Source organism: Adiantum capillus-veneris, chromosome 4 (genome assembly GCF_014529385.1).
Source record: "Adiantum capillus-veneris isolate H3 chromosome 4, ASM1452938v2, whole genome shotgun sequence".
NCBI classification, from domain to species: Eukaryota; Viridiplantae; Streptophyta; class Polypodiopsida; order Polypodiales; family Pteridaceae; genus Adiantum; species Adiantum capillus-veneris.
This window is the reverse complement of record NC_140934.1, coordinates 100,199,867-100,344,045: the sequence shown is the minus strand read 5'-3', so window position 1 is coordinate 100,344,045 and position 144,179 is coordinate 100,199,867.

Here is a 144,179-nt window from a genome sequence, read left to right as displayed (position 1 = left end):
GCTAACTACCTTTGTTAAATTCCTCCTAACTTGTGGGCATAATGCAAGAAACGAAGGCCATGAGATATCAGGACCCTTACCTCTCATGTCTTCCAACAAGTTGTATGGAGCCATACCATGTCCAAGAGGGAAGTCTTGGATATTGATACGATGTCGAGTCCTCTTAGCTTCCTTGGTCTCCTTTGCCTTCTTGCCTCGTCCATGGTCACTCTGTGATGTGACACCTTCTTTCTCTTTACCTTTTCCTCGGCCACGCTTAATGCCATTTGCTTCCATGTGAACGTTATTTGATTTTTTCACCTCTACCACATGCACATTTGGATCTAGCAAAGGTGGAACTCCTTCTACCCCTTGTGGAGGTGGTCTTGGTCCATTTGGTCTTTGTAGAAGCCTTGGTTGTTGACCAGTTTCTTCACCTGCATTCATCAGTGGGTAATTCAAGTTATGTCTCCCTGGATCCCCAAGGGGCCAAGGACAATTATACATCCCATGTCCAGAATCACCACAATTACAACATTGCAAGACTCTCCTAGGTCGTGAATCTTGCTCTTCATACTTCTTTGCTTGTCCTTTTGGACCTACAGATTGTGCAAGGTGAATTGACAGGCTGCTTAGAGATTCATTTAACTTCTCAATCACTTCCGCCGTTACCTTAGGAAGCTCCTTAGATGTTGATGCTTGTGACTTACCTTTGGGTCTAAGACCTTCTATTGGAACCTCCCCCCTTAAGCACTTGAGTTTCCTATATTTCTCAGCATCCCTAGTTTCAGCTACATCAAAGGTAACATGTGCACCCGCCTCAACTTTTACATTAAGTTCATGAAAGAGTCCGGCTATGAACCTCTCCTTCTTTAGGAACTCTGCACCATCACCAGGGTTACCAACATTTCTCACCCATACAGCCCAAAGACGTAGAAACTCTTGCTTGTACAAGTAGTAGTCATCTAAGTCTTTTTGCTTATGAGAAACAATGTCTTGCCATAGTTTTTGAGTGTTTTGGAGATCAAAGAAGTATTTCTTGAAACGATTCAAAACTTCTGCGTAATTCCCCTTAACTTCCTCAGGAAAAGAGTCAAACCAAGTGCTAGCATCTTTCCTAAGGACCACCTCAAACATTTCTACACGTTCTTCATCAATTACTATTCTCTTGATACGGCAAGATATCTTGAAATTCGCTAAACAAAATTCTGCATCGTCTCCAGGCTCTCCAAACAAAAGAGGGTATCCAGACATTTGGCGTTGGCTCTCCATTGAATTGATTTCAAAGTGACACACGTTTTTGTTTTTTCTTTCTCTAAAGATTTACACAATAATATTTTCTAAATTACAATCTATTCTATACCAAAATAAAAATATTCACATCAAATGACCTATGATTATCAATAAGAGGTAGGATGACAGGGTTTGGTGACGCGAGAGTTTCTCCTACTCTTTGGGCACCAAACATGAACACCATACGTTGTTGAAAATGGATTTTTCTACTAATTGCAATGTTTACTTTAATGTGTGGAGTGAAATGAAAGGGGAAAACCTCTATTCCTGGGCCATTATCCATGGTCTATGCATGACCTAATTCTTAAAAAAAAACAAAAATACAGACGTCCAAACTAAGGTCGTACCTAATGAGAGGCAAAATAAAAGGATTTAGTAAAGCGTTTATCTCGTCCAACCTAAGAGGGCCCAAAATCCTACGAATTACTCATTGAAATTGCAACTTAGTACTAACAATTATGTGCACCTTTTGCCTTGCAATGGGAATAAAAGGATCATACAAATTCTCGTGATTCATGCAAACTATTTGACTATGCTAAAGGTTCATCCTACAAAAAAATACACAAGCCTTCCTCAGTGGGGGCACCAATTTGAGGGGGTCCGGGACGGGCAACAAGAAGAGTGGCCTCTAAGCACCCTTCTAGGCACCCATGCTGCTCAATTGGGTTAGGGTTGGAAAAAACAACAAACACACACACAAACCCACAACCTAACCCTACACAAATTTGGGGCACCACCTACTTTTGCGAACTAGGATGCGTGGAGAGAGAGAGAGAGGGAGAGTACTCGGGCTGCTTTGAAATGTATCGACAGTGATCAAGCGAACACAATTATATATGTAAGAAAGAGAGAGAAGGGGGAGGGGGTGCTTGTTGCATTAATACCTTCTTACAAATCTGTCATGACCAATCAAGTGAGATTAGTATTTGTTCAATATAGATTTAGTAAATTCCACCACAACACATCACAGGAAAAGCCACCTCAATCACTATTTTAAGGCCAGGGGAGTCCTCTCCACATTGTAACCCTCTTACAGTATGTGGGATTTTATGGCTAAATTGATGACAACGCGCAGAGACAAGCTATCAAGAACTTAAATGAATACCAAGACACTTACACATCATTGTTGTCCATGACTTCACGTTGGAAGAGAGACAAAGTATCCATGCTTAGTCCAAATCCACCCTCCTTGATTCAACAAATGTTGGGCTTACACTAGTAGAAGAAATGATAGATTTCTTACTCTCAATGGAATGATCACTCTATCTTACAATGGCATAGAGCTCCCTTGCTTATCACCCCTAATACAACACATGCATATACATAAGCCAACGAGATCCCACTCAAGAGCTCCTTCTCAAGAGGTTGAGGTTGGCTTCTCAAGCTATAGCATAGTGCTCTTGCTTATGGCTCCCCCCTTTTGTACTAGCTACACCCTCCTTTTATAGCAATTTTGAGGGCTAGGGTTACTCCTCTAACCATGGTTGGATTAGATTTTCAGCACTTATCTAATTTCTTTTGCTTGGAATTATCAAGAAGTTGGTGGGAATAGATGAAGAAAAGACAGAGGAGAGAAGTGGAGGTAATAGGACTTTTCATAGTAGGTTAGTGTTAGTAAATTAGTAGAGTTAGTATTTTTATTGATTTACAAATGGAATTGGATATTTACAATGGGAGTATCCATCAAGGATACAAATAAGGAAGAAAAAACTCTTAATAGGTAGGTATGGATTTCTTACAATATTGATGCTCCAAGAGTCTTGAGTAGGGTCATGAATTTTGACGCTTGTTGACGGTCCACTAGCTTTGATAGTACGTTTTTTCTCCACTCTTGACCTTCATTGGGAGCCAAGGTGATTGAATATGAGTAATCAATCACCATGATGCTGTCTTTCAAGAGAAGAGGCTGAATTTTGCGGTTTTTTTGATAGATATGGGTAATATGGAAGAGGAAAAATGAGACTAGGTGGTCAATTTTGGAATGGAAGTGTGTGTAGGAGACATGAGTTCACCATGGTTTCTCTTATTCTTCAAGGTTGAGAAGAAGGTGAGTAGGGTGCAGAGAGGAGTGGTGAGAGAGGTGGAGATGATGAGTGGAGAAGTGTGTAAAAGAGGAAAATGATAAAGTGGAAGAGGGAGTGTGGTTGCATAGCATGGGCAAACTGGGGTCCAAACTGGGGTCCACCAATAAAATCATAGCTCACAGCTCGTAGCTCAAAAAAATATGAAAAAATTTGAGACAAAAGTTTAGCCCACGAGTTATAGCTTTTGTTGTATCACCTTTTCAAATTTGGAGAGCAAGCGACCTTTAAAAATTCAGCAAAACCGACTGTCTTTTCCCATTGTACAAAGTCCTTGTGGGGTCCTTCTTTGGATGATTCTTTTGAATGCCTCCAAGAGTGAGCCCTCCATAGTGCATACATGCATGCCACATACCCTTGACCTTATTTGGTAGGTTTATAATTGAAGATATTGTTGAGATCATGATATAAATGAATAGTACAACTAAGGAAATCAAATATTAAGGGGTCTAAAAAAATATGTACATGTCAAATATAAATAATATATGTGGAAAAAATATAGAGGGGTCAAAATAAATCTCTCTCATTATAAGTCTAGCATAAAAAGATAGAATATTTTTGGTGTTCTAATTTATGAGAGTAATGGAGAATAGATGTAGGAAGAAAAAAAATCACAATAATGAAAAAATATACACATAAATAAAACTAGTTTTTTTGGATTTTTGTTGGGATGGAGTTACACCAAAAACAAGAGAATCTTGCATGAAATTATTTCTTTATGGAATAAAGAGTATGCAAAATGGTAAGAAAAATTGTGGTAATGGTGAGTCAATGTACATAGCATAAGTAATACACACCTAGGTAGAGATATTTAAATAAATACCAAAATAATTATGAAAAATCCTTATATTTAGGCCCTATATACAATAAAATTATTATTTATATATTTTTTAAAATTATTATTTTTATTTTTTTGGCTCAACTAGCCCAGTGACTAGCTAATCGAAGGTTTTTAAGTAAATATGGGGAAAGTCCCCTAACCCACACACGCGTATGTGCAGTGAAATGGTAGGGATAGCCACAGTGTTTGGGTGATTTTGGTAGGGTGAGGTAGCTCACTATGGCAATTTGGATAGCGAAAAAAACGGCTATCACCACGTATGGTCTCCAAAATCCACATTTGACATACACTGTCCCGATAGTGTCGGCCACAACTCGCATCAAGCATGTGTACAAGTATTGTATTGTCCACCTGCCAACTTCCGTGTACACTCTTCAGGATCTCTCTGGGTCGACAGTGTTTGCCTGTACCATCATTGCCCACCCCCTCGTTGAGCATTTATGCTCAACCATAGCATTGTTTAGGTAAAATAAGTATGCATAGAGAGCATGATAAAAATAGCTACATAGACTGCATAAGAAAAATGATATAGTGGCTATATAGATAGGATGGAGATAGAGGGAAAATCATCTGCTACTGCATCACCCGCCAGGGTCAAATGGAAAGTTCACAGCTTCCCTCGTCATATTGTATAGTCCACCTGGATCAAACGTAAAGCATTGACTGTGGTCATCCACTTGTAATGCATGTATATCCAAGCCGTCCTTTGCACTTGTAGGCCAAAAGACAAGCCACCCTTCCAACTCTTCATAGCTTGGAGCTTTGTCACCTTGTAGCCATAATTTTTGTTGCTTGATCACTTGAGAAACTTGAATCATAAGCAGCTATCCTGCCATCTGCTAGAGATCCCTCCAGTATAGTCCCCTTCAAAAAAACCTCGCAAATGATACAAAAAATCTTGTAAAGTAACCTCCAATAACATAGCTATCAATACCATAGCATAAAGTAGAAAAACCCTGCAATTTTCCTCCACCTGCTGGATAGCCAAGCAAAACTAGTTCCTTTGCAAACCTGTATCCAAACCCTCTGTAAATGGCTCCAAGGCTCCCTTTTCATACTCAAGAACATGACTTGCTCGAGCTTCAACCTCTTCATCAAACACCTCATCACCTGCAAAGTTGGCGGTACCTCCCTCGTTGCATGGAGCCTCACTCTCATAGGCTGCACCTATACCAGTTTCCATAGAGTCATCTGCCGGAGCTAACTCTCCACAGCTACACACAAACTCTAAAACTTCACCGTGCACCTTGACATGCTTACCAAGGCAAGGTTGCCCCATCCCCTGCATAGACAAATCACTTTGACATACCTCTGTTTCTGTTTCTAGCTCCTGCAAGTCATCCTTAGAAACCTGCTCTTCAATCAACTGGATGTACAATCAAGCCATACCTCTTCCTCCAATAGGGACTCACCATCACAAGACATTTGATAGGGCTCCTCGACTGGAAGATTCACACAAGGTGAAACACTATACTTCTCTTCGACCTTTAGCTGGCTGGCAAGCAACTTGAATACACTATTCTCCACTTCATCCACATAAAAAATGTCATAAGTCTCATACCCTGAAGACCGGGATTCTGTCTCCCACATGATTTCTGTGTCCAAACTGCTGCTAGAGCTATGGGAACTGTCGGATTTCTCGTTTGAACTGACCAAGTCTTGTACCGCTGCTACCTTCCTTGTTGCTCGTTCTCGAGCTGACAACCCTTCTTTAAAATCTTTTATCACCTCGCTCTCTTGATCAAGCAAGCTGTGTGGCACCTTGAATATACCTCTCTACACCTTTTGAGCCATGGTTGGTACTTCTTCTACCTCTACTAGCCTGGCATCAACTTCACATGCTTTGATCACATTTATATCAACAAAAAAAGGAGGTTTTATCTCTTAATACTCTTCAATTTGCTTGGGCCTAGGTCCACTGGCTGTCATGATTACTGACTGTAGCAACCCTGCCTCCATCTTCTTCTTCATCTTTCGACTCTTTGCTCTGGTGACTTTGACAGCTTCATCAAAGGTCCTTGGATCTTCATACTCCACTCTCTCATGAACATATGGATGCAAGCATGATAGAAACTTTTCGATCTTAAAGTATTCCACATTGGTTGCTTGGGTAGCAGCCACAAAATCCCCCCAATAAGATCCAAATCTATCCACAAAAGCATTGAAATTTTCACTTACTTCCTGCTGCAAGCCTTTGAGCTTTGCATATGCTTCCAAAGCCGACACCACCTTCCGATACCTTCGTGGAAAGTGCTCTCGAAATCCGGTCCAATTCTGCTTGTGCACATCTTCTAAGCCATCAAACCAAACTTTTGCTTTACCTCGCAGCACCAAAGGTAGATTCCGGAGCTTTGCCTCATCACCTGGCATCTGCAATATTGCCAGCATGAATAGCTCAAAATTGGCAATCCACTCGTCAGCATCTTCATCTCCTTTGAACACTGACCAAAATCTTGCTTCATCTTGACTCACGAACACCTTTTTAGGAAGCAATCAGTGGCTCCTCAGTGGGGGCACCACAAGATGGAAAGGGAGAAATGGGAAAACCACCAGCACACTCCGTGAATGCCTCTCTATAGCCCAGTGATCTCACAACACCCCTATCCCCTAGTAAACACACACCACAATACACACTTTGCAAACGACTATTCTCCTTGCTGGCACCCAACAAACCCTAACTGCACATAGCCGGCTATAATCGGCTGCCAAGCATATGACCATGGTTCGCGACTATGACCCCTCAAATCACCCAAACATTCACATATAAGCAATCACGACAAGCAATCTCAACCCCTTCAAACACCTCAAAACCACTATCCGACTCAAACTCTCCCACTAACTTTCATACTCAAGGCATGTACCCTAATCATATAGGGGACACCCATCTAGCTGGTAGATGCTAGGAACTCACACATATCAGACACCCATAGGCTTTGCCACCCTTTGCACATGTCATACTCACGTGAGTATACAACTCCAAACAAGCGGGTACGAGAAAAGAGAGAGAGAGAAAATATTCACCCGAACACCGCAAACGTAAAGACTACGTCCATGCTGATGGAATTGGCTTCATTTAGAGTATACAATGATGTGATGGAATTGGCTTCATTTAGAGTATACAATGATGAAATTGCATAGAAACTGATTCCTTTAGTGTAGGATCCGATGAGACCTTCTCACGCCACCTTCGAGTCGGCCATGCCTTCATCATAGGCTTTCCTGCTTCCGCCTCTTAGCAACACCTCTCAACCTTGTACAATAGTCCCCAATTCCCATCCTTATTCAGATAGAGGCCTCTCCCTTTGCTGTCGATCCCGTCACCTGGTCGCCTTCTCCTCCTCTAGTGCTTCAAAAGTTGTTGCAGTCGGCCATCACCTGCTGCTACGCTCGGCCCTCTACCAGGGCAACTCGCCCCTTGGCTTTCACCTCCTTTGTCCACTTGATGGCCCCGCCCTGTCCTTGTCCTTGTCCAACCACTACCCAAGGCCACCCTCCCCTAGCCAAGGCCCAGGCTTGCCTGCGCCTCTCCATAACCCTGCAGTCCCTTTGGCGGCCCATCGCCTGCCCGACCAAACCACACGCTCCCTTCAGTCTTCAACTGGCCACCACCCCTTGCAAAGCTGCCCCCCTTCCTCAGTTTCTGTGGCGCTGCCCTGCAGGCCGACCCACCCCCTCAGGCCTCACACCTTGACTGGCGGCCCTTCTCAGGCCCTCTCCCGTCTTGGCTCTGACGTATTGGTAGCCGTTCAACACCTCTGGCCGCCAACTCCCTGGCATGCCACCCCTCCTCTCACCTCCTGCATGGCGCCCTCCTCCTCATGCAAGCTCCGAGTGGCGCCCTCCTCACTCTCTACACACTAGATGGCACCTTACCCCTGGTTGCCAAAACGGTCCTTCTCTCCTGTCCACGAGCTGCAGTCGACCACCCTTTATTTTTTATTTATTTTTTAAAATTCAGCTAAGAATTTTTTTTATAGCTTGACCTTGTTACACAGGCTTGAATGAACGCCCTCCAAATCGCATCCATTGAGTCGATGCTAACCTTTGGGCTTCCGGGTGGGCTTCATGCATCCACATGGCTCCGAAATTGCTAAGCATTAATCATAGTACACGTCATGGCTCTCGCTGATGATTACACCCATGCAACCTTTGACACTTCTAGGTACCCCGACCAGTACTTGAGCTCGAAAACCACCTTTGGTCTGCCAAAATCCACATTTGACATACAGTGTCCGAGAGTGTCCACCACAACTCACATCAAGCATGTGTACAAGTATTGTATTGCCTATCTGCCAACTTCCATGTACACGCTTCGGGCTCTCTCTCTGGGTCGAGAGTGTTTGCTTGTACTAGCGTGTATGGTCTCTGTGTACTTGGTTTCGGATCATTTCTCATGGGTATGGTACGTTGACAGATTTCTGGATCAACACCCTTGAGATCTTTGTAAGACCAAGCGAAAATATCTCGATATTCCTTTCACAAGCTTAGCAAAAGATTTTCTTGTTCCTCTGTTAGGTCATTCCCGATGTCCGCAGGTCTAGATTGTTCTCCTGGTTCAACCAAGTCTATCTTTTTAGCATTTTCAGGTCCTTCGTAAGACTCGCCCTGTTTTCGTAGTTCCCTAACACGTTAGTCGACTATGATTTTTCGATCTTAGAGAGTATACTTTCTGTAATGGGATGGAACATGCATTACATCCTCACCATCCTCTTCCATGGTTCCCATTTTGGTTGTGTACATCTCCTTTAGAGATTTTTTCAACTCTTGATGTTTCTTTTTTAGCTCAACTCTGGTCATGAGTGGCTTCTTATCCTGTGGTTTCTCTTGAGTACCTTTCCTTGTTTTCCTCGATGTCTGAGACATTTCTGAGTTTTTGTTTGAAGGATCTGTCAGTGATTTTGTCTTTGACACAATCATTAGCATCTATCTGCATCAGGAATTGTGTTTTACTGGAGACTGATGGCATAGGTCGTGTTTTCACAATTCTGGTGTCTGTTTTTCGTCTGTATCATTTTTGTCTTCTTGATTTCTGGTTTGAAAAGTTAAAAAACATTTTCCTCCCCTCCTTTTAAGATTAACTTAGCTCTCATATGCTCTTTTTTTGAACCCGAATCTTTTGAGGTAGCCGAGTGTTCATCTAACTCATCAGTTGCATCGTAATAGAGGTCTGAAAAGACTTGTTGAGCTTTTATTAAGTCCTCGAGTTCCTCACCTTCGTCTTCAATGCTGAGGATTCAAATCATTGGGATGGGAATTATGTTGTAGCCATCCTCATTACAAAATTGAGTAGGCATACGTTGGAAAGAGGGAAGAGGGAACAAACCCCTCTCTATAGCCAGGATAAGTTCCACACCCCTACCCACACAGAGAAACTCACACACACGCACACTATCTACCAATCTCCCATGCACCTACTCGTCTACGAGCAGCAGTGGCTATACACACTCACACATGAGCACTTCAGCACAATAGACTCGTCCGAAAACCATCATATCCTGACACTAATGGATGCATACAACTCTCCAATCTGCAAATACACTCACATAGGGAGGCGACACACGCCTCGACCACACACAAAATAGCTCACTCAATCATTCCCTCCCTTCCTCTCTGCACACACACATAACCTGTCCGGAGCCAACGCTACCACGGACTCACTGCACGAGACTAGATAGACGAGGTGATTGATGGCAAATTCAACACGGAAAAAAATCCGGAACTGCGAACTCACTTATCCATAGCACAAAAAAGACACTCCTCATAGAATAATGGTGGCTTCCCCTTGGCGACCTTCTCTCCTGCTTCACAAGCCCATGGCGGCCTCTGCTTCATGTGATGGCACACTTGTCCACCCTTCAAGCCTCGACTCGTCTCTCTGGATATGGCGCTATCCTTTCTCGTAGCCCTTCTCCCAAAGCTCCTTTGACTTGGCACCACACCTAGCGCCTCTCGATTCCCTTTGGCTGTAGGCAGCTCTTCAAACCGCCCTCTTGATGATGGCGGCTTCCAGCTTTGCAATGCTTGGCCAGCCCTCTCTCATGCCAGCATCTCGACTCACCCCTCAGTTGGCTTGCCACCTTCTCCTCTCCAACCTACTGTCCCGCAGCCCCTACTTGGTCTGCTATTTCTCCACTGTCGTGCTGCTCCCTTGTGCCTCTTCTCGTCCGACAGCCCTCTTCCCGGCTCCCTCCAGTTTCTCTCACTTGCGGGCTCCACATGCAGCCCCATCACCTGCTCTGTCTCTCTTCACAGGCGGCCCTCAAGTGGCCCTCCTTCCTTGTCGTACCGCGTGCAAGCCTTAGACCTCTCCCATAGGCCCTCAAGTTCGCACTCATCTGGCTCCTTCCTCTGCAACCCGCCACCTGTAGCGGCCCTTCTGCCAACCTCCTGCTCACAGCCCACTTGGCCTCTCCTCCTCCACGTAACGGCCTACCGCCGCTTGTGTAGCACCACCTGCCTTGATAAGCTCTGCAGTGCCCAAGTGGCTCTTTTCAGCTTCTGTTTATGACGCCATTCAACCTCGATGTCCCATGTCGTTTTTAGCCGCCCAGGTGACCTCCTACAGGCCTTTGGCGGCCCCTTGCAAGCAAGTCTACTTCCCTGCGGTGATGTCCCTTCTCTGATGGACCCTAGCTGGCCTTCAATATGGCCGCCCTCTCTCTCTGCTTCAGGCCTTACGTTGATGGCCCCCTTTACCTGATGGGCTGCCCACTCTGTCATGCAACCCTCTCTCCCCACTGTTTCACGCGCTGGCGGCCCCTCACAGGCAACCCCTGGCCCAGCCTCCCTAGTGCGCTTTGCAAAGGCCTTCTTTTCCCCTGCATGGTGCCACTTGGCCATGTATAACGGGCTGTAGCCCGCCACCCTCTCGGCATGCTCTTGTTGCACTGCAGACTCTCCTCCACGTCTGCCAGTAGCGCTTTTTTTCTTTCCTCAGGCTTTTCTCCCTTCTGCTTGTTATTCGGAGCGCCGCATTTACCTTGCCTCTACTCATCTTTTTCGTTAACTTCAGCCTTTTTAGGAAAACCTCTTATTGGGTTCCCTTTCCCACAGCCCGTGCAGTGCTAGCTTCAGCTCGCCTTAAATAACTATAACTTGACCTCATGTCACACCTTCGAATGCTTGAGGGCATTCTCTTCTTGAAGTCTTAGTTCCTGGAGCTCCTTTGTTAGACAAGTCTTCACTTGGGTGATGGTTTTGGAGTGAGCTTCGAGAACCTTTGCCTCTACCTCCTTTACCTTGTCGGTGGCGAGGTCAAACATGGAATTGAAGCGTTCTCCTAACTTGTTGAGGCGGTTTTTGAGCTCAAAATTGTCTTCCGTGACTCGGTCGAGCGCTGATTGAAGCTGGGTAATGGGATCGAGTTTGCTAGGGGCTGCTAGCACTGCTGCAAAACTCGGTTGTGTACTCACAGGTATCTTTGGGGTATTCCTCCTAGTGCTCAAGATGGTATATAGATCCAAGAAGATCTTAAGGGAAACCTTATGGGTACCTCAAACACTCCGTGAAGGGAGCAACAAAGAAAAATTGTAAAGCTTGCATAGGCCCGTGTCGAGTAGCTCGTGCCAAGAAGAGTAGGGCCTACTCGACTCGCTGTGGAATGAGAGAAGCTATGGAGCGGGCCTGTACTGCTATGGAGCGGCTCTCAGAGGTCGCACCCTGCTGTTGTTGCGGCTGCTAAGAAGTTGTGGCGACAAACACAGGGTGTTCTTTTCCTAGGGCAGGGCAAAGCCGTTTTACTAGTTTGTTTAATATGAGTAAACTGCTTTTCCTTATAAAGATGGGGGATGCTAATAGAAGATTAAATTTATGTTCAGGTTATAAGGGTTTTACCTTCATTATAAGTAGTGACGAGATGTGGGGCCGTCCAACCAAAACACCTATCTCTCAACAAGGATCTTATGTCCTTGTAATCAATGCAAACATGCTGTGCGATGGACAAGATGCGTTTCTTTGCAGCACATGTGAAAATTTGGCAAGTTTGATCCCTTCCCCTTTATGATTCCTCTCTCTCTCTCTCTCTCTCTCTCTCTCTTTGTTCACACTATAAAATACCTCACATTCTCTAGTCATATCCAATCCCTGCACACCTCGGTCTAGAGGTGCACGGAGATCAAAACCACTAGGTTATAGTCTCGTTTTTATTGGTCAATGCCTATATTTCTGGGTACGAGAAATCTACACACCATGTCTACATGATAGTGCATGTAGTGGACAAAACCCCTTTGCCTCTTCTCTAGCTGTAGCAATTCACAGCATCTTAACATCTCTTCACAATAGATCTTTGTTCAAGGGATTACTTAGCACATTACATGTTGGCCTCCAATATGAGTATCATGCCGTTGAAAGCTTTCCAACTTAAGGTCGCATCCGTAGAGAGAAAGAGAGGGATCACCGTTCGCCTAACTCTAAATCTTTTACGACTTTAATAGAAAAACTAAATTCAAAATGTAATCTGAAATCTAACCTAAGTGAACATATGGTGACTCATGGTTAATTGAATATGGTTAGTGTGTGAGTTAATAGGTGTCAGATTCTGATGGGAATATACATATTTTTGTGTAACTAGTGTTTTCTCTTTACGCAAAGCCTTCATTGACATGCACTAAAATCTACCTAAATCTAATCTAATTTTTTATCTAACATAAATCTAGATCTAATATAATCTTAAATCTAACGTAAGCCCTAAATGTAATCTAACTTAAATCTAAATCTAATCTAGTAAATCTTAAATCTTGTCTGAATCTTAAATCTAAATCTAATCTAATCTTAAACTCAATATAAACCTAAATCTAATCCAATTTTAAATCCTAAACCTAAATGTAATCTAGCTTAAATCTAACCTAGCTAGCTAATCTTAAATCTTGCCCTAATTTTAAATCTAACCTTATCTTAATCTAACGTAAATCTAAAATTAACATAATTTTAAACTCAACATAAACATAAATCTAAATGTAATCTAACCTAATCTTAAATCCAATTTAAATCTTAACCTAATCTTAAGTCTAACCTTATATTAAATTTAGCATAAATTTTAAATATAAGTTAAATGTACTCTAACTTAATCTTAGATCTTAATCTAACATAATTTTAATTAATTGTAATTCTAAATCTAACCTAACCCTAAATCTTAATATAACATTTCATTTCATATTTTCTCTACTTTTTATCTCTCTCTCTCTCTCTCTCTCTTCCTCTCTCAATGTGTGTGTGTATGCATTCTTTGTGTATGCATGTGTGTGTGTGTGTGTGTGTGTGTGTGTGTGTGTGTGTGTTTTGTTTATGCATGTGCTCTCTCTCTCTCTCTCTCTCTCTCTCTCTCTCTCTCTCTCTCTTTCAAAGACAAAATGTGTGTGTGTGTGTGTGTGTGTGTGAGAGAGAGAGAGAGAGAGAGAGAGAGAGGGAAAGAGAAAGAAAGAGGGGAAGGGAACATGAGAGAAAGGAGACAGAAGGAGCATACTTGGCTCTCCTTCCTCTCCTCGTGTGTGTGTGTGTGTGTGTGTGTGTGCGCGCATGTTGGGGGGGGGGGGGAGGGGGGGAAGAAAGAGAGAGAGGGAGAGCGCGGGTTAACTATTTCACTTGAGCGCCGAAAACTCAGATCTGAAATCTGAGTTTTTGGAGCTCTTGGTTTTTTTTTTACCCCTTTCGGCGTTGTCATGAGTTTTTTGGAACAAGGGATTGCGCATATGTACATACGCATGCATGGTGCATCAAATAAAGGATTGCCGATTTTCCAAAGCCAAGTGGTTACGTGGGGCCCACATGTATACATGTAGGACCGCATGTACATAGTCCATCGATTTTCACTATTACCAGTACCTGTGTGTTTTTTCTATAATAATGAGGAGTTGGTAGCGCGTAAAACTTCTCAAGGAAGCTATCCGAGGACCGACGACATGAGGTAAGCAGGTGCGAAAGATGGCATCTAGTGGCGTGAGGAGGTCGACTGTGGTCAATACTTGCACGTGGATAAGTACGAATACAACGTGGCTGTTTCCTTGTGATAATTATACGAAAAGGTCATCATGAGGACCATTTTCTGGGTCCACTTCACGTGGTTGCGGGATGCATTATTGGAAAAATTTGAGTGCCAGGTGTGTGGATGATGCAAAAAGGTGACAACTATGCACTGCGAGGTCAGTTTTTGGCGTGTTCGGGGTCCATTTGAGGTCAAATGAAAGGCCAAGGGTGACCAAGTAATAAAGCTAAGTGTGGACTGAAAAAGTAGAGAGAAGACCAGAAAAAACGTGGAGAGAAGAGGAGGAACAACTGCAGCTGTGTTTTTGCTCATTTTGGAGCCGAGTTTGGCCAAAAACTGCTCATCCGAGGTCGGATTTGAGCACTTTGACATTGTAGACTGGAGTTTTGGGCCGTTCTGAACGCAATGGCACTGTCCATTTTGCCAAATTTCTCATTTTTTCTGCTATTTTGGCTATGTAAGTTTCTCCTATGAGCGAAGCTTCTGCTCCAGTTTGTGATTGTATCTATCTTATTTTACCCATACTGTGTGAGCTATTTGCCCCCTTGGTGTTGGCCCAAGATCATTTGTATCTAAACATCAGAAGTTATCTTTTTCTGAGCTGAGTTTTTTAGGTGTGTGTGTGTGTGTGTCTGTGTGTGTGTGTGTGTGTCTGTGTGAAGTGAGCAAGTGGATAGTCTCTCTCCTCTCACTCCATCAGTATGTTCCCTGTCTCGGCCAGGTGGATTGTGTAAGCGGAGTGGTGCCCCATAGTGTGTGTGTGTGTGTGTGTATGATCCCAAGAGTGTGTGTCGGGTCATTATAGAGGCGTTGTGTGTGTTTCCATCCTGCCCACATTCTTTTGGCACCCCCACGGAGGATCTTGTTCGAGTACCTTCTGCTTCGAACTTCAAGCTTCGAGATTCAGGATTACACGTTACAGATTACAGGTTACAGGTTACAAGGACATATACAGGTATAGGTGATTCACACAGGTATAGGTAGTTGCAGTAGAGTGATACACTGATAGTGAAAGTCACTTGCAGTTGTTGTCGTGGATATGCATCATTTGGCGCCTGTTTGAACGCATTGTCTGCTGGTATTGTACTTTACTTGTGAAAACTGCCATTGTACGCCTTTGTGGAGCCATACTTGGTTTTATTTGGCAGTCTCGGCCATTTCTATGATTTGGTCTGGAAGATAGTCATTTTTGAAACTTGACTATACACGATTTGCATAAGCTTTCGTGAGAGGGTCAATAGCGTGAGGTTTTATTGAGCTGGGGGATTCTCAAATGTGAGATCCTTTCGGTGATGCAGGTAGCTAGAGAACCCTTTTCGTGACCTCGCCATAGGCTATGTATTAGTGATTCTTATTTGATGCTCAGGTTCTATTGTTGGCAATTTATGCATACATATACAGTCTATATTTGGGTTTTCATTGCTCTACTTCTGGGGAAACTCTGCCAAATTTTTTTCAAGTTGTGATGGCTGGTTTTTTGGTCTTTTGAGCCATTTATGCTGCTGAAATTTTTATAAAATCAGAGGATAAGACAGGTGTGCTTTCTTGGGAGGTGCATGGTCGACGTTAATGGATGATCAAAATGGCACTCAATTCACTCCTTTTCATTTAACTCAGAGAATCCAGAAAAATGTTCATGTGTCCAGGAACATTTTTTTCTAGCAACACATAGTCTTTATGTTCAGGCCAAGAAGATTACGAGAGATCCTAGATGTCCTTTGCGTGTCGTAATTCCGATGATTAACTATGAAAACTCATTTGATGTGCATGTGTTTGTCCTCATCTAAAGACAAGCTCCATTCAAGTTTCTAGGGATTGAGTTTGTCAAAAATTTTGGGTTCTTGCACGTTGTGAGCGGGATGAAAACACACAGAGCGCCTCTATAACGACCCGACACACACTCTTGGGAAGATACACACACACACACACTAGGGGGCACCACTCGGCTTACTCAACACACCTGGACGAGACAGGAAACACACCTATGGAGTGAGAGGAGAGAGATTATCCACTTGCCCACTCCACACAGAGACACACACACACACACACACACCCAAAAAAACTCAGCTCAAAAGAGGAGAATTTATGATGTTTAGATACAATTGAGTCTGGGCCAACACCAATGGGGCAAATAGCTCACACAATATAGGTAAAATAAGCCAGATACAATCACAAACTAGAGCAGAAACTTTGCTCATAGGAGAAACTTACACAGAAAAACAGCAGAAAAAGAGTGAGGAATTTGGAAAAATGGACGGCGCCATATCCACGTAACCACCTGGCTATGGAAATTAGGTAATCCGTTATTCGATGCACCATGCATGTGTATGTACATATGCGCAATCCCGTGCTCAAAAAAACTCCTGACATAATTTGCCCATCCCCTAGCCTGCTAGATCATTCATGATCAGCAGCAGCAAAGAGAGATATGAGACTCGCCGCATCACAGGTCTCCTCATCCTTCACCAACATTGCTTTCTCCACAGAAAGCTCATCTTGCTCCACCATCATCAATCTAGCATGATACAATTTAAGACGCAATCCATTTACCCTTGACTTATGTAGAACACCATCCAGGTTAGCCAGCTGATATGTGCCATTTGGAAAACACTCCACTACCTTGAAAGGGCCTTCCCACTTAATTTGAAACTTCTTTTGGAAGGTGTTGTCCAGCTTACTATTGTAGCGCAAAACCAAGTCATGTTTCTTGATACCCTTACTTTTAACCTTTTCATTTATCTTTGCCAAAGCCTTATCCTGCATCTGCCCATAATGCTCCAATGCGCTCATCCTATCCAACTGGACCTCTTGTAACTGCAAGAGCCTCTCTTTGAATGCATCACTAGGCGGCCCAAGAAACTTCTCTAACATCTTGACCGCATGCAACTCTACCTCCACAGGCAATAGTGCTTCCTTTCCATACACCAAATGAAATGGAGTAAACCCTGTACCTGTCTGCACCGAAGTACGGTAAGCCCATAATGCACTAGGCAATTCCAAATCCCAATTCTTTCCTTGGTGCTCTGTCACTTTAGAAAGAATTTGTACCAACTCACCATTGAATCTTTCATTTAAGCCATTACACTGCGGGTAATAAGGAGTGGTATGCTGGTGCCTAATCTTCATCTTTGTGCATAAGAAGTCTAGCAGTTTAGCTCTAAATCCTGGCCCCTTATCTGAAAGTAGCTCTAATGGCACCCCAAACTTGCAACATATTTCATCATACACAAATTTTGCCACATCCTTTGCAGTGATCTGTTTTACTGCTATAGCCTCTTCCCATCTAGAGAGATTGTCCACTGCCGTCAAGATATAGCTTTTGCCCCTACTTGTGATAGGTAACGGGCCTATCGCATCACTCCCCCACTTTTCAAACACATCAAACGCCATAATGGTTTTTCGTAGCTCTGGCTTCAACACTCTCTTCCCAAATGCTTGACATCTATTGCAAGACCTACACCAATGGTGAACATCCTTGTGCAAACTAGGCCATACATACCCCTCTTGCAAAATCTTATGCAAGGTGATCTTTAGAGAAAAATGGCCACCACATGCGCCTTCATGATTCTCTTCCAACACTCTGTAAAGCTCCTCCCGCCAAGGTACACGTCTCAACACGAGATCAGCCCCTTTCATGTATAAGACATATATTTGTATCTGTATGCTCTACGCACAAAGCCATACTTCTTAGACTTCTGAATCTCCTTTGGAATGATTCCTGTTAGCAAAAACTCCTCTTCTTGAGCCAAACTTTCCCGGCCATGATAAAGAGGTAAAGTGGTCCTCAACACAAATATCTCCCCAATCATGCCTTGAGCTGCTTCATGTGCCTCTCCATTTAGAGCACGTTCAATGTGTCTGATGCTCCATGCTTCGAACTATTTTAACAGGCCTTTAATCTGAAGCACATTTCCTTCAATGAGGTGTTCTTGCTCTTCCACACACCCAGCACTTGCTTGACCACTAACAAAGCATCACCTTTTATGCTCAACCTTCGAACCCCATGCTTCAAACAAATGTGTAATCCGGCTTCCAATGTAGCATATTCAGCCTCATTGTTACTATGCGCATCTAATTTGAACCCTCTCTTGCATACTAGCTTCCCCTCTGGATCATAAAGTGCTATACCCCCTGAAGCTGCATCGTGGCTCTTTCTGTATGAACCATCAAAGAACAACACATGTGCATTGCTGATCTGTGGAACTTCTTCAAATACCTTTCTCACCACCTCTTCCTTAACAATAAGGGGATTCTCCTTGTAGGTCAACAAATCAGCTAGGGTAGCCCTTGTACTATCTTCCACTAGAAAAGAGAACTCAAACTCTTGCAGCTCAATTACCCATTTCTTCACCACATTTGACATGTTAGTACCATTAAATAACTGTGGCAAAAAGGCATAACTCGTCAAGAAAACAAAAGGCCGTAGTAGCAAGTAATGACGAAATCGGCGACAAGCAAATATTACACTGGCCATCACTAGCTCGACTTCCGATAACTTTCTCTCCGCTACCAACTTCACTCGGCTTGAACAATACACTGGCCTCATATAATGGCTGCCCTTCCCGTTTTGCAATAGCATGGCTCCAATGGCATCATCCCCTACTGATGGATTTACATAAAAAACTTTCTCCCAATCAGGAGCGTGCATGGCTGACAACCCTCCTAACACCTCTTTCACCTCTTGAAACACTTCTTCACACTTGTCATCCCATTGCAATGGATCATGCTTTGCCACTTGCTGTAATGGATAAAGAAGCTGCGAAGACAATGGAATAAACCGTGCCATGTACTTCACTTTGTGTATAAAGGTTGCCAATTGCTTCGTACTCATAGGTGATGGAAGAATAATAATAGACTTAACCTTGTCTGGATCAGCCTCAATGCCATTTTCTGACACCATGTGGCCCAATAACTTCACCCTTGGCTGTGATAGATGACATTTCTTTGGATTTAGTTGTCCTCCACATTCATCATATCGAACCAATACCATCTGCAGCTTCTCATGGTGATGAGCCCTACTGCTATAGACACAGAAGTCATCCATAAAAGCTTTAACACAACTACCAATGAATGGTTCCAACACCCAATTTGCTCTCTCTTGATAGAAGGAAGGTCCATTTGACAACCCAAATGGCAATATTGTGTAGCAATAGCAGCCCCATGGCGTAATAAAAGTGGTCTTTGTGCGGTCTTTAAGAGAAATCTTCAATTGAAAATAGCCTGAAAAACCATCACACACACTGTACCTCTCATAACCTGCCACTGAATCCAAGATCTGATCGATGAATGGAAGAGGATATGAGTTCTTCTTAGTGGCTGCGTTTAAGGGTTTAAAATCCACACAAATTCTCCACTTCCCATCCTTCTTTGGACTGACTACAACTGGACTCACCCATTCTGTGGTCTCCACTGGAACTATGAACTCTGCCTTCAATAACTTGTCCACCTCTACACGCAAGGCTTCCATTTGCTCTTGACCCATCCTTCTTAGCCTTTGCCGCACTGGCTTAGCACCTTCTTTCAGCTCTATATGCATCTCTTTGCCCTTGAACCCTCTGATCTCTTCATATGAAGTAGTGAACAAATCAGGAAAACTAGCCAGCATGTGCAAATATATATCGTTCTCCATAGCTGAGAGGTGTCCACTGATCATTTGTGTCATCAATTACTGCTTCTTTGACAACTCAACCTTGGTTTGCATCAGCCCTTCAATCACTTCATAAGGCCCTTCACTTTCATCTTCAACCTCATTCGCAAATGCAACTAAACCAAACTCCTGGATTTCTTTGTCCATCAAAAGAAATGCAACATCAGCATCCTCATCACTATTGGTAATGCTATCACTGTCCTCATCTGTCACCGTGGAAGAGTCTTCATCACTAGACTCATCCTCATCTTCATAAAGCTCCTCTAATCGTTTCCTTGTGTCCATATTATAAAGCTTCTTGGTACTTGTCTTTCCATAGAGGCTAATCGTACCATGTCGCAATCTTGAACAACTCCCACTGCACGTAACCATGGTCTGCCCATTATAATAGGATATGCTCCCAACCCTGCTAGCATCACATGAAAATCAACCACTGCCTTTGCATCATATGCCTCCACTTCTAAGCTCTTTACAACACCCAAGCATTATACTTTTTGATGGTTTGCCAATCTGATCCAAAACCCTGACACCCCAGCCACTGTGAGACTCATCTTCTCAACGCATGAGTGTGTTATGACGCATATTTGGGCTCCGCCATCCACATAACCTTGTCCCAAATTTTTCCTTTTATGCCACACATCTACTAGTGGACAAATGTCTGGTAGCTCGTCCATTGCCAACACCTTCACTGAACCTCTCTCTGGCTCTTTCTCCATTGGGTTAACCATCCTCTTCCACTGTCGCTTTAGCTTAAGCACCATCTCTATAAGCTACCCAAAAGTAACATCTGCCTTCCTGCTCGTCAGATCCTCCTTCAATTCATAGCTTAATTGCCCATCCCCTAGTGGAAAATCTGAAACATGAAACTTTCGACGAGCTCTCCTTTTCCTCTTGGCCTTGACATCCTCGCCTTCATGGCTCTTTCCTTTCTTCTTACTAGGACCTGGGGCACTTCTACCTTCCTTTTCCTCTGTGGTCCTCTTCCCAATAGGCATCACTAATGTATCCTCTAGCTTTGATGCCTTCTCCAAGGTGACTACACTTAGCACTTTTGTCTTCCCTTTTTCCTCCTGGGTCAGTCCACTAGTTCCTTCGTCTCCCTTAATTTCGATGCCATAATCATTTGACCTAGTTAGCACCTGTCTTGGCAATGGATACATGTCTCCCCCCATCCTTGGTGGCTTATCACATTGCGCGCTGATGTGACCCAACTCTCCACAATTATAACATGTGGGCGTCTGCCTCCAAAACCTACCATTGCTTTGTCCAACACCATTCCTAGGCCTTTCTTCACCTCCTGGCTGATTTGCAAACCGCCCTCGACCTCGATTATTTCCCACTTGACCTAGCATGTTTAGGCTGAGATTCTTCATCAAATCGACCACTTGCCTCATGTCTTGCCTTAGGCCATCATCTTGCACTGCTATAGTGACCACTGCTGGCATAACCTGAGTAGTAACAGGAACCATTGGTTCATGATGAACCCCTGACATACGACCTTGTAAAGAGTCCATAGGCTGAAATTCAGACCTCATGGGCAAACACTCCACCCCTAACTGGCTCATTTTCCTCAGCTTCCACTCTTTGTTTCTTGCTACCTCTAGTGCATCTTCATATGTCCTAGGCTTCTTTAGCTCCACTATCCAACGTATATTCTCCCAAAGACCAGCTAAGAACCTGTCCTTCTTCATCATGTTAGGCGGGGGTACCTGTGGTGCTAAGGCCTTGCACATTCGCTCCCATGCCAATGAAAAGTTACGTATGTACGTATCTACTGGCTCACCTTCCTTTTGCACCAAAGCCTGTACTTCTTGCCACACTTTGTCAGGATCTTCTATCTTCACAAACTCCACTTCCAACCCATGTCGTAGATTGTCCCAACTCAACCTTACAGGTGGATCAGCCACACGCAACTCCTCTTCAAATGCTTTGGACCAAGCTCGTGCATCACTCTTCAAACAAATTTGGAGAAGACGTAACATTTGCGCCGGTTCATGAATCTGGTTGCTAATGCAGGCAACCTCCATCTTTTCCCGAAAGTCCTCCACATCTTCATCACTTCTTCCATGAAACTCCGGATAAGAGAAAGCCATGGCTAGAGGACCCAAATCCCTAGAAACTTCAATGGAGCTCAGCTTTAGATGAGAACAAACACATGCACATCAAATGAGTTTTCATAGTTGATCATCGGAATTACAACAGGCAAAGGACATTCCAGGATCTCTCTCAATCTTCTTGGCCCAAACATAAAGACGATGCGCTGCTGGAAAAAGATCTTCCTGGACACATGAACATTAATCTGAATTCTTTGAGTTAAATGAAAAGGAGTGAACTGAGAGCCATTTTGATCATCCATTAAAGCCAACCATGAAGCTCCCAAGAAAGCACACCTACCTTATCCTCTGATTTTGCCAAAATTTCAGCAGCATAACATCATAAAATGGCTCAAAAGACCAAAAGACCAGCCATCATACTTTGGAAAAATTTTGACAGAGTTTCCCCAGAAGTAGAGCAATGAGAATCCAAAATATAGACTATATCTGTATGCATAAACTGCCAACAATAGAACCCGAGCATCAAATAGGACTCACTAGTACATAGCCTATGGCGAGGTCACAAAAAGGGTGCTCTAGCTACCTGTATCACCGAAAGGATCTCTACATTTGAGAATCCCCCAGCTCAATAAAACCTCACGCTATCGACCCTCACACGAAGGCTAATGCAAATCGCATATAGTCAAGTCTCAGAAATGACTATCTTCTAGACCAAGGCTCAGAAATGGCTGCGACTACCAAATACAACCAAGTATGGCTCCAGAAATGCGTACAATGGCAGTTTCCACAAGTAACGTACAATCCAGCAGACAATGCACTCAAATAGGCGCCAAGTGATGCATTCCCACAACAACTGCAAGTGACATCACTGCTAGTATATCACCGTACTCCAGCTACCTATACCTATGTGAATCACCTGTACCTGTATCTGTCCCTGTAACCTGTAACCTATAATCTGCAACTTGCAACCTGTAATCCCGAAGCTAGAAGCTCAAAGCAGAAGGTACTCGAAGAAGATCCTCCGTGGGGGCGCCAAAAGAATGTGAGCGGGATGAAAACACACACAGCGCCTCTATAACGACCCGACACACACTCTTGGGAAGATACACACACACACTAGGGGGTACCACTCGGCTTACTCAACACACCTGGCCGAGACAGGAAACACACCTATGGAGTGAGAGGAGAGAGATTATCCACTTGCCCACTCCACACAGAGACACACACACATACACACCCAAAAAAACTCAGCTCAAAAGAGGAGAATTTTTGATGTTTAGATACAATTGAGCTTGGGCCAACACCAATGGGGAAAATAGCTCACACAATATAAGTAAAATAAGCTAGATACAATCACAAACTAGAGCAGAAACTTTGCTCATAGGAGAAACTTACACAGAAAAATAGAAGAAAAAGAGTGAGTAATTTGGAAAAATGGACGGCGCCATCGCGTCCGGAACGGCCCAAAATCCCAGTCTACAATGTCAAAGTGCTCAAATCCGACATCAGATGAGCAGTTTACAGCCAAAACAGGCTCCAAAATGAGCAAAAACACAGCTGCGGCTGTTCCTCCTCTCTTCTCCACGTTTTTTCTGGTCTTCTCTCATTTTTTTCAGCTCCCACACTTAGCTTTTTTATTTGGGCACCCTTGGCCTTTTAGATGACCTCAAACGGACCCCGAACAGGCCAAAAACTGACCTCGCAGTGCATAGTTGTCACCTTTTTTGCATCATCCGCACACCTAGCACTCAACTTTCCCCAATAATGCATCCCGCAACCACATGAAGTGGCCCCAAAAAAAAGGTTCTCATGATGACCTTTCTGCATAATTCTCACAAGCAAACACCCACGTTGTGTCCGTCCTCATCCGCGTGCAAATATTGACCCCGTTCGCCCTCTTGACGCCACTAGATGCCATCTGACGCACCTGCTGACCTCACGTCGTCGGCCCGTGGATAGCTTCCTCGAGAAGTTTTACGCGCTACCAACTCCTCCTTATTGTAGAAAAAACACACTAGTATTGATAATAGTGAAAATCGCTGCACTATGTACATGCTGTCCTACCTGTACACATGTGGGCCCTACGTAACCACCTGGCTATGGAAATTAGGTAATCCTTTATTCGATGCACCATGCATGTGTATGTACATATGCGCAATCCCTTGCTCAAAAAAACTCCTGACAACGTGTGTTCAAAGGGGTTCTGAAAGCATCGTAACTTGGGTAGCCATGGATTTCTCTTATCCGGAGTTTCATGGAAGCAGCGATGAAGATGTGGAAGACTTTTTTGAAAAGATGGAGGTTGATTGCATTAGCAACCAGATTCATGACTTGACGTAGATGTTACATCTTCTCTAGATTTGTTTGAAGAGTGATGCACGAGTTTGGTCCAAGGCATTTGAAGAGGAGTTGCGTGTGGATGATCCACCTGTGAGATTGTGTTGGGACAATCTAAGGCAACGATTAGAAGTGGAGTTTGTGAAGACAGAAGATCCCGACAAAGTGTGGCAATAAGTACAAGGTTTGGTGCAAAAGGAAGGAGAGCCAGTAGATGCGTATATATATAATTTTTCATTGGCATGGGATAGGATGTGCAAGGCCTTAGCACCACAAGTACTCCCACCTGACATGATGAAGAAAGACAGGTTCTTGGCTGGTCTTTGGAAGAGTATACGTTGGAGAGTGGAGCTAAAGAAGCCTAGGACATATGAAGATGCATTGGAGATGGCAAGGAACAAAGAGTGGAAGGTGAGGAAAATGAGCCAGCTAGGGGTGGAGTCTTTGCCCATGAGGTCTGAGTATTAGGCTATGGATTCTTTACAAGGTCGCATGCCAGGGGTTCATCATGAACCAATGGTTTCTATTACTCCTCAAGTTATGCCAGCAGTGGTCACTACAGTAGTGCAAGATGATGGGCTGAGGCAAGACATGAGGCAAGTGGTAGATTTAATGAAGAATCTCAGCCTAAACATGCTAGGTAAAGTGGGAAATAGTCGAGGTCGAGGGAGGTTTGCAAATCAGTCAGGAGGTGAAGAAATACCTAGGAATGGTGTTGGACAAAGCAATGGTAGGTTTTTGAGGCAAACACCCATGTGTTATAATTGCGGAGAGTTGGGCAACATCAGCCCGCAATGTGATAAGACACCAAGGATGGGGGGAGATATGTATCCATTGCCAAGACAGGTTCTCACTAGGTCAAATGATTATGGCATCGAAATCAAGGGAGAAGAAGGAACCAGTGGATTAACCGAGGAGGAAAAGGGAAAGACAAAAGTGATAAGTGTAGTCACTTTGGAGAAGGCGTCAAAGCTAGAGGATAAATTAGTGATGCCTATTGGGAAGAGAACCACAGAGGACAAGGAAGGAAGAAGTGCCCTAGGTCCTAGTAAGAATAAGGGAAAGAGCCATGAAGGCGAGGATGTCAAGACCAAGAGGAAAAGGAGGGCTCGTCGCAAGTTTCATGTTTCAGATTTTCCACTAGGGATGGGCAATTAAGCTATGACTCGAAGGAGGACCTGATAAGCAGGAAGGCAGATGTTACTTTTGGGTAGCTTATAGAGATGGTGCCTAAGATAAAGCGACAGTGGAAGAGGATGGTTAACCCAATGGAGAAAAAGCCAGAGAGAGGTTCAATAAAGGTGTTCGAAATGGATGAGCTACCAGACATTTGTCCAATAGTAGATGTGTGGCATAAAAGAAAAAAATTGGGACAAGGTTATGTTGATCGCAGAGCCCAAATATGTGTCATAACACACTCGTGCGTTGAGAAGATGGGTCTTACAGTGGCTGGGGTGTCAGGCTTCTGGATCAGATTGGCAAACCATCAGAAAGTAAAATGTTTGGGTGTTGTAAAGAGTTTAGAAGTGGAGGCGTATGATGCAAAGGCAGTGGTTGATTTTCATGTGATGCCAGCAGGGTTGGGAGCATATCCTATTATACTGGGCAGACCGTGGTTATGTGCAGTGGGAGCTGTTCAAGATTGGCGACATGGTACGATTAGCCTCTATGGAAAGACAGGTACCAAGAAGCTTTATAATATGGACACAAGGAAACGATTAGAGGAGCTTTATGAAAATGAGGATGAGTCTAGTGATGAAGACTATTCCACAGTGGACTGATGAGAACAGTGATAGTACTACCAGCAGTGATGAGGATGTTGATCGATGTTGCATTTCTTTTGATGGACAAAGAAATCCAAGAGTCTGGTTTAGTTGCATTTCCAAATGAGGTTGAAGATGAAAGTGAAGGGCTGATGCAAACCAAGGTTGAATTGTCAAAGAAGCAGGAATTGATGACAGAAATGATTAGTGGAGACCTCTCAACTATGGAGAACGAGATATATTTGCACATGCTGGCTAGTTTTCCTGATTTGTTCATTACTTCATATGAAGAGATCAGAGGGTTCAAGGGAGAAGAGATGCATATAGAGATGAAAGAAGGTGCTAAGCCAGTGCGGCAAAGGCTAAGAAGGATGGGTCAAGAGAAAATGGAAGCCTTGCGGGAAGAGGTGGACAAGTTATTGAAGGCAGGGTTCATAGTCCCAGTGGAGACCACGGAATGGGTGAGTCTAGTAGTAGTCAATCCAAAGAAGGATGGAAAGTGGAGGATTTGTGTAGATTTTAAACCCTTAAATGTACCCACTAAGAAGAACCCATATCCTCTTCCATTCATTGATCAGATCTTGGATTCAGTGGTGGTAGGTTATGAAAGGTACAATGTGTGTGATGGTTTTTAAAGTTATTTTCAATTGAAGATCGCTCTTAAAGACCGCACAAAGAAAACTTTCATTACGCCATGGGGTTGCTATTGCTACATAGTATTGCCATTTGGGTTGTCAAATGGACCATATTTCTATCAAGAGAGAGAAAATTGGGTGTTGGAACCATTCATTGGTAGTTGAATTAAAGATTTTATGGACGAATTCTGTGTCTACAGTAGTAGGGCTGAACACCATGAGAAGCTGCAGATGGTATTGACTCAATATGATGAATGTGAAGGACAAATAAATCCAAATAAATGTCATTTAACACAGCCAAGGGTGAAATTATTGGGCCATATGGTGTCAGAAAATGGCATTGAGGCTGATCCAGACAAGGTTAAGTCTATTATTCTTCTTCCATCACCTACGAGTACAAAGCAAGTGGCAAATTTTATACACAAAGTGAAGTACATGGCGCGGTTTATTCCATTGTCTTCACAGCTGCTTTATCCATTACAACAAGTGGCGAAGCATGATCCATTGCAATGGGATGACAAGTGTGAAGAAGTGTTTCAAGAGGTGAAAGAGGTGTTGGGGGGGTTGTCAGCCATGTAGGCTCCTGATTGGGAGAAAGTTTATTATGTAAATCGATCAGTAGGGGATGATGCCATTGGAGCCATGCTATTGCAAAAGCGGAAGGGTAGCCATTATATGAGGCCAGTGTATTGTGCAAGCCGAGTGAAGTTGGTAGCAGAGAGAAAGATCTCGTAAGTAGATCTAGTGATGGCCAGTGTAATATTTGCTTGTCGACGATTTCTTCATTACTTGCTATCACGACCTTTTGTTTTCTTGACGAGTTATGATTTTTTTCCACAATTAATTAATGTTACTAACATGTCAAATGTGGTCAAGAAATGGGTAATCGAGCTGCAAGAGTTTGAGTTCTCTTTTCTAGTGGAAGACAGTACAAGGGCTACCCTAGCTGATTGGTTGACTTACAAGGACAATCCCCTTATTGTTAAGGAAGAGGTGGTGAGAAAGGCAGTTGAAGAAGTGCCACAGATCAGCCATGCACATGTGTTGTTCTTTGATGGCTCATACAGAAAGAGCCATGATGCGGCTTCAGGGGGTATAGCACTTTACGATCCAGAGGGGAAGCTAGTATGGAAGAGAGGGTTCAAATTGGATGCACATAGTAACAATGAGGCTGAATATGCTACTTTGGAAGTCGGATTACACATTTGTTTGAAGCATGGGTTAGAAGGTTGATCATAAAAGGTGATGCCTTGTTAGTTGTGAAGCAAGTGCTGGGTGTGTGGAAGAGTAAGAACACCTCATCGAAGGAAATGTGTTTCAGAATTAAAGGCCTATTAAAAAAATTTGAAGCATGGAGCATCAGACACATTGAACGTGCTCTAAATGAAGAGGCACATGAAGCAGCTCAAAGCATGATTGGGGAACTATTTGTGTTGAGGACCACTTTATCTCTTTATCATGGCCGGGAAAATTTGGCTCAAGAAGAGGAGTGCTAACAAGAATCATTCCGAAGGACATTCAGAAGTCTAAGAAGTATGGTTTTGTGCGTAGAGCATACATGTACAAATTGATTGGTGATGTCTTGTACATGAAAGGGGTTGATCTTGTGTTGAGACGTGTACCTTGGTGGGAGGAGCTTTATAGAGTGCTGGAAGAGAATCATGAAGGCGCAAGTGGCGGTCATTTTTCTCTAAAGATCACCTTACATAAGATCTTGCAAGAGGGGTATGTATACCCTAGTTTGCACAAGGATGTTCACCATTGGTGTTGGTCTTGCAATAGGTGTCAAGCATTTGGGAAGAGAGTGTTGAAGCCAGAGCTACGAAAAACCATTATGGCGTTTGATGTGTTTGAAAAGTGGGGGATTGATGGAATAGGCCCGTTACCTATCACAAACAGGAGCAAAAGCTATATTTTGATTGCAGTGGACTATCTCTCTAGATGGGCAGAGGCTATAGCAGTAAAACAAATCACTGCAAAGGATGTGGAAAATTTTTTGTATGATGAAATATGTTGCAAGTTTGTGGTGCCACTAGAGCTACTTTTAGATAAGGGGCCAGGATTTAGAGATAAACTGCTAGACTTTTTATGCACGAAGATGAAGATTAGGCATCAACATACCACTCCTTATTACCCGCAGTGTAATGGATTGAATGAAAGGTTAAATGGTGAGTTGGTACACATCCTTTTGAAAGTGACAGAGCACCAAGGAGAGAATTGGGATTTGGAATTGCCTAGTGCATTATGGGCTTACCGTACATCGGTGAAGACAGGTACAGGGTTTACTCCATTTAATTTGGTATATGGAAAGAAAGCACTATTGCCTGTGGAGATAGAGTTGCCTGCAGTAAAGATGTTAGAGAACTTACTTGGGCCACCTAGTAATGCATTCAAAGAGAGGCTCTTACAGTTACAAGAGGTTCAGTTGGATATGATGAGTGCATTGGAACATTATGGGCAGATGCAAGATAAGGCTTTGGAAAATATAAATGAAAAGGTCAAAAGTAAGGGTATCAAGAAACATGACTTGGTTTTGCGCTACAACAGTAAGCTGGACAACACCTTCCAAAAGAAGTTTCAAATTAAGTGGGAAGGCCCTTTTAAGGTGGTCGAGTGTTTTTCGAATGGTACATATCAGGCTGGCTAACCTGGATGGAATCCTACATAAGTCAAGGGTAAATGGATGGCGTCTTAAATTGTATCATGCCAAGTTAATGATGGTGGAGCAAGATGAGCTGTCTATGGAGGAAGTAATGTTGGTGCGGGATGGGGAGACCTGTGACGCGGAGAGTCTCATATCTCTTTTTGCTGCTGGTGATCATGAATGATCTAGCAGGCTAGGGGATGGGCAAATTATGTCAGGAGTTTTTTGGAGAAATGGATTGAGTATATGTACATACGCATGCATGGTGTATCAAATAAAGGATTGCCCATTTTCCAAAGCGAGGTGGTTACGTGGGGCCCACATGTGTACAGGTAGGATAGCATGTACATAGTGCATCGATTTTCACTATTACCAGTACCAGTGTGTTTTTTCTATAATAATGAGTTGGTAGCGCGTAAAACATATCAAGGAATCTATCCGAGGGCCGAAGACATGAGCTAAGCAAGTGCGTCAGATGGCATCTAGTGGCGTCAAGAGGTCGAATGGGGTCAATACTTGCACGTGGAGAAGTACGGATACAACGTGGGTGTTTCCTTGTGATAAGTATGCAAAAAGGTCATCATGAGGAACATTTTTTGGGGACACTTCACATGGTTGCGGGATGCATTATTGGAAAACGTTGAGTGCCAGGTGTGCGGACGATGCAAAAAGGTGACAACTATGCTCTCCGAGGTCAGTTTTTGGCCTGTTCGGGGTTCGTTTGAGGTCAGCTAAAAGGCCAGGGGTGCCAAAGTAATAAAGCTAAGTGTGGGAACTGAACTAAACATCAGAATTTATCTTTTTCTGAGCAAATGTTTTTGGGTGTGTGTGTGTGTGTGTCTCTCTGTGGAGTGGGCAAGTGGATAGTCTCTCTCCTCTCACTACATCAATGTGTTCCCTGTCTCGGCCAGGTGGATTGTGTAAGCCGAGTGGTGCCCCATAGTGTGTGTGTGTATCATCCAAACAGTGTGTGTTGGGTCATTATAGAGGCGTTGTGTGTGTTCCCATCCCGTCCAGAGCGTCACTATGAGCGTCGCTATGGGCGTCTCTATAGGCATCACTATGCAACAAAGAAAATAGCGACGCTCATAGCAACGCCGTGGATTTTCACTTTTGAGCGTCTCACTGTGAGCTTTGCTAATGTGAAGTACCTCTTGTAAGGTGATAAGATTTGGAAAGTGAGCTTTAGGAACTGGAATGGGACGTAAGCTCCATGGCACGTGAGGAACAATGAATATAACCATAGGTGAAACAACACTTGGATCCACACACCCAATCTCACTTGGATTTAAAGCAAAATCTTTACCGTTTTTTTTTAGCATACCTTGAAAACACTTGATTTACTCTTCGTTGAGAACACCATCTTCTCCGATATTCAGTTGCTGCAATGTCTCCTTAGTAAATTTATGCCCAATGTTCTTTGGGTTCTTGAGCGTAGGCCGTCGAGAAGCTTCTTTGATCACCCCATCACTTCCTTCTAATAGAGGTCTAGCCACTAGTCTTGTACTTTTTCTCTACCAGTGCTTCAACTTTCTTACCCAAGTCATCCTCAGTATGCATAAGTGCCTCATATAAATCCAAATTTTCATACATGTCCATTGAGTGCACTTTAACAACTTTAGTTGCACCTTGTAACCTGTATTTCCTGACATCGTCAAGTTCTGACATAGTGTCAACATAAAATATCTCTTCAAATATTCCTCAAATCACATCATCCGGTTTAAGAACATCACATCCCTGCAATTCACTTTGAATACTTGAAACATATTGTTTCTTCCACTTAGGTAAATCATTAAATTTTCTATAAGATACTAAACCCTCAAATGTCAATCCCAAAAATCCCAAAGAGAAGGCTTCTCTTTGCGAGAACTTCTCCTCATTTGTTCCACCATAGTCCCACTATATAGTGGCACTCCAAGAAAATCTTCAAAAAATATGTGCTCTTTGAACTATTTGTGTATCTTTGGCATTGGACGATTACGTAAATTGTCTTTGTTTCTAGCATGGTCAACACATACATTCAAAAATTGAACCACTTTCTTACAATCTCGGCTTCAAACGTTGGCATAGGTCGAGCCATTATCTAGCACCTTGGTTTCCATTCTCACATCCATTATATAGGGCTATCCCAAAATCAGGGGGTTAGAGGAATGCTCCTGTATAAAGAAGTTTTGCTCATCACAAACATCCCCAATAGCTACCTTGACATTTGCACATGAATCATAATGATCGCTTGGAAGCATGTTGGCAACTTGTATCCACCAACCGTGGTCCACATCAGTAGGTCACTTCCCCTTCTGGTGCAAACTCTTTTCCATAAGATTGATTTCTGAACCATGGTCTATAAGGGCTAAGGCCGGCTTCTCAATATCACCAAACTTTACCACAGTTTCAGTCATTGCTCTTTCCCAATAAGTCCTTGAAAAGTAATTCTTGGGTATAGTTTGATCATCTTCCCTGTCATCATTAAAATGCACATTTCTTATCTTGGGTACAATTGGGTTTGAAACCACCACAGACCTCCACTCTTCTTCTTCAAGATCTACCAAATATTCTTCATAATAATCCAAAATTGCATCAATGTATCGAACCACTTGGCTCTAATTGATTATGGCTCTTGCTCACTCGATATTTGTTGCTTCCTTTTGATAATATCAATGATCTCCTCATGGAACTCATGCTTGGAAATTCCTAGAACATCACTAAATGTGAGCTCCGCTTTACTTTTCAGGATACGCTCTTCAAAAACCTTCTTCAGATCTGTAGCCAATTCAATATCAGATTTAAGTTTATACGAGGGAACCTTAGTCTTACCTTAATTTTTGTCCTTCAGTGCCTCCTCCGTAACCACTTCGGGAGTGGGCTTAAGAGCAGGCCCTTCCTCTTTCTTCTTGCTAGATCTCGTTGCCCTTTTTGATGTCCCATCAACATCTTCATCCCTTTTCCGCTTCTCTTCCATCAAAGCTTCATTGGTTTGAGCCTTAGTAATAAATGCATAGACTGAAAGAGAATCTACTCGATCGTTCCACGGTTTAGCTTCTCGAATTGAATTCCCTACCTGTCATAACTTCCCATACATTACCTTACCTGCTTCTGTTGTCTTTAAAACATATGGCCACAATTGGCCCTTTACACCCGTACCTTCATCATCTCCCTTACCATAAACCTGCAGCCCATACGTAGCTGCTTTCACAAGAGCAACATTATGTTGTATTTTTTTCACTAGATTCTTCATGCATGCCCGTGCCAAAGTCACAAGTGAAGCATCTCTCTTGTTTCCCTGAGATGAATCTTCATGTCTTTCAAAAAAACCGCATTCTTCTTGTAAGCTTTATCAAACTCATCACACTCTTTCACATACCTATGGTCTTCGCTATCGCACCACATGCATCGATTATCCCATTTTTTACGTGGTGGCTGCTACTGCTACTTAGGTTCGCAAGAAGATGCCTTTGCAGTTAACCCTTTAAATTTAATAGTTTCAAAATATAAATTCAGCTCTTGAATACCTTTTACCAGATTGTCGAGAACAGGACCCTCCACCTTGGGTACTGTTGAGGGTGATTTATCTTTAATCTCATCTTCAACATCATTTATTACCTCTACCACGATCTGCTTGCCAACTCACTTCTATCAATTAACAATCATATTCACCGCTTCAGTGACTATTTTCCAATCAGTTGTCAATCTTGGTTCTCCAGCCAGGTCCTCTAATAATTGCACCAAATTCTTTTGAAGTCATGGATCAGTAGCTTGAACAAACAATTCCACCTTCTAATCCTTCAAGGAACGTTGTTTTGTTGATGCCAATTGATCAAACTTCTTTTCAAATTCTTGTAACAACTCTCATGCAGATAATTGTTTACTCTTCTTCTACACCCACTTCATAAAAATCTGTATGGTCACCCTTTGAGAATCTTTGAGAAAATATTCCTCTTTCAACACCTTCTTGAAGACCTACCAGTTTGGTCCTTGAGCCGCCTGAATTTCTTTAATCGAGACCCTAAGTTCCGGCACTACAATCAGATGAAACCCTTCCACTAAGTTCTGGTCTTAAATTCCATTATCTTCCATAGACTGCTCATAAAAATGTCAAAATTTTGAAATATCTCGGCCTTCAAACTACTGCAACTTATTTGTAATAGTTTGTCGAGCTTTACGAATCCACTCTTGCAGATTGTGTTGTTATTGGGTAGCTTGTTGTTGTTGCATGTACTTGCAAAATGCTACATCATTTGTTGCATGGCTGCCTCTTGCGGTGTACACATACTCTTCAACTTTTTCCTACCACCGCTCGGTTTCGCGTTGGGTTCACCAGGTTGTCGGGGGATATGGGTTTGGAGCGTGAGCCAGGTCAGACCCGACTGCTGGCTGTGGGAAAATTGAGAGCCAAGAATTGTCGCACCGCACAATAAGGTAGTTATTACGTACTTGGTAATGCTCATGACGCACAAAAACTACTTGAAAACTGATAACATTGACAAAACTAACGCACAATTATTGGAGCATTGTTGTTAATGACACCTGCTACTTAATGCAAATGATGGTTTAGGAGTTTAAACTCCCCTTACAATTTTTGTCGGGCCGTTAATGGCTCCGTGATTCATCAAAGAAATTAACTAAACCTAAGCTATTGCAGGTGAATAGAAATCTTTTGTGTCGGATTTCCAGAATCGATCGTCGTTCACTTTTCATCTTTGGTTATCGTCGTGGACTTCCTTCTTTTGTTTCTTACCGAGTTTGACTCCTTCAACAACTCCGTTTACCGAGTCTTGATGTGATCCAAAAGCAAGATAAAGAGTGGCTTTCCCTTCCTTGCTTAGATCTGAGAGCCTTCTTCCTTGTTTGTGCCCAAGAGCGAGAGAGACAATGGCTTCTTCCTTGCTTATGTCTGAGAGAGAGAGAGATAGATAGATAGATTTTATTACCGTCCTCGGTCAAATATGACCTATGGGACCAAAGTTACATGTGATGTAGTATGTGTATGGCTGATGAGTGACTCTCGATGCTCCAAAATTGTAGTGATGAGAGTCGCAATGGAGAGCCCACACTTTGGCTGGGAGAGGAAAGTGTGTAGGTCTAAGTTATGGCTGAAAATGTGAGAGAAGCAAGTTCAGATGTGATCAAAAGCTGAGCACTCTAGTAGTGTGTGGTACTCAGACTCTCGAACTTGTAGTGAGCATAATGTGCACAATCGATTTGACTCTTCTCCATTGCCCCAACGCCCTATCTCGCATCGAAGGAAATGGGAGCTAAGCCGAATTGCTGCGATAGTGCGTATCGCGGACAAGGGAATAGGCTCAAGCATGTAAGTGTGAGTACGGTTTCCTCTCTCAGTGAAGAACATGGTTTTGTAGTTGGGGGCAATATAGGTGGTGTAATGTATGAAGCGTGACCCACCAGATTTCTCCCAAGCCGTAATACATTTTTTGTTGTAGAAAAGCTTCATTCACTTGAGAGTCAATTGAAGCATCATGTAGCAAGTGTAATGCATCCCATCTCCCAAACCACTTCTTTATGTCTTGCATCCATCCCGTGCTCAAGATCTTGCTTTTATGCGTCTTTTGAACTTTTTTGCTTGCTTCCCAAGCAATTGTAGGAAGTCGATGTGAGGGGTTTTGATGAATCTTTATCATGTACTCCACAACCCTTTCCATGCCCATAACCTCAATTGGAAGAGATCCCGACTAAAGAAGTAGGAGCATATATGGTGTTTGTGTCTTAACTTGGAGAAAGTTTGTAAGAAAACGCTTTTGGACATTCTCAAACTCTTTCCAAGTAGACTTTGAGATGCTCCCGCCCCACACTTCAACTCCATAAAGAAGAACCGGTGTCACCAATGCATCAAAAAGATACTTCTTGAGAACCCAACACTTGATGTTTCTCGCATTACACATGTTCTCAAATGCATAATATGCTCTCTTTCCCGCTTCCAAACGACGCATAGCACATTCATGCCACTTGTGATTGGATGGAACCTCAAGGCCAAGGTACTTAAAGCTCTCAACAACTTCAAGTGTCTCGTTGTTGTACACAATGCATGGCTTCTCCTTATGGTTGGTTTTCACAAGCATAACCTTTGTTTTGGATTCATTTACAATCAGCCCACTATGCAAGAAAAAGTTCTCAAGGACAACCATAAGCTTTTGTGCATCTTCTAAAGTGTGTGCTAGAAGCACTACATCATCCGCATACAACAAAAGCATGATTACCGCATTGCAAATAGTGACCTCTTCAATGCCTTCTTCTTGCATAAAGTCAAGTACCATTTGTTCCAATTGATCGATGCATAGAGCAAAGAGAGTTGGTGACAATGGACATCCTTGTTTAACCCCAATAGTGCTTACAAATTTTTTTGAAATTTCTCTTCCCATGCGCAATTGACAAATCACCTTCTCATAGATTCCAGAAACCGCAAGCATAAACTCACTTGGCAGTTGGAGTTCTTCCATCCTTCTCCACAAATTGTTACGTGGAATCATATCAAAGGCTTTCTTAAAGTCCACAAAACAACAATACAATCGCTTGCCTTTCAACCGACTTTCCTCCATGAGAACATGAAGAGTGACAAGATGATCAATGGTGCTATGGCATCGACGAAAACCCGCTTGTCCCTTTGCACGCTTGTCATTCTCTTCAGCCCAATCACTCAATTTCATCTCCATTATGCACCCAAACAAATTTTCCATAAGAGACCCAATCATTATAGTCCGGTAGTTGCTTACATTCTTTACATCCCCTCCTTTATGCAAAGGCTTAACCCAATTAGTACTCCAATCATAAGGCATACCATGTTGAAGTGCAAGGTTGAACATATCACACATCCACTCATGGGTAAAATCTCCCGTCCATTTGATCATCTCCGGCTTGATACCTTGAAGATCTCCCGTTTTGCGAGTGGCCAACTTTTCAAGCCCACCGCATACATCCTCAATAGTAAAAAAAGACGGCATACATGGGAGTGAACCATAAAATGGCATTTTTTCAGTATTTTCTTGCTCATATAATTGCCTACAATGTGTGTACATATCCACTAGACTCAAGTTACCAAAATTCTCAACCCGCTTGCCTCTCAAGTTTCTCCAAAATCTTCCACATGCATGTGCCTTTTCTTGGACTTGAAATTCTTGTTGCTTTACTTCCCATCTTCTTCTCTTCTTTTGAATCAATGCCTTGTATGTATGCAAATGACTTTGATAGTTGTCTTTGTCCATAGTTGCATCAAGCTTTATCAAGGACTTTCGAGCATCTTGACATTCTTTATCAAACCACCTTTTGCGTGATCTATCTTTGTTCATACCATGGAGATGCTTTATGGCAAAGCATTCTTCCGCACAAGAACAAATAGCTTTCTTGAAATCTTCCCATATAGTTTCCAATGGTGCATCACATTGAAGCTTTGTCATCCATAATTTTTGCTCAACCATTTCAATGTACATTGGTGCTCGTTTGAAATCCATACATAGTGATAACTTCTCTTTCCTTTGGCTGAGATTATTATGCTTAGTTGCTTCTCCACATGAAAGGTCAATACATAAGGTGCGATGGTCGGATTCCGGGGTCCATTGACCAAACATAAAACTCTTTATGCGATACATGATGGCTTCAGAGAGTAGCATATAGTCAATCACACTATCCCCATTATGTCTTCTACATGTAAATCCATTGGTTCCACTCCACAAAGATACACCATTGGTTCCACTCCACAAAGAGAGAGAGAGAGAGAGAGAGAGAGAGAGAGAGAGAGAGAGAGAGAGAGAGAGAGAGTGGCTTCTTCCTCCTCTCCGACTCCTTGCTCCCCTCTTCTCAAGCTAACCCTCCTCCTCCTCGTTCCCTCTTCAATTGCCTCCCTTTTGCATGGCCCCCCGTATAAATAGCCTCCTCCTCCCTTCATTTTCTTTCTCTTTCCCACTTAATGCCCTCATTTTGGCTATTGGGCGGCCATTGGTTCCATAGTGGGAGGCCACTTGCTTAAATAAAAAAACTTGGGCAGCCATTTGGCCTGTATTCTCCATAAATGCACCACATTTGGCATGTGCATCGATCAAAGAATTGTTAAGCACATTATCCTCCTCCATTAGTCCTTGACTAACAATATCATTGTGAATTTGGATGCACATAACAAGTTCTTGAATAGTGCCACATGCCCTCAAGATGAAATTATAAGTGATTGCATTTACTAGAATGCATTCCCTCCTCATTTAGCTAAAACTACCCTGAGCTTCTTTGCCACAAACATATCGGGCATATCTTGCTTTTTATGTACTGCATAAGATGACATTGATTGTCACCGAAGTCAAGCATTAATTTCTTTCAGCTCCGGACTCTAATTTTGGCAATCTATAAATCCCTTTAGCCTTCATTCATCATATAGTCTCCATACAAATCCTTGCTAGGCTGTAAAATTCCCAGATGACACATTGATCGAGCCGACCGACCTGGCTTGAAATTGGCCCCAGGGAAACTTAAACTAGTAATAACTTGGCAACCAAATCTTTGATTGATGATCTAAAAAGACCCACATGCTCCACAAAGTGAGCACTTTAAGTTCATGCATTCACTTCATTTATAATCCCTTAGTTGCACTTGCCCAATCCAGTATAGATCTGCAATTGACTCAAACTTCAAACTGCCTTAACTTCTTCACCGTAGCTCCAATCGACAAGCCGTAAAGACAGACCGATAGAGCACTTCAAGCACTGTAGTTCTAGATCATAAACACCCATTTGTGCTCACTCCAAGAATACTCTTTTTAAGCATCATTAAGGAATTTTTAGGCCTTTTAAATTCGCATCTGGCATAAATGAATCGTAAAACTAGCTTGTTAGGAAGCCTTGAACACTGATCCTTAATTAGGCAAGCTTCAATTTAGCTTGATCTGCATCTTCTTGTTATCTTTCTTAGCATGGGAGAGGAGCTGCATGACAATGGTATGATATGTATGTATGTGGTTATTTCTTTCTCTACAATAAGATAGAGTGAGGCTTGGCAACCCCATAACTCACATTTGGCACCATTGGTGGGGATGAGGTGACCTAAACTAGAGAAAACATCATGCTTGGATATCTTTGTCCATTATTTCCTCTAGGTTTACCTAGAGAAAAACACCATCTTTTAGAAACCGCATGGTTCATAAGTGTCATCTTCAACTATGTAGAGGTATCTTGGGAGTAGTAGTACTTTCCAAGGACCTTTTAGGCATAGATTAGGTTGTTTTTAAGTGGTTGATGAGTTGGACTATGTTATAGTTTGAAATTTAACAGTTAAGGAGCACTTAATTCATAAAAAACCCAAGGCTAAAATTTAGCTTTGGGTCAGCTAAGGGTCTTGTTGCCAAGAAGTTTTGATCTCATTTGATTTGGAAATTGATTCTTGATCTGCTTTCATCTCTAATAATCTTGTAAGTGTAAGTAAGTACACCAAAACTAATTCAAAGTTGTTGAAACTTGTTGACAAACTTTAAAATACCTTGTATAGTTGTGGAAACTATCTAAAGTTGAAAATCTTACAAATCTGGGCACCAAGATAATAATCAAGATTACTTTTTTGGTCTTTAAAATTACAAAACTTTCATCAATTGATCATACAACATGTGAACCCATTGTGTATCAAGCTTATGTTTCAAATTTGGTGTCAGTTGGAGCTATTCAATGCCGATTGTGCCATATTTCTCTAAAATCTAACAATAGTTAAAAAAAGGGAGCTAGAAACTTCAAACTTTCTTCAAACATTGTGAAACATTCCTAATGACATATGCATAGTGTGTACAACTAATGTTGGTCAAGAAACTTTGAAAACAATCTTTGTTTTTTGAGCGATTATAAGAGTGACTTTTTCAAGTGATCCAAAGATCATGAAACTTGTCGAGTTACCTATCCATAGTGTGTACAACTAGTGTGGGTCAATAAACTTTGAAAAAAATATTCATTCTGAGTCAAAAGATAATAAGCATTTTTTGCGCAAGATAATAAGAGTGGTTTTTTCAAGTGATCCAAAACTCATGAAACTTGTTAAATTGCCTACTCATAATAATGTGTACAACTAGTGTTTATCAAAAAACTTGGACAAAAACTTGGAACTTTGATCTACTATAGTAATAGAGTGTATGTCCCAAATTTCAAGTGATTTGAAGTAGTTTTGATTGAGATTGACAATTATTTTGTATCAAAGTCTACAAATCACTACAATAGGTGAAAATTTGTGCAATACTTGTCCAAATTTATTGAAAATTGATCCAGATTTCTTTGATCATAATACATATGCTTAGTTAGTGGGGATCATCGGAAGTGCAAAATCATGCTAATAATTACTAGCTAGAGAGTTTATTTCTTGAAACTTTTTGGTTGCCAAGGGTAAAAAACCTATCACATACACAACTTAAGAAATTTGGAGTCATTTTGACATTGGTTGATACTTGAAACTAAGATTTTAGGAATTCAATGTTACAGATTGGTCCTTTGGTTACATTTGCAAAGTGATACTAAAAGCTTTAACGAGGAGATATTGTACAAACTTGCCGCTAAAAGACTGACTTGGAGACTATTTGAATTCAAATAACTAGTCAAGATCAAGATGAAACTAAGAGATAGCTCAAAAAATAAGAATTGTGCCAACTAAAATGGATTGGCATTGGTTCTAAAGGCCAAGTATTCAATTTCATTGAGTATTATTTCTCTTTATGTATCTTAGATCAGGCATGTTCTAGAAAAGGGGGGTTTTAACTAAGAAATGAAGAGTAGAGTGTCATGGGATGAGAGTATTAACCAAGGAAGACCTTTAGAGAACATAGTTAAAGAAGTGTTAGACACTTACTACGATTCGACTTTATAGATGTCTTCCTTTTCCACTAACTGAAGTGCTAGGAAAGAACTAGGGTTATCCATATACTGACATATCACAAGACCATTACTCATGGAGATTTGAATAATTTGGATCCTAATGAGGATTACATGGTTAGGTTCGATGACCATAGTGTTGAATTTGAAGAGGAGGTTAGAGCCAATAAACAGGAGACCTTCTACATGGACCAAAGCAAAGTGTAATATTTAAAGACTCTGAATCTAAATACTCTGGACAAGTGGGAAATGCAAGTAGATACACTAATTCCAAGCATGATTACCAAAGAAGGACCACCATTAGGAAGAGAATGGAGTCTAGGAGGGCCTCTTTATTTAGCAGTTTAAGGGAGTCAAACCTTTAGTATTTAAGAAAACAATAAATGGACAATTTTTGAATTCAAACATGTAAAACGGCTAGCTTATTTGAATTCAAGTTTTCCCCCCAAAAGGTTTAAAATCTAGCAGGAAAAAGTATATCATGTAACTAGGCGTGTAGATTCTAGATCTATAATCTCCACTCAAATCGGAGATCATATGTAGGACACCTTTCTTACACACCCACCATTGTTGCACACATGGCATGTATCTTTCCGTTCAAATGTTAATCACCTCCATAATCTCATGCAAATAAAGAGACCCTCCTAGACCCCATCCTCTTTCTAGTGCTTTTGTTAGAATTATAAGGTTATGATTAGGTTGATGTCAAAAATCTAATGCATATACCAATTGATAATAGAAGACTAGGAGTCTATTGTTGGGAGGATAATAATGTGACAGATTTGTTTTGGATAGCTCATGCTGTAAGGTCTCCGACCCCGAGCTAAAATAGCACCATTGTACCATGAAAAGATCATAATGGAAAAAGTTACCATTTTTAGCAGTTTTTCAAATTCTGTTAGTGCCATGATGTTTAGAATATAAAGCTTCAAAATGTGAATTAAAATAATTTTTGTGAAAAAATTTCAAAAATAGTAAGTTTTTGGTCACCCAAACCGTCCAGTTTTGATCGTCTTGAAAAACTGCACCCGTACCCTGAATTTGAAAAAAATGCATTTTCGGACCCCGGGGGCTGCTAAATATGGCAAGTACTCGGACCAATACGCCTTAGTTAGAGCTTAGTATAGCAATTTACGGCATTAAATTCCGACTCGTATGGGTTGTTTTAGCCTAAAACCAATTTTTCCTATAGTTGTGCAAGGAGGCACCGGGGCTCGAGGCTGTGTGGGAGCAGGTTCCAGGCCACTCTGAGACAGCTTGAGCAGCTAGGGGGCGCCCTCTTTCCTTGTGGGAGTTGTAGGTGAGTTTCCATGCTAGAGAGTGGGTGTGAGAACCAGTTAAACTAGCCAACTGGACACTTGGTGGGTAGGCAACTAGACTTGCCAATGCATTAACTGAGTGCTCACTCAGATGCTTATAGCAACCCAGATCGATTTTCAGCCTTGAGGAGCCTATTTAAAGGTGTGCTCACACACACACACACACACACACACACACACACACACACACACACACACACACACACACCCAGTACACACACACACCTTGGGGAGGTGCTGCCGAATTCTCGTCTTGAGAACTGAACTCATTTGGATCAAAAAATCAAGAGGATTTTCAGCCCCTAATCACGGTAATCATGATTTGATTTATGCTCTTCTGTAATTCTCTTCATTATTCTCTTAATTCCTCGTCTACTATGCTTAATCCTAGCTATAATTTCCAATAGATGCTCTCTAAATCTCCATAGCTATACTCCATTACATAATCATCATTCAATTAGCTAATTTATAAAGCCATTCATCACTCTTAATCAATGATTAATACATGATTAGGAGAGATTTTTCTCTCTAGGCAGCATAGCGCCGGTAATAATGTAAATTTGATGAAATTCATTCTTTTACCAGTCAATAGTGTTGTAATTAAGTTAGATTCAATTTTTCCACACATTAAGATGTGATTAAGGTAAAATTAATCCTTCATTAGGCCACTAAGAAGAAAATTTCCTAACACCTATGCATGCGGTCACTCTGCATCTTTGTTATTGCACTACTAACGTGATCGAACTTGTTTAATTCATCTCTCTTGTAAATTAGTAGTAAAATTCTGAAATTCCTTAATCATCTGAGCCAAGTAATTAACTTTAGAGCCGGTTCCCATAGGATAAGTAAAGTATTACCCATAAAAATTACTAGGTCTCTAAGGAAAACTCTAACCCTCTTGCATAAGGAGGATTGATCAATGATTCTAATATACCATTTGGATTGTTATGATGCTCTCGGACTTTAGTTCTTTTCTTCAAGTTTAAGTAGTGAGTATAAAATGGCCCCGGTTAAGAGAACTCGCTTCGGTGGTGCCCACGATCGCGAGGCGGGAACGAGCAATGTGAATGGAAAGGGAAAAGCTCCCATGGACGAACAAGCACCGGCCATATCACGAGCCATTGATTAAGAAATGGAAGAGGTAGGTCACAATTTTATTCATTTGTTTAATTTAACATTGCACACGTTTAGCTAGGAAAGAATATACCCCCAAACATGTTGGAGAAATCCAACGGAAACCTCCGCATTCAAATTCATTTGTACATTAAGTCTAAAGTAGGAAAGAAATGATTGATGGATATACTGTTTGCAATAGGAAAGAATGTCTGCTAAGAAAAATTCAGCTCGGCATGTTCATTCTATTTCCAATGTTGATACTAGTCCGAACCCCCTCCTCATCACAGGGGGTAGAGTTCCTGGTTAAGGGCTCTTGAATCCACGTCCTTCTGGTTAAGCGGTGGATACCCACGACTGTTGGTTAAGCGGTGGGAACCCACGTCTTCTGGTTAAGCTTGGGAATTTCCATGTTGTGCTTTCTATGCGGTGGACATACCTAGTTGTATGGGAAGCTAGGCGACAACGGGAGGAGTAAACTCTCGCTAGAGGGGGGATGTTTTACCTCCAGAACATTGGAATTTTAATGAATAAGTTTGAGTAGAATTTTTACTAGAATAATATCTTGGTGCCGCTTTGCAATACTGATTGAAGGGCTGTCTTAACGAACATTGTGATTCAGAATCTAATCAAGGAATGTTTATGTTGAACAATCATTGTGGTAGTAATTAGGACACACAAGGAAGTGTGAGTGTTGGGGTGGAAAGTGGGGGCTTGGCTCAGGTTGCCAATGCCTATGAGAAGGGTGGTCCCGATTGGTCGGGAACTCTCTGTCCCCATAGTGTGAAATCGATACTAGTAATACTCATTGCCCCTAGAGTGGCAAAGCCTCAAGTGTACATGCCTATGAAACATGGGGACAAAGGCACTCGAGGTTTCTCTCCTCTTGGAAGGTGGGTCTTAGGATCGCTAGATAGGATAAGTACGCTTCCCCTGCGAGGTGGAGCTAGATCTCCTTGCTAGTAGGCTCAAACTCGATTCACTTTGTGATGAGAGATCATCCGCTAGTTGAACCCTGAACCACTTTGTTTGCTTCCGCTATAGATCTAGTGGCCACCAGGTTCACCATCAGATCCGCCGTTTGATACGGTGGGGTGGGAACCTCACACATGCAAAGCCAAGAATTAATACCTTTAAAGATTATGTATATCTTCAAGATCAATAAAAAATGTGCAACAAATTTTCATGTACATCTCCTTAGGGATTGTTTCAATAATAGATTTTTCATGATGACCCTCAGAGAAGTCAAACAAACCAAATATCAGGGCTACTCGATCAAGGGTATGATCATAGAAATGGGACCTAAATTAGATCAAAGATTTGGACCAACTGAGAGATATTTTGGAAGTATGGACAATTAATGGGGTAGTAGCATAGATATATATCTTTAAACAAAAAGAAGGAGAGTTTGTGAGGGAGTGTGTGAGTAGAATGAAGTAATACAATGGTAGATTTCAATTCCAATGAAGAAGAGGCTTCTATCATTGTTCCTTGAAGGTCTACTTAAGAAGGAGTTGCATGCTATACTTTATGGTGGTGATAAACTTACTACCTTGGAAGCATGCATCATGGATGTGATAGACTTGGGGGATACACAATTTTTTAGTGAAGAGACCACTATGAAAGATACACAGAGTAAGCAGACTACATCTATTATGCTAGCACAAGTAGGACCCACTATGGAAACTTCTATGAATTTCATAGATGACATGCTCGAACAAATGAATGACATGATAAACAACATGCAACTGATGCCAACGCGAGGGCTAAGACAAGATCCACCAGAAGGGAAAACCATGTAACCAATGAGGCCACCTAAATGGTGTGCTATCCTTGGAAATGGGAAAAACCATATGACCAGCAAGTTTTATTATCGACTAAAGCTTGACAGGAATGTCCAATACATGAAATGCTTGAGGTTCAATTTGAATTTTGGGCTCAAGGATGTGTTCTATAACTATGGGGATGTAATGGTACAATTTTGCTCAAGTTTGACCAAATGGTTAAGCCAGTGTGAATAATTTTTTACCCAAAATTTTGCACTTTGCCTCGTATTGCCTATTGTTAGCGGCAACCTACCAAAGCGACTTCATTTTGAGCTCATAATTAGATTTTTTATATAAAAACCCATCATGTCCAAATTTGTACTTATAATTTCTTTTCAAAGCTTATAAAGAGTTTGGGCTATGAGCTTTCAGTTTGTAATTACCCATATGTGATTTTTTATCCTTTTCTACCCTAGATTTGAGTCTGTTTGACATTTTAAAAATCTTAACTAAAGTATAAAAGCCATTTTTTATACAAACCATTATGAAGTTTCTGGGGAATAAGCATTTGTTCTGTCTCTCAGCATTGTGTACTCTCCCTCTTTTTCCTCTTTCTCGTTCCTCCTTGTGGATTGTCTGTTTGGAGTACGGTTTGCTTCAACGTGTTTGCATCTAAAATCTCTACATGACATTGTAAGTATCTTGCGATGATTCTCTGAGGTTGATAACTCAATATCTAAGCATTCTAATTGCATTTTAAGTATAAGAGAAGTATTAGGGAAACATTCATACGCTATTGAGTGCATTTCAAGCCAAAAAAGAGCAGGTTAAAACAAAACATGTAGATAATAAGTGGTTTTTAGTAAGTGGTGGAAACTTGGACTTGAGGTCCTAGGTATGTGTGTTTAGTCTCTGTCTTCTTGACATATAATTTTGTTGAAGATTGGACTTTGTTTGCTTGTTGAGTCATCAAGGTCTACTTGTTGCTAACTATATTAGCCTTTGTTGTCTGATATACAATTGAGTGATGCACTAGTTAGGTACTAGGTGTGTTTCACAAGCTAATGACAACATCTTGTAGCCTCCATACACTACTTATGTTGATTCTATCCCACAATTTATTTATGTGGTTCTGTCTATCTTTACAATAAGATAGAGTGAGGCTTGGCAACCCGAGAACTCAAATTTGGCACCATTGCTGGGGATGAGGTGTCCTAAACTAGAGAAAACATCATGCTTGGATATCTTTGTCCATTACATCCTCTAGGTTTACCTAGATAAAAGCACCATCTCTTAGAAACCAGATGGTTGAGGAGTGTCATCTTCAACTATGTAGAGGTATCTTGAAAGTAGTAGTACGTGCCAAGGACCTTTTAGGCATAGATTAGGTTGTTTTTGAGTGGTTGATGAGTTGTACTATGTCATAATTTGAAAGTTAACAATTGCGGAGCACTTGTTTTTAAAAAAAACAAGGCTAAAATTTAGGTTTGGGTCAACTGAGCGTTTTGTTGCCAAGGTGAGTATAAGAAGTTTTGTTCTCATTTGATTTGGAGATGCCAGATCTACTTCCATCTCTGATAAGCTTGTAAGTGAAAATAAGTACATCAAAATCCAAAGTTGGTTAAACTTGTTGATAGACTTTAAATTAATACCTTGTAATAGTTGTGGAAACTATCTAAAGTTGGAGATCTTACAAATCTAGGCATGGAGATAATAACCACAATTATTTCTTTGGTCTTCAAAATTACAAAAATTTCATCAATTGAGCATACCACATGTGAAACCATTGTGTATTGATCTTATGTTTCACATTTGGTGTCATTTGGAGCTATTCAATGTCGATGGCACCACATTTCTTTGAAATATAACAATAGTTACAAAAAGGGAGTACAGCTAGTGTTGGTCAAGAAACTTTGAAAACAATCTTCATTTTTTTGGTAAGATAATAAGAGTGACTTTTCCAAGTGATCCAAATACCATGAAACTTGTCAACTGACCTATTCATAGGTGTAAAACTAGTGTGGGCCAAGAAACATTGGAAGAAATATTCATTTTGAGTCAAAAGATAATAAGCGTTTTTTGGGCACGAAAATAAGAGTGGTCTTTTCAAGTGATCTAAACCTCATGAAACTTGTTAAGTGGCCTACTCATATAGTATGTACAACTAGTGTTTGTCAAAAAAGTTGGAAAAAATCTTGGAACTTCTATCTACGATTGTAATAGAGTGTATGTACCAAATTTCAAGTGATTTGAAGTAGTTTTGATTGAGATTGAAAAATATTTTGTATCAAAGTCTACAAATCACTAGAATAGGTGAAAATTTGTGCAATAATTGACCCAATTTATTGAGAATTGATCCAAATTTCTTTGATCATAATAAATATTCTTATCTAGTGGGGATCATCAAAAGTGCAAAATGATGTTTTTTTGTGCTAGTAGATAATAATCACGCTTATTTCTAGCCTAAGAGGTCATTTTTTGAAAATTTTTGGTTGCCACGAGTAGAAAACTCATCACATAGACAACTCGAGAAATTTGAATCACTTGGAAATTGTTTGTTACTTGACAGATTGAACATTTGGACATTCAGATTGTTCCTTTGGTTACATTTGCAAAGTGGTACTAAAAGTTCTAACGAGGAAATATTGTACAAACTTGCAGCTAAAAAGACTTTCTTGGAGACTACTTGATTTCAAATGACTGGTCGAGATCAAGCTTAAACTAAGAGGTAGTTCAAAAAAGGAGAATTGTGCCAACTAAAATGGATTGGCATTGGTTCTAAGGCCAAGTATTCAATTTCATGGAGTATTATTGGTCTTTATGTATCTTAGATCAGGCATGTTCTAGAAAATCATTATTTTACCTAAGAAATTAAGGGTAGAGTGTCAAGGGAGGAGAGTTTTAACCAAGGGAGATAGACCTTTAGAGACCATAGTTGAAGAAGTATTAGACACTTACTACGATTCGACTTCATAGATGTCTTCCTTTTCCACTAATTCAATTGCTAGGACATAAACATGGTTATCCATACACTAACATATGACAAGACCAATACTCATGGAGATCCGAATAATTTGGATCCTAATGAGGAGTACATGGTTAGGGTGAATGACCATACTGTTTAATTTGAAGAGGACGTTAGAGCCAGTAAAAAGGAGACCTTCTACATGGACCAAAGCAAAGTGTAATATTTAAAGATTGTGAATCTAATACTGTGTACAAGTGGGAAATGGAAGTAGATACACTGATTCCAAACATGACCACCAAAGAAGGACCACTTTTGTTAGGACTATAAGGTTTTGATTAGGTTGATGTCAAAAATCTAATGCATATACCAATTGGAGGAATCTCAAAGCTTGAGTGAGATTTTTCGAGCAATCCCTAAAAAGAGCGAGATAGGGCAAGGCACATATAGAAAGAAAAAACCAAACATAATTTTTTAGGTGACTTGAAGCTCACAACAACAAAATTTTGTTTCAAGATTGCACCTATTTTAATGGTAAATCAACCACAAATTTTTGACCGACAAAACCCTTTTAACAAGGTTCGGTAGAGTGTTTCCTTTGATGGCCTAGAACACTTGGAATTATTACAATGGCATGTTGATATTCCTCTCCTTGGAAATCGTTGCCCTCAAATATTGGAAGCTCATTGCAATTTGCTACCACCGTTGATCCTTGTTGGATATAAATCTCATATTCCTACCTCATTACACGTAGGCCCCTCATAGAGCTTGCTAGCAATTTGGGTGCATTAAGCATCACATATGACACATTGGTGTATGTACACCATGGTTGAAATTTGTCATAGTTCCATTGCTTCCATAAAAAGGGTGATGAAAAACTATTCCCCAATTTTAGGGCGCCCCCCAATCGAACAGTTAAACCACGAGCTTTACACTAAAAAGGTAAGGTTGTTGCGAGTGAAACAAATCTCATGAATAAGGAGAGTTTGGGAGCTCTTCATTCTTCTTCTTCTCCTCTCTCTCACTCTACCTCCAGTTATTATGGGTTGATGTGCGATACCATACCATGCATTTTTAAGTTACTCTAGATAAAATTGTGGGAACTTGAAAATAATTCTATTATTGAAATGAGTCCATTCTTTTGAGAACTACACATCATGGTATATATTAAAGTTTGGGTCAAACCATCATATGAAGCCTACCATCAAGGGGGTGGGAAAAAGTTGGTGGTGCTGTGAAAGATGGTGGTGACAAAGGTGTCAAGGGAGGTGGTAATGGTAGGGGATTATAAGGAGTGCTTTGATAAAAGAGTGTGCAAGGTGGATAAAGTTATGAACACTTTTCTTAGGATAGCTTCTCCCCATGCAAGTTCTCTTTCACCCAACCATGTTGATAAACAAAAGAAACCTAGGTTTAGTATATTTCCATCTATAAATTTTGAGATTTATCTTCAAAATTCAAAGTAGAAGGTGAGAAAATGTACAAATTTTAGAGAAATTTACTGGAAAAACCTTCTCTTCCATGTTCATATGAGCACTCCTCGAAGTTCCTAGACTGCTTGGGATTCCTAGTCTGCTGACTTGTCGATCATGCCTCGACCCAGATTACTAACCTAATGTGCGATGCATTTATGCTGAAAGGATTTTTTGGCAACTTCTAGCTCTAACTATAATAATGGAGTGAGGCGTCCCTTGAAACTGCCACATGGCAACAGGAAGTGGGTTTGTGTCTACGATTCTCTCTATTTTCTCCAGGAGCATTTAGAGATACCAAAGGTCGACTTTGATATGAGGCTACTCTTGATGAGATTGACACCCTCCTCCTCATTCTGCCTCATGGACCTCTATATCTGTGCTACACGAGAACGGATAGGCATCACTCTCTCTCTCTCTCTCTCTCTCTCTCTCTCTCTCTCTCTCTCTCTCTCTCTCTCTCTCTCTCTCTCTCTCTCTCTCTCTCTCTCTCTCTCTCTCTCTCTCTCTCTCGTTAATGGGGTATAGTCATTCGATTTGGCATGGAAGGAAATAGCAATAAAGAGGAAGTGAAGGAAGAATTTTTGGCAGGGAAAGGATAGCCTCTCTCTCTCTCTCTCTCTAACCAGCCAACGTGGCCATGTCCACCAAGTGACCGAGTCAATTAATGGCCCTCAGCAAGATCCCATCATTGACACTGGTCAATTGAGATGCAGACAACAGTGTGATGTCCAAGTTGAAGGCAAAAAAGATATCCTGAAGAAGATGAAGCCAACCACCTAGGGGGTCAGAGTCTTAGTCTCGATTATTAATCATGTGTAGGCCTGATATTGACGGCCTCATGAGAAGATTTTGCATTGCCAAATGGCAGCAACATAAACATGGGTAACAAAAAGTTGGAGAGTTGCTGCAGGGTCGTGTGCTGGAGGTCGACAACTTTTACCTATTAGAATGTATTGGGTTGCAAACACCATCTCCATGGGCTATTTGATAGAGTAGCCCTCCATGTTCTATAGGTATCTCTATTTCTCTCTCTCTCTCTCTCTCTCTCTCTCTCTCTCTCTCTCTCTCTCTCTCTCTCTCTCTCTCTCTCATCAAAGGTGTTAGCAACAAGCTAACACGGTGTGAGCGGGATGGAAACACACAGAACGTCTCTATGATGACCCGACACACACTCTTGGAAGGATATACACACACACTATGGGGCACCACTCAGCTTACACAACACACCTAGCCGAGACAGGGAACACACTTATGGAGTGAGAAGAGAGACTATCCGTTTGCCCACTCCACACAGAGAGATACACACACACAGACACTCAAAAGCTCAGCTCAAAAGAGGAGAATTTTTTATGTTTAGATACAATTAAGCTTGGGCCAACACCAATGGGGCAAATAGCTCACACAATATGGGTAAAATAATCCAGATACAATCACGAACTGAAGCAGAAGATTCACTCATAGGAGAAACTTACATAGTAAAAACAACAGAAAAATAGTGAGGAATTTGGCAAAATGGACAGCACCATCGCGTCCGGAACGGCCCAAAACAGGCTCCAAAATGATCAAAAAAACAGTTGCGGTTGTTCCTCCTCTTCTCTCCACTTTTTTTCTAGTCTTCTCTCTATTTTTTTAGTTCCCACACAGAGCTTTATTAGCTAGGCACACTTGGCCTTTTAGTTGACCTCAAACGGACCCCGAACAGGCCAAAAACTGACCTCGCAGTGCATAGTTGTAACCTTTTTGCATCATCCGCACACCTGGCACTCATCTTTTTTTCAATAATGCATCCTGCCACCACATGAATTGGACCCAAAAGATGGTCCTCATGATGACCTTTCTTCATAATTATCGCAAGAAAACACCCACGTTGTGTCCGTACTCATCCACGTGCCACTACTGACCCCATTCGACCTCTTGATGCCACTAGATGCCATATGACACATCTGCTTACCTCATGTTGTCGGCCTGCAGATATGTTCCTCGAGAAGTTTTACGTGCTACCAAATCCTCATTATTATAGAAAAAACACACTGGTACTGGTAATAGTGAAAATGGATGCACTATGTACACCCTGTCCTACCTGTACACATGTGGGCCCCACGTAACCACCTGGCTATGGAAAATGGGCAATTCCTTATTTGATGCACCATGCATGTGTATGTACATATGCGCAATACCTTGCTCCAAATAAAATCCTAACATAATTTTCCCATCCCCTAGCCTGCTAGATCATTCATGATCAGTAGCAGTAAAAAGCGATATGAGACTCGCAGCGTCACAAGTCTCCTCATCCTTCACCAACATTGCTTGCTCCAAAGACAGCTCATCTTGCCCCACCATCATCAATCTAGCATGATACAATTTAAGAAGCAATCCATTTACCCTTGACTTATGTAGAATCCCATCCAAGTTAGCCAACTGACATGTACCATTCGAAAAACACTCTACTACCTTGAAAGGGCCTTCCTACTTGATTTGAAACTTCTTTTGGAAGGTGTTGTCCAGCTTATGTAGAATCCCATCCAAGTTAGCCAGCTGACATGTACCATTCGAAAAACACTCTACTACCTTGAAAGGGCTTTCCTACTTGATTTGAAACTTCTTTTGGAAGGTGTTTTCCAGCTTACTGTTGTAGCGTAAAACCAAGTCATGCTTCTCGATACCCTTACTTTTGACCTTTCATTTATCTTTGCCAAAGCCCTATCCTGCATCTACCCATAATGCTCCAATGCGCTCATCCTATCCAGCTCAACCTCTTGTAGCTGTAAGAGCCTCTCTTTGAACGCATCACTAGGTGGCCCAAGCAACTTCTCTAACATCTGGAGTGCATGCAACTCTACTTCCACATGCAATAGTGCTTCCTTTTCATATACCAAGTGAAATGGAGTAAACCCTCTGTCTGTCTTCACCGAAGTACGGTAAGCCCATAATGCACTAGGCAATTCCAAATCCCAATTCTTTCCTTGGTGCTCTGTCACTTTTGAAAGAATTTGTACCAACTCACCATTGAATCTTTCATTTAAGCCATTACATTGTGGATAATAAGGAGTGGTATGTTGGTGCCTAATCTTCATCTTTGCGCATAAAAAATCTAGCAGTTTAGCTCTAAATCCTGGCCCCTTATCTGAAAGTAGCTCCAATGGCACCCCAAACTTGCAACATATTTCATCGTACACAAATTTTGCCACATCCTCTGCAGTGATTTGTTTTACTGCTATAGCCTCTGCCCATCTAGAGAGATAGTCTACTGCAGTCAAAATATAGCTTTTGCCCCTGCTTGTGATAGGTAATGGGCCTATTGCATCAATCCCTCACTTTTCAAACACATCAAACGCCATAATGGTTTTTCATAGCTCTGGCTTCAACACTCTCTTCCCAAATGCTTGACACCTATTGCAAGACCTACACCAATGGTGACCATCCTTGTGCAAACTAGGACATACATACCCCTCTTGCAATATCTTATGCAAGGTGATCTTTAGAGAAAAATGGCCGCCACATGCGCCTTCATGATTCTCTTCCAACACTTTCTAAAGCTCCTTCCCCCAAGGTACACGTTGTGAGCGGGATGAAAACACACACAGCGCCTCTATAACGACCCGACACACACTCTTGGAATGATACACACACACACACTATGGGGCACCACTCGGCTTACACAACACACCTGGCCGAGACAGGGAACACACCTCTGGAGTGAGAGGAGAGAGACTATCCACTTGCCCACTCCACACAGACACACACACACACACACACACCCAAAAAACTCAGCTCAAAAGAGGAGAATTTCTGATGTTTAGATACAAATGAGCTTGGGCCAACACCAATGGGGCAAACAACTCACTCAATATGGGTAAAAGATACCAGATACAATCACAAACTAGAGCAGAAACTTCGCTCATAGGAGAAACTTACACAAAAAAACAACGGGAAAAGAGTGAGGAATTTGGCGAAATGGACAGCGCCATCGCGTCTGGAACGGCCCAAAACCCCAGTCTACAATGTCAAAGTGCTCAAATCCGACCTCGGATGAGCAGTTTACGGCCAAAACAGGCTCCAAAAACCCCAAAAACACACCTGCGGCTGTTCCTCCTCTCTTCTCCACGTTTTTTCTGGTCTTCTCTCAGTTTTTTCAGTTCCCACAGTTAGCTTTATTAGTTGGGCACCCTTGGCCTTTTAGATGACCTCAAACGGACCCCAAACAGGCCAAAAACTGACCTCGCAGTGCATAGTTGTCACCTTTTTCCATCATTCGCACACTTGGCACTCAGTTTTCCCTAATAATGTATCTCGCCACCACGTGAAGTGGCCCCAAAATAAAGGTCCTCATGATGACCTTTCTGCATAATTCTCAAAAGCAAAACCCATGTTGTGTCTGTACTCATCCGCGTACAAATATTGACCTCGTTCGCCCTCCTGACGCCACTAGATGCCATCTGACGCACCTGCTGACCTCATGTCGTCGGCCCGCGGATAGCTTCCTCGAGAAGTTGTAAACGCTACCAACTCCTTATTATTGTAGAAAAAACACACTGGTACTGATAATAGTGAAAATCGATGAACTATGAACATGCTGTCCTACCTGTACACATGTGGGCCCCACGTAACCACCTGGCTCTAGAAAATGGGCAATTCTTTATTTGATGCACCATGCATGTGTATGTACATATGCGCAATCCCTTGCTCCAAAAAACTCCTGACATAATTTTCCCACCCCCTAGCCTGCTAGATCATTCATGATCAGCAGCAGCAAAGAGAGATATGAGACTCGCCGCATCACAGGTCTCCTCATCCCTCACCAACACTGCTTGATCCACATACAGCTCATCCTGCTCGACCATCATCAACCTGGCATGATACAATTTAAGACGCAATCCATTTACCCTTGACTTATGTAGAAACCCATCCAGGTTAGCCAGCTGATATCTTCCATTTGGAAAACACTCCACTACCTTGAAAGGGCCTTCCCACTTAATTTGAAACTTCTTTTGGAAGGTGTTGTCCAGCTTACTGTTGAAGCGCAAAACCAAGTCATGTTTCTTGATACCCTTACTTTTAACCTTTTCATTTATCTTTGCCAAAGCCTTATCCTGCATCTACCCATAATGCTCCAATGCGCTCATCCTATCCAACTGGACCTCTTGTAATCGCAAGAGTCTCTCTTTGAATGCATCACTAGGCGACCCAAGCAACTTCTCTAACATCTTGACCGCAGGCAACTCTACCTCCACAGGCAATAGTGCTTCCTTTCCATACACCAAATGAAATGGAGTAAACCCTGTACCTGTCTTCACCGAAGTACGATAAGCCCATAATGCACTAGGCAATTCCAAATCCCAATTCTTTCCTTGGTGCTCTGTCACTTTAGAAAGAATTTGTACCAACTCACCATTGAATCTTTCATTTTAGCCATTTCACTGCGGGTAATAAGGAGTGGTATGCTGGTGCCTAATCTTCATCTTTGTGCATAAGAAGTCTAGCAGTTTAGCTCCAAATCCTGGCCCCTTACCCGAAAGTAGCTCTAATGGCACCCCAAACTTGCAACATATTTCATCATACACAAATTTTGCCACATCCTTTGCAGTGATCTGTTTTAATGCTATAGCCTCTGCCCATCTAGAGAGATAGTCCACTGCCATCAAGATATATCTTTTGTCCCTGCTTGTGATAGGTAACGGGCCTATTGCATCAATCCCCCACTTTTCAAACACATCAAATGCCATAATGGTTTTTCATAGCTCTGGCTTCAACACTCTCTTCCCAAATGCTTGACATCTATTGCAAGACCTACACCAATGGTGAACATCCTTGTGCAAACTAGGCCATACATACCCCTCTTGCAAAATCTTATGCAAGGTGATCTTTAGAAAAAAATGGCCACCACATGCGCCTTCATGATTCTCTTCCAACACTCTGTAAAGTTCCTCCCGCCAAGGTACACGTCTCAACACGAGATCAGCCCCTTTCATGTATAAGACATCACCAATCAATTTGTACCTGTATGCTCTACGCACATATCCATACTTCTTAGACTTCTGAATCTCCTTTGGAATGATTCCTGTTAGCAAAAACTCCTCTTCTTAAGCCAAACTTTCCCGGCCATGATAAAGAGGTAAATTGGTCCTCAACACGAATAGCTCCCCAATCATGCCTTGAGCTGCTTCATCTGCCTCTCCATTTAAAGCACGTTCAATGTGTCTGATGCTCCATGCTTCAAACTTTTTTAACATGCCTTTAATTCTGAAGCACATTTCCTTCAATGAGGTGTTCTTGCTCTTCCACACACCCAGCACTTGCTTCACCACTAACAAGGCATCACCTTTTATGCTCAACCTTCGAACCCCATGCTTCAAACAAATGTGTAATCCGGCTTCCAATGTAGCATATTCAGCCTCATTGTTACTATGCGCATCCAATTTGAACCTTCTCTTGCATACTAGCTTCCCCTCTGAATCATAAAGTGCTATACCCCCTGAAGCTGCATCATGGCTCTTTCTGTATGAACCATCAAAGAACAACACATGTGCATTGCTGATCTGTGGCACTTCTTCAACTATATTTCTCACCACCTCTTTCTTAACAATAAGGGGATTCTCCTTGTAGGTCAACAAATCGGCTAGGGTAGCCCTTGTACTATCTTCTACTAGAAAAGAGAACTCAAACTCTTGCAGCTCAATTACCCATTTCTTCACCACATTTGACATGTTAGTGCCATCAATTAACTGTGGCAAAAAGGCATACCTCGTCAAGAAAACAAAAGGCCGTGGTAGCAAGTAATGACAAAATCGTCTACAAGCAAATATTACACTGGCCATCATTAGCTCTACTTCCGATAACTTTCTCTCCGCTACCAACTTCACTCGGCTTGCACAATACACTGGCCTCATATAATGACTGCCCTTCCCCTTTTGCAATAGCATGGCTCCAATGGAATCATCCCCTACTGATGGATTTACATAAAAAACTTTCTCCCAATCAGGAGCCTGCATGGCTGACAACCCCCCTAACACCTCTTTCACCTCTTGAAACACTTCTTCACACTTGTCATCCCATTGCAATGGATCATGCTTTGCCACTTGCTATAATGGATAAAGAAGTTGCGAAGACAATGGAATAAACCGTGCCATGTACTTCACTTTGTGTATAAAGGTTGCCAATTGCTTCGTACTCATAGGTGATGGAAGAAGAATAATAGACTTCACCTTATCTGGATCAGCCTCAATGCCATTTTCTGACACCATATGGCCCAATAACTTCACCCTTGGCTGTGCTAGATGACATTTCTTTGGATTTAGTTGTCCTCCACATTCATCATATCGAGCGAATACCATCTGCAGCTTCTCATGGTGATCAGCCCTACTGCTATAGACACAGAAGTCATCCATAAAAGCTTTAACACAACTACCAATGAATGGTTCCAACACCCAATTTGCTCTCTCTTGATAAAAGGAAGGTCCATTTGACAACCCAAATGGCAATACTGTGTAGCAATAGCAGCCCCATGGCGTAATAAAAGTTGTCTTTGTGCGGTCTTTAAGAGCAATCTTCAATTGAAAATAGCCTGAAAAACCATCACACTCTGTACCTCTCATAACCTGCCACTGAATCCAAGATCTGATCGATGAATGGAAGAGGATACGGGTTCTTCTTAGTGGCTGCGTTTAAGGGTTTAAAATCCACACAAATTCTCCACTTCCCATCCTTCTTTGGACTGGACTCACCCATTCTGTGGTCTCCACTGGAACTATGAACCCTGCCTTCAATAACTTGTCCACCTCTACCCGCAAGGCTTCCATTTGCTCTTAACCTATCCTTCTTAGCCTTTGCCGCACTGGCTTAGCACCTTCTTTCAGATCTATATGCATCTCTTCACCCTTGAACCCTCTGGTCGCTTTAGCTTAGGCACCATCTCTATAAGCTGCCCAAAAGTAACATCTGCCTTCCTGCTCGTCAGATCCTCCTTCAAGTCATAGCTTAATTGCCCATTCCCTAGTGGAAAATCTGAAACATGAAACTTTCGACAAGCCCTCCTTTTCCTCTTGGCCTTGACATCCTCGCCTTCATGGCTCTTGCCTTTCTTCTTACTAGGACCTGGGGCACTTCTTCCTTCCTTTTCCTCTGTGGTCCTCTTCCCAATAGGAATCACTAATGTATCCTCTAGCTTTGATTCCTTCTCCAAGGTGACTACACTTAGAACTTTTGTCTTTCCCTTTTCCTCCTGGGTCAGTCCACTGGTTCCTTCGTCTCCCTTAATTTCGATGCCATAATCATTTGACCTAGTTAGCACCTGTCTTGGCAATGGATACATGTCTCCCCCCATCCTTGGTGGCTTATCACATTGCGGGCTGATGTGACCCAACTCTCCACAATTATAACATGTGGGCGTCTGCCTCCAAAACCTACCATTGCTTTGTCCAACACCATTCCTAGGCCTTTCTTCACCTCCTGGCTGATTTGCAAACCTCCCTCGACCTCGATTATTTCCCACTTGACCTAGCATGTTTAGGCTGAGATTCTTCATCAAATCTACCATTTGCCTCATGTCTTGCCTTAGCCCATCATCTTGCACTGCTGTAGTGACCACTCCTGGCATAACCTGAGTAGTAACAGGAACCACTGGTTCGTGATAAACCCTTGACATGCGACCTTGTAAAGACTCTATAGGCTGAAATTCAGACCTCATGGGCAAAGACTCCACCCCTAACTGGCTCATTTTCCTCAACTTCCACTCTTTGTTCCTTGATACCTCTAGTGCATCTTCATATGTCCTAGGCTTCTTTAGCTTCACTCTCCAACGTATATTCTCCCAAAGACCAGCCAAGAACCTGTCCTTCTTCATCATGTCAGGCGGGGGTACCTGTGGTGCTAAAGCCTTGCACATTCGCTCCCATGCCAATGAAAACTTACGTATGTACGCATCTACTGGCTCACCTTCCTTCTGCACCAAAGCATGTACTTCTTGCCACACCTTGTCAGGATCTTCTATCTTCACAAACTCCACTTCCAACCCTACTCGTAGATTGTCCCAACTCAACCTTACAGGTGGATCAGCCACACGCAACTCCTCTTCAAATGCTTTAGACCAAACTCGTGCATCACTCTTCAAACAAATTTGGAGAAGGCGTAACATTTGCGTAGGGTCATGAATCTGGTTGCTAATGCAGGCAACCTCCATCTTTTCCAAAAATTATTCCACATCTTCATCACTTCTTCCATGAAACTCCGGATAAGAGAAAGCCATGGCTACCCAAATTATGATGCTTTGAGAACCCCTTTGAACACACGTGCAAGAACCCCAAAACTTTTCACTACCGAATCCCCAGAAACTTCAATGGAGCTCAACTTTAGATAAGGACAAACACATGCACATCAAATGAGTTTTCATAGTTGATCATCGGAATTACAACAGGCAAAGGACATTCCAGGATCTCTCTCAATCTTCTTGGCCCAAACATAAAGACTATGCGCTGCTAGAAAAAGATCTTCGTGGACGCATGAACATGAATCTGAATTCTTTGAGTTAAATGAAAAGGAGTGAACTGAGGGCTATTTTGATCATCCATTAGAGCCAACCATGAAGCTCCCAAGAAGGCACACCTGACTCAACCTCTGATTTTGCCAAAATTTCAGCAGCATAACAGCATAAATGGCTCAAAATACCAAAAAACCAGCCATCATAACTTGGGAAAATTTCGAGAGATTTTCCCCAGAAGTAGAGCAATGAGAACCCAAAATATAGACTGTATTTGTATGCATAAACTACCAACAATATAACCCGAGCATCAAATAGGACTCACTAGTACATAGCCTATGGCGAGGTCACAAAAAGGGTGCTCCAGCTACCTGTATCACCGAAAGGATCTCTACATTTGAGAATCCCCCAGCTCAATAAAAACCTCACGCTATCGACCCTCACACGAAGGCTAATGCAAATCGCGTATAGTCAAGTCTCAGAAATGACTATCTTCCAGACCAAGTCTCAGAAATGGTTGGGACTGCCAAATACAACCAAGTATGGCTCCACAAATGCGTACAATGGCAGTTTCCACAAGTAACGTACAATCCAGCAGACAATGCGCTCAAATAGGCGCCAAGTGATGCATACCCACAACAACTGCAAGTGACATCACTACTAGTATATCACTGTACTCCAGCTACCTGTACCTGTGTGAATCACGTGTACCTGTAACCTGTAACCTGTAATCTGCAACCTACAACCTGTAATCCCGAAGCTCGAAGCTCGAACCTTGAAGCTCGAAGCTCGAAGCTCGAAGCAGAAGGTACTCGAAGAAGATCCTCAGTGGGGGCACCAAAAGAATGTGAGCGGGATGAAAACACACACAGCGCCTCTATAACAACCCGACACACACTCTTGGAATGATACACACACACACACTATGGGGCACCACTCGGCTTACACAACACACCTGGCCGAGACAGGGAACACACCTCTGGAGTGAGAGGAGAGAGACTATCCACTTGCCCACTCCACACAGACACACACACACACACACACACCTAAAAAACTCAGCTCAAAAGAGGAGAATTTCTGATGTTTAGATACAAATGAGCTTGGGCCAACACCAATGGGGCAAACAGCTCACTCAGTATGGGTAAAAGATACTAGATACAATCACAAACTAGAGCAGAAACTTCGCTCATAGGAGAAACTTACACAGAAAAACAGCAGGAAAAGAGTGAGGAATTTAGCAAAATGGACAGCTTCATCGCGTCCGGAACGGCCCAAAACCCCAGTCTACAATGTCAAAGTGCTCAAATCCGACCTCGGATGAGCAGTTTACGGCCAAAACAGGCTCCAAAAACCCCAAAAACACACCTGCGGCTGTTCCTCCTCTCTTCTCCACGTTTTTTCTGGTCTTCTCTCAGTTTTTTCAGTTCCCACAGTTAGCTTTATTAGTTGGGCACCCTTGGCCTTTTAGATGACCTCAAACGGACCCCAAACAGGCCAAAAACTGACCTCGCAGTGCATAGTTGTCACCTTTTTCCATCATTCGCACACTTGGCACTCAGTTTTCCCTAATAATGTATCTCGCCACCACGTGAAGTGGCCCCAAAAAAAAGGTCCTCATGATGACCTTTCTGCATAATTCTCACAAGCAAAACCCATGTTGTGTCTGTACTCATCCGCGTGCAAATATTGACCTCGTTCGCCCTCCTGACGCCACTAGATGCCATCTGATGCACCTGCTGACCTCATGTCGTCGGCCCGTGGATAGCTTCCTCGAGAAGTTGTACACGCTACCAACTCCTCATTATTGTAGAAAAAACACACTAGTACTGATAATAGTGAAAATCGATGAACTATGAACATGCTGTCCTACCTGTACACATGTGGGCCCCACGTAACCACCTGGCTCTGGAAAATGGGCAATTCTTTATTTGATGCACCATGCATGTGTATGTACATATGCGCAATCCCTTGCTCCAAAAAACTCCTGACATAATTTTCCCACCCCCTAGCCTGCTAGATCATTCATGATCAACAGCAGCAAAGAGAGATATGAGACTCGCCGCATCACAGGTCTCCTCATCCCTCACCAACACTGCTTGATCCACATACAGCTCATCCTGCTCGACCATCATCAACCTGGCATGATACAATTTAAGACGCAATCCATTTACCCTTGACTTATGTAGAAACCCATCCAGGTTAGCCAGCTGATATCTTCCATTTGGAAAACACTCCACTACCTTGAAAGGGCCTTCCCACTTAATTTGAAACTTCTTTTGGAAGGTGTTGTCCAGCTTACTGTTGAAGCGCAAAACCAAGTCATGTTTCTTGATACCCTTACTTTTAACCTTTTCATTTATCTTTGCCAAAGCCTTATCCTGCATCTGCCCATAATGCTCCAATGCGCTCATCCTATCCAACTGGACCTCTTGTAATCGCAAGAGCCTCTCTTTGAATGCATCACTAGGCGACCCCAGCTTCATCGCGTCTGGAACGGCCCAAAACCCCAGTCTACAATGTCAAAGTGCTCAAATCCGACCTCGGATGAGCAGTTTACGGCCAAAACAGGCTCCAAAAACCCCAAAAACACACATGCGGCTGTTCCTCCTCTCTTCTCCACGTTTTTTCTGGTCTTCTCTCAGTTTTTTCAGTTCCCACAGTTAGCTTTATTAGTTGGGCACCCTTGGCCTTTTAGATGACCTCAAACGGACCCCAAACAGGCCAAAAACTGACCTCGCAGTGCATAGTTGTCACCTTTTTCCATCATTCGTACACTTGGCACTCAGTTTTCCCCAATAATGCATCTCTCCACCACGTGAAGTGGCCCCAAAAAAAACGTCCTCATGATGAACTTTCTGCATAATTCTCACAAGAAAACACCCACGTTGTGTCTATACTCATCCGCGTGCAAATATTGACCTCGTTCGCCCTCCTGACGCCACTAGATGCCATCTGACGCACCTGCTGACCTCATGTCGTCGGCCCGCGGATAGCTTCCTCGAGAAGTTGTACACGCTACCAACTCCTCATTATTGTAGAAAAAACACATTGGTACTGATAATAGTGAAAATCGATGAACTATGAACATGCTGTCCTACCTGTACACATGTGGGCCCCACGTAACCACCTAGCTTTGGAAAATGGGCAATTCTTTATTTGATGCACCATGTATGTGTATGTACATATGCGCAATCCATTGCTCCAAAAAACTCCTAACAACGTCTCAACAGGAGATCATCCCCTTTCATGTATAAGACATCACCAATCAATTTTTACATGTATTCTATACGCACAAACCATACTTCTTAGACTTCTGAATCTCCTTTGGAATGATTCCTGTTAGCAAAAACTCCTCTTCTTGAGCCAAACTTTCCCGGCCATGATAAATAGGTAAAGTGGTCCTCAACACAAATAACTCCCCAATCATGCTTTGAGTTGCTTCATGTGCTTCTCCATTTAGAGAACATTCAATGTGTCTGATGCTCCATGCTTCAAAATTTTTTAACAGGCCTTTAATTTTGAAACCCATTTCCTTCAATGAGTGGTTCTTGCTCTTCCACACACCCAGCACTTGCTTCACCACTAACAAGGCATCACCTTTTATGCTCAACCTTCGAACCCCATGCTTCAAACAAATGTGTAATCCGGCTTCCAAAGTAGCATATGCAGCCTCATTATTACTATGAGCATCCAATTTGAAGCCTCTCTTGCGCACTAGCTTCCCCTCTGGATCGTAGAGTGCTATACCCCTTGAAGCTGCATCATGGCTCTTTCTATATGAGCCATCAAAGAACAAAACATGTGCATTGATGATCTATGGCACTTCTTCAACTACCTTTATCACCACCTCTTCCTTAACAATAAGGGGATTCTCCTTGTAGGTCAACAAATCGGCTAGGGTAGCCCTAGTACCATCTTCCACTAGAAAAGAGAACTCGAACTCTTGCAGGTAAAATACCCATTTCTTCACCACATTTGACATGCTAGTGCCATCAATTAACTATGGCAAAAAGGCATAACTCGTCAAGAAAACAAAAGGTCATGGTAGCAAATAATGACGAAATCGTTGACAAGAAAATATTACACTGGCCATCACTAGCTCAACTTCTGAGAACTTTCTCTCTGCTACCAACTTCACGCGGCTTGCACAATACACTGGACTCATATAATGGCTGCCCTTCCTCTTTTGCATTAGCATGGCTCCATTGGCATCATCCCCTACTGATGGATTTACATAAAAAACTTTCTCCCAATCAGGAGCGTGCATGGCTGACAACCCCCTTAACACCTCTTGAAACACTTCTTCACACTTGTCATTCCATTGCAATGGATCATGCTTTGCCACCTGTTGTAATGGATAAAGAAGCGGAGAAGACAATGGAATAAACCGTGCCATGTACTTCACTTTGTGTATAAAGGTTGCCAATTTCTTCGTACTCGTAGGTGATGGAAGAAGAATAATAAACTTAACCTTGTCTGGATCAGCTTCAATGCCATTTTCTCACACCATATGGCCCAATAACTTCACCCTTGGCTATGCTAGATGACATTTCTTCGGATTTAGTTGTCCTCCACATTCATCATATCTAGCCAATACCATCTGTAACTTCTCATGATGTTCAGCCCTACTACTGTAGACACAAAAGTCATCCATAAAAGCTTTAACACAACTACCAATGAATGGTTCCAATACCCAATTTTCTCTCTCTTGATAGAAAGAAGGTCGATTTGTCAACCCAAATGGCAATATTGTGTAGCAATAGCAACCCCATGAAATAATAAAAGTTGTTTTTGTGCGGTCTTTAAGAGCAATATTCAATTGAAAATAGCCTGAAAAACCATCACACACACTGTACCTCTCATAACCCGCCACTGAATCCAAGATCTGATCAATGAATGGAAGAGGATATGGTTTCTTCTTAGTGGCTTCGTTTAAGGGTTTAAAATCTACACAAATTCTCCACTTCCCATCCTTCTTTGGACTCACTACTACTGGACTCACCCATTCTGTGGTCTCCATTGGGACTATGAACCCTGCCTTCAATAGCTTGTCCACCTCTTCCCGCAAGGCTTCCATATTCTCTTGGCCCATCCTTCTTAGCCTTTGCGGCATTGGCTTAGCACCTTCTTTCATCTCTATATGAATCTCTTCTCCCTTGAACCTTCTGATCTCTTCATATGAAGTAATGAACAAATCAGGAAACGTAGCCAGCGTGTGCAAATATATCTCCTTCTCCATAGCTGAGAGGTCTCCACTGATCAGTTGTGCCATCAATTCCTTCTTCTTTGACAATTCAACCTTGGTTTGCATCCTCCCTTCAATCACTTCATAAGGCCCTTCACTTTCATCATCAACCTCATTTGCAAATGCGACTACACCAGACTCCAGGATTCCTTGTCCATCAAAAGAAATGCAACATCAGCATCCTCATCATTGCTAGTACTGCTATCACTATCCTCATCAGTCACTATGAAATAGTCTTCATCACTAGACTCATCTTCATCTTCATAAAGCTCCTCTAATCGTTTCCTTGTGTCCATATTATATAGCTTCTTGGCACATGTCTTTCCATAGAGGCTAATCGTACCACGTCTCCAATCTTGAACAGCTCCCATTGCACGTAACCATGGTCTTCCCAGTATAATAGGATATGCTCCCAACCCCGCTGGCATCACATGAAAAACAACCACCTGCTTTGCATCATATTCTTCCACTTCTAAGCTCTTTACAACACCCAAACATTTTACTTTCTGATGGTTTGCCAATCTGATCCGAAAGCCTGACACCCCAGTCACTGCAAGACCCATCTTTTCAACGCATGAGTGTGCTATGATACATATTTGGGCTCCGCCATCAACATAACCTTGTCCCATATTTTTTATTTTGTGCCACACATCTACTATTGGGAAAATGTCCGGTAGCTCATCCATTGTCAACACCTTCACTGAACCTTTCTCTGGCTCTTTCTCCATTGGGTTAACCATCCTCTTCCATTGTCTCTTTAGCTTAGGCACCATCCCTATAAGCTGCCCAAAAGTAACATCTGCCTTCTTGCTTGTCAGATCCTCCTTCAATTCATAGCTTAATTGCCCATCCCCTAGTGGAAAATCTGAAACATGAAACTTGTGACGAGCCCTCCTTTTCCTCTTGGCCTTGACATCCTCACCTTCATGAATCTTTCCCTTTTTCTTACTAGGACCTGGGGCACTTCTTCCTTCCTTTTCCTCTGTGGTACTCTTCCCAATAGGCATCACTAATGTATCCTCTAGCTTTGATGCCTTCTCCAAGGTGACTACACTTAGCACTTTTGTCTTTCCCTTTTCCTCCTGGGTTAATCCATTGGTTCCTTCTTCTCCCTTAATTTCAATGCCATAATTATTTGATCTAGTTAGCACCTGTCTTGGCAATGGATACATGTCTCCACCCATCCTTGGTGGCTTATCACATTGCGGGCTGATGTGACCCAACTCTCCACAATTATAACACGTGGGCGTCTGCCTCCAGAACCTACCATTGCTTTGTCCACCACCATTCCTGGGTCTTTCCTCACTTCTTGGCTGATTTGCAAACCTCCCTCGACCTCGATTATTTCCCACTTGACCTAGCATGTTTAGGCTGAGATTCTTCATTAAATCTACCACTTGCGTCATATCTTGTCTTAACCCATCATCTTGCACTATTGTAGTGACCACTGCTAGCATAACCTGAGGAGTAACAGAAACCAGTGGTTCATGATGAACCCTTGGCATGCGACCTTGTAAAGAGTCTGTAGGCTGAAATTCAGAACTCATGGGCAAAGACTCCACTCCTAGGTGGCTCATTTTTCTCATCTTCCACTCTTTGTTCCTTGCTACCTCTAGTGCATCTTCATAGGTCCTAGGCTTCTTTAGCTCCACTCTCCAACGTATATTCTTCCAAAGACCAGCCAAGAACCTATCCTTGTTCATCATGTCAGGTGGGGGTACCTGTGGTTCTAAGGCCTTGCACATCCGCTCCCATGCCAATGAGAACTTACATATGTACACATCTACTGGCTCACCTTCCTTCTGCACCAAACCTTGTACTTCTTGCCACACTTTGTCAGGATCTTCTATTTTCACAAACTCCACTTCCAATACATGCCTTAGATTGTCCTAGCTGAATCTTACATGTGGATTAGCCCCACGCAACTCTTCTTCAAATGCTTTGGACCAAACTCGTGCATCACTCTTCAAACAGATTTGGAGAAGATGTAACATCTGTGCAGGGTCATGAATCTGGTTGCTAATGCAGGCAACCTCCATCTTTTCCAAAAAGTCTTCCACATCTTCATCACTTCTTCCATGAAACTCCAGATAAGAGAAATCCATGGCTACCCAATTTACAATGCTTTGAGAACCCCTTCGAACACATGTGCAAGAACCCAAAACTTTTAACTACCCAATCCCCAAAAACTTCAATGGAGATCATCTTTAGATAAGGACAAACACATGCACATCAAATGAGTTTTCATAGTTAATCATTGGAATTACAACAGGCAAAGGACATTCCAGGATCTCTCGTAATCTTCTTGGCCCGAACATAAAGACTATGCGCTGCTGGAAAAAAATATTCCTGGACACATGAACATCTGGATTCTCTGAGTTAAATGAAAAGGAGTGAATTGAGGGTCATTTTGATCATCCATTAAAGTCAACCATGAAGCTCCCAAGAAGGCACACTTGACTTATCCTCTGATTTTGCCAAAATTTCAGCAGCATAAGAGCATAAATGGCTTAAAAGACCAAAATACCAGCCATCATAACTTGGAAAAGTTTTGACACAGATTCCCCAGAAGTAGAGCAGTAAGAACCCAAAATATAGACTGTATATGTATGCATAAACTGCCAACAATAGAACTCGCGCATCAGTTAGGAATCACTATTACATAGCCTATGGCGAGGTCACGGAAAGGGTGCTCCAGCTACCTATATCACCGAAAGGATCTCCACATTTGAGAATCCCCTAGCTCAATAAAACCTCATGCTATCGACCCTCACACGAAGGCTAATACAAATCGCGTATAGTCAAGTCTCAGAATGACTATCTTCCAGACCAAGTCTCTGAAATGTCTGGGACTGCCAAACAAAACCAAATATGGATCCACAAAGGCGTACAATGGCAGTTTCCACAAGTAGCGTACAATCCAGGAGACAATACGCTTAAACAAGCACCAGGTGATGCATACCCACAACAACTGCAAGTGACACCACTGCTAGTATATCACTGTACTCCAGCTACCTGTACCTGTGTGAATCATCTGTACACTACAAGAGGTTGTGTGCTCTTGTGACGCTGTTAGCGGCAGAAATACATTGGGTTTTTATAACCCCCGGCGTCGCTAAAACCGTCGCTACGAGGCTCGCTACGAGAGAGTCGCTATAGGCGTCGCTATATGCGTCGCTATCAGCGTCGCTATATAGTGACGCATATAGCGACGCCTATAGAGACGCTCTCACAGAAGACTATAGCGACGCTCATAGCGACGCTACAGAGCCATAAATAGCGACGCTTATAGCGACGCCCGAGAGAATATTTTTTTGGTGGCAGGGCATTGAATGCCCTGCCACCCATCAACCATATTGTACTTGATTCACTTTTTAAAAAAAGTGCAAAGGTAGATAAGAGACCCAAAATAGTCACCCACAAGACGCATTGTTTGCAAAATTGACAATTGTACACATCATAGGCAAAATGAATTGATTGGCAAATGTAATAATGACAATTGTACAACATCATGGGCATAAAGAATTTATTGGCAAAAGGAATTGCGGTGACAAATGTAATAATATACATGGTTCAAAAAGACGTATAAAATCCGTCTCATGATACATAAGCTATGAGAAACCCTAAACTAATGCTATCTAGCTACGGCTAAACTGACGTCGTCTAGTCAGACGTCTCATCGCGTCCAAGCGGCATATCTGTCGGATTCTGCCAAAAAAGACAATAAGACAGTTTTCTGTAAATATAAACATATAACGACATTTATAAAACAATACAAAAAATAAAAAAGAGTAAACCCTAATACTAACCATGCCGCCGCGAGAACTGAGAATGTCCATCAGGGCGTTTAAGCCCTTCCTGCCTGCGTACTCGCGCTCGTACGGTGTGGGATCACGTCCTGTCATCGACCACTGTCAAAACATACAAAGATTTCATTATGTTAGAACTAAAAAACTCATAAACCCTAAACTATCGAACATACATAAAGAGCAATGTGAAAAGACTTACAAAATCGGCCTCAAATGATGCCCATCCACCGCTCCCCAAGTGGTGCGAGCTCCCTGCCTCTACTCACGCTCTGGCTGCATCCTTTTGTTGCTTCCACTTGTCGGGATTCTCGCGCGCTGCTTTCTTCGCATTCTTCCAATCTTCTTTGGCCAGCCAATCTGGCCTGTTCCACCCATTCTTGATTGCTTTTTGCACTTCGGAACGCTTGTGTTTGCAGTATTCGCGCATTCGAATCTTCATCAGGTCTTCATTGAAGCGTTGATCCCGTGTTGGAACGGGAAACTCATCATGAAGTATGCTGATGACTCTGTTTTCTAAATCACTTGGTACTTCACTCCATTTGTTTAGTATATAGTGTCTAAACAGCTGAGAGCAAAGACCACGCATGCGCGAGATCACCTTCTTGCCGTCATCATCCATGATGATGCCGCCGCTGATGTCGACGGAGTAAGGCAAGCCCTCTGGCCGGTGATGCGTGAACCTGGGTGTCCCGGCAGGGGTCTCTAGCGGCGTGTCGATGGGGGTACGGACGTCAGGTGTCTCCACCGGCGTCTGGGCCCCGAAGCGAGGAGTGTCGAGTGGGGTGGCTCCTGGCGGAGTAGGTAGAGGTGTGTAGCTTCTAGGAACAGTCAGCCGTGCAAAACCTGGCGTAGACGGCGATGCTGTGGCTAGTGTGGGGGCGGGCAAAGAAGGGGAGGGTAAAGAGCCTCGTCGAACACGAGGCGGTGTGGAGGCATCGGTGGCGGAATCCCCACAACAACCGCCACCGCCACCACTAGAGCGCCGGTGTCTAGACGAGTGTGACGCTCGTCTCGTCGACGCCGAAGCTTCGGAGCGCGCCGAATGCTCCGAAAGAGAGGGAGATGCGGATGGTGTAGGAACGCGCGATGATGCGCCAGAGCGATGACGCTCCACGTACCACTGTCTCTGCTGCGGTGACAAAGAAGAAAGAAACTCCTCATCATCCATACCTGCATTAAACACACGAATATTTAAACTTAATATTGAATGAATAGAGTAGACAATGACGCAAAGACCATTAAATACAATGACGTAATGACGTATATAAATACAATGACGCAATGAATCGAGTGATAGAAGAGGCAAGTCGAAAACTCAGAATTTTCAATCAAAAGATGTGAGCGCGAGTCTAAAAGAGCGTTATACACCATGGAAGGTACTTAGAGAGCCAGAGCTTTTACAGCACGGAGCAAAATTGTTCAAATACAATATTTGTGGCTTTAAGAGATCTCTCTCTCATCCTCGCATAACTCAGCATAACTTCCTATATCTATATAGAGCTCTCCGTTTAAACACATATCCTCTGTTTCATTTTGTAGCTCCTCTGCATGCACCCCATATAGAGTAGTAGCATCTTGATGCTCGTCTGGCACCACCGCAGCGGCTTCTGATTGATCATCTTCTCTAATCTCCTCCATTGATGTCGTTGTGATTGGCACATGGTAGCCTTCATACGTCCTTGCACTACGAGGGGCTACCTCTATGACGTACCACCAGTTTGATGTAGACTTTGTAGGATGAAATACTACCTGCCAGAGCCACATAACTTACATGAGAGCTTTCAAGCACATAACTTGTAAAAGGGGGATGTTAACTATTTATATACTTACTTGTTCACAATGCTCGGGTAGTACGAAAGTGTCTCTTAGGTCAGTCCATTTCTTAGTAGAATCCACCTCAAGAAAACCAGACTCTCCTCTACGCACAGTAGCGTTGCGACCCTCCATGATTATCTTGAACCATTGCACGTCGAATAAGTCGACAAAAAATCCTCTGTAATCGATCCTCAAAATCTCTTGCAACGTGCCGAAGTAAGTGAGTTCCGCCACCACAAGATCTGCATCAGAGGAACGTCGTCGACTAGACTGTTCAAATTTTGCCATGATTCCACAATCTTGAGTAAAACGCTTTTTGTCGATTCGTTCCACCCTAAAATGTCGACCTTTACACCATGCTGCTGTGTATGACTTATACTACAACGAACAAAGATTATGAGTGGCCGTTCAAACGTTTATAAATAAAGTCACTTGCTAGTCGTACATTGCAAACTTACCTTGGTCGCGCAACCCCGAGAGTACTCCCACTCTTCTTTTGTCACTTCGTCACCGCATTGTTGTGCGCTTTTCAATTGGTTGTGCAACCATCTTAAGCTCATGAAGGTTGGTAGGCTCTCCAGAACCGCTGGATAGTGCATAGGTGGTCGTCTTCCCCGTCTCCACTCGATTCGTGCCCTTTGTCGCTCTTGCTTTGCATCCTCATATTGTGAAATCCACTTTTGCATCACTGGATTGTGAAGCATGCAAAATCGGTTGATTTTAGCCTCTAGATCTTCCGTCATCTTCTTCTCAACACCGAGATTGCACATGACAATCCCAGATATGCGCTCATCATCTATGGTTCACCATAGCGTGTCCCGGGATTTATCAAATCCGTCTAGCCACTCTCCAATGTACACTAGGGACTCTGATACCAACCAACTTTTTGCCATGCTACCCTCTGGACGTGCCTTTTGACGCACATATCCCTTAAGCGTTTTCATGAAACGCTCTAAGAAGAACATCCATCTGGAATGAACTGTGCCAGCTATTTCCACCTCATCAACTATGTGAACAAGAAGATGCATCTGAATGGTTAGCATTGTAGTAGGAAAATGTTTCTCAAACATGCACACAAGCTCCGCAGCATTTAGTTTGGCGAATGGTATGGAGTCTACGTCGATCTCCTTTTGTGAGATCCATTGCACCAGCTTTGCAAGTTTGTAGATTGTGTTACGGATGTCGAGAGACAAACATCCCTCAATGGCAACCGGTAAGATAAACTGTAAAGTATGTGTAGCAATGATATTAAAGTCCACATTTTATGCAATGATATTAAAGTCCACTATGAACGTACCTGACACATTTTATGCCAATCGTGTGACTTCAAACCGGTAAGCTTTCCTTCTTTAGTAAAACACGTTCGGAGCGAGTGCATTACGCCAGTGGGGGTCCGCAAAGATCGAATGGCCTCTTTTACTTTGCGTTCTTGGGCTCCTGTGAAAATCCATGGTGCTTTAGGGAGTTTTATCGATCCATCAGACGCTGTTTGCGGCCAATATTGCTCCATACGATCCACATTTCTAAGGTCAACTCTGGCTCCCAAAGTATCTTTCTTGCCGGTCAAATGGTCCCATAGTAGATTACCCACATTCTTGAATATGTGCATTGGATCGAGCAAGTGATTGATCACGAGTCGGGGCCAGTATGGTAACTCGTACCATAGAGATAGTCTCTTCATCCCTGGAGGCAATCCGTCATCGCACATCTCCTTCTGCTCTAACCATGCTTGTGCAGACATCCTTGGTGGCTCTCTTCCCAAAAAGCCGTCGCGTAACACATGATTCTCTGGAAGATACGCTTGATGACCTTCGTAGATTTGCTTCTTCAGTGAGGGTGCCCTACGTGCATTCAGTCTAGGTCCACATGTGACACATGCTCTGTATCCGCTTGTTTGAAGCCCTGCATGTATACACATGATAATAGATCAACTATGGGAAAAAACAAGATTTACAGTGTCTGAGTGAGGAGTGTCAATATATCACCTGAGCATTCTGTTAGCCCGGGATAGTCATGCATGGTCCACATTAGAATACCTCTGATCAAAGCATTCCGTCGTCCTGTGTGTCGGCTCATATCCACCACCTCTATGCCAATCCACAATTGTTGTAGCTCTTCCAATAGTGGACGAAGATACACATCCATATTCCCCACTTTATATCGCCCTGGCACAATCAAGCTTAGCCATAGGTACCCCTTCTTCGTAGTCAACCACGGGGGAATGTTGTAGTTGACGATGACAACGGGCCATACACTGTAAGATGTTGATCTTTGACCAAATGGATTTACGCCATCCATAGCCAGGCCTAAGCGCAAATTTCGAGCTTCCCTGGCAAAATCCGACCATGTTCCATCTATATGTTTCCAGGCTGCGCAATTTGCAGGAATTCGTAGCACACCATCCGTAGATTTATTCTTCTCATGCCATGATGCTAGGGCGGCCATGGACTTACATTCGAAGAAATGCTTGATGCGAGGAAGCAAAGGAAAATGTCGCAAAACCTTTTGTGGAAGTTTTGTCCCGTGGAGATCTACTCGATATCTTTCGGAATCACATTTCGGACACTTCTCCATGTCTGTGTATTCCCCTCTGAAAAGAATGCAGTCATTAGGACAAGCGTGGATAGAATTGTAATCCATCCCCAAGTTTCGCAAAATCTTTCTTGCTTCATCTCGGGAATCTGGCATCACATTGTCAACTGGTAGTATGTGCTCTTTCAGCAATCTACACAACATAAAAATATGATACAGTCGTGTAAAAATCTATCAGATCATTATACATTTAGAGTTCTATTAAAGTAAACTAATTGTAATAGATCACCTGAAAAGCGCTGTGACGCTAGTGTCACTCCATCCAAACTTTGCCTGCATGTTGAGAAGAACCAGGAGTGCTTTCAATCTAGACATACGTGCTCCATTATACAATGACGTATCGGCTTCACTTTTCATATCATCATAGATAAGCCTTTCTGAATCCATGATCGTCTCGATCATTTCATCAATCTCGGGCTCAGACATTGCCTCGTTGGGAATGTGCTCTGCATGATCATCCCCCGAGCTGTCAGAGGCTACATCTTGTGGCCTCACATATGCTGCTTGACCAAAGCGCCTGCGAACACGTCTATTGGGTTGCAAGATTGCTGCTTGTTGGCCAGCGTCAGAGTCCGACGAGTTATAATTGGCAACAACTCGATCTATAATAGATGGATCAAACTCGCCAAATTCGCGAACGTGCTGCAAAGAAACACGTCTTGTCCGTCGCACAGCATGCTTGCATTGATTACAAGGACATAAGACCCTCGTTGAGAGATAGGTGTTTCGATTGGACGGTCCCACATCCTCGTCGCTACTCATAATGAGGATAAAAAACTTATAACCTGGACAACAAATTTAATATTCTATTGGCATTCTTCGTCGTATCTCTCTCTCTCTCTCTCTCTTTATCTCACATTCTCTAGTCATGTCCAATCCCCACACACCTCGGTCTAGAGGTGCACGGAGATCAGAACCACCGGGTTATAATCTCGTCTTTATTGGTCAATACCTATATTTGTGGGTACAAGAAATCTACACACCCACGTCTACATGATACTGCATGTAGTGGACAAAATCCCTTTGCCTCTTCTCTAGCTATAGCACTTCACTTCATCTTAACATCTTTTCACAGTAGATCTTTTCACTGTTCGTCTAACTCTAAACCCTAAACCGTAAGTAATTCTTGCGTGGACTCGATCTAACGTAAATAAGCGTAAATCTAAATAAACGTAAATCTAACTAAAAATAAAGCTAAATCTAATTTAACGTAAGTCTAATGACTAGAGGTTGTCTAGATGGTCATTGTGTCGGGGATGTAGTGACTCTTGCCGCCCTGAAGATCCACCTTCTTCCCTATCTTCTGAAGACATTTCACCTGTACTTTTGGATCGACGGAGCCCACCATGAGTGAAGACAGCAATACCCTATATTCCATTGAGGGCTTTCTTCACCCGCTTCATGCAGGCATCGCAGTCTATGGAGACCTAAATCTAATCTAATATAACGTAAATCTAAATCTAGCTTAAATAAACGTAAATCTAGTTAAAAATAAACCTAAATCTAATTTAATGTAAGTCTACATATAACCTAATCTTTAACGTCTTTTAAGATAGTTTCCTACGACGTTATAACTCTCTTCTTCTTGTGTGTGTACGCGTGTGTGGATGTGTGTGCCAATAAAAAGAGATAAACGGTATAACCTTTCTATCACCCATGCCAAGTATGATAGATTGATTATGCCATTTCCCTCTTGAATAATAGGTCTTCAGTTCAACTCCTCGTCGGTTAGATCTTTAGGTCTTTTAATTTTAATTAGTTTCCTACGACGTTAAATTAGTTTCTCTCTTTTTCTCTTTCAATGTGTATGCGTTTCTTTGGATCGTATGCATGTTTTCTCTCTCTTTTCCTCTCTCAATGTGTGCGTTTTTTGTTTATGCATGTTCTCTCTCTCTTTTCCTTTCTCAATGCGTGCGTTTTTTGTTTATGCATGCTCTCTCTCTCTTTTTCTCTCTCAATGTGTGTGCATTCTTTGTTTATGTATGTGTGTGTGCGTTTTTGTTTTTGTTTGTACTCTCTCTCTCTCTCTCTCTCTCTCTCTCTCTCTCTCAAAACACTGTGTGTGTGTGTGTATGTGTGTGTGTGAGAGAGAAAGAGAGGGAGAGAGAAAGAGGGGAAGGGAACATGAGAATGAGGAGAGGGAAGGAGCATACCTGGCTCTCCTTCCTCTCCTCGTGTGTGTGTGTGTGTGTGTGTGTGTGTGTGTGTGTGGAGAAGAAAAAGAGAGAGAAAGAGAGAGAGTGAGGGAGAGCGTTACCTGCTCTTTGCTTGAGGGCGCCGAAAAACTCAGATCTGAGATCTGAGTTTTTGGGCGCGCTCGGTTATTTTTTTTACCCCAGCTGGCGTCGCTATGAGCGTCGCTATAAGCGTCTCTATGAGTGTCGCAAATTTACAAATAAATTTGCGACGCTTATAGCGACGCTCATAGCGACGCCGGGAAATTTTTTTTTGAGCGTCGCTGTGTGAGCGTCGCTAATATGAAGAACCTCTTGTAGTGTGTACCTGTACCTGTCCCTGTAACCTGTAACCTGTAGTCTGAAACCTGTAATCCCGAATCTCGAAGCTTGAAGCTCGAAGCAAAAGTTACTCAAAGAAGATCCTCTGTGGGGGCACCAAAAGAATGTGAGTGGGATGGAAACACACAGAACGGCTCTATAATGACCCGACACACACTCTTGGAAGGATATACACACACTATGGGGCACCACTCGGCTTACACAACACACCTGCCCGAGATAGGGAACACACCTATGGAGTGAGAGGAGAGAGACTATCCGTTTTTGATGTTTAGATACAATTGAGCTTGGGCCAACACCAATGGGGCAAATAGCTCACACAATATGGGTAAAATAAGCCAGATACAATCACAAACTGGAGCAGAAGCTTCGCTCATAGGAGAAACTTACATAGTCAAAATAGCAGCAAAACAGTGAGGAATTTGGCAAAACAGACAGTGCCATTGCGCCCAGAATGGCCCAAAACCCCAATCTTCAATGTCAAAGTGCTCAAATCCGACCTCGGATGAGCAGTTTACGGCCAAAACAGGCTCCAAAATGAGCAAAAACACAATTGCGGCTGTTCCTCCTCTTATCTCCACTTTTTTTCTGGTCTTCTCTCTGTTTTTTCAGGTCCCACCCTTAGCTTTATTATTTGGGCACCCTTGGCCTTTTAGTTGACCTCAAAGGACCCCGAACAGGCCAAAACTGACCTCGCAGTGCATAATTGTCACCTTTTTGCATCATCCGCACACTTGGCACTCAGCTTTTTTCCAATAATGCATCCCGTCACCACGTGGAGTGGCCCCAAAAGATGGTCCTCATGATGAAATTTCTGCATAATTATCATAAGAAAACACCCACGTTGTGTCCGTACTCATCCACGTGCAACTATTGACCCCATTCGACCTCCCGATGCCACCAGATGCCATATGACGCACCTTCTTACCTCATGTTGTTGGCCTGTGGATAGCTTCCTCGAGAAGTTTTACGCGCTACCAACTCCTCATTATTATAGAAAAAACACACTGGTACTAGTAATAGTGAAAATCGATGCACTATGTACACCCTTACCTACCTGTACACATGTGGGCCCCACGTAACCACCTGGCTATGGAAAATGGGCAATTCCTTATTTGATGCACCATGCATGTATATGTGCATATGCGCAATCCCTTGCTCCAAAAAACTCTTGACAACGGATACCATTTTTCAAAGTTCTCATTGTAAAACACTTATTATTTTGATAAATCGAGAATATTGTAACTCCTATTTTCTTGGATAAACTCTGTACTTAATGAGCCAAAAGCTTCCAGATTGTATCAACCTGTCATTACCCATCTTTGGAGGAACTCACAGATTATTAGTTTTGACCACCAAAAACCTTGGCTAAGGTATAGAAGCCAGTTTTTGTAAGTTATTTTTCAAGTTTTGGATAATGAAATACACAACGTGAGCTAATGGTGCTCACTTCTCTCCTTCGCGTGCTTCCTACTCCCTCCTCGGTTGTCACATTGCAGTCGCGTTTGTTGCATTGCAACCACATGTGAGAGCTCTGCACATTGACATAAGCACATCACTATGTTTTTTAGCTTTTGGCGTCGTCGACTCGCGGCCTAATTTTATTATAGCTAGGAATTTACAATTTCAAATAAAAAACTAAGCATAGTCAGGGTATTGGGGCATCATTGCTAAGCATTTAGGTGCATTCTGGATCGAAAACAACTAGGTTAAAAATCCACTGTTGTTAATAATCGTGATTTTGAAAATTGACCTTGAGACCATAAGCATGTGTGCTTAGGTCTTATAAACATGTCCTAGAAGTTTCGTTACCTTTGGATGTCATTTGATGCTGTAACGGATGTGATTTGTTTACCGATGAGCGATTGACTTTTGGTGATTTTAGTCACTTCAGTGTAGCTTGAGTTAGATGCGAGTTGTTAGTTGTTTTTCGAGAGATTGACAACCTCTTGTAGCCTCTATGCACTAGTCAAGTTAGCGTCGTCCCATGGATTGACAATTTAATCGTGGTTCTTGCTAATACGGCAATAAGATAGGATGGTGAGGTTAGACATGCGTCCCAAATTTGCGCCACTTTCGGGGATCAAAGAGACCTAAAATAGGGAAAAATACGAGTGTCTTGTGAAGTTATCCTTTAACTTCCTCTAGGATCGCCTAGAGTTCAAAACTTTCTTTTACAAACCGCATAGCCTAAGATTGTCGTCTTTTGCTGTGTGGAGGTAGCTTGGAAGTAATCATGCTTGCTGAGGGACTTTAGAATTGTAGGATTGTCGAAATAGATTAGGATTTTGAGGATGATTGGTAGACGAGACAAGTCCTAAGATCAATGCTCAGAAAATCATAAAAGACAAAAAAACGAGTGTTTGTGGATACTTTCCACAACCCCATTGCATGAGAATCTAGGAGTAGGGTAAGTAGGATCCGAGGTGGATTTTGGAACATTGCTCTCTCTCAAAGATTCAAGTGTGAGTTGTTATTGGAAGTTGCATAATTTCAGGTCTATGGCTAGAAATAGCACGAAAAGACTCGAAACCACTTAATCTGACTAGAGAGTAAGCTTAAAAGTTGTCTGAGCCAGTTGGTAAGCTCAAGGACACCTCGAGGTAAAGTTTCAAGAGTTGGCCAAAACTCAGATTATTTACTTTTTCTTGACATTTTAGGCCAAATTAAGTTTTGACTTGATTGATAGGCTTAAAATAGCTCATGTAAAGACTTTCTTTGAGAAAATTGCAAAAAAGTGTTCATTTCAAGGCTGAAGTTAATAATCGGGATTATTACCTTTTAGCTCAGATTTGACCAAGGTTCATACCATTGACTCATTGTATGTGTACAAACAACTTTTGTAAAGGCCCAAAAGATTTGGATCACCAAACCCGCAAAAAAGGGGTAAAAACTAAAGTTTGTATTGACTTTTTGAATCTTGAGTGTAAATTGGGGAAAAATTTGTCCAAAATTGTTGAAATTTGATTCATAGGCGTATGTTGATGTGATAAACATGTATACATGCTTAGTTGACCCAAAAAATGCAAAAAGTTGCCAGTTGTAAATAATCGCGATTATTTATATCTGTCCCATTTTTTAACTTTTTTGACCAAGTCAGCATACCACTAGTTTTACCATGTTGTAATAAGCCCACAAACCAAATTTGGTAAGATTAGGATCACTAGATTGAAAATTGTGATTAAATTTGCAAAGTTAGTCTGCGGACAGAAAATTGATGACCACTTGACAAAACATTCTCCCAAACCTGATGAAACTTGGCTAGTGACCTTAACGTGAGGTTCTTAAGAAATCTGTGTCAAAGTTGGGACAAACATTTGTAAAAATATAGCTGGAGTAAATAATTACGATTATTTACATCTCCTTCAAAACTTGAAAAATTTTGCACATTTGAGTATACCACAAGGTCAAGCATATCAAGTAGACCTCACAAATCAATTTTGGTGAAATTTGGATCACAAAAGTGAAACTTAAGCCAGATTCTTGAAATTAGAGTTTGTGGACACAAAACAGTTGATAAACTTGATCAGATTTTGTCCAAACTTGTTGAAACTTATCCACGGACTTTAAGAGGTTGTATACTTGCCAAACCAATCCAAAAAGTGCAAAAAACTAGCAAAAGTAATTAATCGTGATTATTTACTACTGCTACCCAGGAGCATCAGTTTTGACTTTTGAACTTGTAAAGTGTAAGACCAGCATACTACAAAGCCACCGGGCAATTTTGGGCTCAATCGGATCCAAATTGGTACATGTTCATTCCGTTTCCAGGTTGCAGATTAATCCTTTGATTTTTTTGCTTAAGTCGAATCTGAAAGTCAATTGTTGCTGACTCCCATAGCTCGATTTGAAATGATACACATAGACCAATCACAAGAGTTAGCAAAAACTCTACTCTCTTTATAGAAGAATAGCTAAGTTGATTAAATTTGTACAGGAATCAGGTTGCAGACAAGGAATCAATAGCTTGATAGGAAGTTGCAATCAAATCAAGTGGAAATTGACGACACGTCAATCCAAAGGTAAGTACTCTATCCAGGGATTCGTAAGTCTATATGAACCTTAGATCTGGTCGTGTACTAGGAAATCAAGGCATACTCAGAGAAACCTCTAGTAGAGTGTCCACCGAAGAAAGCGTTGTTAGGAGTTCTTTGGAGCAAGGGATTGCACATATGTACATATACATGGATGGTGCATCAAATAAATAATTGCCCATTTTTCAGAGCCAGGTGGTTACGTGGGACCCACATGTGTACATGTAGGACAGCATGTACATAGTGCAGCGATTTTCACTATTATCAATACTAGTGTGTTTTTTCTACAATAAGGAGGAGTTGGTAGCGTGTAAAACTTCTTGAGGAAGCTATCCGCGGGCTGATGACGTGAGGTCAGCAGGTGCGTCAGATGGCATCTAGTGGCGTCAGAAGGGCGAAGGAGGTCAATATTTGCACGCGGATGAGGACGGACACAACGTGGGTGTTTTCTGGTGAGAGTTATGCAGAAAGTTCATCATTAGGACCACTTTTTGGGGCCACTTCACGTGGTGGCGAGATGAATTATTGGAAAAAAGCTAAGTGCCAGGTGTGCGAATGATGCAAAAAGGTGACAACTATGCACTGCGAGGTTAGTTTTTGGCCTGTTCGGGGTTCGTTTGAGGTCATCTAAAAGGCCAAGGGTGCCCAAATAATAAAGCTAAGTGTGGAAACTGAAATAACAGAGAGAAGACCAGAAAAAACGTGGAGAAGAGAGGAGGAACAGCCGCAGGTGTGTTTTTGCTCATTTTGGAGCCTGTTTTGGCCGTAAACTGCTCATTCGAGGTCGGATTTGAGCACTTTGACATTGTAGACTAGGGTTTTGGGCCGTTCCGGACGTGATGGCGCTGTCCATTTTGCCAAATTCGTCACTCTTTTTCTCCTGTTTTTCCGTGTAATCTTCTCCGGTGAGTGAAGCTTCTTCTGCAATTTGTGATTGTATCTGGTATCTTTTACCCATATTGTGTGAGCTGTTTGCCCCATTGGTGTTGGCCCAAGCTCATTTGTATCTAAACATCAGAAGTTCTCCTCTTTTGAGCTGAGTTTTTGTGTGTGTGTGTGTGTGTGTGTGTGTGTCTCTGTGTGGAGTGGGCAAGTGGATAGTCTCTCTCCTCTCACTCCATAAGTGTGTTTCCTGTCTCGGCCAGGTGTGTTGAGTAAGCCGAGTGGTGCCCCATAGTGTGTGTGTGTGTATCTTCCCAAGAGTGTGTGTCGGGTCGTTATAGAGGTGCTGTGTGTGTTTTCATCCCGCTCACATTCTTTTGGCGCCCCCACTGAGGATCTTCTTCGAGTACCTTCTGCTTCGAGCTTCAAGCTTCGAGATTCGAGATTACAGGTTGCAGATAACAGGTTACAAGTACATGTTACAGGGACAGGTACAGGTTATTCACACAGGTACAGGTAGATGGAGTACAGTGATATACTAGCAGTGGTGTCACTTGCAGTTGTGGGTATACATCATTTGGCGCCTCTTTGAGCGCATTGTCTGCTGGATTGTACGATTACTTGTGGAAACTGCCATTGTACGCCTTTGTGGAGCCATATTTGGTTGAATTTGGCAGTCCCAACCATTTCTGAGACTTGGTCTGGAAGATAGTCATTTCTGAGACTTGACTATACGCGATTTGCATTAGCCTTCGTGTGAGGGTCGATAGCGTGAGGTTTTTATTGAGCTGGGGGATTCTCAAATGTGGAGATCCTTTCGGTGATACAGGTAGCTGAAGCACCCTTTTTGTGACCTCGCCATAGGCTATGTACTAGTGAGTCCTATTTGATGCTCGGGTTCTATTGTTGACAGTTTATGCATACATATACAGTCTATATTTTGAGTTCACACTGCTCTACTTATGGGGAAACTCTGTCAAAATTTTTCCAAGTTATGATGGCTGGTCTTTTGGTCTTTTAAGACATTTATGATGTTATGCTGTTGAAATTTTTGCAAAATCAGAGGATAAGACAGGTGTGCTTTCTTGCGAGCTTCATGGTTGGCTTTAATGGATGATCAGAATGGCCCTCAATTCACTCCATTTCATTTAACTCAAAGAATCCGGATAAATGTTCATGTGTCCAGGAAGATTTTTTTCCAGCAGCGCATAGTCTTTATGTTCGGGCCAAGAAGATTAAGAGAGATCCTAGAATGTCCTTTGCCTGTTGTAATTCCGATGATCAACTATGAAAACTCATTTGATGTGCATGTGTTTGTCCTTATCTAAAACTAAGCTCCATTGAAGTTTCTGGGGATTGGGTAGTGAAAAGTTTTGGGTTCTTGCACGTGTGTTCGAAGGGGTTCTCAAAGCATTGTAGCTTGGGTAGCCATGGCTTTCGCTTATCCGGAATTTCATGGAAGAAGTGGTGAAGATGCGGAAGACTTTCTGGAGCAAGTCGAGGTGGCATGCATAAGCAACAATATGTGTGATGAGGAGAAGATTTTGAGGCTATTTGGATTGCTTTTGAAAGATGAGGCCCATGTTTGGTTCATGGATTTGGAAGCTAAAGAAGCAGTGGCTTCTTCTTATGGTTTGAGCCTTGACAAGTTTATAGAAGCTTTTTTAGAGCATTTCTAGGTTTTTGAAGATGCAAATGCAGTATGGAATTAGCTCAATGCTCTTAAGCAAGCTTCTTGTCAAGGTGTTGATGCCTATGTACAAGGTTTTACAGATTTATGGACTCGTTGGTGTGTTGCTCTTAAGGATGAGACCCCCCCTTGTTCATTGAAGAAAAGTTATTTTGTTGATGGTTTGTCACCTTGGTTGTTGTTCGAGGTTGAGTTGAAGACGCCCGAGTCTTTTGAAGATGCGGTATGCATTGCAAAGCACAAGGAATGGAAGTTTAAGCGTCTTGAGGAACATGGTATCAGTACAGGTATTCATGTGCAAGATAGATCTGACATGGAAGATGAAGTTAAGCCTAAGCAGGTGAAAAGTAGCCTATCCTATGATGTTTCTTGTTTCTTCCCAAGGTCTATTGTGAAGCGTAAAGAGGTCTTGCAAGTTGACAGGTTTATGGAAGAGCTTAAAGAGGTGAGTAATGCTTTGGATACAAGATTGAAAAGTCTTGAAGAGGATGCATTGGCTACTTGTGTACCTTGTGATTCTGGGTGTGAGTGTGAGGTTGAGGTTATTGATGATCAGCACGTATCTTTGGATACTAGTTCCTTGGAAATTAGGGAAGAGGACAAGGTTAAGAGCCATTTTGTGGATTTGTTGGATGTGGAGCCTGTTTTGAAGCCATATTTTGATGTATGTGTAGTGATTGAACCGATTTGTGAGCATGATTGTGGTTTAGAGCAGGGATCTGTATTCTTGGAGACTGATGAACCCATGCTAGAAGCTATGGATAGCGGTGCTAGCCATGATTATGATGTGGATAAAGTTATGTGTGATGATGAGTATGCTTATGATGATGAGAAGGGGTTTGGCATATATGAGTCCAATCTTAGCTATGTGGATGCCTATGCTAGGGATATGTGTGCTGCGGGGATACTTTTGTGCTTTGGATATCAACAAGTTTACCTTCACACAATGCTTTTAGCTACTTGGGTGCATGATTTACAGGTTGTTTCTATGGCTGGTAAAGCCAAGATGCCAGGTGATGAGTCACTTGAGTTGTCTCTATCGGTTGGGTTGAATGTGGCATGCAATATTTATGCTTTTGGAACTCCAGACAGGGAGAATGTGTTAGTTGGATATGCCTATGGTGCATTTTGGTTGATTGTTGACAAATGTAGGTGTGGTGTTATGATGCTTCTTGTGAATCAGGCGATATGCCTTTGGCCTTTTGATCCAGGTGGAATGAGCATCTACTAGTGCTGCTGCTGAGCATGAATGCTCTAGCAGGCTAGGGGGTGGGCAAATTATGTCAGGAGTTTTTTGGAGCAAGTGATTGCGCATATGTACATATACATACATGGTGCATGAAATAAAGAATTGCCCATTTTTCAGAGCCAGGTGGTTACGTGGGGCCCACATGTGTACAAGTAGGACAAGGTGTACATAGTGCATCGATTTTCACTATTACCAGTACCACTGAGTTTTTTCTATAATAAAGAGGAGTTGTTAGCGCGTAAAAATTCTCGAGGAAGCTATCCACGGGCCGGCGACATGAGGTAAGCAGGTGCGTCAGATGGCATCTAGTGGCATCAGGAGGGCGAACGAGGTCAATATTTGCACGCGGATGAGGACGGACACAACGTGGGTGTTTTCTGGTGAGAGTTATGCAGAAAGGTCATCATTAGGACCACTTTTTGGGGCCACTTCACGTGGTGGCGAGATGCATTATTGGAAAAAAGCTGAGTGCCAGGTGTGCGAATGATTCAAAAAGGTGACAACTATGCACTGCGAGGTCAATTTTTGGCCTGTTCGGGGTTCGTTTGAGGTCATCTAAAAGGCCAAGGGTGCCCAACTAATAAAGCTAAGTGTGGGAACTGAAAAAACAGAGAGAAGACCAGTAAAAACGTGGAGAAGAGAGGAGGAACAGCCGCATGTGTGTTTTTGCTCATTTTGGAGCCTGTTTTGGCCGTAAACTGCTCATCCGAGGTCGGTCCGAGGTCGGATTTGAGCACTTTGACATTGTAGACTGGGGTTTTGGGCCGTTCCGGATGCAATGGCGCTATCCATTTTGCCAAATTCCTCACTCTTTTTCTCTTGTTTTTCTATGTATTCTTCTCCAGTGAGTGAAGCTTCTTCTGCAATTTGTGATTGTATCTGGTATCTTTTACCCATATTGTGTGAGCTGTTTTCCCCATTGGTGTTGGCCCAAGCTCATTTGTATCTAGACATCAGAAGTTCTCCTCTTTTGAGCTCAGTTTGTGTGTGTGTGTGTGTGTCTATGTGGAGTGGGCAAGTAGATAGTCTCTCTCCTCTCACTCCAGAGGTGTGTTCCCTGTCTCGGCCAGGTGTGTTGTCTAAGCCGAGTGGTGCCCCATAGTGTGTGTGTGTATCTTCCCAAGAGTGTGTTTCGGGTCGTTATAGAGGCGCTGTGTGTGTTTTCATCCCGATCACAGCGTGAATCAAGGCAGTCCTTGCACACAATCCTTGAACAAGTCTCAGACACTTTTTCAGATTCACCATCTGAAATGTCTTCTTACTCGACTCACTTGAAAAGGGGAACGACAATGCGTATAAGCATATACTCTCTTTTTATAAGACTGACTGCCATGGAGCCCAACTTTACTTGGAACCTAATGAGGAGTATGCTATTCGCATTGATGACCATGGTATTGAGTTCGAGGAAGAGATTAGGGCAAACAAACAAGAAAAATGTACACAAATAGAAACGGAACTCAGTATGTACAGGTTGAAAACCTTGATGTGGTAGACGAATGGGGGTTATAAGTAAACACCATAATCCCAAATATGTCAGCAAAAGAAGGACCACCAACTTTAGAATTCGAGGGATACGATCAAGTAGATTTGAAGCCTTTGAAACGGCTCAATACGCATAATCCTAGGATTGGAGTCTATTGTTGGGAGGATAGAAACATAAAAGATCTTCTGTGGACTTCACATGCCAAATCAGGATAACTTATGACCATAAAGATTATCTATATCTTCAAGATCAAAGATAAGGGATCAATAGACCTACCAACCTACCTGTTTAGGAATTGTTATAACAACAACTTTGTTATGATGACTCCTGAGGAGGTAGAACAAACCAAGTGACCAAGGGTTTTCCATAAGGTATTGGATATTGGGACAAGGACCAGAAACGATTCCAAGAGATGAACACCATGAGAGATCATCTGAGAGTAATGTTAAGAAACGAGAAACCACCTCATCACGTAGAAAACCGGGTGACACTAAGACCAGTCCAGGGATACATGAGTCACTATTTCCAACAGACTAGTTTGAAGGACCTGGAACAAGACCAACTGCCAGGAGACCGTGAGTTGAACCAAATAGACGCGTCAGACTAGCTGATTTTCAGAAATAGGTTAGAAAATACAGTGGATCAAGGGATCCATACGACCACTTAGCAAGCTTTAAGCAAGTGCTAAGAGCAGAACATATATTTGATTTCCATATTCAATTTGAGAGGTTTGGAATGACATTAGAAGGAAAAGCATGTTAACATATACATGTGGTAGTGATGTGTGTGAACACACTTGGATCACCGGAGCACTTTTTCCCTCTTTAGGAGGTTTTTTCCCCCGTGCATTGAATATACGCCCATCACTCTAGGGCTATCTATCTTTCCATTTGCACACTAAGTAATACACTCTCTATTGTGTGCCTTGAGCTTCCTTCGTCTTCTCCAAGCTGTGTGTGTTTCTCTGCAACCCTAATTCCAACAATTGGTATCAGAGCAGGTCACGTCCTCCCGTGCTTAGTCGCTAGCTGCTCCAGCACACGCCTGCTCACTTTCTCCGATTTCAGTGAGCTTTGGCGAGCGTTCGCAGGTCGACAAAATTTATGGCTCAGAATTTTGATTTGGGCTCATTTCGGCCTCCATTTCCACTACAGGCAGTACTGCACAGGCTATTTCTTCATTTTGTGCAGAATTTCTGTCAGTGTTTGTTTCTGCATTACAGGTGTCTTATAGTATTCTACGGTTTGTGCTATATAGCAGAGGTTGTTCCCACTCCGTTTCTCCTATTTTTGGGCAGTTTTCACATCGAGTGCAGCATTTACAATGGCTGACAACAACAACACAGATGTGTTCAAGATGTTTGTTGTTGAGGATAGGTTGGATGGGGACAACTACCCTATGTGGGCTTATATGATGCAACATGTTCTTGTGTCAAAGGGTGTCTAGAACATTTTGCAGGGCATTGATGTACGTCTTGGTTCTGAGGATGTAGGCAATGTTGAGGATGTTGCAGGTCTTGCTACAAGGATTGCAGCTGTGAGAGTTGTTTTGCCTACGGCAGAACAAGCTCTTTGGGATGTTAGAGATGCACAGGCTCATGCATTGATTGCGTTGTCTGTGAAACGCACCATTGTTCCTCACATCCGTTCAGCAAAATCTGCAAAACAGGCTTGGGATTTTTAGCAGGTCTTTATGCAAGCCGCAATGAGGCTAAAATTGCTTTGCTACGTAAAGAGTTGGAGTCGAAGATTATGCATGATGAAGATGATATGGACACTTTCCTTGCTAGTGTCAAGGATATCAATGAGCAGCTTATTTCTGCAGGTGAAGTCATTTCAAACAGTTCCATTGTGCAGACTGTTCTTGATACCTTACCAGATTCCTACCAGACTTTTGCTAGTACTTGGAGACTTATGACCCAAGGAAATCCTGAAGTTGTCAAGTTTGATGCATTATGCACATTGTTGTTTCAAGAGTCACTTTCCAGAAAAAACAGGACTAGGCAGCGTGTAGTTGAACAGGCTTTTATTGCTTCTCAAAGAAAGGGTGGTAACAGTAATGTAGCCACTTCTTATGGTTCTGCTGCAAGTGTCAAAAATTCTGTTCCTAATGCTTCTGCTGGCAGTACTTCGTCTGGAAATTCTGGTGATAAGGGAAAAAAGAAGATGCGTTGCCATTATTGTAAAGCCAATGATCACTATGTAGCCATTGTTGAGTCTTCTGTGAAAGGAGACTGTAATGCTGATGTTGATGCAGAATGGGCTTTTAGCACAGAGTGCACTTACAATCCTGGTGTCCATGATGCATGCCTGTCAGTTGCTGCAGATTCACATGTGTGTTATTTTGACAGTGGTGCTACAAAGCACATTACCTCACATCGTGAATTGTTTACCTCTCTCGAGTCTGTCCCTTATGGGAATTCAGTCACTTGTGCCAACAACGCCTCTTATCCAGTTCAGGGAGTTGGAAAGATTGTGCTCACTGCTGCTAATGGCAGTTCGTTCACACTTGTTGATGCACTTTATGTACTTGGGATCAAGAAGAATCTCTTGTCTGTATCCGCACTTGCTAGACCTGGACTTGTAGTCAAATTTGTGGATGACAGATGTACAGTTCATGATCTCAGTTTTGGTGATGAAATTGTTGCATCTGGCCTTTTGTGCCATGGGTTGTATAAGCTCACTTTGTATGACAAGTGTGGAAAAAATTTTGCAAATGCTGTTGCAGATTCAATGGCTATTTCAGATGCAAAACTTTGGCATGCACGTTTTGGTCATATGAATTTTGCCAGTTTGCTGCGTTTGCAGAAATCTGATATGGTTGCTTCTTTGCCGCCTCTTGAAGCACCTGTCAAACATGTTTGCGAAGGCTGTATTTTGGGTAAGATGCAGCGTTCTAAGTTTCCAAAGGATGGTTCAGTTTGGGCCACATGCAGGTTGCAGCTTGTGCATAGTGATGTTTGTGGGCCCATGCAAACTCCGCCCTTGGGCAATTACTTGTACTTCGTGACTTTCATTGATGATTACTCCAGGCATGCATGGGTATTTCCGCTTAAAGTGAAGTCCGAAGTTTTTATGTGCTTCAAACAATTTCTGGCTATGGATGAAAATGTCTCGAAATGTACTATGGACACCCTCCGTTTCGATCGAGGGGGGGAGTATATGTCTCATGAATTTAATGCATTTTTGGCTAGTCGTGGGATAAAACACCAATGTACAGTGCCTTATACACCTCAGCAAAATGGTGTTAAGCTGAGAGGAAAAATAGGTCAGTGACGGAAATGGCACGATGTATGGTCAAAAGTCAAGCTTTTCCGCATTCTTTTTGGCTTGAGGCCATCATGTGTGCCACTTATGTACTTAACATGTGTCCTACAAAATCTTTGCAGTCTATTACTCCATATGAAGCATGGCATGATAGAAAGCTATCTATTGAGCACATGCGTGTTTTTGGCTGTTTGGCATATGCTTTGGTGCCACAAGTGCAACGCAGAAAATTGGATGATAAGGCTATCAAATGTATTTTTGTTGGTTATAGTGCTGAAAGAAAAGGTTACAGGTTGTATCATCCGCAAACAAAACGTATTCTGGTTTCTCAGAATGTAGTGTTTGTGGAAGATTCTGTTCAGCCCTTGCTGTCATGTACTAGAGACAGTAATGTAAGCTCACAGGACATTTATGACACTTTGTTGCCTCTTTTCAGTGGTGGAAATACGAATGTAAGTTCCAATGAGGCAAATGTACAGCCTATGGGGGTTTCTGAAAATGTTCTAGATCAGCCTATTACTGATGCAGATGTACATGATGTACTTTGCGTGACAGTAAATTGGATGCACCTTTGTCTAGTCGTACTCGCTCAGGCTCTCTCCATGCATCTTCTTCATTAGATTGTTATGCTTTGGGTGTGTCTAGCTTACATGATGTTGAGGAGCCTCTGACTTTTGATGAAGCACAAAATTCTGAAAATTGGATAGCTGCCATGCAATCAGAATATGATGCACTTATAGAGAATGACACATGGACTTTATGTGATTTGCCTCCTGGCAAAAAGGCCATTGGTACGAAGTGGGTTTACAAGTTGAAACGCAAGCCGGATGGTGAGATCAATCGCCATAAGGCTCGACTTGTTGCAAAGGGTTATGCACAGCAAAAAGGGTTAGATTATGAAGATACTTTTGCTCCCACTTGTCGTATGACTACTGTGAGTTTTATATGTGCATTGGCAGCTCATTTTGGTTGGGATGTACATCAATCAGACATTGTTACTTCTTTCTTGAATGGTGACATATTTGAGGAAGTTTATGTAACGCAGCCTCGCGGTTTTGTCATAAAAGGACAAGAGGACAAAGTGTGCAAATGTAACAAGGCTTTGTATGGGTTGAAGCAATCTCCTCGTGCTTGGTATGAGAAAGCTGACACTCATTTGGTCAAACAAGGCTTTCGTAACAGTCCAACAGAAAGCACATTGTATGTAAAGCGTGAGGGTGATGTACTTCTCATTGTGGTTCTTTATGTTGATGATTTGCTGATCACTGAACCAAATGAGATACATATTGCTGAATTTAAGGCTGATTTGAATGCTACTTTCAAGATGAAAGATTTGGGGATGTTGCATCATTATTTGCGTATACAATTTAAGCAGTGTGATGGTGGTATTGCCTTGTGTCAGAAAATTTACATAGAGACATTGCTATGTATGTTTGGACTTGAGGATTGCAAACCTATTTCCACTCCCATGGAAACAGGTTTGAAGTTGAGTCTACATGATGCTGGTGATCCCGCTGATGTCACTCTTTACCAAACTGCTATTGGCTGCCTCATTTATGTATGCAACATGAGGCTGGATATTCAGTTTGCAGTCTTACAGGTCAGCAGATTTATGCATAGCCTAGGGTCTAAGCATTGGCAGGATGTTAAGAGGATTTTCCGCTACCTTAGTGGCACTTTACATCTTGGCTTGTTTTATCCCAAGGGGGGATCATTGCCGCCAGACTTACATGCTTTTTCGGACTCAGATTGTGCTGGTTGTTTTGACACGTGAGTGTCCACAAGTGGTTTTTGTTTCATGCTTGGCAGTTCATGTATATCATGGTTGAGCAAGAAGCAACCTACTGTGGCCACTTCGAGCTGTGAGGCTGAGTACAGGGAAGTCTTCACAGCTACGGTTGAGTGTGTATGGCTCAGACGCCTTATGGCCGATTTGGGTGTTGGATAGGACACTGCCAACACTATCTACACTGACAGACAGAGCGCATTGGCAGTTGCGAGGAACCCAGTTTTTCATGCTCGCACAAAGCACATGGAGGTGGATTACCACTATGTCAGGGAGAGGCTCTCAGCAGGAGAGATCATCTTGGCTTATGTGCCAACACAGGACAACCTTGTAGATATTTTCACAAAGGCATTGTCTCATGAGAAGCTTGAAGCTTTCCACAAAGCTTTGGGCTTACTCCCCTTTGTGGACTGATCCTGTCCTCAGGGCATGGCACTTCCCTTTACTCATGTGCCAACTCTCGTTCACCGGATCACTCGAGGGGGGATTTGTTACCATATACATTTGGTAGTGATGTGTGTGAACACACTAGGACCGCCGGGGCATTTTTTCCCTCCTTAGGAGGTTTTTTCCCTCGTGCATTGAATATACGCCCATCATATTAGGGCTATCTATCTTTCCATTTTCACACTAAGTAATACACTCTCTATTGTGTGCCTTGAGCTTCCTTCATCTTCTCCAAGCTGTGTGTATTTCTCTGCAACCCTAATTCCAACAAAGCATTGACATGGTTCCAAAACATTCCATCAAGGTCAGTCATAGACTTGAACACATTAGCTCAAGGATTTGTAGCTACTTGTTCCAAAACGGGAATCAAACATAATACGATAGCTCAAATCTATAGCTTTAAACAGAAACATGGTGAGTCTGTTAGGGATTGTGCAGCTAGAATGAAACAATACATTGCCAGATGCCCAAGGCAAGAGATACCTGCAGAAGAACGACTCATATCTTTGTTTCTAGAGGGACTGCTAAAGAAAGAACATCATGCTATACTCTATAGTAAAAAGCATACAACCCTAGAAGAGTGTCTGTCAGATGATATTGAATTAGGTGACAATTGTGATATTTTTAACGAATATGATGTCCCTAAGGATAACCAAAGCGAGAAAACAACATCCACTAAACCAACAAAAGTGGGAACGGCTGCTATACAGCACCAATTTCAGCCCTAGAAGATATGCTCAAAATAATGAACGACATGATGAACAACATGCAAAAAGTACCTATGAGGGGACCAGGACAAGGGATACCTCAATAGGGACAACCAATTAGGCCATAAAAATGGTGTACAATTGAGGGTAAATGGACCAACTATGAGACCCACGAGTGCTACTTCAGACCAAAGTATGATGGGAATGTTCAGTACGTGCCCATGAGGCCACAAGGACAACCCATGTACAGATATCAGCCTAATATGGCCCAAGCTCAAAGACCACTAATGAGTATGGAAAGTCCTCAAACTGTGTTGAGTTACATGCAGTGCCTATAAAGTACATGCACTTCAAAGGAGTCATAGATGAACAAGCATTAGTGCCTGTTACACCCTATGCAGAGCATAGTCCATCTACAGTAATAGTAGAAGGAGAATGGTATAATGCACATCCACCACCAATGGAAGAAACCGTGACTTATGCTCCACCAGAGCTTGCACCCATGAATTATGTAGCTAATCAAGATGTCAGACCTCCCATGGTAAGACCCATGGTTAAGCCAAGAACAGGAAACTGTCACAACTGTGGTGTAGATGATCATTGGAAAAATGAATGTCCAGAGCCTGACAAAAGCCTCAAACCAGATGAAGCCTATTGCATACAATGTTGCAAAAAGGGAGGACACTTTCCGGAAGACTTTCCAAAAAATCCTTTAAACAAGGGTAAAACAGTAGTAAACGTAGTCTAAGTGATACCTAGTAGCTCATCAGAGAGTGAACCGATTGTTCCAATCAAGGTAATCACTAGAGCCCAAGCCAAGAAAAAGAAACACAAATCCTCTGATGATTCGGAAAATACAAAAGTTTCCTCTCTAAGAATCAAAAGAAGCAGAAGCAAAAGATATGAGATGGCAAAACAAAAACAATGGGTTGAAATCGAGGAGAAAGCAAAATAGCTATTCGAGGAAAAGATGAAAGAAACTGGAAGTGAAATCAAGGAAACAACCATGAAATCTCGAGGATCCATTCTGGTTGATAAAATTTTTGAGCCTATTAATGCCACCTTGGAAGCCTACCAAGCAGGACAAAACATGGAAAGCAAATGGAAAAACTATCCTTCTCCAGACATGGAAACAGCTAAGCTGGAAGCTTATCAAAATTTGGTAAGAATCACACAAGAAATGCTGGAAAAACAAAAACCCAAGCTTGAAAGTATTGCAAAACCTGAAGAAACTGTTCTTCTCCAGACATGGAAACAGCTAAGCTGGAAGCTTATCAAAATTTGGTAAGAATCACACAAGAAATGCTGGAAAAACAAAAACCCAAGCTTGAAAGTATTGAAAGAAACTGGAAGTGAAATCAAGGAAACAACCATGAAATCTCGAGGATCCATTCTGGTTGATAAAATTTTTGAGCCTATTAATGCCACCTTGGAAGCCTACCAAGCAGGACAAAACATGGAAAGCAAATGGAAAAACTATCCTTCTCCAGACATGGAAACAGCTAAGCTGGAAGCTTATCAAAATTTGGTAAGAATCACACAAGAAATGCTGGAAAAACAAAAACCCAAGCTTGAAAGTATTGCAAAACCTGAAGAGCGTGTGGTAAGAGACACTAAATAAAAACCTGATGTGGTGGTAGAACCCCATCTTGAAACAAAAGAACCAAAACTTCTAGTGCCGGACAGTGAAGATTCCTTAGACGGAAAAAGTTAGAGAGATCAATGATGGGAGCCTAACTCTAAAGTCAGCTCCTATAGAGGAAGTTTTGTTGGATAACCTACCTACTGATATGAACATAGATGTACAATCGTTGTATGGGGATTCTGGATCTAAAGCCTTAGGAATGTCAAAACTATTGACCTTGAAAACATTACCCTCTTACTTGGGAGATAATGAAGATGAATCCAAAGTGTGTAAGACCACTCAAGTAAACAGAGCTGAAAAGACCCTAGAAGTATACAACATCCATTCAATCATGTCTACACCCATCCAATGCACTCTTACCTTGGGAGAACTGTTGAAACTTAGACCACACTTATGGAATGATCTACAGAAAACCCTAGAAAGGGTAGGGATAATGGGGCTAATCTCAAAAAAATTGGAAAAATTAAAAAACAAAATGGGCAACAAAGAGATTCGATCTGTTCCAATGAACAAAGTCGGAGAATATTAACACTAGAATGGTAACAGGACACTTTTATGTCCTTGTACACTTTTGTGTCCTGTTAAGTGACCATTTTGCTTGAATTATTTGAAGAGTATGAAAATGAATTTCTAGGTGCTATATATCCACAAAGTTTCCTTATGAGCTGAAAAAAACTTAGCATTTTTTTTGGAGTATCAATCTCACCATTAACCTTACTCTTGCACAACATTTTTGAACCTAAACGGGTCCTGTTTTTGGCTTTTTTTTTAAATTTTTGACAACTATACCACTCTTAACTTCATGTTTGTAAGGTTTAGATGGCTAGAGGTTAGGCCTTCATAGTTCTCAACATGTTTTGATGCTTGTAGAGAGAGCTAAGTGTTAAAATTGAAAGTTATGACCAATTTACAAGAATTGCATAATCCTGTTTTTTGGGCAAAATTAGCACTTTTATGATTTTTTTGGTGGATTTCTTGATATCCAAATTCAATTTTGATTGTGTAAGTGTAATGCATAACATAAAGCTAATCTTCCTTGAGTTTTGGGGGACCTAATATGCTATATAGCATAGTATATGATGATGGTTGAATTTTTTGATTGCTGAAGAATACGATACATTTTAGAGTAGCAAGTATAACTTTCTCAATATTGCTAGTTTCTTAGGTCAATTGTGTGTATTTTGTAGGTAGTAACCATATCTAATCATAGACTACAAACTTGGCTAGATATTGAGTAGTTTCTATGGGTTTCTAGAGGTCATAATGCTAAACCTAGTTTTTTCATGTTTGCTGTCTTTAGCACTTTATCATTGCCCCCAAGGTTCCAATTCTAAGACATCCATTATCATTTTGACATGATCCATGGCTCCTTTTGAATCCAGAGGCCCAAAGGGAACCAAGAAAACATGTATATAGTATCTGTATTGAGCGTGACTATATAAACTTTGATGATAGGTCCGCAGAATGGCAAAAATGCAACTTTTTTGTACCTATTTTTTTTTCCCAAAAAAAATTAGGGAGGTAAAAGCAACCATATTTTTTGGTCACCAACCCATTGAAGTTAACGGGGCATTTTATCTCATGTCCTACAAAAATCCCCACTCTTATTTATATGCAATCAACCGTATGAAATTGCTGTTTTGGGCAAAATGCACTGGTCCATCAACTTTGGAGGCTTGTAGTGACCAAGTGATGATAAAAATTACAAGTTTCTCATTTTTTCCATATGTAGTAGTTATTGAACTATAAGCTCATGAAAGGATTTTTCAAAATGAGTGGATCTACTATGGTTTTGGAATTTTTTCCCAAAACCCTGAAAGGACACTTTTATGTCCTGTTAGGTTACCATTCTAGTGTTAAGAAGGGGGAGAAGGAAACACCACCCTTCCAATGAAATATAATGACATTGAAACCATGGCAATACTAGATAGTGAAGCAGGCATAGCCATAGCCACGAAAGTAGTATGGGAATCCTTGGGACAACCAACCATTAGACAAACTCAAATGAATTAGGGCTGTTTGAAAATGTTATAGTCAATTCCTGTGGAATTGAATATCAACAAACTTTTTCCATAGTAGACTTTGGAAAAAAACTCAATTATGAAATCATATTGGGAAGACCTTTCAAGCGACAGGTACAACTTATCCAAGATCAGGGAAACAATTATCTGTACTTGAAGCTAGTGGGATCTATAACAAGAGTAAATCTAAAAGATCACACTTATAGAGATGTCTTGAAAACACCCATACAAGCATTTGATTCAGTCTCTTTGGATGAAACTGAGATTTCCATCCTGGTTAAACAAAGACACTCCTATATTGGATGTGTGAACTTCAAAAAATGGAAGTTTAAAACGAGATGAATATATTATAGAAAGGGATGGCACATACGAAGCCTATGTACCTAAACCCTTTCGAGAGCATTTGTTTGAGCCATTCAAGTGGACTCAAATTTTAGCGACCATGGATGTATGGGTGAATACGTCTATGCCTACTCAGTTTTCCAATGAGGATGGCTACCACATAATTCTCATCCAAAATGATTTCAACCCTCAACATTGAAATCAACTAATTCCCTACTCAGTTTTGCAATGAGGATGGCTATGACATAATTCCCATCCAAATGATTTCAACCCTCAACATTGAAGACAAAGATGAGAAACCCAAGGACTTGATGAAAGCTCAACAAGTCTTTTCAGACCTCTACTATGATGCAATAGATGAGTTAAATGAACACTCAGCTACCTCAGAAGATTCAGGGTAAGAAAAAGAACATGTGTGGGCCAAGCTACTCTTGAATTGAGGAGAGGAATTTTTTTTTGACTTTCCCAACCAAAAATCAAGAAGACAAAAATAGTATAGACAAAAAAGAGACACCAAAAACGTGAAAACACGACCTATGCCATCAGTCTCTAATAGAACACAATTCCTGATGCAGATAGATGCAAATGATTGTGTCAAGGACGAAATCACTAGCAAATATCCTTCAATCATAAATTCAAAAATGTCTAAAACATCGAGAAAAATAAGGAAGGATGCTCAAGCAAACCCACAGGATAAGAAATTACTCATGACCTGAGTTGAACAGAAAAACAAATATCAAGTGTTAAAAAAAGCTCTAAAGAAGATATATATGACCAAAATGGAAACCACGGAAGAGGATGGTAAGGATGTAATGAGTGTTCCATCCCATTACAAAAAGTATACTCTCCAAGATCGAAAAATCATAGTCAAACAACCTATTAGGGAACTATGAAAATAGGGCGAGTCCTACGAAGGGCCTGAGAACGCTAAAAGGATAGACGTGGTTGAACGAAGAGAAGATCCTAGACCCGCTTACATTGCGAATGATCTAACAGAAGAAGAAGAGGAGCTTTTGCTAAGCTTGCTAAAGGAATACCGAGATATCTTCGTTTGGTCTTACAAGGATCTCAAGGGTGTTGATCCAGAAATCTGTCAACATACCATACCCATGAGAGATGATGCGAAACCAAGTAGACAAAGGCCATACACGTATAATGAAACATTTGTCAGGAAGATAAAAGAAGATATTGAAAAACTAAAGAAAACCAAATTCATTTACAAAATTGAACACACAGATTGGGTGTCTCCAATTGTGGTAGTACCCAAGAAGAATGGAAAATTATGAGTGTGTGTTAATCTCAAAAAGGTGAATGCAACTACCATTAGAGACAACTTTCCTCTTCCAATCACTGAGCATGTTTTAGAACAAGTTGCAGGGAAAGAAGCTTACAGCTCCTTAGATGGTATTTGTGATACAATCAACTTTTGGTTGACCCAAAAGATCAACATAAACTGCTTTTGCAACCGAATGGGGTATTTTTTCATATCGGGTTATGCCGTTTGGGTCAACTAATGCTCCAACCACATTTCAAAGGTTCATGAGCCATGCTTTTAAAGAATATCTTGAGAAATTCTTAGAAGTATATATGGATGATCTATGCGTACATTCATCAATTTGGGCTGATCATTTTGAACACCTCAAAAAAGTATTCAAAAAATGTAGACTTTATAGGATTTTCTTAAATCCTCAAAAGTGCACATTCATGGGTAGACAAAAAAATTATTGGACATATAGTATCCAAAAATGGCATAGCTATTGATATTGAAAAAATTCATGTCATTGCTGATTTTCCTAGACCAACAACAGTCAAGGGGGTACAAGCCTTCATGGGGCATTGTGGATATTACCGATGGTTCATCTACATGTAGGCTATAATTGCAAAACCCATGTACAGCTTGATTACACACTTTGAGTGGACCGAGGCATGTGAAGAATCCTTCGTGAAGTTTAAGCAAGCTCTCACCTCAGCTTCAATATTGAAAGCACCAGATTAGAATAAGATATTCCACATACATATAGATGCTTCCAATTTTGCTATCAGTTGTATACTAGCTCAACCAGGAGACAATAAAAATTGGCTTTCCTATTTCTTGTGCTAGCTGACAGCTGAACATGGAAGAAAAGAATTACACCACCACCAAAAGGGAAGGATTAGGAATGATCTATGCCGTTAATAAGTATAGACATTACCTATTAGCCAAAAAGTTCGTGCTCTTTGTAGACCACCAAGCCTTGTTGTATTTGGTCAACAAGCCATGCAACACAGGAAGAATAGTGTGATGGTTCATTATTTTTCTAGAATTTGATTTCACTATGGTTTTAAAAAAGGGCACTACACATCAACGAGCAGATCATTTGTCAAGGATTGTTTCAGGAGAATCACCTAAAGGAGTAGACGATGATCTACCAGACGCCTATTTGTTCTCCGTTGAAATGATACCTTGATGGTTGGAAAACATGGTGTCATTGATGACTATAGCTCAAGTGGATTCACAAATACCACTTCCTATTACGATCGATTTAATTGAGCAATCGGCTATGTATCAATTACTAGTTGGTAGGATATAAAAAAGAAATTGAAATGGAATATTGTCTTATGCATTAATCCTGAAGAAAAAAAACAATACATTAGTCAAGCACATGTTACCATAGTAGGACTTAACTTTACGGAAGACCAAACTATGCAACGAATTTTGAGACTTGGATTATTTTGGCCAACTATGAGGATGATGTTTGATCTTTTGTAAAGGATTGTCTTCAATGTCAAAAACAAACACCAATACCTTATGTAACATTGTTTCAAACGTCACACCTATTCCTAAGTGGAGTAACTACCTGTTTACTTGCTTATCAAACCAAACATTTCCTGAGAATATGAGTAAAAGTCGTCAAAGAGCAATTGAAACTGAAGCAAGAGACTGTGCTCATATTGGGAACCAATTGTATCGGAGAGGTAAAGATCAACATTTGCGTCTTTGTGCAAATGAAGACGAGTATATTACGATTATAGAACAAGCACATGCTGGATTAGCTGGAGGTCACTTTTCTAGTGAGACCCCCGCAAGAGCAATCTTGATGGCAGGCATATGGTGGCCAACACTTTTTGCAGATGCCAAAGAATATGTTGAAAGGTGTGATGCTTGTCAACGAGCAAAAATCCCAACACGTGTAGATAGCATGCCCTTAATACCAATGATGGGGGCTAGAGCTTTAGCAAAATGGGGTATAGATTTTGTTGGGCCAATACAACCACCTGCTTATAGAACCCAAGCTCAATATATCATTGTTGCTACGAACTGTTTGACCAAGTGGACCGAGGCTAAAGCAACTCAAAAGAATGATGCCAGAACCATTGTTGCATTCTTATATCCGTATGTATTCACGAGATATGGAATACCAATAGAAATTGTCAGTGATTGGGAAACTCATTTTGTCAATGAGGTAATCAAGTATTTTCTTAATCAGTTTATGGTCATCCATAACAAATGAGCTCCCTATCACCCACAAGCAAACGGACAAGATCAGCATACAAAAAAAATTCTTAGCTCGGTGTTGACTAAAGTGGTTAGTTCAGGAAGTACAGACTGGGAAATGAATCTCCATGTTGCTCTATGGACTTATCAAGTTTCATTCAAAATAGCTTTAAATGCTACACCCTTTAACCCTGTTTATGGTCTTGATGCCATACTTCCGGTAGAATTTCTATTGCCAACATTAAGGGTAGCAACAAATCTTGAGTGCACTGGACATGAATTGTCAGAAAGACTTGAAGATTTGAAAAATCTAGATAAGCAAAGGCTAATTGTTGTAGCTCACATCTATGCACAAAAGGGGAAACAAAAACAATTTTTTGACTCCCAGTTAATCACAAAAATCTTCAAGAAAGTAGACTTAGTTTTAGTCTATTCCCTTAAGAAACACATTCCCAAGTTCAAGAAAAAGGGAAACGGACCGTTTATCATTGAAGATGTATCTCCAAGTGGAGCAGTAGACTTAGTTTTAGTCTATTCCCTTAAGAAACACATTCCCAAGTTCAAGAAAAAGGGAAACGGACCGTTTATCATTGAAGATGTATCTCCAAGTGGAGCACTAAAATTGTCCACCCTAGATGGTGAACCCATGGCTAATTGGATTAGTGGATGTCGTTTATTGAAATAGGATTTGTCGCTAGAAAATGAATTGCTAGAAAGAATGCATGGAGCCACGCAAAGGAGGATTAAACGACAGTAGGATTATTGATGAAGCCCAAGAGGAAGCTCGGCTTCGTGTACTCAAATGGAAAGCTACTCTACGAAATCAACAGATACCGATTCCCATCAACACTCTGGAAATAGATGACCGACAATGGGAATTACCTAAAGATGCAGTTTCAATAGATGATGACTCGTTAAACGGAATGGACCTGCGCATCAAAGTACAGTTCAACAATCATAGCACCAATGCTTTGGTCGGCACATGAGCTAGAGTAAATACAGTCAGCTATTCCACGTAGAAGAAGGCAACGAGTCAATCATTGATAGCAGCACGAATAGCGACAATCAAAGGATGCAACAAGAACCCAGCCCCAACATTGGGAGTAGTCAACTTGAACGTGATAGTACATGGATGTTCATGTCCTCACCTCGGGGGGTTCCCTATGTGTAAAACTACCATATCACGTGCGTTCAAGATATGTTTGTAAAACCCCTTATCTGTGAATTTTGTTAAGAATATAATGTAGCCTTTTCTTTTAAAATCTGTAAGTTTTGTTCAAATTTGAAAAAATAATGCCCTTATGTATATATATTTCTATAACTTTCAAGAACTTTAAATACCCTTCTGTTGAACTCACGTGATAGATTACATTTTTATAAGGTGACCTCCCCAGGGTCCTCACCAGTGTGTATGCTTACCAGATGAGCACATGAATGAAATGATGATTCTTGGGATTTTCTGGATGCGGACATACAAAGCAGTACCAGATTGGGATACAAACCAGCTAAAGCTATCACCTAAGGTGGGAAACTCATTGTTCAATTGCACCGAGCAAGGAGGATTGGAAAGAAAGCAATCAGCAGACCAAACCACAAAGTAATCAATCTTCTCCATCCCCTCGACAAGAAAATTCTACAAGTAGCATGCAAGGAGTCAAGCAAATTTGGGTACCAAAAGCACAGCTTAACACTAGGTTGGTAATGGGACACTTTTATGTCCTATTAAGTGACCATTTTTCTTGAATTATGTCAAGAGTTTCAAGATTGATTTTGAGGTGCTATCTATCTAGAAATTTTTCTTATGAGCTGAAAAAAGCTCGACATTTTTTTGGAATATCAATTCCATCTTTAACCTTGTCCTTGCACAACATTTCACAACCTAAACTATGTGAAAAAACGGGTCCTATTTTTGGTTTTTTACAACTTTTTGCAACTATACCACTCTAGAATTCATGTTTGTAAGTTCTATAATTCTAGAGAACTATATTTAGTAGTCCTCAACATGTTCTGATGCTTCTAGGGAGAAATAAATGTTAAAGTTGTAAGTTATGACCAAATTACAAAAAATTGTCAAATCCTGTTTTTTAGCCAATTTTAGCTCTTCTATGATTTTTTTGGTGGCTTTCATGATATCCAAATGCAGTTTTGATTTTCTATGTCACATATTGTAACATAAAGCTAATATTCCTTGAGTTTTGGGGCACCTAATACCCTATTTTGCATAGTAGACAATGATGGTTGATTTTTTCAATTATAGAAGAAAACGAAACATTCTAGTATATCAAGTATAGCTTTTTCAATATTGTTAGTTTCTTGTGACAACTACATGCATTTTGTAGGTAGTAACCATATCTAGTCATAAGGATCAAATTTGGCTAGATATTGAATAGTATCTATGGGATTCTACAACTCATAATGTTGAACCCAGTTTTTTCATGTTTGCTGTATTTAGCACTTCATCTTTGTCCCCAAAATTCCCCTTAGTAAGAGATGTATTATTCTTTTGACATGCTCCATGGCTCCTTATGAATCTAAAGAAAAATAGGGAACTAAGAAAACATGCATATATTATTTGTATTGAGCGTGGCTATAGAAACTTTGATGATAGGTTTGCAGAATGGTAAAAGTTTAACTTTTTTGTACCTATTGCTTTTGGCAAAACAAAAAATAGTGAGTGAGAAGCAATCATATGTTTAGATCACCAACCCATTGAAGTTAACGAGGGAATTTATCTCAAGTCCTACAAAAATCCCTAATCTTATTTTTATGCAACAAAACGTAAGAAATGACTGTTTTGATGAAAATGTAATGGTCCATCAACTTTGGAGGCTTGGTGTGACCAAAAGATGAGAAATTTTACAAGTTTCTTATTTGTTCCATGTGTAGTAGGCCTTCAACTATAACCTCATGAAAGGATTTTACAAAATGAGTGGATCTACTATGGTTTTGGAGGTTTTTTTCAAAACCTTGAAATGACACTTTTATGTCCTATTAGGTTAGCAACCTAGTGTTAAGGATAAACCGATTCAAATCTCGATGCCCAAAACTTATCTGACAAAGCAAAAGAAGGTTCCAAGGGTAAAAACACAAAGACAAGCATCTCCGAGCAAGGAACCTAACTTGAAATGTAATTGGAAGAAAAAGGAGCACTTATCTTCTCCACAAATCGTAAAACCAATCAAGCAATGGCGCGTTAAGTTTCAAAAGACTCCACCACACCATACAACACCAAGCAGACCGAGCTACCAATGGCGAAAGAAAGCTTGACAACAGTCAAAAGTGCTACTAACAGCTCAAGCAATCAACATGCTAAATCATCTTGATGGTACAATCAAACAGAGAGCATGCAAGCTACAAGATTTTCTCTTTGGAAGACATCAACAGCAAACCTCGACTTCAGAAACCCTTAAGTTAATTACTCAAGACCCAGCTCTTGCACAATATAGTGGTTTGAATTGCATAGATCTTCAAAGCATCGTAGACCCAACTCCGGCTATGCATAGACACGATTATTCAACCCATGCACATAGTTGTCCCGGAGCACGCCATCTAGGAGGGGTGGAAGGGCACTAAGTACTAAGTAATTAAGGGCAATGTTTGAAGAGGGAGGAAAAAGTTCGATGTTAATGTGTGATTTTTTGCAAAATAACCTAGTAATGCCCTTTATAATTCATCATCAAGGGAAAATTCAATGATAATATCTTCCAGAGGAGTGTAAATAGTGTATATACTATCAGAAAATCATCAAAAATAGTCTTTTTTGGTTATTTTTCATCATTTTTATTGATAATGAGACTTAAAAATAGAAAAATCCAACAAAAAATAATAAAGCTATCTTTTTCAATGGATTTTCACATTACTTTTTTAGAGCATTTTGTTATTTTCTTTGATTTTTTCAATAAACAGGCCAAAAATTGATAATAAATAGCAAGAAAGCTCAGATGAAAAAACGGAAGACACTATGGTGATAAAAAAGACAAGGCACACAAGCACAAAAAATTTCCATGAAATCAGAAGATGGAAGCAGGAATCTTAAATTAGGCAGCCAGACCTACTTTTGCAAAATTCTTCCTGAATGAGCTATAGGAATCCGATCAAGGAAATTTTTGAGTCTAACATAGATTTCACGGCCTAGTAGGACTAACGGGGTGATCTGGGGAAAATTGGTTCGGGAAGTCCGGGTATAGATATTCAAGGTAAGCTAAAACCACCTCATTTCTACTTGTGGCCTTTGCACAGAGAGCTTTTCGACCTCTTTTCCAGAGTCCACAATTGCCCGTTTTCAGCGCCATCTCACACGAGCTATGAGGGGTAAGTTCTTTACTCGTCAATCATCCATTTTTTACGGCCGGTAGCTAGCCTAAACCCCTAGAAAAAACCTAGAAACTGAGCAGTGCACGAAGACCTACGACCAAAAACTGACCATAGCGACCTGAAAGCTCGACCAAATCATATGGGATTTGAACTGAACCATGCCCTAACATAATAGAACCTTTCTATATCATCACTTGACCATTCGGCAGGGGTCGAGGGGGTCCCCAGTAGACAAGCTAGGTTTTTGGCAGATGCCAGAATTCTGATATGACTCCATAGACAGCTTGCCTACGAGGTTCATATACGATGTATATGATTGGTTTAGTCAAATCAATCAAGCAAAGCCCTCAAAAAGCACAAAACAACGTGAAGGCTGTAAAGCGTTTTTGAGAAATTTGTGGTCTTGCCAGGAAAGCACCGGGCTTATGGCTGTGAGAGTTTGTGAGAGAACTCAACAAAAACTATATGAAGGAGTTAAACCATAGATGCCATGAAGACTAGGGTTTGGAAAGAAGTTCAATCAAAGAAGACTCACTCTTTCTCTCTTGCACTCACACACACAAAGAAAGAACGCAAAAGAGAATGTCAAAACAATACGAAGATGAAAACATCAAGGCTATGGTCATATCGTATCATGGGTAATATGAAAGGGTTAATGGATGAGTTAATGGCATTCAATCTTGGCTGACCGAATAGGCTACGAATTGTTCTTTGGAATTGTAGTTTTGTGCTTACCATAATATATATATTTTGTCTAGTGATTGGGATTAATTGTGTGTACAAATCCTCTTGGTTCATAGCAAGATAACTACGCTTACGTCAAAAGAAAAGTTATAGTCTATGAGAGGTAGTATGATGGGATCCGGTGAAAGAAATATTTCATTGAGCCTTTCTGGGCCAAAGAGAAACACTATACGTTGTTGAAAGTGTATTTTACGGCTAATCCATACGTTAATTCTAATAGATCGTACAGAGTGAAAGCGATAGAAATTATCATCATGTGGGTTATTCATCTAGGATAGTATGTGAGAAATGTAGATATGAGAGAAGTGAAGAGATGAGAAGTTTCCCTCCCAAGCCCTATTCTTGCCCGTAAGCAATAAGGATACTGCGGGGAGAGATGTACCTGTAGCAAAGAGAACCTAGAGAGGATGAATTACTAAGAATGAGAGAGATAGGTTTGGTTAAGGAGATGAGATTAGATACATATATATATGTTGGATTAGAGATGAAAATGAAAACAACAAGAAATCAAGAAAACATCAATGTAGAACACATCTTACTTGAAACCCTTCGGCACCATTATTGATGGGAGAGAAAAGAAGAGTGGATAATTCCACTTTGATTGATACACCAAGTGCAAGACCTTCTTTGATTAGAGTTGACCTTCCAAGGTTAGCTTGTTGCAAGAATGGCTAGTCTCCCTCTAGGAGAAAGTGTAGGCTTGGGCTTATGTTAATGGCTAAGTACAATTAGGCATTACTACTCACTCCCTCGAGAATTCCTCTCATCAATTGCTTGAATGCTTGAGTTCCTTCCAAGGAAGAAGAGGTCCCCTTTTATAGGTGAAGGGAACCCACAAGGGTTTACACAAGAAGAGAGGAGCCAGTGTGAACAGGAATTGGAAAAGTTGGAAATGAGCTATCCCTGCATGATGTGGGCAGACTGGGGTCCAGTATTTTGATCATATATCCTCAACCGTAGCTCCAAATAAAAAAATAAAAATATGGGCAGAAACTTCAGCTCATTAACTACGATTTTTATTTTAAAATCATTCTCCAATTCGGATTGGAACCTTGTGTAAAAAATTCATCAAAATAGGGTCCATTTATGGCAGCAAAAGTCTTCATGTGGTCTCCTTAGCTTTGACTTTCATTTAATTCCCAAGGACACCTCATGCCATATGAAAGCATGACATTTCTCCTTGACAAAGTTTTGTAACCATGCTTGCAATAATGCATTAAAATAAGTGTATCTTTGAAATCATGCCACCTAGTGTCCCACTAGGATTTGATTCTCTCCTAGTAGCTATTTAAAAACAAATATAAGAAAAGTATAAAAAATACATAGAATATATATATATTGGATTTTACCCTAGATATAGGATCTAGCTAGGGTGTGAGATGATAATGAAATAGTAGAAATAAAGAATCAATGCTTTTTGCCCCAAGTTAAAGAGGCGCAGCTATTGACACTTTTCCCATAGTATTTTTTTGATGGTAAAGTAAGAATACATTACCCTTGAGATAAATAATAAGATGAGATAGAAAGCTTATTTTTATACTTACATATGCATATGTACATTATAGGAAATATAATTATGTATCTAAAAAGTTACAAGATATCTCTTGTAGCATGTGTTCCCACTATGTACATGTCACAGCACGACATCCACCCCCTCTAAACATGCACATCCTCCGGTATGTGCCAAATTATTTCTTTGTAAGATCAGCCCTCTTGTACATCTTCCTTGATTTCATCTTCACTGGATGATTCCAGAGCTTCATTTTCACGTTGATCTTCACCTGTGTTTGGCTCTTCTTCCTCATCAGCATTTTCTGGATCATTGTCTCCTCTTCTCTTAAACATTTTGATCCTTTTTCGTGCAATGGGAATCTTTACTTCTGTGCCATCTAGTTCAGACAAGCTGTAAGTAGCATTTTCATGCACATGTTTTACAACATATGGTCCAAACCATCTTTTTGAAAACTTACGCATGACTGTGTGTTGGTTATCAAGGCTACTATCATACACTAAAACCCAGTCACCTTTGTCAATTGCTTTGCTCCTGAGCCGATGTCGCTTATCAAAGTAGTCCTTGTTTTTCAATCTTGCATTTTTGAGTCGTTCTTTTGCAGCCTCAATGTCTCCAGGTCTTCCCTCTAGTTGCCTTATGCGCAATGCAAGGAGATCTTCCCTACTAAGCTCCTCTTGCCAAGGTAGTACATTCCATGTGGGAATTGTATCCTCAATCGGCATCACTGGCTTTTGACCATGCATTAGCTCCGCAGGCAAGTAGCCAGTTACTGAGCTATGTGTTGTACGACCAGCCCATAAAGCGTATGGTAACAGTTTTGGCCACTCACCAACTCTTCCTTTGCAAGCCTTGGCCAAAGCTTTGATGATAGGAGGGTGCCCTCTTTCACTCTTTCCATTGCCTTCAGGGTTGTAAGCTGTAGTAAGAGAACGCTTGATTCCTAATCTAGAAAAGAACTCCCTTGCTTCTTCGGCATCGAGTTCACCTCTGTCTGCAGTGATCTTTCCCACACAACCATAACGGCAAATCACCTCATCAAGAAGGAATTTGCACACAACTTCTGTGGTTTTAGCTCTTAATGCTCTTCCTTCAACCTGATTAGTTAGGTCCTCTCGTGCAAGAACCAAGTACCTCATCTGCCAGAGTCCTAAAGGCATCGTGACTAGATCCACAACCCATTTATAGTGCATGGCTAGTGGATATGTAGGGTGCAATCCATCACGATGTCGAACATTTGAATACATTTGACAAGTTACACATGACTCTACAAACAGAGATACATCTTTATACATACCCTTCCACTAGTATTTTTCTTTCAACTTGGAGAAGGTTGCCCACACACCCCTGTGTCCAGCCCATAGACTCTCATGAAACTCTTGCATGAGCTTTACTTGAGTCTCTTTTTTACATATAACCCTTTGTGGTGTAGCACCCTTTTGTTTAGGATGCTTCCACAAGTAACCATCCCTCAAAAAGTAACCATATGCTTTCCTGCGTATCCTCTTGAATTCATGTTCAGACCAATCATCCTGTTTTGTTAGAGTACTCAAGTAGCTTTCAATAAGAAGCCAATCACCTTCATAAAGATCTTTCAAGAACAATTCAAGTGGATTAGTCATGTTGACATTGTTACCTTTGACATGAGAGATAGAATAGAATTTTGTGCCTACATCATCTCCCTCATCAATCATTTGTGACTCATCTTCATACCTTGCCCTTGATAGCATATCTGCCACTGTATTGTCTTTACCTGCAATGTGCTTAAACTCGGGATTTAAGGACTTAATGTAGGCAATCCACCGCAACATAGCAATGTCTGGTGTTGAGCAGCTTGTAATCATCCCAAGAAGTGGTAGACAATCTCTTTCTACAACCACACATGCACCAATTAGGTACTCTTTTCCACTTTTCAAGGCTGTAACCATACCCCATAACTCTCTCTTTATCTGTGGATAGTTTCTTTGGCGAGAACTTAGTACCTTTGCTCCAAATCTTACCACATACCTGTGTCCTTCTTTGTCATCTTGCCCTATTGCCCATCCAATCCCTGTAGGACTGGTATCTACTGTCACAATCACTGGCCTTTGACACTCATAGTCTACCTTTCTCAAAGTCGTTGCTGACTGGAGTAACTCCTTTAGCTTTTTAATGGATTTTACATGTGCTTCTGTCCATTTAAACTTTTGATTCTTTCTAAGCAGCTGATAAAGAGGATCAGCTACATGTGCATAATGTGGAATCCAAATAACATAGAAGACACATGCTCCCAGAAACCTTCTAACCTCAGTGATGCTAGTGCATGTTTCTTTCATTCTTTGGATGGCATCTACCTTTGATGGACAAGGTTTCCTACTGAAGCGGTCCGGGGCGGGCAACAAGAGAGGCGACCTCTAAACACCCCTCAAGGCTCCCGTGCTGCTCAATTGGGGCTGGGGCAACCACAAGCATAACACAACAACAAACCCACAGCCAAACCCAAACAAGATAGGGGCACCACCTAGTTATGGTATGCGAACTAGGACGCAAGAAAGATTTTTGGCACAACCAAGAAGATGCACCACACAACGCACACAAACAACCTCACACCAAGACACACACAAACTGGACCAGAGAGATCTAGAGCAAAGGGAAGAGAGAGAGAAACGGATCTTGCATAATATCATATTTGTGACTTGCAAATGGAGATGGTTCGTTATGATGCTATCGTAGAACTTGTATAAACTCACTCAATGCTTAGTGATTGCTAAACATTGCCAAAACACACACACACTGTCTTAGGGTGTGGGAGACCTCTCACCACAATACCCTCTTACAATGGACACAAAACTGGCAATGAAAAACACACTAAAACACTTTCTAAAATCAAGATCAACCGATAAAAACTCAAATACACAAGTCACCTTGAATTCTCCAAACCGTATTGCACAAATGGAAGGACGAAGATTTGAACGTCGAATCACGCCTTTGATGCACCAAACCTCAATTTATTGATGATGAAGGAGCATGTACAATAGTGGTTTTGAGATTTGTGGAACTCACGCTCTCTCACTTGCAATGTGTAGCTTGAAGGCTTCTCTCACACCAAGAGTGAAGCTCAAAAGTGGTTGCTACACCTAAGTCTCTCCTCACGCATAGAGTGTTGGGGTGCTATGTGAGATGTTGGAGGTTGTTTTACAAGAAGGAGAGGGGCCTATTTATAGGTTGGAGACCCCTCATTAAGATTATTGGAAATCTTAATTTACAAGCTAACAAATCAGGATTATGATTTTTTTGAATATCAAAACATTGCGGGCCTTCTTTGTCTGCTTGAGTCATGCGTGTGGGCTCAAAAGAAAGCATTATTGATGGTAGATAAGGTGAAAGTAAGTTTTAAAGAAGGGGAGAGGGAGAGAGAGAGAGAGAGAGAGAGAGAGTTACTATACATGTCTTGAGGTGAGGTGTCTTTTATGGTTAGGTCAATGCTATTTTGTGTTAGTATGTTAGTCGTTAGTAATCACTAGAAAGTTAATGTTACATTTACAATGGGTAGAGTGAGTTGATTTGATGAAGGAAGAGGGGTGAATTAAAAGAGAATCATTGAGATAGTGAAGCTTTGAAGAAGCTTGAACTCACTTGTGTAGGTTCTCAAAATGACTATCGATCTTCTTCTTCGTCTTCTCTTCTTTATGCCACCGCCGCCAAGGTTGATCATCGTGATGAAAATGGTAATTCCGTTGATGAGATCTTTTGATTGACAGAGGTTAAGCATGGTACACATGCTGAATTTATGTATATATATAAGGGGTAAGATGGAATTGTACTTTGGAGATAATAGAGAGAGGCATAGAGATGGTGTATGTACATGGAGAGCTCATATGAGAGCTATGGGAGTAAGTGGGGAGGTTAATGGTGAGGAAGGTGAGAGAAACCATTGAAGGTGCAGGTTTCAGTGAGAGATTGAGAGAAATGTGTGTGTGTGTGTGTGTGTGTGTGTGTGTGTGTAGAAGTATGGAAAGAGGTGAGAGAAGACTATGGGCTACTTGTGAGAAAAGTGGGCAGACTGGGGTCCACTCAAAAAATCATAGCTCACCGCTGGTAGCTCCAAAAATCATGAAAAAATTTGAGGAGATTATTAAGAGCGTGGGCTACATTTTCTCTTTTGACCACCGCTCCAAATTCGGAGTGGAGATAGGTGCCAAAATTCTCACCAAAAAGCCTGTTTTTAATGCCTGCAAAAGTCTTTTAGTGGCCCCCTCCTTTGTTGAATTTGTACAATGCATCCAAGAGTGAGCCCCTCCTTTGTCATATTATAATACAAATCATTGAAGTTTCCCTTGACCCATGCATGGAGGAGGATTATTGGTGAAATAAGAAATATATACATGGTGGGACTAGTGTATGGACTATTCATGGACTTTAGCTCAATGAGCACATGGTGTTAGAATAATGAGTAAAAATAATAATAAAAATATGGAGGAGTTATGGATATGGAAAGATATTGGAATCATATGATATGGTCCCTCCTTGAATTATTTTGGGTGAAAGAGGAAAAGGTATGCAAGTAAATAATATAATAAAAGTAACCAATGAGTAGAAATCAATTTTTTGTTTTCACGAGGGTGAGGGTGAAAATGTGGGAGTGATTTGTATAAAAGAAAAATATAAGGTTAGAGTATGTACATATTGGCAAAAAATATAATTATGGTGTAAGAGGATGAAAGAAGGTGTACATAGGTTTAATAAAACACACACCTAAGTAGAAATATTTAAATAAAATACCAAAATAATTATAAAAAATCCCTATATTTAGGCCATATATACAATGAAATATTTACACACAAAGAGGCTATAATATAATTTTATTTTTTTATATTTTTTTTATTTTTTATTTTGGCTCACCTAGCCCAGTGACTAGCTAGCTGAGGGTTTTTAAGAAAATATGGGGAAAGTTTCCTAACTCACACACGCCTATATATAGTGAAATGGTAGGGATAGCCACAGTGTTTGGGTGATTTTGGTAGGGTGAGGTAACTCACTGTGGCAATTACAAAGAGCCGAAAAAACGGCTATCATTAGCCCTCCCCCTGGATGATGGTATATTCATGTACCATCATAGAGCATCTTTTCCAAAGAGAGTGCTTCAGAGTCCTTGACGAGATCTTCATTGTTTAGCCCCTCAGAATTTTGGCTGGAGTTACACTCATGCTTCATGTAACAATACTTACATAAGACAGCGGCCTTTGGACAGATCTTTGGTAGATCCTTTGGTAGAAGGCGACTCAAATAGGGCTTCAAGCGATACCCGTTTACTTTCCTGGAGTGCTCTTTACCATTCAAGTCCATAAGCTGATAGTAACTTGAATTGAAAGCCTTCTTGACTATGTATGGCCCTTGCCATCTTGTTTCAAACTTGGCATCAAAACGATTGTCAAGTCGATTGTCATACCTTAGCACAAGCTCTCCTTCCTTGATGCCTTTGTCCTTCAGTTTCTTGTCGTGCGTTTCTTTCGCTTGTGTGGCTTTCCTCTTGTAGCACTCATATGCTGCTTCTCTTTTCCACTCAAGCTCCACTAACGTAAGAAGTCGATCCATCCATACCTCTTGATCATCTTGTGCTCCTTTTCCATGAAGTCGCATTGTTGGAATGTTGAGCTCGATAGGCTGCAAAGCCTCTTGACCATAGACCAAGTGAAATGGTGTGAACTCCGTGGCTTCCCTATATGTGGTTCGATATGCCCACAAGGCACCATCCAAGAAGTCATCCCATAATTTTGTCTTGTTTTGCACCATCTTTCTAATGATTCCTGCAATGACACCATTAGCCTTCTCCACCAAACCATTTGACTGGGGATAGTAGGGTGTACTGTGACGATGTAGAATGTGAAGTTCTTCACAGACTTCTGTGAACAATCCCTTTCTAAACCCTGGACCATTATCAGAAACAATCTCCAAAGGTGTTCCAAATCTACAACAAATGTGAGTGTAGACGAATTTGCTCACTGTCCTCTCATTCACCTTTGCCACACTTTGTGCTTCCACCCACCTAGTCATATAGTCTATAGCCACTAGAATGTAGAGTTTACCATTTTTTGTCCTAGGCAGAGGACCCATAGCATCAATGCCCCACTTTTCAAAGGGTCCATTTGCAAGCACTATTTTCCTCGGGCCATGCACCAACCTTCTATTTCCATTTATCTGACAATTGTGACAGCTTTTACACCAATGTTGAACATCCACATGCAAGCTTGGCCAAACATACCCCGCAAGCAAAATCTTCTTCATAGTTGATTCTTGGGAAAAATGACCACCACATGCCTCTTCATGCAAACCTTTTAGAATGGCTGAAATTTCCTCGATAGTTGGTACTCTTCTGCACACTTGATCCCTCCCTCTTTGATAGAGGGAGCCTTCTAGGAAGAGATACAGGCTTGCCTTCTTCATGAGTCTCCTCTTCTGAGCCTTCGTGAAGTCTTGTGGAAACTCACCCTCCAAAATGTAGCCGATAATGGGAGCCAATGACTCCAATCCCTGGTATCTCGGTTGCTTGACTGCTGCTGCCACCATGATGACCTGCACTTCTCTCTCAACACATGTAACTGCTTGTTGTGCAAGTAAATCGGCATCTTCATTTTGTTTCCTCGGAATATGATATAGTTGCACTTCTTCAAACTGATTAAACATCTTACGAATGGCATGAACTTTTGTCCTTAAGCTTTCATTCTTGCATGCCCAAATGCCTAAAATCTGTTTAACAATGAGAAGTGCATCTCCCTTTACCATGAGACGTTTTATCCCTTGGCCAATGCACATCTTCAAACCATGAAGTAGTGTGTCATATTCTGCTTCATTGTTGCTAGTTGAACCTGGTAGATTGACCTTCTCTTTCATGACCACCTCTCCACTTGAGTTGAGCAATACTAGCCCTCCCCCTGCTTTTCCTGTGGCTCGACGAAAAGCTCCATCAAAGAACAAAGTAAAAGCATTAGGAATACTTTTTGGTGGTGGCAATGGTAGGGTCTTTACTTGAGGCACCTTAATTTCCTTCTCATGTACCCTATAAGTGAGAATCCCTGCCAATTGTGCACGCACACTATCTTCTACCTTGAAAGAGTATTGGAACTCTTGCAACTCCATAATCCACTTTGAGATCCTAGTACTAAGATTCATTTGAGATGACACCCAAGGGAACAAATTTTCTGCAGTGAGAATTACAAAAGGTTTTGGCAGTAGGTAGGATCTAAACTTTCTCACCGCAAATATGAGAGAAAGCATCATGAGTTCTGCTTCTGTGTAGTCTCTCTCCAAAGCATTCATGACCCTACTAGCAAAGTAGATGGGTCGCATCCTTGTACTGTGGGGATCTTGTTGTAGCAACACAGCATCAATTGTTTCCCTTCCAACACTAGAGCTAACAAAGAATGTGTACTCCCAACAAGGAGGCATGAGTGTTGGTAGCTCTGACAAAATGACTTTAATGTTACAAAAATACTCTTCAAGCTCATCAGACCATGCAAATTCTACTTGTTGTGTCAACTTTTGCAAAGGATGAAGCAACTCCGAGGCTAAGTGAATGAAGCGTGACATATACTTCACCTTTTGAATGAAAGAGATGACCTCCTTAAGACTCTTCGGTGATGGGAGCTCAATAAGAGCCTTTGCCTTTGAAGGATCCACCTCAATGCCTTTATAGGAAACCTTGTGACCGAGCAAGATCACTTCATCCTCACCTATGTGGCACTTGTCGGGGTTGAGTTGACCTCCCATGTCATAGAGCTTCTTTAAACCTTCTTCTACCCTTTGTAGATGCAATGATTCTGAGCTATAAATGCAAAAATCATCAATGAACACCCTAATTGACTTTCCAAAGAATGCTTGAAACACCATGTTCATGAAACGTTGGAATGTTGCAGGAGCATTTGTCAGACCAAATGGCATGACTCTAAAAGCATAACAACCCCAAGGAGTGATAAAGGTTGTTTTCAATTGATCTTCCAATGCGATACCTATTTGAAAGTAGCCTGAGTAGCCATCACACACAGTGTACTTCTCATGACCAGCTACCTCATTTAGTATCTCATCCTGAAATGGGAGGGGAAAGTGATCTCTTTTTGTTGCCTCATTGAGTGGACGGTAATCCACACACACCCTCCACTTTCCGTTTTTCTTAGGAGTGACAACAACAGGAGAGACCCACTCTGAATTCTCCACTGGATAAATGAAACCTGCTGCTAGAAGCTTTCTTACCTCCTTGAGTAGAGCCTGCTCCTTTATAACTCCTAGCCTTCGTAGCTTCTGAGCTTTAGGTGTGGCCTCAGGCTTTAACTCAATCTTGTGTTGAACAACATCTACCCCACGCACGTCGGTGTAGTCTTTAGCGAAAAGCCTAGGAAACTTCCTTAGCACACATTTGAACTCCTCTCTTTCATCCTTTGTAAGTGTTGTTGATAGCATACCTTCCAGCATCCCTTCATCTTGAACACCTTCGTTCTCTTGAGGACCTACCTCCTCCAAGCCTTGACAAGAGGTCTCTTGGTTGCTTGGCTTAAACCTTACCCCCATGACTTCGATGGAAGACTCCTCTTCAGTAATGCTGCTGCTACTTTCTTCTTCTGAAGTGCTATCGGTCCAACCTTCTTCCGTCTCACTTTGAGATGATTCTTCATGGAGCTCCTCTTGGCGTTGCTCCTTCATGTCAAAGAAAACCTTCTTGTGATTGTCATTCCTGCAAATTAGCTTTCCACTCTCCCAATCCTGCAAAGCTCGCATTTTCATTAGCCATGGTCTTCCTAGGATAAATGGGTAACCATTTCCCTTGGTAGACATGACATAGAAATCCACTGCCTTCTTAATGCCAAAGGCCTCTACAAAGACATTTTTACAAATGCCTACACACCTAGCCTTGCTATTGTTTGCCATCTTGACTTTGATTTCAGGTGTCTCATGGATGTGCATGCCTAATCTTTGCATGAGTCCCTCTGTCATGATGCAAATTTGTGCACCCCCATCCACTAGACCTTTCCTAACCAATCTTCCTTTGATGTAACAGTCTAGCACCGGTGTAATGTCCTCATTCATTTCAGCTTGTGCAATTTTTACAACATGCACACTCTCTTTTACCTTTCTCCTAGTGCTAACTGCCCTTGTTAAATCCCTCCTAACTTGTGGACATAATGCAAGAAATTGAGGCCATGAAATATCAGGACCCTTACCTCTCATGTCTTTCAACAAGTTGTACGGAGCCATACCATGTCCAAGAGGGAAGTCTTGGAGGTTGATACGACGTCGAGTCCTCTTGGTTTCCTTGGTTTCCTTTGCCTTCTTGCCTTGTCCATGGTCACTCTGTGATGTGACTCCTTCTTTCTCTTTACCTTTTCGTCGGCCACGCTTAATGCCATTGGCTTCCATGTCAACCTCATTTGAATTTGTCACCTCTACCACATGCACATTTGGATCTAGCAAAGGTGGAACTCCTTCTACCCCTTGTGGAGGTGGTCTTGGTCCATTTGGCCTTTGTAGAAGCCTTGGTTGTTGACCAGCTCCTTCTCCTGCATTCATCACTGGGTAATTCAAGTTAGGTCTCCCTGGCTCTCCACGGGGCCAAGGACAATTATACATCCCATGTCCAGACTCTCCGCAATTCCAACATTGCAAGACTCTCCTAGGTCGTGGGTCTCGCTCTTCAGACTTCTTTGCTTGTCCCTTTGGACCTACGGCTTGTGCAAGGTGAATTGACAGGCTGCTTAAGGATTCATTTAACTTCTCAATCACTTCAAATATTACCTCAGGAAGCTCCTTAGATGTTGATGCTTGTGACTTACCTTTGGGTCTAAGACCTTCTATTGGAACCTCCCCCCTTAAGCACTTGAGTTTCCTATATTTCTCAGCAGCCCTAGTTTCAGCTGCATCAAAGGTAGCAGGTGCACCCGCCTCAACTTTTACCTTAAGGTCAGGAAAGAGTCCGGCTATGAACCTCTCCTTCTTTAGAAATTCTGCACCATCACCAGGGTTAGCAACATTTCGTATCCATAGAGCCCAAAGACGTAGGAACTCTTGCTTGTACAAGTAGTAGTCATCTAAGTCTTTTTGCTTATGAGAAACAATGTCTTGCCATTGCTTTTGAGTGTTTTGGGGATCAAAGAAGTATCTCTTGAAATGATTGACAACTTCCATGTAATTTTCTTTAACTTCCTCAGGCAAAGAGTCAAACCAAGTGCTAGCATCTTTCCTAAGGACTACCTCAAACATTTCTACACGTTCTTGATCAGTTACTATCCTCTTGATACGACAAGACATCTTGAAATTTGCCAAAAATAATTCTGCATCCTCTCCAGGCTCTCCAAAGAAAAGAGGATATCCAGACATTTGGCGTTGGTTCTCCATTGAATTGATTTCAAAGTGACGCGTTTTGTTTTTTCTTTCTTTAAAAGATCTACACAATAATATTCTCTAAATTGCAATCTATTCTACAACAAAATAAAAATATTCACATCAAATGACCTATGATAATCAATGAGAGGTAGGATGACAGGGTTTGGTGACGCGAGAATTTCTCCTACTCTTTGGGCACCAAACATGAACACCATACGTTGTTGAAAATGGATTTTTCTACTAATTGCAATGTTAATTCTAATGTGTGGAGTGAAATGAAAGGGGAAAACCTCTATTCTTGGGCCATTATCCATTGTCTATGCATGACCTTATGCTTAAAACAAAACAAAAATATAGACGTCCAAACTAAGGTCGTACCTAATGAGAGGCAAAATAAAAGGATTTACTGATGCGTTTATCTCTGCCAACCTAAGAGGACCTAAAATTCTACGAATTACACGTTGAAATTGCAACTTAGTACTAACAATTATGTGTACCTTTTGCCTTGCAATGGGAATGAAGGGATCATACAAATTCTCGTGATTCATGCAAGCTACTTGATTATGCTAAAGGTTGAGCCTACACAAAACATACACAAGTCTTCCTCAGTGGGGGCACCAAAATTGAAGCGGTCCGGGGCGGGCAACAAGAGAGGCGACCTCTAAACACCCCTCAAGGCTCCCGTGCTGCTCAATTGGGGCTGGGGCAACCACAAGCACAACACAACAACAAACCCACAGCCAAACCCAAACAAGATAGGGGCACCACCTAGTTATGGTATGCGAACTAGGACGCAAGAAAGATTTTTGGCACAACCAAGAAGATGCACCACACAACGCACACAAACAACCTCACACCAAGACACACACAAACTGGACCAGAGAGATCTAGAGCAAAGGGAAGAGAGAGAGAAACGGATCTTGCATAATACCGTATTTGTGACTTGCAAATGGAGATGGTTCGTTATGATGCTATCGTAGAACTTGTATAAACTCACTCAATGCTTAGTGATTGCTAAACATTGCCAAAACACACACACACTGTCTTAGGGTGTGGGAGACCTCTCACCACAATACCCTCTTACAATGGACACAAAACTGGCAATGAAAAACACACTAAAACACTTTTTAAAATCAAGATCAACCGATAAAAACTCAAATACACAAGTCACCTTGAATTCTCCAAACCGTATTGCACAAATGGAAGGACAAAGATTTGAACGTCGAATCACGCCTTTGATGCACCAAACCTCAATTTATTGATGATGAAGGAGCATGTACAATAGTGGTTTTGAGATTTGTGGAACTCACGCTCTCTCACTTGCAATGTGTAGCTTGAAGGCTTCTCTCACACCAAGAGTGAAGCTCAAAAGTGGTTGCTACACCTAAGTCTCTCCTCACGCATAGAGTGTTGGGGTGCTATGTGAGATGTTGGAGGTTGTTTTACAAGAAGGAGAGGGACCTATTTATAGGTTGGAGACCCCTCATTAAGATTATTGGAAATCTTAATTTACAAGCTAACAAATCAGGATTATGATTTTTTTGAATATCAAAACATTGCGGGCCTTCTTTGTCTGCTTGAGTCATGGGTGTGGGCTCAAAAGAAAGCATTATTGATGGTAGATAAAGTGAAAGTAAGTTTTAAAGAAGGGGAGAGGGAGAGAGAGAGAGAGAGAGAGAGTTACTATACATGTCTTGAGGTGAGGTGTCTTTTATGGTTAGGTCAATGCTATTTTGTGTTAGTATGTTAGTCGTTAGTAATCACTAGAAAGTTAATGTTACATTTACAATGGGTAGAGTGAGTTGATTTGATGAAGGAAGAGGGGTGAATTAAAAGAGAATCATTGAGATAGTGAAGCTTTGAAGAAGCTTGAACTCACTTGTGTAGGTTCTCAAAATGACTATCGATCTTCTTCTTCGTCTTCTCTTCTTTATGCCACCGCCGCCAAGGTTGATCATCGTGATGAAAATGGTAATTCCGTTGATGAGATCTTTTGATTGGCAGAGGTTAAGCATGGCACACATGCTGAATTTATGTATATATATAAGGGGTAAGATGGAATTGTACTTTGGAGATAATAGAGAGAGGCATAGAGATGGTGTATGTACATGGAGAGCTCATATGAGAGCTATGGGAGTAAGTGGGGATGTTAATGGTGAGGAAGGTGAGAGAAACCATTGAAGGTGCAGGTTTGAGTGAGGGATTGGGAAAAATGTGTGTGTGTGTGTGTGTGTGTGTGTAGAAGTGTGGAAAGAGGTGAGAGAAGACTATGGGCTACTTGTGAGAAAAGTGGGCAGACTGGGGTCCACTCAAAAAATCATAGCTCACCGCTGGTAGCTCCAAAAATCATGAAAAACTTTGAGGTGATTATTAAGAGCGTGGGCTACATTTTCTCTTTTGACCACCGCTCCAAATTCGGAGTGGAGATAGGTGCCAAAATTCTCACCAAAAAGCCTGTTTTTTATGCCTGCAAAAGTCTTTTAGTGGCCCCCTCCTTTGTTGAATTTGTACAATGCATCCAAGAGTGAGCCCCTCCTTTGTCATATTATAATACAAATCATTGAAGTTTCCCTTGACCCATGCATGGAGGAGGATTATTGGTGAAATAAGAAATATATACATGGTGGGACTAGTGTATGGACTATTCATGGACTTTAGCTCAATGAGCACATGGTGTTAGAATAATGAGTAAAAATAATAATAAAAATATGGAGGAGTTATGGATATGGAAAGATATTGGAATCATATGATATGGTCCCTCCTTGAATTATTTTGGGTGAAAGAGGAAAAGGTATGCAAGTAAATAATATAATAAAAGTAACCAATGAGTAGAAATCAATTTTTTGTTTTCACGAGGGTGAGGGTGAAAATGTGGGAGTGATTTGTATAAAAGAAAAATATAAGGTTAGAGTATGTACATATTGGCAAAAAATATAATTATGGTGTAAGAGGATGAAAGAAGGTGTACATAGGTTTAATAAAACACACACCTAAGTAGAAATATTTAAATAAAATACCAAAATAATTATAAAAAATCCCTATATTTAGGCCATATATACAATGAAATATTTACACACAAAGAGGCTATAATATAATTTTATTTTTTTATATTTTTTTTATTTTTTATTTTGGCTCACCTAGCCCAGTGACTAGCTAGCTGAGGGTTTTTAAGAAAATATGGGGAAAGTTCCCTAACTCACACACGCCTATATATAGTGAAATGGTAGGGATAGCCACAGTGTTTGGGTGATTTTGGTAGGATGAGGTAACTCACTGTGGCAATTACAAAGAGCCGAAAAAACGGCTATCACTAGCCCTCCCCCTGGATGATGGTATATTCATGTACCATCATAGAGCATCTTTTCCAAAGAGAGTGCTTCAGAGTCCTTGACGAGATCTTCATTGTTTAGCCCCTCAGAATTTTGGCTGGAGTTACACTCATGCTTCATGTAACAATACTTACATAAGACAGCGGCCTTTGGACAGATCTTTGGTAGATCCTTTGGTAGAAGGCGACTCAAATAGGGCTTCAAGCGATACCCGTTTACTTTCCTGGAGTGCTCTTTACCATTCAAGTCCATAAGCTGATAGTAACTTGAATTGAAAGCCTTCTTGACTATGTATGGCCCTTGCCATCTTGTTTCAAACTTGGCATCAAAACGATTGTCAAGTCGATTGTCATACCTTAGCACAAGCTCTCCTTCCTTGATGCCTTTGTCCTTCAGTTTCTTGTCGTGCGTTTCTTTCGCTTGTGTGGCTTTCCTCTTGTAGCACTCATATGCTGCTTCTCTTTTCCACTCAAGCTCCACTAACGTAAGAAGTCGATCCATCCATACCTCTTGATCATCTTGTGCTCCTTTGCCATGAAGTCGCATTGTTGGAATGTTGAGCTTGATAGGCTGCAAAGCCTCTTGACCATAGACCAAGTGAAATGGTGTGAACTCCGTGGCTTCCCTATATGTGGTTCGATATGCCCACAAGGCACCATCCAAGAAGTCATCCCATAATTTTGTCTTGTTTTGCACCATCTTTCTAATGATTCCTGCAATGACACCATTAGCCTTCTCCACCAAACCATTTGACTGGGGATAGTAGGGTGTGCTGTGACGATGTAGAATTTGAAGTTCTTCACAGACTTCTGTGAACAATCCCTTTCTAAACCCTGGACCATTATCAGAAACAATCTCCAAAGGTGTTCCAAATCTACAACAAATGTGAGTGTAGACGAATTTGCTCACTGTCCTCTCATTCACCTTTGCCACACTTTGTGCTTCCACCCACCTAGTCATATAGTCTACAGCCACTAGAATGTAGAGTTTACCATTTTTTGTCCTAGGCAGAGGACCCATAGCATCAATGCCCCACTTTTCAAATGGTCCATTTGCAAGCACTATTTTCCTCGGGCCATGCACCAACCTTCTATTTCCATTTATCTGACAATTGTGACAGCTTTTACACCAATGTTGAACATCCACATGCAAGCTTGGCCAAACATACCCCGCAAGCAAAATCTTCTTCATAGTTGATTCTTGGGAAAAATGACCACCACATGCCTCTTCATGAAAACCTTTTAGAATGGCTGAAATTTCCTCGATATCCCTTGAGATCCAAAGCTTCATCTTTGTCACTTTCTTCACATCCTTTGATAGGCAAATCATCAATGAAAGGCATTGTGATTTGAGGAATAAAGTCACGTAAGACCTTATTCATCCCATTCATCATATGTGCAGCCGAGTTGGTTGCTCCCTGTGGCAAGGTACACATCCTTACCAAACCCAAAGGTGTCCTCATGGTTGTCAAGTCTTTGCTTTCGATTGCAAGCTGAAATTCATCATACCGTGAGTAGAGATCCCCCATTGAGTAGATTGCTCTCCCTGCAAACGCCTCTACAAATTCATCCACAATTGGACCTGTACCTACATTTCTAATTGTTACCTTGTTCATTGGTTGCATATCTTGGATGAAGCGTAGAGAACCATTCTTCTTTGGAACTGTGAACCACCTGTTTGAGTATGGAGCACAAGAAGGCTCCAAGATTCCCATTTTGATTTTCTCATTCAATAGCTCTACTAACTTTGGCAAATGAGCCTTTGGAACCGGAATAGGCCGCATATTCCAAGGCACATGAGGTATTGTGAAAATTACCATAGGAGCTACAATATAAGGATCAACACATCCTATCTCATGTGGCTCAAATGCAAAAGCCTTACCATGCTTTGAAAGCATTTCTTTGAAGCACTTTGTCTCCTCCTGTGTTAGAAACTCCTCGCAACCAATCTGCAACTCTTGAAAAGACTCCTTTGTGAAGGTATGCCCGATCTTTTTAGGATTCCGCAAACTTGGTTGTAAAGAAGCCTGTTCAATCTTTTCCCTATTGTTGGGTGGTAAGGGTGAAGCTACTGGTTTCACCTTCTTTGCTACACTCTTGTATTTAGTTTCAACATGGACTTCTGGGCCTACTGTTTGGCTTTCTTTAAAGGCTTCTATTACTTGATACATTTCCATAGAGCAAACTTCCACAGCTTCATTTTCAAGATGCAAACTAGACCTCATTATAGCATCAAGCTCACCCATATTATCTACAAAAGAAACTTGTTCACACAAACCCAAAACGTTTTCAGTAGGCTCTAGCAACCCACTCTTTTTCATGCCTATTTGTACATTATGCACATATTGCTTCTCACATCTCTTCAAATCTTCAAGTTTTGTAAAACATACTGATCCATTCTTTGTTACCAAGGAGCTCGTTGAAAATGCTTCACCTATTTTTGGATCAGGCGAGACCCTTTTTCTTTCTGTACCACTGCAATCCCGCTTTACAATGGTACTTGGCCAAAACCCATCATTTCTCTATGATCATGAAACTCTTTGCTCACCTTTGGTAGAGGATGTTCTCTGAGGTTGTCACGATTTCTTTCATGGTTTACACAAACTGTGAGAAATTGGACAGCACGTTTACCATCTTTGCTACATATCCTAGCATATGCTGAACCATCATCCATTACCTTTGTTTCCATTCGAACTCCCACAATGTAGGGTTGTCCAAAGATGAGATGATATGAAGATGTATCCTGTACAAAGAAGTTTTGGTCAATCTTTACATCACCTATTGTTACCTTCACACCTGGACATGCTGCATACAATTCACTGGATGAATTGTTTGCCACTTTTACCATCCAACCATGATCTGTGTCCATCAGCCATTTGCACTTGTTGTAGAGACTCTTTGACATTATGTTTATTTCTGAACCATGGTCAATCAAGGCAACAAATGGCTCTTCAAGATCACCTACCTTGACCAAAGTTTCTGTAGTAGCCCTTGCCCAATGACTTCGTGAATAGTAACTCCTAGGAATATCTTCAACTTCTTCATCATCATTTGAGAAATACACTTGCTTCACTCTCCCACTAGATTGGTAGCATCCTACCACAGCTCCATCATTCTCCTTATTTTGCAGTTGCATCCCTTGCGTCTTTGAGGTTTCCCCTTCAACTTGTGGACGAGAAACTTCAGCAAGGGTTTGCCTCTTTCTCTTGATGATGTCAATGATCTCCTCATGGAATTCACGCTTTGCAATGCCAAGAACTTCTCCCAGAGTAAACTCAATCTTGCTATTCAAGATTCTTTCCTCCAAGACTTTCTTTAAATCTGTAGCAACCTCAATATCAGATTGTAGTTTATAAGTTGGGCCTTTTGTCTTACCTTTCGTTGGCTCTTTCTTCTTTCCTGTTGTAGACTCCTCCATGAGTACTTCAGGTGGAGATGCTCCTTGTGTTGAGGGTGTTTGAGAAGGCATTGAGTCGCTTCTTCCCCTACTTCTAGAAGCTCTTTTTGATGGTCCTTCATCAGCATTCTCACGTCTGCGCTTCTCTTCTACAATTGCCTCATTTTGTTGGCATTTTGTAATGTAGGCATGAACTGACAATGAGTCCATTGGATCATTCCATCCTGTTTCTAGACGTATGCAATCACCTGCTTCATGTAGAATCTCTTTTGTAAGCTTTCCCTTTTTAGCTAATTGCATGACATTTGGCCAAATTTGACCATGATTGTCACTCACTTCTTCATCACAAAAATGTTCAATTTTTACTCCATAAGTAGCTGCCTCAACTGAAGAGGTGGCATGCTTGGTTGCCATATCTTCAACTAAGGTTTGCATTCCCCCCTTCCCAAAGTTAGTTCTCAAGTGTAGACCTGTCTCTCTTAAGTGGATTTTACGATCCTTAAAAAAGACAACATCTTTTGACAAAGCATCACTAAAATCATCACAATCCCTTCTTACATGGTCTGTACTATCACACCAAATACATCTATTAACAAACCCTTCTTTGGGCTGTTGTCTTTGCCTAGGAAGTGGCCCTGATGGTTCGCCTTTTTCTTCAAGCTTTGCAAACTTCACCTTCAAGTCACGCATTCCCTTCACAAGCTCATCTAGCATGGACTCATCAAACTTAGGAGCGATAAAAGTAGGCTTTACCATTTTGTCAGAAGTTGAGGTGGAAGGACTTGTAGTGTTTACTACCATCTTGTCCCTTCTTCTTTGTCGTTTGGCGAGCAGTGAGACAGCACCTTCAACCTCATTCCAGTCGGTCTTTAGTCCTTGCTCAACATCTTTATCTTCAAGAAGAAGCTCCAAATTTTCTTGAAACTCTTTACCTGCATCTTGTAAGAAAAGATCTGTCTTCTCTGCATCTAGTGTGGCCCTTTCTGTCCTAGTGAGTTGTGCATAGCGCCGCTCAAATTTCCTAAGTAGCTCTGTTATTGATAGTCCTTGCTTTGGCTTGACTACCCATTCTAAGAATGTCCTTTTGGTCACTCTCTCAGAGTCCTCCATGAAATATTCCTCCTTTAAAGCTACTTTGAGTTCTTCCCAATTTCTCCCATGCCCATCTTTAATTGCCCTAACATGCTCCCTAATTTTAGGAGCAACAACTAGCTCAAAGCTTTGAATCATCTCACCTTCTGACACGCGATGCAGCTCCATCTCACCTTCTGACACGCGATGCAGCTCCATCTCCTTCACATACTCGCGTAAGTACTTGGTTACATCTTTGCCATTGAACTGATCCATTCTGTTGACGACCGCTTGTATGGCCTTCGTTGCTGAAATCTCCCTTCTTTCAGTAGCATGTTGTTGTTGCATGAACATTGCAAATGCTTGAAACATTTGCATTGTTGCTGGGTCAAAATGCATACCCTGTAGCTCAACATGATCACCCATGGTTACCCACAAACTCTCACCCTAGCAGATTCGCGTCGGGTTCACCAAAAATATGTCGAGAAATTTGTGGTCTTGCCAGGAAAGCACCGGGCTTATGGCTGTGAGAGTTTGTGAGAGAACTCAACAAAAACTATATGAAGGAGTTAAACCATAGATGCCATGAAGACTAGGGTTTGGAAAGAAGTTCAATCAAAGAAGACTCACTCTTTCTCTCTTGCACTCACACACACAAAGAAAGAACGCAAAAGAGAATGTCAAAACAATACAAAGATGAAAACATCAAGGCTATGGTCATATCGTATCATGGGTAATATGAAAGGGTTAATGGATGAGTTAATGGCATTCAATCTTGGCTGACCGAATAGGCTACGAATTGTTCTTTGGAATTGTAGTTTTGTGCTTACCATAATATATATATTTTGTCTAGTGATTGGGATTAATTGTGTGTACAAATCCTCTTGGTTCATAGCAAGATAACTACGCTTACGTCAAAAGAAAAGTTATAGTCTATGAGAGGTAGTATGATGGGATCCGGTGATAGAAGTATTTCATTGAGCCTTTCTGGGCCAAAGAGAAACACTATACGTTGTTGAAAGTGTATTTTACGGCTAATCCATACATTAATTCTAATAGATCGTACAGAGTGAAAGCGATAGAAATTATCATCATGTGGGTTATTCATCTAGGATAGTATGTGAGAAATGTAGATATGAGAGAAGTGAAGAGATGAGAAGTTTCCCTCCCAAGCCTTATTCTTGCCCGTAAGCAATAAGGATACTGCGGGGAGAGATGTACCTGTAGCAAAGAGAACCTAGAGAGGATGAATTACTAAGAATGAGAGAGATAGGTTTGGTTAAGGAGATGAGATTAGATACATATATATATGTTGGATTAGAGATGAAAATGAAAACAACAAGAAATCAAGAAAACATCAATGTAGAACACATCTTACTTGAAACCCTTCAGCACCATTATTGATGGGAGAGAGAAGAAGAGTGGATAATTCCACTTTGATTGATACACCAAGTGCAAGACCTTCTTTGATTAGAGTTGACCTTCCAAGGTTAACTTGTTGCAAGAATGGCTAGTCTCTGTCTAGGAGAAAGTGTAGGCTTGGGCTTATGTTAATGGCTAAGTACAATTAGGCATTACTACTCACTCCCTCGAGAATTCCTCTCATCAATGTCTTGAATGCTTGAGTTCCTTCCAAGGAAGAAGAGGTCCCCTTTTATAGGTGAAGGGAACCCACAAGGGTTTACACAAGAAGAGAGGAGCCAGTGTGAACAGGAATTGGAAAAGTTGGAAATGAGCTGTCCATGCATGATGTGGGCAGACTGGGGTCCATTATTTTGATCATATCTCCTCAACCGTAGCTCCAAATAAAAAAATAAAAATATGGGCAGAAACTTCAGCTCATTAACTACGTTTTGCATTTTAAAATCATTCTCCAATTCGGATTGGAACCTTGTGTAAAAAATTCATCAAAATAGGGTCCATTTATGGCAGCAAAAGTCTTCATGTGGTCTCCTTAGCCTTGACTTTCATTTAATTCCCAAGGACACCTCATGCCATATGAAAGCATGACATTTCTCCTTGACAAAGTTTTGTAACCATGCTTTCAATAATGCATTAAAATAAGTGTATCTTTGAAATCATGCCACCTAGTGTCCCACTAAGATTTGATTCTCTCCTAGTAGCTATTTAAAAAGAAATATAAGAAAAGTATAAAAAATACATAGAATATATATATATTGGATTTTACCCTAGATATAGGATCTAGCTAGGGTGTGAGATGATAATGAAATAGTAGAAATAAAGAATCAATGCTTTTTGCCCCAAGTTAAAGAGGGGGAGCTATTGACACTTTTCCCATAGTATTTTTTTGATGGTAAAGTAAGAATACATCACCCTTGAGATAAATAATAAGATGAGATAGAAAGCTTATTTTTATACTTACATATGCATATGTACATTATAGGAAATATAATTATGTATCTAAAAAGTTACAAGATATCTCTTGTAGCATGTGTTCCCACTATGTACATGTCACAGCACGACAGCGTCAAATTCGACATACGGGGTCAAACTGACTCCAAATGAGCCAGAATTGGATAGTTGCTTCACGACTATGTTGCGGACAAGTCCAAAGCCTCAAAATTGATTGACCAACTCAACAGGCAGGGTAGTCACAGAAAACGATGATTTCATAGTCGACAAAGCACAAAGTGATGCCGGCAAGACCAAACTTGACCAAATTCAATTAAGGACTTGTTTTAGGTGTATAGAATGCGTTTAGGTCAAAAAAAAAAAAGTTTTGCAAAACAATTTGTGACTGCTGTAAATAATCATGATTATTTACTTTTGCACTATCTTTGCTTGGAAATTGTATCATCACCTCACCTATCATGTGTACAGACCTATTACATGCCAAAAATAAAGTATGAGCCAAAATGAGCACTTATAACTTGGAAAATTGCCAGAAAATGTGAAGAAGTATTTGCAAGCCAATTTTTGGGTAATGGACCACATTTTTTGATTCAAATCACCTCATATCACATACAAAGGGTCTATACAATGCGTAGAACCAAGTTGTACCAAAAAATGTTGATTTTGGTAGAACCGTTAATAATTGCGATTATTTACTTTCTAGCCAAGATGGGGGAATTTTGATATTTTGCCATCATACATCCAAAGTGCATGATGTGTTAAGCCCACTAGCCAAGTTTGACCCAATTTGGAGCTCAAAATCTCAAATTTCTATTATATCTATTGTTTCAAAGACCTAAAGCCAAAGTCTGGTACCATTTTCACCCTATGCATCCAAATGAGCCCATATTTCACTCAGAGTATGTAATTGGTATATACTTCAAGCCTGTGATGCCCAATTTGCAAAATATTGAAAAAATTACTTAGCTGTAAATAATGACGATACTTTGGTTGCAAAATTTTGTTTGGACTTAAAAATTTATGCGTCTATGCTTGTTCAAAAATTGATTTGAAGAAAATTGGACCAAAATTGTCAGCATTTCAAACTCAAGGACATTTGAGAGAAAAATCCGACGAATCTGCTAACTTTGATACTCTATTCACTAAATAGGAGCCATGCAAGCAACAGAGAGGGCCAAGAAGAAGTTCAACCAGAAAGAAAAGTTGCAGGAGCTGCCCCCATACCAAGTGGATCCCGATTCAGTCAAAGCCGCCAAAGTAGCCTATCTTTCAAAAGGACATCTAGAAGAGCATCAACCACAGTGTTCACCGGCAGATTCAAGAGTGACGAGGGACATCAGATAGAGTTTCAACTCCTACCAAAAGAAGTGTATGATGTCACCAGCGAAGCTTGAGACCAAAGAAGCCAACTGCAAGCTAGGACTCGGAGATTGTTATGAACAGGAGCCGTCCGGTGTGGATTTCCAAATATCTTACGAGCTTTTATCCACGATTAAAGAAGATGAAACTGCTCAGATTTATGTCCCTCAGGGCAATAAAGTCGAAGTGGTAATAACCAAGGAAATAGTTGGCAGAAGCACTAAGTTTTCCCACAGAAGGAATGACATTGAGGCTAAGGGACACGAAAATGGCATGTACTTTCACCAAAGAAATCATCGCAGCCACCTTTGCAGACCTAATTCACAAGCAGGTGGAAGAGCCAGCCAGGTTATACCACCAACACTTCCACTTCCTGGCTAAAAGTCCACCAAGGTATACCATGACAAATCATGCGGTTGCCACCACTTTCACGCAAGTCCTCAAGTCAACAACCAGGCAGCCGGTGGAATGATGCACAATATGTTTTGACCACTCTGAAAGGCACAAAACAATAAGAAAAGATCACTTACCTGGGTGCACCAGAGGTATTAAAAAGGATTGAATACCATGCCATCGGCATGGCCGACAACCTACCACTTGCCCCGCAGACCAAAACACTTGGATACTAGTAGCACAACCATCTTCTTGAGCTACAAGATCAGCTAAGAGATCCTACAAATCTGATGAAAGTTCGCCGGAAAGGCACAGAAGTGATAGCTCAAATAATGAACAGAAGAGAGCGCGAAGACAAGAAATGAAAAGAAAAGATGTGGCAGCACACCAAAAAGATCCCGTGCAAAAGAAAGCCTGGTTTGAAAGAGAAAAACATGCCTACGAATGCAGCCGACAAGCACAAGGAAGGGACCCGGAAAAATGGGTGCCTAGTGGACTTAAGGGACCAAGGACCAAGCATCACACCAAGGAAAGAGGCTGAAGATCCAACAGAATCCTTGGAAAAAATGTATCAAGCAGAAGCCCTGAAGCTGAAAGAATCCCAAGAAGAGGCAAGGAAAGAAGAAGTAGCAGAGGACCAGAGACAAGCCAAGAAAACAGCAAGGGAAGAGGCACAACACGACGAAGGTCACGAGCCTTCTCGACCCATTTCACCGCCTACGGAACAACAGGATAACCCTATTCCAAGCCCACCACACTCACTAACAACGAAATCCACAAAAGCTGAGCAGCCAAAGAGAATCTGAATCAAAAGAAGCAGAAGAATCTGCACAAGAGGCTACTACTACACAAGAGAAATAGAAAGAGAAAGAACCCGAGCCAGAGAAGGAAACAAGTACTGCACAAGAGGACACAACAACATCCGAGCCAACACCTTCTACCTCAACACAGCATGAAATGGCCGAGGTATCCACAAAGCCTCGGGATGAAAAAGCAAAGGAAGGCGAGCCACAGCCTCAAGGGCAAGAGCAACCAAGCCGCCACAATGCAACCAAGAGAGACACAAGAGACTGCCAAGACCACACATGTAGCAAGAAAGAAATGAAGACTGGAAATCAAATGATGAGGTAATCTTGCAAGTCAATGAATATGCAAGGCAAATGCAGGATATGATGTAAAGACTCCAATCAACATCACTTAGCTGTAGCACAAAGGCTAAAGAACTCGAGATGGTGATTGATTCTCTCCAAGGAGAGTTAGAAGACAGATTAAATGTCATCACCGATCTTCATAGGCAAGTGCAGAGAATGAAAGCTGAACGTGAACAACATCAGCTATAGTAAGAGATAAAAAACAAAAGGAGATGGAGGAGTTAGGTGACCTACTTAGAAAGTTGTCAGATGCTTGCAAAGAAAAATATGAACAGTTGACAGAAGTTACAAACAAACTTCGAATGACAACCGTGTCAGCTCAGAAGGTTCAAGTGCAGTTGGATGTTGTGAACGCTTCTCTACAATACTCAGAACAAAGAATAAATGATCTGGCATTTTTCTTATGGTAAATACGAGAGAATCCAGCCGTAGCTTCGATCAAATGGACAGATGAACTGTAAAAATCATTAGAGAAAAAGAACAAAGACCTCAAGCTGGAACTAAAGTTAGAGCAATCTCAACACAGAGACCTGGCCTTGATGCAGTCCAAAGAGAAGATCAACTGCTGAAGGAGATAGCTGAACTCAAAAGAGTCAAGCAGCTATTGAGAGAGGGAAGGCCGGAAACACAAGAAGAGGCAATCATTTGCTGAACTGGAGACACAGTCCACAGTAGAGCTGAGTGGTGAGGAAGATTTTTAGGTAACCATTACAGAAGAAGACATAGTGCCTATGGTCTAGCTCTCAAAGGCTGAAGAAGATGCATTGAAAGAAAATATTACACAAGATATTTGCGCCAGTGATAAGCAACCTCACATCAAGATTTGTAGGCTTCTCAACAGTGGAGCTCAAAAACAAAGTAACAATGTAGTTTTTGCAAGTGCCAGATAAACAAAGGAAAATCAGATACCAAAAGGCACTGAATGCGCTTAAAGACCACCTCTCCAACCGCCATCCCGAAGACTACTTCAACTCATAAAGCTCTGTCAAGGGACGACATAGGCGAGGAGGGGGTAATGTTAGCAAGAATACCATTTTTTGGTGTTCTCGTTGTAAAACACTTATTATTTTGATAAATCGGGAATATTGTAACTCTTATTTTCTCAGATAAAGTCTGTAATGAATGAGTCGGGGCTACAAGCTTCCAAATTGTATCAACCTATCATTAACCATCTTTGGTAGATCTCCCAGATTTTGACCACAAAAAACCTTAGCTAAGGTATAAAAACCAATTTTTGTAAGTTACATAGTGTGAGCTAACAACGCTCACTCCTCTCCTTCTCATGCGCCCTACTCCCTCCCCGGTTATCACATTGCAATCACGTTTGTTGCATTGCAACTGCAGGTGAGAGTTCTACGCATTGACGTAAACACATCACGATGTTTCATAGCTTTTGGCATCGTCGACCCGCGGCCTAAGTTCATCATAACTAGGAATTTACATTTTCAAATAAAAAACTAGACATAGGCAGGGTATTGGGGTAGTATTGCATTCTAGGTCGAAAACGACTAGGTCAAAAATCCACTGCTGTTAATAATCGTGATTTTGGAACTTGACCTAAAGTGGGGTTTGAGACCATAAGCATGTGTGATTAGGTCTTATAAACATGTCCTAGAAGTTTCATTACGTTTGGATGTCATTTTATGCTGCAACGGATATGATTTCTTTGCCGATGAGCAATTGGCTTTTGATGATTTCAGTCACTTGAGTGTAGCTTGAGTTAGATGTGAGTTGTTAGTTGTTTTCCAAGAGATTCACAACCTCTTGTAGCCTCTATGCACTAGTCGAGTCAGCTCCGTCTCATGGATTGACAATTTAATCGTGGTTCTCGCTAATACTGCAATAATATAGGATGGTGAGGTTAGACATGCATCCCATAGAAGGACAAGTAGATAGACTAGTACACCTTAACAAAAATGACACTATGAAAATCTCAAAGTGTTTACCACGTTGTTTTACCCCATTTTGTAGAGAGAAGGTGCAAATTCAAGTAGAGAAACAAGAGAGATGAGGGCACGGAGGTTTTTTTTGTGTTTAAAATATTACCACTTTGTTTCCATCGTTATTACCGCGTTTATTTCTGTTGTTATTACTACGGATATTCTCGTTGTTATGTCCGACAGCCAAATTTAGCGCCTACACTTTCTGGCTTAAACCCCCCCCCCCCCCCCCCCCCCCCCCCCCCCCCCCCCCCCCTTTCAAATTTTGGTGTTTCCCTCCTCTCAATAAAAATTAAAGAATATTGTATATAATTTTCAAATTTAAAAAAGAGGAGAAAGAAAGAGAGCGAGAGAGATAGGGAGAGAGAGAGAGAGAGAGAGAGAGAGAGAGAGAGAGAGAGAGAGAGAGAGAGAGAGAGAGAGAGAGAGAGAGAGAGAGGGGAGGGGAGGGGGGGGGAGGAGGCGGGGGGATAAAAGATTTCACTTGGTTACAACTAAAATAATCATTATCAATTGATTAACATAATTGAGCATGTTCTCAAATCTAAAGAAAGGAAGAATGGATTACACGACCAAAAAACTTCATAACTGCAAAATGTTTATGATTCATGTTCCAAAAGATCTTTACATGAAGCATCGTCTAATTCTAAGCCCATGGCTCCTAAATCAATAAAAAGAGAAACGGAATTGTTGTTTGTGGATGCATTGCCTTCATTATCTTTGAGTTCGTCATCCTCCATCTCATCATCTTCATCGTCATGACAATCATCCTCGCTAAGACTTGTTGCCGCCGAACTTGATTCATCAACCTCACTGTCCTCTATTTCCACCTCATCCAAAGTCGGAGTTGGAAGAGGGTCGAAGATAGTCTCCACTTCATTAGTGGAAAAAATGGTGCTCCCCCGAGGTGTTACAGGAATTACGAACCAAAGTTTTGATTGGTGGATTGCTGGGATATAGATGACATATAAAATAGAAGCTCAAAGTGAGTAACACTGGTATAACTAACGCTACAAGCAAATAAGAATGAAAACGGTACATGTCACTCACCTGCTCACAATTTTGCGGTAAAACTAAAATTGTCATACCTCCCTGTGTGATGCACACTAGAGTCCACCATGTAGAGACCATTCTCATGTCGTCTAGACACATTTGCAAACCACTTGCACTCAAAGATGAAGGTATGAAAGGTTCTAAAATTAACCTTTAGTGTTCTTTCAATGGTTCTAAAATTAACCTTTAGTATCCTTTGAATAGTTCCGCAGTACCTGGCTCCATCACCATCTGTGTCAAAGTTGCCCATGATGGCACAATCCATGGTGGTTCTACGCTCGTCAATGTGGCGTGTACGAAAGTGACGACCCTTTGACCACATAGAGTTAAAGGAAAGGCACTACAAAATAGAAAAAATATATTAATTTATCAAATATATATTAAAGATATTTTCAAGAAATAGTGTTGATGTTTAGAAATGACATGCCATATGGGGTGGCCTCTACAACACACATAGCCTGAACATCCCCAAGCATCATCTCGAGGTACGAGTGATCCTATGGGTAGGGGAAAGGGCACCACCTAGCATAAATGCGGCTAGGACGCAAATATACATGACCTAGGGTAGAAAACGTGAAATGCTCTCTAGGTAGTCAATACGAAATGGTGGTGTAACAACCGTTCAAATGTAGAGAAATGCCTCATCACAAGTCATTAGTATTTGCATGAGAGAGATATGTGAAAAGCTTGGAACAGGGCACGCTGACTGGTGGAAGAGATTGCACATGATGGAGCACGAGTAGGGTGATAAACAAGAGACGAAACATCCCGTAACCATGGGAATTCAGAATAGAGGATGGACCCAAAGATCAGGACAAAATTACACCCCTTTATTGGCGATGAAGATACTTACAAGTGGTGGCCTTGACGATTACAAACCTGGCTCTTGGCATTTGGGATGCAACATGAGATACGAGCGCCATATGGTGCACAACGAGGTTGGAGTTAGTGGGGGGGTTAATTGAGGGAGAACAGCAAGATGATGCAGCCACCAGCAACCTCAATTACCAACATTGAGAGCGGGCCAAGGTGGCGTGCTATTGATACCTTCAATCCAAGCGTGCTCATGTTGCTTGGTGGGAGAGTAGAGACTACTTCATGTGCATAGATTGGTCGTGATTAGTAAATCAACGTGGTGTGGTGAATCATGGGGATAATGGTGATGTTGCCAATTCTAAGTGCCCAAAGCTTGCAACCAAACATGATGCCATTAGCTCTCAAGCATGGGTGCACTACGTGATTACAATGTAGAGTGCATGGAGCTAGTATGCCCCTCCTTCACGTGAATGTTCTCTCTTGGGTGTCTCCTCTCCCTTGTGTATTGTGTCCTTTTTGTGCTAAGCAGAGGCATCTTTATATAGGCTTGAGAGGTGGTCCTTACCCACTGATCATTGAAAATATCCTTTGGTCACAGTAGAAGGCCTAGATGCCTCTCTAGTAAGAGAGATAGAGAGAGAGAAGGTAGAGATAGAGAGAGAAATAGTGGGGTTGGGGAGAGTTTTTTACAATCCACTAGCCATGGCTAGGTTATTAGGGAAGAGTGGGGTTTTAGGGTACAAGGGTTTTGTCGATGGTTGGGGTGGTTGGTCTGAGGTTTTGGTGTTGCTAGAGACGGTTTTTGTCGTGAGAAGCCGAGATGTTTTGACTTACCTCCTTTCGGTGCTGGCTGGGGCGTGCCTTCGGCGCCTTTGCTCGTTTTGGTGTTGGCGATGCGTGACTGGACCGCCTTCTTTATTTTTTCAATGTCGATGTCGATGTCGTTCAAGTTTTCTTTTTTTCTATTTTTTTTGTGTTGTGTGCGTGTACTGTGTATGGGTGAGTGCGTGTAGACATGTGTGTATATACATATGGATGTATGTATGTGCATATAAGCGTGTGTGTGTGAACGAGGGGATGTATATGGATTATGTGTGTGTATATATATATATATATATATATATAAGTATATATTTTTTTTTATTTACATTTTCGGTTGCTTGCCTGCTCTGTAGGGAACGTGCTGTGTGAGTGAGGGGGAGGGGATGGTGTGTGTGTGTGTGTGTGATAGAGAGAGAGAGAGAGCATTTGTTAATTGGCTGCGCGCCTTCGGGCTGAGAGCGAGAGAGAGAGAGCTGAGAGATGGGCCACCTGCGGACTGTGAGCATAGTGCGAGAGAGAGAGGGAGAGGGGGTGAGGTGGCGAGGGGGGGAGTAGGTGATGGAGTGGGGATGTGTGTGTGTGTGGATAAGAGAGAGATAGAGAGTTTTCTATCTACGCCTTCGGACTGAGATCGAGAGAGAGAGAGTTGAGATGGCGGGCCAGCCTACGATCGACAGAGAGCAAGGGAGGGGGGGGGGGGGGGGGGGGGGGGGGGGGGGGGGGGGTTGGCAATGAAGTGGGGTAAGGGAGGGGTGTGTGGGTGAGAGAGAGAGAGAGAGAATACTACGCCCCTATTTTTCATAGTATCTCAAGGACGAGAGGAGGGGAGAGAGTCAATGGGGTGGGGGAGAGAGAGAGGGAGTAGCAAGCCACGGGAATGGGAAGGTAAGTTTGAGTGTGTGTGTGTGTGTGTGTGTGTAGATAAGAGAGAGAGAAAGAGAGAGAGAGAGAGAGAGAGAAAGAGAGAGAGAGAGATGGTGAATAAGAGAGAGAGACTCTAGCTTCTTGTAGGCAACGAGGGAGATAGAGAGGGAGGATGGCCGAGCATTGCGCATGTGGCAGCCGACAAGAGAGCAAGAGAGCGATTTGTTAGCTAGAGATGAGAGAGAGAGAGAGAGAAGGAGTGGATGAGGGAGAGGGAGTGTGTGCCAAGAAGGGAGAGAGGGGAAGAGGAAGTTTCATAGGGGAAATGGCGGCTTGCTAGGTTGGGGTATGGATGAGCTAGGGCGGTGAGGTGGACCCGGCCATTGCCAAGCCTTCCGACGGTTTTGCCAGGGCTCCGGTAGAGGAAAAATATATTTTTTTTCTTGTTTTTCTTTGATTTTCAAAAATCGGCTATCATTAGCCCTCCCCTTTTGGTGAGAGTCATTCATGTCTCTAACTCATCTGCTTGATCATTGTCGTCGAAGGTGGCGGTTGATTGTGTATCCTCATTCAGAATGTCGATAGGTGGAGCCTGGTCAAATCGAAGAAAATAAGGTTTGAGCTGCCAACCATTTACCTTGGTTTTATGAAGTTTTCCATCAGCTTCCATAAGCTGGTAGCTTCCATTGGCATACTTTTTCCTGATGATGAAAGGGCCTTCCCATCAAAGTAGGAATTTCTTATCTTTGCGCATGTCGAAGTGATTGTCGTAGCGGAGCACCAACATTCCTTTCTTCAAATGTTTTTGCTGAAGATGCTGGTTAAAGCTAAGCCGTCTGTGCTCTGCTTGTGCCGCATAATAATTTATTGTTTCTTCTCTGTCCCCAGCTGTAGTCTTTCCAAGTTGATGATGTGATCTCTCAAATGCACGTTGGGCCGTTGAAGTTGGCTTGCCATTACTCTGAGACTTTGTAGTTGCACTTCAATGGGCAAGATTGCTTCCTTACCAAATACCAGATGATACGGTGTGAATCCCAAGGATGTACGAAATGAGGTTCTGTAGGCCCACAAAGCTGGTAGTAGGTACTTATCCGAGTCTGTAGGATGATTGTTTACCTGCTTGGTAATAATTTTAGAAACCATTCCATTCACCTTTTCAACTAGGCCATTACATTGAGGGTAATATGGTTAAGAATGCCTCCTTGTAACGCTCAGTTTCTGCATTAATTCTCCTACCAAGTCTGCTATGAAACCTGGCCCTCTATCAGAGATGATCTCTAATGGTGTGCCAAACCTACAGCATATGTGCTCAGATAAACTTAGCTACCTCTATCACTGTGATTCTAGTAGTGGCTGTAGCTTCTACCCATCTAGTCATGTAATCGACCCCCATGATGATGTAGAATTTTCCTAAGTTGGCCCTAGGTAATGGTCCTATGGCATCGATACCCCACTTTTCAAATGGTCCATATGAAAGAATAGGTGTCTGTAGTTCAGGCATAAGTGACCTAGTGCGGGCCTTTTGACACAACTTACACGTTTTGCACCAGTGGTGTACATCACGGTTGAGGCTAGGCCATATGAAGCCAACCTGCAAGATTTACTTGTTATGTTTAGGGCAAAGTGACCACCACAAACCCCGTCGTGACAGTTAGCAATTACTCCCATGATTTCATGAGAGAGAGGGACCTTCATGAGTATTTGGTCCTTACCCTTATAATACAAACCGTCATTGATGAGCCGATACCTTGTGGCCTTTTGCGTCTGCCATTGTTTCTGTCCCTTTCTTAAATCTGATGGGCATTTCCCCATTTCCAAAAAATGCATGATATCAAGTAAGGTGTCACTACCTTGAAATAGAGGGATCTTTAGCTTTATAGCCCCAACCAGCACTTCCTGCAGTCTTTCACTTTCTAGGGCATCTGCTTCATGGTTTTGAGTCCTTGGGATATGGTGTATTTGAACTTCTTCAAACTTACCCAACAAGGTTTTTACACCACTTAAGTGAGTCCTCAAGCTAGGATTCTTCCATGTCCATACTCCATTTACTTGCCTTACCAGAAGTAGAGCATCCTCAAATACATTAAGGCGTTGTACCCCTTGCGAGACACACCTATTTGGAGGTGATAACAACATACAAGTGTCCACCTAGTCAAGGCGCCCGTTGGGTCAACCGGCCAAATTTTTGATGTGGTCATATTATTTTTCCGATGTTTAATACATCAAACCCTGTAAAAGCCTAATGACAGTCGTCTATGCCAAGTCTAAGTCAAAGATGTAATTTTTCCAATGATGTATGTAAAGGTCCATGAGAAGTTGGCCACCGGCCACTTTAGAAAGACCTAGGTATATAATACACTAAGGCTAGTGGGAAAGGGAGATCATTTTTTGAAGATAAGTGACTATTGCGTTACGCACAGAGAGCTGCCTCTTTGCTCAAACTTGTAATCATCGCTTCTGTGGCTACGGTAATCCAAATTCAGTTTTGTTTCTTGCATTGTGTTCCTCTTACTCTGCTCTTTCCTTCAAGTGTAAGCATTCAAGATTTGGTGAAGGTTTCAAACGCATCCGTTTAGGCCTTAAATCGTTGTTTTGAGTGTTTATATGCGTATTTTATGTTATTTTGACCCTAGAAGAGGCTTTAGGGCTTATTGTTCCAAAAGATAATCTCCATTCCATTTACATTTCAATGAAGAATCTAGAGAGGGGTTTAGTGCTTAGTGGAGTCTAGGGTCGGTGGACTGGCTAGATCTACTCTTGAGAGATATAGGGAGTTGTGAGTGAGGTTGCTTTAAGCATTTTTACTCTTCAAATTTCTTTGTATTGATTGAGTACTGATCCATCATCCATTTTTTTATCATGTTTGTTTTGTTTGATTCATTTTGTTATGTTCATTCATTTCTGTACTTAGGAGTAGGATAAGTAAATCACATTCTAGTCAAATTTGGGGCAAAAGATCAAGTCAAAAACACCAGAAAACCATAACTTTGGCAAAAGGGCCATAAGACTCTGAAATTAGAAAATCTGACCAAACAGAGTTGAAATTGATTCAAATCACAAAGTGGTAGCACCAAACACTGGGAAATACTTGTCAGAGAGAGTCTATAAAATTTCATCAGATTTGGCCTAGGTACTACGATCACGATCGGTGTACCTCAGTGTCAGAACTGTACAAGATTTGACATGTGCCTTTCTCATAAGATTCTAAACAATTTTGTCTAAAGCAACCACACCCAGAAACATCAAAAAACAAGAAAATCAGGCCACTTGGACAAAACCATCTTGACAGACCCAGAAAGTGAAAAATCTTGGCTTTTAGGGATCCAAATGCAAAGTGACTTGGGAAATAGCCTTAGAACACCTGTGTCTACAAGCACACCAAAATTGGTATGATTTGGCCTCTGTACTACGATCGCGATCGGTGTACCTCAGTGTCAGAATTGTACAAGATTTGACATCTGCCTCCCTAATAGTATTCTGAACAAGTTAGTCTAAAACAACCACACCCAAAAACATCAAAAATCAAGAAAATCAGGCCACTTGGGTAAAACTAGCATGACAGACCAAGAAACTGTAAAATATTGACTTTTGGTGATCCAAATGCAAAAAGACTTGGGAGATAGCCTTAAAACATCAATGTCTACAAGCATGCCAAATTTGGTTGAAATTGGGCTCGAAACTACGATCGCAATCGGTGTACCTCAGTGCCAGATTTGACCAGACTTTAGCTGTGGACTCCCCAAGTGTATACAAACATAAAAGTCTAAAGGACCTATGGTTAAAAACCACAAAAAATTGATCAAAACCACTGAATACAGAAAAGAGTAAAAAACTGTTAAACTGGCATATAAATTGACTTTCAGTAGACCAAAACACATCAAAACTGAGAAGAAACCATACAAAGGGATAGCCTGTACACAATAGAATCCCAAATAGCTTTCATTTCCCAAAACAAACACCAAAATCAAGTCAAACTGATAAAATTGGGAAAACAGGCACTTCTAACCAAGAAATGGTAGAAACTTGACTTTTTTGAGTCCAAATTCAAAAAGATTTGGCAGGTAGTCTTAAAATAGCCTAGTGTGAACAAGCTGGTGAAGTTTCATACAAATTGGGCTCCAAACTACGATCGCGATCGGTGTACCTCAGTGCCAGACTTTATCCACACATACACCTAGGTTATATAAGATATCAGGAGTTCTCAAAATTCAAAAAAGTGACCAAAATAGCCAAAAACAGCAGACAGATAGAAAACCATTGCAGCAGACTAAGATCTGGTAAAAACTTGACTTTTTCTTGTCCAAATTCAAAAAGATTTGGGGAGTATACTGTACACATCATTGTCTACCATATCCACAAGTTTCATCCAATTTGGGCTCGAAAGTACGATCGCGACCGGTGTACCATAGTGACATTTTGAGTTGAGACTTGGTGAGTAGGTAGCTGATGACTAGACAGACAACTTTCTCAAAAGAACCAGGGTCAAAAAACCAAAAGACAGTTGTCAAATAGGGGAAACACTGATCACTGATCCTTCAGACCAAAATTTTGAGAAAATTCAAGTTTTTGGGAAGCATGAGGCAAAATTGAAAACGAAGGAAGCAGAGAAACCACAAGAATATGTCATTATTGACATACCTGAAGAAACAACAAAAGCTGTTTCAAAGAAGCCGACTCCACAAAAAGTGCAAATGAAAGTAGATGAAGGAGAAAGGCTTCCAAGTTCAACGACAAATCTTCAACAAACACAAGATCAAAAGAAGAACAGGGACAAGGAAGAAGATGGACTATATCCTACGATGATCAAATTCAATTCTATGCGAAAAAACAGGGCTCAAGGTTACATGTTCGACCGCAATAGATCCAGAAGCAACAAAGAATCTAATGACTTATGGAACATGGATCATGAAGGGAAAGCCACCAATCAATGAGCTAGAAGAAACAGTTTACACAAGTTCAAAAATGCCGATTCCTAGCTTTGGAGTGGCATAAACTGTACTCAAATTGAATACCGGGGAGTATAAAGATACTTTCCACATAATCCACTCCCATCATATCAAAGAGAGTCTGGTCCTGACAAAAAGCTGGAGGAACATCTTCTTTCGACAACAATCAAAAGCTTCAACAACAACAACGGTGAGACTCCATGAAGCTTCTCAAATCCATGCAGAGAAGAAATCGCCAACCTTCACGGAAAAAGGTAAAGCAAAGGTAAACATTGAAGTATATCAACCTCGTCAGACGACTTTACCTTCAACGAGCTTCCATCAAATTTCCCACGAAGCCTCTACATCAAGAGCCACACCATGAACAATGCAATGGAAACCAAAGAAAAAAGTCTATCAACCAAAGTTTCCATCACAAAAAAGCATCCAGAAGAAGCCGAAGAATGTCAACCAAGTGTTGGTATCCAAAGAGCACATCCAAGTCAAAGACCCAGTTTGGATACATGAAACACGGGTTCAACCACAACAACAAAATGTGACAAGGTGGATAGCATCAAATGAGTCAATCACTGCTCAAGGATACTTCCAAGGAAACACTAATGTTTGGGCTAAAAATCCTAAAGTAACAGCCTGGACCTACCCACCTCAACCAGCGAGTTCTACAAGGAACAAGACGCGCCATCAACGGAATACAAAATACTCAGGCAGGACAAAGAACAACAAAAAAGGACATAAGAAAAGACCTTCCAAGAAAGCAACACAACAAGTATGGGCACCAAAGTCAAACTTCAACGAAGCTACCCAACAAGGCCAAATGAAGACAAAGAATAGAATCATGGTTCCCGTCAAGCTACTTGAAGCACAAGGATTCTATGAAGGTAACACCCAAATATGGTTACCCAAAGTAGTTGCTCAACCTAGAGCCACTAAGACCAACCAAGTAGCAAATGACACAACACAAAGACAATCAACAAAAACAAAGAGCCAGTGGAGACTAAGCACAAACAAGGGAGAAACAACCTCAAAATGGATCCCTCGTCTTCTACTACAAAAGTAAGGCTTTTACAATGGTAATACCCAAGTATGGATACGAAATCCTAGTGTCCATCAAGTCAAGGGAGCAACTCATGAAGCAAGAACAAAGTGGGTCCCAAAACCACTGTTGAAAACTCAAGCTCCTCACAAAGAAGAAAAAGTAAAGGTACAACAATGTGGCCTCCTTACGGAACATCCCATGCACCAAAAGAAGCTAGAGGAGTCAAAGTATGCCAACTTACTTGAAAAGATGGTGGCATTCAAAGACCAACACAATGATAGTGGCCTTAATCTCAAGAACTTATGGCATTGGGTTTCAATCCATGAGCAGGTAAGTCCAAGTCACCATTAAAGATACATGGCATAAAAGTCAAGAGTCGGGCAGCTGAGCCACGAAATGAGCAAGGCATTAGTCCCAAAACTTCAAGTAATATTCTCTGTGGTCTAAGAGTCTTAGCTATTGTAGGTACTGCTCAAGGTGGAAGAGTTGAGCATATTCATGTTGTGTTGCTCATGCTGGTATAGGTGAGCATAAGAGTCCAAGTCTATGTATTTTAAGTTTGGTAAAGTGAAGAAGAGAGTCCAAAAGACACTCACGCACTATGCATAGTGAGTAATGAGTGGAGAAGGATCAACATCAAAAACCCTTCTTGGAAATGTGGAAGCCATTGAGATGTCCTTGGATATCACATGTGCTAAATTTGTTCCTTGAAGCACCCAACAACTCATTTTTCACACCGCATGATTTTCTTGAAAGAACTGTTGTGTGCATATAGAGTGTCCCATAATTGGCACTTGCATTACGCACTCTTACTTTATTTCTCCCAAGCACTCACCTTGCATGAACAGGTACTCAACTTCCAAGTGTTCAACCCCAATAAGAGCGTATACCAAAGGCATTTTTTCCCACTAGGTTTTTCCCTTTGGTCATTCAGGCTCTAGACCCTAATTTAGAAACATCCATCACTATTCTATTGTATATATTTCTTCCATCAAATGAAACCAATAAAGAATTTGTTACACGATCTTCAAAGAGATAAAGTGGAGCCACATTGCTCTCAACTACGCTTTGACAAGAGCATCTCTTATCTTCAAATATACCAGCAAATCTCTATTGATAAAGTGGCAAAGAAAATCAAATTGGAGATGCCAGTGCACACATGTCAAAGTCTCAAACATTTTGAGATACTAGCTCCAATAAAAAGTCAACTACACCAGGAGGCAAAGTATCCAAAGAAGCAGGTATCATCGACCAACTGCACAAATGGAAAGGTAAATCAGGATGTGCAACAACATGCACAAATGCCTCGTTCACAACATCCAAATCACAAAGAACACATGTTCATCCATCAAAGGCAAATGGGCACCCCATTTGAACAAGCAAAACATGCCAAATATAACTCAATCAAGGAAGGGGGGAGTCTCATCAACAAAAAGACCAGACTACAAATGGTCGTGTCAAGGGACGACACGAGCTAGGAAGGGGGGAGTGTTTGGAGGTGATAACAACATACAAGTTTCCACCTAGTCAAGGCGCCCATTGGGTCAGCCGGCCAAAGTTTTGATGTGGTCACATTATTTTTCCTATGTTTAATACATCAAACACTGTAAAAGCCTAATGACAATTGTCTATGCCAAGTCTAAGTCAAAGATGTAATTTTTCCAATGATGTATGTAAAGGTCCATGAGAAGTTGGCCGCCGGCCACTTTAGAAAGCCCTAGGTATATAATATACTAAGGTTAGTGGGAAAGGGAGATCATTTTTTGAAGGTGACTATTGCGTTACGCACAGAGAGCTACCTCTTTGCTCAAACTTGTAATCATCACTTTTGTGGCTACGGTAATCCAAATTCAGTTTTGTTTCTTGCATTGTGTTCCTCTTACTCTGCTCTTTCATTCAAGGTTTGGTGAAGGTTTCAAACGCATCCATTTAGGCCTTAAATCGCTGTTTTGAGTGTTTATATGCGTATTTTATGTTGTTTTGACCCTAGGAGATGCTTTAGGGACCCAAAAACAACCCTTTAGAATCATCCGTTTACTGTTTTTGCGTACTGTAAGACGAACGATCGCTATCTTTGTACCTCTCCATAATGTTGTGATAGTGATAGGATATGTTCCTGATAGTCCCCTGTAGCTTCTTTTCAAGTTTCGTGCGATTCTGATATGATTTGCATGGCGAACGGGCGTGATGATTGTAGAGCTGTGTAGAAAGACATAGGCAGATTACTTGGCTTTAGTGCATTTGATTTGATTGTAGAGTTAGTAGTTGCATCTCTTTGAGTTCACTTCATTAGAATTGACACCCTAGTGAGTTTCCATGCCTCATCCGAGTCGCTTCCCGTGTATCGATAATTTTATGTTGATGCTTGAGAGCTATGCTATGGATGTCCGTCGTGGCGACCCGCAAACATTGCACCATTGTAGAACCTTGGTTAGTGCTGCATACTCAGCTTCATTCTTAGAATGTGAATCTAACAATTGGCCCAACAAAAATACCTTTGCCCCTTGTCATCAAAGACCACTATGCCTGCAGCAGCTGCTTTGTCGGATGCTCGCTTGAAGCCTCCATCAAAGTAGAGAGAGTGTGCTCCTTCTACCATTGGTGGTATTGGAAGTAATCGAATTTCTTCCCCTTTAGATTTCTTCTCCTTCCTTTTAAATACTTGGTAGGTCATGAGTCCCCCCAAGCTTTCCCTTGTCATGCTTTCCACATGTACCGTGTAGTCAATTTCTTGTAGACAGACTAGCCATTTAGTAATCCTAGCAGACACATCCATGTGTTGTACGACATAGGGAAATATGTCATCCGTGGCTAGAATCACAAATTTCTTAGGCAGCAAATATGACCTAAATCTGTAGTTGCAAACCTAAGATCTAGGACTAAGTGTTCCACATGGGTGAAACCTTTCTCTGCTGCTATTGTCATCATTCGACTAGAGAAGTAGATTGGCCTCATGAAAGATGTCATCGTATCCTTTTGGAGTAGCACAGCCCCCAATGAATCATCACCCACACTTGAGGTGACATAGAATTTTTCATCCCATTTAGGCAGTGAGATAGTTGGCAGGGTGGCTAAGACCTCCTTTACCTTGTTGTAGTGATGTTTGCTTTCCTCGTCCCATGTGAAAGTTGATTTTTGAATGAGCTGTTGCAGTGGTAGAACAAGTTGTGATAGTAGATGTATGAATCTACTCAAGTACCTCACTTTTTGTAAAAAAGAGACTAGTTGACATGAGGTCGTTGGTGAAGGTAGGGCTATGAGTGTGGACACCTTACTTGGGTCGGCGTTGATACCTATTGATGAAATTTTATGGCCTAGTAGAATGACTTTACTCTCCCCAATGTGGAATTTATCCACATTTGATTGCCCGCCTAGGCTTTACAGCCTGGCCAAACCTTCAGTTACCTTTTCTAAGTGTGAAATGCGGGAGCTATATATACAAAAATCATCAATGAACACTCTTATGGATGTTCCAAAGAACGGTTGAAAAACATATGTGACATATCTTTGGAATGTGGTAGGTGCATTTGTGAGACCAAATGGCATAACTATGTATGCAAAACAACCCCATGGCGTGATAAAAGTGGCTTTTAGCTGATCTTCCAAGGCTATGCGTATTTGAAAGTATTCAGAATAACCATCACACACAGTATATCATTCAAAACCCGCTACTTCATTCAAAATTTCATCCAAGAAAGGGAGAGGAAAGTGGTCTCTCTTTGTAGCTGCATTTAGTGATTTGTAGTCAACACAGACCCTCCACTTACCATTCTTTTTCGGCGTCACTACTACGGGTGACACCCATTTTGAGTTTTCTACAGGATAGATGAATCCTGCCTCCAGCACTTTCCTTACCTCGGCCAGGAGTGCCTTCTCTTGCATGACACCCAGTTGTCGTAGCTTCTGCACAACTGGTTTTCCCCCTTCCTTCAACTTAATATGATGTTCCACAACTATAATGCTTATGATTCTTTCATAGTTGTCAATGAACAGGTCAAGAAATCCCATGAACATTTGAAAAAAACTATCTTTCTCCTCAAGTATTCATTCCGTGGACAACATACCCTTCAACCTACTTTCTCCTAGGCGAGGTGATTTTCTCTCCTTTCCATTGTGTTGCCCTTCTGGTGATGGATCACCAGTTGTGCGTACCCTTTGTGGATCCTTCATAATGATACCCATCACAGCGATGGAACTCTCACTTTCATCAGTGGATTTGGTCTCCTCCTCAAAAGTGAAAGACTCGCTAGTGGTTTCATCTGCTGATGTTTCTAGATTCATTTGCTTCTGCTTGCCAGTCTTCATGTCGTAGTAGATTGTCTCCCCTTTCTTACCGGTCATGCATAGAAGGCCAATGCCCCAGTCTTGTTTTTCCTTCATGGCCATCAACCATGACCTTCCCAAGATTGGTGGATAGCCCTCCCCCTTAGTAGGCATTACAAAAACATCTACCTCTATCTCAGTGTTGAAAGCTTTTATCTTCACGAAACTTACCACACCCACACACTTTACTTTTGCGTTGTTTGCCATCTTTTCCTTGCATGGAGAAGGCCTGTCAACCTCGAGCCCTAACTGAAGTATCATAGCTTCGCTCATCACACAGATTTGTGCATCTCCATCAATGTAAGTGTTTCCAACCCTCTTTCCTTTTATGTTGACATCGACAATTGGAAGGATGTCTTCCATGTTGCAACCCAAAATTGCTCCGGCTACCTTTTCTTTGGAGTGTCTTGTACTTACCATTTTGGACCATTGCCACCTTACTTTTGGTGCGAGATGTAGCAACAACTGTGGCCATATAATCTTTGGTCCTTTCTGTGCCACATCCAATGTTAGATCATAGGGCTTAGGACTTTCCCGTGAGTAGAAGTCGGTGATGCCCAATTTCTGTCGTGGCCTGGATGGCCTCTTGCTAGTCTCTCCTTTCATGCTTCTCTCATCATCTGATTGTGTAGCTTACTCCCTCCTAGCCCTTTTCACAGTCATGGCTTCAAATGGTTCTAAAAAGGTTACCTTCTCCTTACCCTTGTCCCTCTCCTTTGCTCTGGGTGGATCCACTACTATGGCTTTTCCTTTGTCTTCTAGCCTTATGATGTTTACAGGGCAATCAGGTGGTGGTGGTGGTGCTGGTGGAAGAGGTGGGATGGATGCTTGTGGTGGTGTCTGGGGTGGACGTAGAATTTGTGTTGGTGGGGCTGGTGCTCGGGGTGGGATGTTCTTTCTCTAGGGGGTGACAGCTGGTTCCTCCTACCTTCTCTATTATAGTTTTGTCGTTGTTTAGGACAGTAGTACATACCATGACCATCTTCTCCGCAGTTGTAGCAATGATACTCCCTATTTTGTCGTCATGCTCTTCCTGGGTCTTGATCTCTTTCTTGACTCCTTCCTTGTTGTATTAAGTGGATAGACAAATTCTGCAGCTAGTAAGTAATATGGCCCAACATATCTTGTTGTTCATCTCTTACCCCAAGGTCTGGTGGTGGTGGTGGAATGGTGGTTGTTGGCTTGCG